General features: G+C 38.7%; 1 long non-coding RNA gene across 2 annotated transcripts; it reads right to left on the reverse strand.

Annotated features, from left to right (window-relative positions):
- Positions 1-29,126: 29,126 nt before the first annotated feature.
- Positions 29,127-98,544, reverse strand: LOC124390549. 2 transcript variants are annotated; one of them, XR_006926764.1, is made up of 12 exons: positions 98,411-98,544; positions 73,062-73,465; positions 72,847-72,985; positions 57,218-57,365; positions 47,950-48,049; positions 47,744-47,836; positions 47,435-47,524; positions 43,232-43,299; positions 40,667-40,792; positions 37,870-37,991; positions 31,934-32,457; positions 29,127-31,826 (listed from the first exon to the last, which is right to left on the reverse strand). It is a non-coding gene; the product is annotated as an uncharacterized LOC124390549 (long non-coding RNA). The 2 variants fall into 2 exon arrangements; XR_006926765.1 differs by lacking the exon at positions 47,744-47,836 and having other exon boundaries at positions 72,847-73,465.
- Positions 98,545-144,179: the final 45,635 nt, after the last annotated feature.

The raw sequence follows: 144,179 nt of genomic DNA on the forward strand, positions 1-144,179 counted from the left end.
ATTTTCCACAAGCTGCACTACGAGTCAATTAGTAATGACATTTCCAATTAGAGGAATTCTTCTTGGAACAGTTTTCCTCACTATTGTGGTCTAACGCGCTTCTAAAAGCCCGGGCCGCTTGATTAGTGTCTCTCCCCGGACGCTGTATCTATCTGTCATATGAGAGATGACAAGTCCTGCTTCCTCCAGTTAATCACCGAAAGCTGACCTTTGTAGGCGGCCTCACACTGAGTGATTAAAACCCGAGTCTCTGCGTGAACGTGAGCGAGCGTGAGCCAGAGGAAACCCGCCGGACAAGCCCGAGCACCTTCTGCTCCACTTACCGCTGACGTCAGGAAATAAATCACCAGCGTGATTACCCCCAAGTCAACTAACGAATGGCTGAAACCGGCCAGGATCATATTTCCTCCACATGTGTGAGTGTGTGAGAGTGCAGTATGTGAAAGCGAGAGGAGAAAGCAGTGTGAGCGAGGAGATTAAAGCCGCCGCTGTGATACGTCTCCTCACTCGAGACGCCAGTAATTCACCCATCATTCCTGCTAACCTTAAGATTATCCTCGAGTGGCTTTTCCTGGACTCGCTCCAAAACGCTCTCAACCAGAGATGTCTAAGGTGGATGAATTCTCGCACTGGAATGTCCCGGAGGTGACAGATTTATAACGCAATGTTAGAAAACCTGGACACAAATCAAACGCAAATGTTTGGACGTAGCACGCTTGACATTTCAGAAAAAAAGAAAAAAAAATCCGCAAATGAAAGAGGCAAGTGGGCGTGGCTTGGACTGTGTAACATAAGTGTGTGGTATATGATTATGATGAAGGAACATTTTACATAAATTTTTGCAAAACATACAATTTACAAAGTCTGGATTAAACATAATTAAACAAATTTTTCTTAGCAATTAGCAATTTTAATATTTTGAAATATTTTGAAATGATTGTTATTTGATTTAATGCAACTATTCTAATTATTCGTTTTTGAAAAATACCCAATGATTTTATTTAATTATTTCATGTTTTTTTTATATTAAGCTTCCTAATAAAGAATTATTATTTATGAATTCATATTAATGTTCATGTAGACTTCATGTAGAGTTGAGAGTTGAGAAGCTGGTGTTGGATCTATGATGATTTTATCTATGATGAGTTGTTGCCATGGCTACTAATCAGGGATAAATACACATCGCTTACCTTAAATTATGTAAAGGTGCTTTAAAACAATGTCCATTGTAAAAAGCGCTACGGAAATAAACTTGACAGTGTTTTTAATGTGTTTTTTCATTTGCAGTTATTTTTATTTAATAAAAAATCAACAACAACAGAAAGTGTAATTTCTCTTAAACAATGGTTAAATTATAAAAAAAAAGTTAAATAAGAAAAGATGCTGCATTGAAGATGCACAGGCTTAAATCTAAATATCACACAGCACTGGTACTGGAGACTCCTTTCAAAAATATTAAAATATTAAAAAATACAGTACAGACCAAAAGTTTGGACACACCTTCTCATTCAAAGAGTTTTCTTTATTTTCATGACTATGAAAATTGTAGATTCACACTGAAGGCATCAAAACTATGAATTAACACAATATGGAATTATATATGGAATTATATACATAACAAAAAAGTGTGAAACAACTGAAAAATGTCATATTCTAGGTTCTTCAAAGTAGCCACCTTTTGCTTTGATTACTGCTTTGCACACTCTTGGCATTCTCTTGATGAGCTTCAAGAGGTAGTCACCTGAAATGGTCTTCCAACAGTCTTGAAGGAGTTCCCCGAGAGATGCTTGGCACTTGTTAGCCCTTTTGCCTTCACTCTGCGGTCCAGCTCACCCCTAAACCATCTCGATTGGGTTCAGGTCCGGTGACTGTGGAGGCCAGGTCATCTGGCGCAGCACCCCATCACTCTCCTTCTTGGTCAAATAGCCCTTGATGCCTTCAGTGTGACTCTACAATTTTCATAGTCATGAAAATAAAGAAAACTCTTTGAATGAGAAGGTGTGTCCAAACTTTTGGTCTGTACTGTATATATATATATATATATATATATATATATATATATATATATATATATATATATATATATATATATATATATTTCATTTGTATATTTGTGTAAACCTTTAAACTTTCTTGAACATCACTGTACTTATATTAGCTACACCTAGCTACTATATACAAGCTACATCTATGAGGGTGAAACATTAGCTTAAAGCTCTGGTTTACTGATCAGAAGGTCAGGGGTCCAAACCACCAAATACCTCATTAAGCTGCGACTGTTGGACCCTTGAGCAAGGCACCTTAACCCTATCTGCTCTAGGGAGCTGTATCATGCGATGCCTGATGACTGTGATCAGGAGCTAACTCAGCTAACCAATCAAATCAAGTCAAGTCAAGTCAAGAGGCTTTTATTGCCATTTTTACTATACACAGTGGTACACAGTGGTACACACTCCGGAACCCTGGTGCTACACAAAACAACAACATAGAGCTACAACCAATGCTGCCTTCAATGCTCCCAACAAATGCTCCCTCATTGGCTGTACTTCTTAGCATGGTTAACAATTATCCCAAAGCACCCACAAAACAAAGCCTAATTGTTATGTCTGAGTTGAGCATGAACTCATGCTAGCTTAATGTTGACTGTGTAAAACCAAAGTTGCTAGCAAATGTGCTCATATTTATCTACCAGTAGCATGAGGCCTCATCAAGCTAACTAGCATTCAAACTGTTAGCCAGGGTATAATTAGCAGTGACTAAGTGCTTTTGCTTTGGCTTTAACAGTGGAGATATTTCAGACTTTTTTTTGCCACCAGACCAAACAGGAAGTAGATTAGAAGGGATATATGAGCGAACATTGATGTGACAAGTCAATGAGAAAAGAAGAAGGATGCTAAGTGGAATTGGTCATAATGGTGTTATCGCAACACAGTCTAATGGCATTTCTAGTCACAAACTTTAATGTATTGATTCGTGTTCATGAACACGAATTTCCCTCTATTTTCATGTCACTCGGCACGACTGGCACCGTCTGGCTCCCTCTCCATAGCAACGGAGGCAGAGGATCATGGGTAATGCTGACAGAAATGCCAAAGGTAATCTTTTTCCCCCATTTTTATCAGAGAATAAGGCAGAAAATATACAGTTAGGGTAAAAGTTAGAGTGATACTGTAATAAATGTGTGTCCACTGAGGACGGTTTATAATAGCGAGTTGTTTACTGAATATAAAGCAATAAAAACAAGGATGAAAATCTCCTGATTAAATGTTGGGTTATAGTGCTTGTTGATTAAACAATCAATAACAAACAGGAGGAAAAACTATACAGCGTCTGTGGTATCCGGCAGCCGAAAGAGAACTTTGGCGGAGGCACCAAAAATACTTCTTATTAAAATCCATTATATTATATAGTATATAGAAAAAAAAGAGGGAAAATCGTGTCTATGAACACGTCATGCCATGAGACCGGACTGTTTATCGAAGCTGCTAGCAGCTTTTATGAGATTTTTTTTTTAGTCTTTTTTGTCATATTATATTAATGAGTGGTGTTGATGGAAATATTACACCCTTACACTTAATAAGCTAATCCTAAAGCTAAAGCATGACCTCTGTGCTCTATGTATTACCCTTCTCACTGAGACAAATCCCAAAACGAGAGAAAAAGTGAAAGAGTGAACACACAAGGGGAAAAAAAGGAAGTTCTTGCACTTGTTTCTATCAGTGGCACACGTGGAGCCGAGGGAAATGTCAGGCTCTCCGGCCTGCGGAATTATGGAAATGTTTGAGAGTGTGAAGCGACTCCCGTAATCTGTTCTTCACAGAGAGAGCTTCCCTAATTACGTCGGTTTGAAATGAAGGCTGCTGACAGCGCGAGGTGTGCGAGGTGCGCCGGATCTGCCGCCGCCGTGACACTGTGTCCGGGAAGGTTAATGGCACCCATCTGCGGCCAGCGCAGAGACGTCTAATTTGCCGGGCCAAGTTGAAAATTTTCAGTCGCTTTACACTTTACACCCATTTAGCGGCGCTCGGCTGTCAGCGCTCTGCGAAGGAGCTGCGGAACTTTTCTCACAAGCCTGTGGGTCCCGGAGACGAGCTTTAAAAGGCTGTAATTAAAGAGTGCAGTGTGAAAATGACAAACTCTAAATATGACATGCAGACAGAAGCACCGAGGCCTGTGACTCGGAGAGGACAGGTAATACTGCTGCTGGTGTGGTATGTGTGTGTGTGTGTGTGTGTGTGTGTGTGTGTGTGTGTGTGTGTTTGTGTGTCTTAAAGCTTAAAGGGGCAGAATTATCACTCTCGCATTTCTCAAGGAACACAAACAACAATCATTTATCCAGCTGTCATTTCGTCGCACCATGGGCCGGACCCTGAAATACAGTAAATCTAAAGGGGGCGGGGCTTCGAGTCTGAGACGTGGCATGCTAGGAACAATTCCAGCTAGAATGCAAACAGCGTTGTGCTGTTATCAAAAAAGAATCAACAAGAAGCTTTCTCTCAACTATTTTCTCTACAAACCTCTTTTTTTCTCTTTGAAGTTATTAAGAATCCAAAAACGCAGTTTATTGACTTTCTAGTAAACTGAAGTTACAGACAGAACAAAGTGCTGACACTGCAGACTCCTTTCTCCTTTTACGCACATGTGTAAATGCATCTTGTACCTGTCTGAAGTATGTCGAAATAATTTACTGTCGTTTCCGGTATTTATAATACTGTTGACCAGTTCTAATCGATTAAATTGAGTAATTGGTTAAATTGTCACAAATGAAATTTATTAACTTAAATTAAATAAATAGACAAATTTGATTAAATAGTTAACATTTAATATTTATTTTTCTAAAGATGCTTAAATGTTCAAATTCTTTTCAGTATACTTTAAGAAATATCTGCATTAAGTAACACACAAGATAATTACTTATTCGATCAATTTTTTTTTCATTCCTTCACTCATTCGTACAGAAAATCTTGAAGCTGTACATACAATGCGAAAGAATCCATATCTCTAGACTGTTGTTAAAAACGTTGACGATGGCAGGAGGTGGCAGCGGTTTTGCGCATGCGCAGAACAAAAACCTGAAAAGATCGACGCCTCGCTGTCTTGACCAATCAGATTCCAGCACACTCTGATGTAATAATACCTCACTATTATATAACGATGATGCGGAGGTTTATTGATGTGGTGAGTGAAGACATGGACATGGATAATCCGCTGTGGCGCCCCCTAATGGGAGAAGCCGAAGAAGAAGAAGAAGAAGAAGAAGAAGAAGAAGAAGAAGATATAACGATGATGTGGTGTATGGTTATATTTCAGGTCGTGTTCCTTACGATCGCTCTCTCAGCTGTTCTCGAACCAAACTCTTTTTTGCTCTAGGTAGCTTCTTGATTTTCTGGTATACAAATTCAAATGAACAGTTTGACACGTTCTCACTGTCTTGACCAATCAGATTCCAGCGCACTGTGATGTAATAATATCTCAGCATTATATAATGAAAGAAGGATTACGGTTAATGAGAAAACGGAAGCCAGACAGAGGGTTACATCAAGATGTGATTTTCGACGGAGCCTGGGAAATTTTTCCTTTTAATATGTTTTGCGTTTGCGATATTTCCCGCAAACTTCTGAGACGCCGACGCATAATTACAGCTGCAAGACAAAGCGAGTTTGACAACGTAGTTTGAGGGGCTTCGCCGCATTCCCGGCTTCATCCACAAAAATAGCAATTAAAGCCAGCGAGGGTTAAAGACGCTTCAACACACAAGGCGTACTATTAGCATATCCGTAATCCTGACTTAGCAGCCGAGGCCATCCTGGAGGCTTTCCAGGTGAGTCGAACCCCCGTACGAGACGTCTCTGTGTCTCAAACAGCTGCCCCTACCTCCCCCTGGTGGCTTAATGCTCCCTCATTATCTCCACGCAGCGGCCGGGGCTCTCACCGCGGCTGTAATGAGGACGCTGGGTAATAAAAAATGAATCACTTTAATACGTTCTCTCTCTCCGGCGAGGCCACGCATTAGCATTCGAAAGCAGCTGAATTAAGTTCTGTCTTTCCGAAAGGAAAAAAAAGGAGATACAAACAGCCAAATGAGGGTCAGGTGAAAGCCACGATCATGCGTGAACTGCTAAGCACTTTATAGGGAGAAAAGATAATTAAAAGTAAAAGAAAAAAATTGGACTCTGGTTACAGTGAGATGAAATGTCTGAGAGAGAAAAAACGTCCTAGCGGGCCGGAAATACCACTACAGCATCATTTGAAGAGCGACATTATAATAATTTATTCTCCTGAAAAGCCACGATGCAGTCGGCCGGTGTGTGTGTGTGTGTGTGTGTGTGTGTGTGCAGGGGTCAGCAAAGCTCAGGCGCACAGAAATGAGTGGATTTAAGAAGCAGAGTAGGCAGATGTAAATTTGAAGAAGAGCAGATCTTGGCACCGGGCCAAAGTCTCATCTTTTTTTTTTCGTTTTATTTTAACCCTTAAATTTAAACCTGGTGCGAGTTCACTTCCTTCTTTCCACCTTCATATTTTTGATTATTACTTTTTTTAAGCTCCACCCAACTACGTTTTATCACCATGTTTCAAATTTGAAGAATTTTTGGAAATGTAAAAAAAAGAAAAATAGAAGTGTAGTTTTTTATGAAACAGATATGAGTGGGAGAAAAAATAAAATAAATAAATATATATATATATATATATATATATATATATATATATATATATATATTTACAGAATATATATATATATATATATATATATATATATATATATATATATATATATATTTTTTTTTTTTTTATTATTTTTTATTATTTTTTATTAGTATTATTATTATTATTTATTTTTTTATTTTTATTTAAATGACTTATTAGAGTCTCTGGTTCACTCCTGACCTCAGATTCCGGTCTCTGTGGCGTCTCTTCATGTCCACATGGGTTTTCTCCAGGTTATCCAGTTCTCTCCATGCTATTTTTTTAACATACCGTGTTTGTATGTTGATTGTCGACTCCAAAAAGCTGTTGACGAACAACTTTAAACACACACCACAACACATGACAACGATTAAGGTTCAGGTTAGGGGGCGGGGTTAACATGCAGGGTTTTTGTTTTCAGTTTATTAGTACTTGTAGTTCTGTAAAGTCAGATCGAAAAAATGTACGGATTCCCAACAAGATAAAAACGATCCACATTGTTCCACTCCATCCAGCACTGAGGTCCTTCTCCTCCAGCGAACGAGCGCAGGATTAATCTCCTCAGTGTTTCATCAGCTCGTGATCGTTGCGATTTGCAGTCATTAAGGAGTGGACATGGATTAGCTGCGCTAAGTCGTGCTGCGGAGAGCGGCTCAGAAAGCCGCCGAGAGTGATGCGGCGAGCGAACATGCCGCTAATTAGATCCGTCTATCTGCACACATTCATCTTCTCCTGCTGAATGGGCTCTGGCCTAATTCTAAATAAAATGCTCTTTATTATGCTATCATTCAAATTATTGCCGATGAAATAATGATCCCATCCCGGCAGTGCAAACTTAATTGATTTTTTTTTTTTTTTTTTTTTTTTTGCCACTTATCGTTTTTTAATTGTGCTTCTCAGAGAGGATTAGAACGACGTACTGCAGGGTCTTACTGTGCCGTCTTTCATACGATACATTTGAACATTATGTTTGGAACAAAAAAAAACCAACGAAAGCACCCATGCTGTGAGGACTGCATATGGATAAACGCTAGGATCTGCTGCTCTCTATCAGGATCGACACGCCAAAATATCAAACTCTCGCGGACATCTGACGGACTCAAGCGAAAAGAAAAGAAAAAAAGTCGAATTTAGCCGTATGTTCGTGAAGGTTCTTGGACAAACATACTGCACGTGTCACACGTGTCTAAAGATGCAGAACAGAAAGGGAATCACTCATCCACACGGAGCCGCAAATCTCCAGATGTCGGATGACACTCAAGTGCCGTAAACACACACTGCTTTTGAAAGTCCTGTCAGAAGACTAAACGGCCAAAATCACAAATATAGAAATTTGTTGATGTTTTAACTTTAAATTACAGCTGGCTTAAGGAATTTTTATTGCTCAAAACATACATTTAAATAATATATATTTAATCCTTCAAAAAAATTTGACTGGACCAAACTACTTGTACTTTTTGGAATGATTTTATTCTGACTTTTTAATGTATTTAAATGCATTAAAATAAAATGGCTGTAACCTGCCACATGCTTTCTTCCAGATGTTCCACTAGATTTTGGATTGTGTTTCTGGAGATTAGTAGTCATTCATCCACAAGGGTGTTAGTAAAGTCAGGTTCTGGTGTAGGTGAGGATGAGGAGGCCTGGGGTCCAGTCAGTGTTTACATTCATCCCCAAGACGTTTAATATAGTCAGAGTTCTATACCAGGAGATCTTCCAACTTCCTCCAACCCAAGTACACCATATCTTCATGGAGCTGGCTTTGTGCATCATTATGACAGGTTTGGGTCTCAAATTTCATAATCTCCATAATCTTGTGGAACATCTTCCTATACCTTTTATACTTTATAGCTTTATGGTTTTGTACAACAGAAGAAAATGCTGTAACTTTCCAAAACAGTTGTGGATTTTACGCTGAACAGTTTCTGGATGAGATTTTGATTTGGATGTGTTTAATGGTTTAGTGAGGATGTAATGGTTCCAGCTTTCTAAAAGTGTTCTACCTGGAACCCTGTTTTGAAACCACTGGGGACTTTTTGAAGCTCTCAAAGTGTTATGGTTGAGCTTTCAGTTGTACTTAAACAAGCAGGTAATGAATGAAGAATTTGGTTAAATAAATCTAAAATCTAACAATTTTAATCCTAATTTGAGAATGCAGATCATTTTGCCCTTTTTTTGCCATCCTACATAGTATTCTGTCTATCTTTCACTCGTTCACTTCCTAATGCTCTTGTATATATCTAATATTTAGTCATAATTACAGCTGGATAAAATATAAAAACAATCCTTCTGAGGATTACGACGGGCAAAACGAACGCATCTCATCCTAATACTTAAGAAGAACGTCCCGGATTTCTGACGCAGAAAAGACGAGTAAAGAAAACGAGTGAGAATATAAATAATTCATTTTGCTGAATGGCAGGTTAAGCGAGGCAGCGATAATGCCCTGACAGTAATGATAACTTTCATTTCCTTTTCTGTTGCTGATATTCGTGTCGAGAAATTAAATTCCAAAAGCTCCCAAGGCCCCGTAATTATAATAGCATTTTAAGAAGAGAGGATTTTTTTTAACTTTTTGTTATTATTATTTTTTTAATTTGTACTTTCTTTTTGCTGAGGTTTTGATCATAAGAGCCTCGATCCTTGTCTTTCAATAAATATTATAAAAGCGTATGTATACCTGACTGACGTTGGTGCAAAAGTAATGATTAGATATTAAAGAAAAGAGAATAAATTGTATTATATTACATTGATTTAAAGCTGAATTCTTGAATCTGTTAAATCTATTGCATTGTTCTACTGCTCTATAAAGTAGTGGCGAGTTGTATATTTCACCCCCAGGCCTTTAGTGGTGTCCTACTTGAATCAATCCACCTCTTAATACCATCACATGACGATATTATAGAAACCACCAATGTTATACAGATATGCAGTATAACAGAGCGCTGCATCACAGACAAGTTTCTCATGAAGCAAGAATGAACACAATTACTGTCCTGATTGAGTTTTCATGCATTTCTGTGAATTTTGTTTTGTTTCTGTGCATGATGTTTTTTTTCCCCCTATTTAAAATTGTGTTTTTTTGTGCAAATTTTATGGGAAAGAACATGCAAAAGTATAAATGGTGCATAAAAAACCTTAACTGTTTTAAACTGTTTTGAACTGTTTTGACTGACTTTTCCTTACGATGTCCAGCTTTTCTTGAAAAGTACAATGCACTTGTAAGTGTATCTGTGACCAAATCAATTTCTACTCCTGTGGAATGAAAAACAGCAACTAAATCCACACGAATATATTCGAGCTTGTGCAGTTTGCTACGGATGCAGTTTGCGAGCTCTGATTGATGTGCCCTCTGACCGTCCAATCGACGGACGTGAAAATGCAGACATTATTGTACGCCTGCTAGACGGCCCCGGTGACACCAACAGCTGCAATAAATTTCAATCTGAAAGGAGTCTGCGTTTTTCATTTCTGCTGGCTTTATGGAAATGCAGGATGTGAAGGCTGAAATCTGATTGGATAGAAACTCTGACCGAAACTTACTCTTTGAGAGAAACGCAATGAAATAACTTTCTTTCGGCTTCTCCCGTTAGGGGTCGCCACAGCGGACCATACGCATGTTTGATTTGGCACGTTTGTACGCTGGATGCCCTTCCTAACGCAACCCTCCCCATTTATCCGGGCTTGGGACCGGCACTAAGGCTTGTGCAACCCTAATGGCGGGGTTGGTTCCCTGACCGGGGATCGAACATGGGCCGCAGCGTTAAAAGAGCCCCGCATCCTAACCACCAGGGAACCAGAAACGCAATGAAATGAAGAGGATAATTTACAGAAAACTATTTAATACATATTCATGAAGAAAAATATTAAAACGCAAGTCAGTGACTCTGATAGTGTTTAGACGAACAGAAAAGGGGTTCCTGGTCCCAATGACACACCGTTGCTACAAAGTAATGAAAAAAAGTTTGTGTATTGCTGAGCATTAGGTGTGTATGTCATTTTTTAGTATCCCATTCCACCCTTTTTGCTCTTATAAAAACCTTATCTATTCTGGGAAGATGTTCCACTAGATTCTGGAGTAGCCGGGCCGAGTAAAGTATGAGTACGAGAAGGATTCTGAAACGATAGCGAGAAGCTCTTCTTTTCTGTAGCTTATCGCTGGTTCTCGCGGCACCCGTTTTGCACTTTAATAAATATTAAAGCGCGAGACGGCAAATTAGCACCCATCTAAATATACACACAGGCTATGTGCAGCCTTTAACAAGGTGCTACATTCCCGGATCGCGGATTCATCAACACATGCAATAGGTTGCTGATGGTTCGTGCTTCGGCGTGATGTTGACCTTCGCTTTATTCCTTTTCAGGCTCCTTTCTGCCTCTGCCTCCTTCTTGAGGCCAAATAGCTTTCTGATACATAAAGGAACTAAAAAACAAAAAAATGTTTAATTAGTTTGTGCGAAATAGGTAACGAACTGCCCGTGACCTTGACGAGACACGCAGCCAGACAGCGATTTTCGTTTGGAAATAAAACGTCCTTGATTCTGACACCTAGGACAAAGTCTGGAACGCTGGGTTTAAAGAAAGCAGGAGGTGTAAATGGAGAGAGCTGGACGGAGGTGTAAAGTGGATCATTAGCGAGGTCAAGTGAACGTCACTGACCGATATATAGCATTTGTTCGGCAATGAGGTGCCTCTCAATCACACGAGGTGTGAACAAGTTTTGGCACCCTTTCAAGCAACATACAATATTACACGGGACATGGTTGTTATACGAGGGAGATATTGCGGGCCTGCAGAGGTTCATGTGGGCAGGGATCATATTTTCATGTTGTGGTGTTTAAATGTGTTTTGATTGGTGTTCAGGAGCCAAATGTGTGCCAAGATAACATTTCCCAACAAAATTACACCACCACCACTAACCACCAACCAATGACTCTACTATTACAGCAGAAATGGAAATCCCTCAAACCCAGTGATGTTTTTCACATTAAGCTCAGATTCTTCTTTTCAGGTGAACAGTCTGTATACTTTTCTGCTGCCTACTGTTTCATGAACCATAAGATTTGTACATGTTGTGAATTCTGACATGCCTTTCTGCTCACCACTGTTTTACATAACGGTTATATGAGTTTTTCAGTTTTTTTGAGTTTTCGAGTTTCTCCTCTGAAGTGTCTGATCAGGTATTTCCACCTGCTCATTGTATTGGATGCTGCTTTGGTAAAGTGATATATTCCAAACAATCCTTGGTTTAAGAATTATTGGCACCCCTATAATTAATATTTGACAAAGAGGCTTAACCTAATATTAGGTTGGAGACACTCGAAGAGGATTCTTCTACATCCTCACTGAGAGTATGAAAAATCCAAGAAGAATGAGTCAAAACCTAAACCTGACCTTTAACAAGTGTCTGTATTTTGGTTAGTTCTATAAATTAGCATTAAGGGTCTCATTTAACTCAAGTGTAAAAGCTCTGGAGCTCTGAATCCATCTGTACTGCCAAGTGTCAGTTGACAGAAGGTGTGTTAGTCACACTGTAAGTCATTAGTCATCTATAATATGAAGAGAAAGATTCGGAGAGAAACACGACTGCATGGGTTTTCAACATGTTTAAAAAAAAAAAAAAAAATATATATATATATATATATATATATATATATATATATATATATATATATATATGTATACGTGTATGTATATATATATACATACACACACCGATCAGGCATAACATTATGACAGGTAAAGTGATTGACACAGCAGTGAACATTTCAGTGTTAGAAGCTGGAACAATTGGCGAGCGTAAGGATTTGAGTGAGAATAACAAGGGCCACATTGTGACGTCTAGACGTCTGGGTCCGAGCATCTCCAAAACTGCAGCTTTTTGGGCTGGTTCTGGTCTGCTGTGGTCAGTATCTATCAAAAGTGCTCCAAGGAAGGAACAGTGGTGAACTGGCGGCAGGGTCACGGGTGGCCGAGGCTCGCTGGACAGAGAAGGCTGGTCCGTGTGGTCCGATCTAACAAACGAACCCCTGTAGCTCGAACTGATGAAGAAGTTCATGCTGTTAATGCTCAACGGGTCACAACTGTTTTGGCAGCAAAAGAGGACCAACACAAAACAGGCAGGTGGTCATAATGTTATGCCTGATCAGTGTGTGTGTGTGTATATAAAATATAAGATAGTAATTTAACATCAGACAGCATGGCAGGAAATTTGCAGCGAATTTCTCAAAAACAGACCTTTTGCTGCTTTTCTGAATCATCATATTTATTTATTTATTTGTTTGTTTGTTTGTTTGTTTTGTGTAAGGCCCCTTCTCTTTCCAGCCACTTCAATATCTAACTATCTACCAGCTGCTCCTTAGTGCATTTCTGCTTCGCTCATCAAATCCATTTAAGACCAGCACCCCTCTGCATTTACCAACAACACCACACCTGCTGAAACCACCAACCAAGCAGAGATACGTGTCTGGAGCACAAGGGGGTTGGTGGTCGGTGGGGGGCTCAGCCACACCGAGATAAGGAGTGGTGGAAAAACAAACAGTTATGTAACACTACCTTCATATTATGGCTAATCAGTTTTTACTTTAGAGCAAGGAAGTCATAGTGATTAAAAAAAAAAAAAAGAAAAGAATATACAGAGAGAGAGAAAGATGTGTAGAGAGTTTGTGTGTGTGTGTATATATGTATGTGTGAACTAGGAAAGCCAAACCACTTTCAGCATGACAATCCAAAGCTTCATAAAGATCTATAAAGCTCTGACCTCAAACCTATTAAACACCTTTGGAATAAATGTGAACGCTGACTGCACCCCAGCCCTCCTCACCTCACCTACATCACTACCTTTACTTTACTAACACCCCTGTGGCTTTATGACCACAAATCCCCACACTTCAAAATCTAGTGGAACATCTTCCAAAAAAAAGAGTGGAGATTATAGCAAATGGGCTCTAATTGTGAAATGAGATGTTCAAAAAGCCAATATCAGTCTTATGCTCTTCCATACCAATCTTATTCTTAGGTGTCCACAAACGTTTGTCTATATAGTGTGTGTACATTCCTCAAACAAATTTTTTTTTCTGGTTTGAACACGTTGCACTAACGCTCCTCTTGGCTGCATGCGCATCACGTCCATGGTTCATTGTAGCTGGAGGTTTCCTGAGCCAACAGCACCATCAATGTTTCATCTCCACATCCTTGGAAAAGTGTTTCTTTTCCATTATTCACCATTTTGGCCCCATAGATAAAGCGGAGAGCAGCATCCGTTTATGAACGTGTATGATTAATAGAAGCCGTGATGTTCTCACCTCGGCTCTGTAAAAGTTTACTGGCAGATTCAGACACCAGAGAGAGAGAGAGAGAGAGAGAGAGAGAATTGCCATGGGAGGAGTTCAGGTTTACGTTTCAGGTATTCACATCAGCTTAAACAATTCATGTTGTGTAAAAGGGTTCTGAAATATTTGATCTTAAAAGGATATGGATTTGTGTAAAATATTTTTTATGGCTTTAACTTATATAACTTAATGCAAAGAGCATTTTAACTGTTAAAGATATTACCCTAGTGGTAGATGAAGGGATTGCAGTTTGTTTGCTTTTCAATGAGATGGTTCACATATCTTGGTATGTGCATTTTTAAACTTTACATTCCATTTTCAGTCCTCATTTGCTGTTATAATAAACTTTACTCTTCTAGGAAGATGTTCCACTTGATTCTGAAGGGTGCTAGAGGAGATCTTTCAGCCACAAAGGTGTTTGTAAAAAGTCAGGTACTGATAATGAGGTCAGGTAGGATCCTGGGGTGCAGTCAACGTTTACAATCATCCGTTCGACAGGGTTGAAATCAGAGCTCTTTAGAAGGAGATCTTCCACTCTAACACATGTATAGCATACCCTCATGGATCTGGCTTTGTGCATGTGGGCATTGTCATGCTGGAACAGGTTTTGGTGTGCAAATTCGAGTGAATTGCTTTTACAATTAAGTTAAATTTAAAATTTCAGCTCATCTGGAAATCATATTTTGAACATTTTTCAGACAGAAACTAAATGTGTGAGTGAAAATGTTAAAAAATTAACAAATTAAGTTTCTATTCCCTGATCAATTTGATGATATTTTAATTTTAGTGTAGGCAAATTAAAAACACATTGCACAACTTTGGACAAATACCCAGAAAATCCCATTTGTCCCAAATGTCTGTATATTTTGCCACATGTTCGGTAGATGAAAAAAAAAAACCTAGCTTTATAGTCGGAGTCGGATCGCTTTCTCATCACGTTTCTCAGAAGCTCTCAGACCTATGTGCATGTTCTCAGCTGCCTAAACTACTGGATGATGATGGTTGCATTCCATCCAAATGCTCCATATTGGATATATATATTAAACAAGACTGAAATGAAGGGAGTGCAGACATACCCCCAAAATAGTTCCTTTCCTCTTCTCTTCTCTTTAAGATGAGATGTCTTGTACAAAGCATGGTCGTCTTGCACGTTTTGCATGTGGCGAGCATCTGTCTCACTCACTCAGCCATATCAAACACGATTACGTTTGTGAAAGCGATCTGTCTGCTCGTCTTCCGTTCGTCCTCCGTCGTTCCTGACAAGTCTGTGTGACCTCTACAGAGATGCAAATGGATGTGTGTGTGGAGGATCACACCTGGAGTCTACCTTCAGTTCATCTCTCTCTCTCTCTTTCTCAGACTGATCTTCTAGGATATAAATATAGCTTTTCTTCACAATACGTCTAATTCTACTAACACACCAGACTAAGGGGAAAAAAAGTATATATATATTCGCAAGCAAGATGCTTTAATGACTCTTCAGCTTGTTCTTGTCTTGAACACAAGGGAGGGATAAAAAATGAGAGGTCAGCATACGGATGACAGAACACCGAGAGCGAACTCAGCGAGGACTGAAAGTCATACAATAAAAAAAAAAAAAAACGGAAAATTCAAGAATGAGCGCCATCTAATTAGAGGGGGAAATGCTTTTTTGATTAATTCGCTCAAAAGCGAAAGGTGACGTGTCGACATTCAGGACGCGGACCCCCCGACTAGCTGCGCATCACGCTGTAAAGAAAACAGCATCCTCATGTGTGTGTGTTGGGGCCTTTTAAGATGCACAAGGCTTCTTTTTGCTTAGACAATCACTTTTTATTGCAGACTCATCAATCTAATTTCACCGAGAACTGGTCTGTGATCTCATCGGACCACCTTGGGATGGCTACGTAAGGTAGGCTGTGAGTTGGTTTGCTTTACTGGTAATTGATCTATAGTAGGATACTCAGGATTTTACGTTTCAACCTATGGAAAGCAGATCTTCATGGAGCTTTGAGCACATTAGTCTCGTCATGCTGGAACAGTTTTGGGTCTCCTAGTTAAAGTGAAGGAAAATATTTCATGCTGCAGCATCCAAAGGAATCCGATACAAATGTTTGCCTCCAACTTTGCGGTAACTTTTGAAAAAAGCTGCATTTGCCTGGAAGAGGCAGGTGTCCCAATACTTTTGCCAAAACAAGTATTGTGACCCTGGACTTCAGTTTTTATCTGCCACTGCACCCACACATGACATATCACATAATCTCTGCACCTGAACCATGTTATCTCAACGTTTCTCTCAGTCTCTGTCTCACCTCTGTTGTCTGTGGATATTTTTGATGATCCTTATGCTGAGGTTACGGCTTCTTTTTCTTTTTCCGTTTGGGTTCTTATTTTGTATAGAAATATTCCATACTCGCGTATCGCACAACTCCGAGTATTGACACTTCAAGCGAAGAATTGCCGAATCTTGGGCATAAAAATAAGAAAATGAATATAGAATTGGACTTTTTTGTCATTAAGAAAGAAAAACATTGTCATTTCCAGCCCAAAAGCAGAAGCAGAAACTTTATTTTGTGAAAGATGTGTGTTTTGAGGAACCGTCATTTTTTTTCATGCTGTTCAGTTCCAACATCTGGGGTGGATAAGAAATTGCTTCTTTCTCTCCTTTATATTTCCTCCACCTCTTTAGTCGTTAAGCAAACCTAGGCTTGATGCGAGAGAACGAGAGAGAGAAAGAAAGAGAAATAGAGGGGGTCATCACAGAGGAAAAGAGAAGGCACGGACGGACGTGAATGGCTGATAAGTTCTCGGTCTCTTACTCAAATTGCTTCTCAGGTCTTCGTTACCTTTTGCGCTTGGAATCAGAGCAGCAGAAAATCAAGGCGCGATGGCAGGGAAAAAAAAAAGAATGAAAGAAAGAAAGAAAGACAGCACTGACAGTGATTGATGTTTGAGCTCTTTCCCTGATTCGCTGATTAAACCCATCAATCTATATGCAGAAGAGGTGTCCGATGCAAATAGAGCCAATCAGATGGGACAAAACGGTTTTGTCAGAACGTTATGGAAATAAGAGGCGCCACTGTAGCTGCCGTTGGTCCAGGGCTTCTTTTCCAATTGTGGAAAATGCTAGAGGTGCGATGTCTCAAATTAAAGAGATTACATGCTTGTGTTCTTGCTCCCGGCTCGGCTCGGCTCGGCTCGGCTCGGCGGCACACGCAGCCAAATTGCTTCGCTGGTTTTCTTTTTTGTTTTGTTTTTTGCTTTTTTTTTCCGCACACTGGTCAATGATCAGAGATGCATATACATGAATAGCCGTGGGTGTGTGAGAAATCAGAGGTGTTTGTCGTAGTCCTGGCTCGAGTTCTCATTCCGTTTTTCACCTCCTTGTAAAGGAATTTGCTAGTTGGTTATTTTTATTATTGGTTTGAAATGGAATATAGACCTTTTAACAAACAAGTGAATAAATATATAAAATAAATAAAGATACCAATACTACTGCTACTACTAATAATAATCTTCATCATCAAATAAATACACATTTGTATTTATGTACACCCCACAGACGTTACAGACGCACTCCCACAGCGTTATTTTTGTATAATATTTAGTCTGGAATATTTTCTTTCGGCTTATCCCGTTAGGGGGCGCCACAGCGGATCATCCGCATGTTTGATTTGGCACATGTTTTTACGCTGGATGCCCTTCCTAACGCAACCCTCCCCATTTATCCGGGCTTGGGACCGGCACTAAGGCTTGTGCAACCCTAATGGCTGGGGTTGGTTTCCTGACGGGGATCGAACCCGGGCCCCAGCGGCGAGAGCGCATCCTAACCACTAGACCACCAGGGAACCTAATGTTGAGTCAGAAATAAACTACAAATTTACGAGTTACAGTTAACAGGAAATGTTCGTCTACTAAAAGAAAATTTTGGGTATTCAGAGTCGAGTTACGCACCAAGAGTGTACGAGACAGGGTTCGTGAACAAGAGCATCCAGACCACCATCTTTAAACACAAACATTTGCCATTACACTTAAAAACGATAGAAAATATTGACTGGAGGTTTAAGTTTAAAATTATTTATCTTTGGTGTAATTCGTTACATAAACGTCATAATTAAAAACGATGATACGTGGTTAATAACATATAGTTCTATGCTAATATGATGATATATAAATTGGATGAAATAATTCTGATTGTGTAAGACACATTTAATTTTTTTATTAAACTCTACCCCTTGTGTAAATCTTTTCTCGACTCAAGTCCTGGAGATACGAACACTGATGTGCAAAATTTCTGGTAGTAACAAAAAAATCTGTGAAGAGTGTGAAGAAACGTTGCAAGAATATTTCTGGAATGTTACACTGCAAAATTTCTGGTGGTAAAAAAAAAAAAGAAAAAGAAATGTTGCAGGAACGTTATTTCTGGAACTTTACATTTGATTTGCAATATTTCCAGTGGTAAAAAGATCGTTGTGAAGAAACGTTGCAGGAATGTTATTAACACACGAACCTGTTGAATACTCACAGAACATTCCGGAAATGTTCTCCATGAGCTGGGAACTTTATTATTAGTCCATTATTAACTATTATTTTTAATCCAGAATATCTTCAAAGCCCTGCATGCATTTTTTTAAATCTATTTTTAGAATCGGACAAAAAGAACAGTCTAGAAGGTGGCACTATATGCTGAGATCATGGTTACACCTTTATACACACACTCGGAGCGTTTGAGTGCTTCCTGTAACTTCTTGTTGGACTTTTGAAGACTCTGCGCTTGCTGAACAAATAAAAAAAAAAAACAGAGCGGTGCCCTGGTTTTCCCCTCCAGCTAATTCCGATCCGAATCAGTTTAATTAAGTAACAAATTCTGTTGGCATAGAAACAGCCCAGCTAATTTATCATGGGAAATAGTGTGTGAGATGGACAGGTTGCTCGGCAACAGCCAATGGCGATACGGAGACGGGCCAATAACAAATTGAGCAGGATGCAGATGCTGTGATGTGGATGGGGTGGTTTGGGGGTAGGGGGGTGACTGATGCCCACATGGGAGCAGTGGAAAGAGAAAGATAGAGAGAGAGAGAGAGAGAGAGAGAGAGAGAGAGAGCAGCACAATGTGGGCCTCCTGTGCCAAGATCACAAACCACAGTCTAATAGCCTCTTCACACAGCCAGGCACAGCCACATAAAACCACTTCTCACTCTTTTATAATGAACTGAGCGACGGCGTTAACACCACGAGCCGGCCGTACTCACAGTCAGCTTCGACTGGAGGAAAGTGACACTCGGTTCAAACAAAAAATAAACATCACATGCGGTTTGTTTGGCTGCGATTGTGGAGTCGCGGCAACACAAATATTGATCAGAGGTGATCGACGGTTTCATCCTCATGCCGTGCTGAGCACCCGGCCCCTGTCCAATCACGGAGCTTGCTTTTATTCTACTCTAAACAACAGCTAGGTTTTATTATTATTATTATTATTATCATTATTATTATTATTTTTATTTATTTTTTTATTATTTTATTTGACATTTAAATCCTCTCAAATCCTTTTTTTTTGCTTTGACGTTGAGACAGAACACAAACCTCCGACCAGCAATGTGAGTAATTTGTGTTAATTGTGTGTAACAACAACAGCGCTCGACTCTTGTCAACTCGTCCACTAAAATTCAACCCTTTTTTAATCATGGCTGTATGATTTAATTTTTTCAGAATATTTAATTATTATCGTCTAGCTAAATAATGCAAAACAAACAAACAATAACAGAAGTGTAATAAATCAGCCAAAAATGATCTAAAAAATAAAAAGTAGATTTTAACAACAGCGATTTTTTTGTTACAACACAGCAATGATTGACAGCCACAACATTTTACAAATCAACTTATTTCAATATGCAAAAAGCGTAAGGAGGCAAACAGTAAAAGAAAATATATATATAGAATTATAATATATATTGTATGATTAGAATAGAGTTAAATAATGGAAGCTGGCAGATTAAACAAACAAACAAACAACAATAAGTAGTTTCACTTTGTACTGCTTTTACTTTTAATTTAAAAAATGTAAATTTTTCAGTATAATCTTAGTTCATTTAGGTTGTTAATAATAAATAATTAATTGTTTTAACAAACATACAGCAAAAATATTTATATTGCACATATTTGTTGTATTTGAAACCTTTTATTTTTCAAATAGTTTTTAATTTGTTCTTATTTTTATTTATTTATTTATTTATTTATTTATTTATTTTTTTTCAATTTCTTGTTTCCGGCTCAAATGTCCATTATATCATATTAATCATAGCTAACTAAACACATCTGTAACACTAATAATGAATTGATAAAACATAATAATTTTGTCTTAAAAATAAGTTTATCTCAGTTTATTCCTGAGGTCTCAGAACCGTTAAACACTCAGGGACTCCCCTAATTTTTCACACTTATGCGGTTCTTCCCAAATCTGTTACCTCAGTGTTGTGGGCACACAATCGTATTTGTCGACCCAAAACCTGTTCCAGCAGGACAATGTCCCTGTGCACAAAGCCAGCTCCATGAAGATATGTTTTTTTTTTTTTACATGGGTTGGGTAGACAATCTTCTGCTATAGAGTTCACACTTATTGAACACTTTTGGGATAAATGGGAATCCTGACTGCACCCCAGTCTGCACATGAATGAGCACAATCCTTCACTTCCAAATCTAGTGGAACATCTTTCCAGAAGGTTATTACAACAGCAAATGGGGATTACATTTGGAATGGGATGTTTAAAAAGCACATACAAATCTAATAGTCAGGTGTCTTTTCAAACTTTTCCAATATAATGCATTTTGCAGGGTACATCCCATAATATCCCAATGGTATATAGTGTACATAGTGTAATAGATGCCCTGAATCGAATCTTTTACAGGCAGAAGTGAAAGTGTTTTAACTCAATTACTCACTATATACATTTGCAAATGTTGCACTTTTTTGCAAGCACTGTTTTTTTTTTTTTTTTATTACTTTAATGCTTTCTAAATAAGCATATTCCACAACAGCAATCAGTCTCTTTAAAGGCATTGCTAAATAATAATGTGTTTAGGACTGCATCGATGTCCTGTCTAATTGTTCCACAGCCCGATATCTGTCATCCACACATCATCTCTTTACAAACGTTCCAATTTTCCATAGCAAACGAATGACAAAGCTGAGCTGTTTGACCACATTAGCGTTGTAGAAAGTGCTGACACGGCACATCGCAGGGGGAAAAAACAGAAGCTTCACGGTGTCCAATATAGCCTGAAAAGTATTTAATATTCAAACCAGATGTGTCTGGAACTGCATTGTTTAAAACCAATCCAACAAGCTTAAAGGTTTGACAAAAAAAACGCTGGGGCTTTCATCCGGAAGTTTCTGGAAGCTTTTGCATTACGGATTGTGTTTACAAAAGAATCCGCTGAAATCATTTGGATTTATTTCTTTATTTTTTTTCTTTTAGCGCCGTGGAGTTCTCCATTCCGATTGTTCTTATATTACAACCCAAAATGTGGAAAATAAAATAAAATAAAATATGAAAGAAAGTAAAGCAAGTAAACAAACAAACATATTGCAGCAAAGAAAGATTGAAAGAAAGGCTGACAGACAGGTGGGAAGAAACAGTTACTGCTAGAAAGATAAATGAAAGAGTGGAACAAGTTGAAATACAGATGGGAATGAACGAGTGACACGAGTAGATAGATGGAGAATGTGTCATCAGTAGAAAGAAAGAAAAAGAGAGCATTAAAGGTAGATTTATTGAAAGAAATTTGGGAAGAGAATGAAAAAGAGAGAGTACTGGTAGATTAATAGAGAGATTTTTGAGAGACACTGGAGAAAGAAGATTTACTCTGAACGAACAAATATATAAATATACACAAACTTTACTTTCATTGAAAAATCCTCCCTTAGCATGAAGAACAGCTTTAGTTCAGTTCATCCCAGAGTGTTTCAATAGGACTTAAGTAGAAGTACAGATCCTCATGTTTTAAAATACTCGGGTAAAAGTTGAAGTACTGATTATACTTTTTTACTCAAGTGAAAGTAAAGAAGTTTTGGCTCAGACATGTACTTAAGTAAAAAAGTAGTTATTACTGCTACCTGTTTTAGCTGTTAACTGGACCTCACATCATGTTAGCTAGATAGATAGATTTGATAGCCTAGTGGGTTAATGTCAGGGTCCCCACGAGGATGAGTTTGAGAGTTCGATTCCTGCTCGAGCTGGTTGCTGTGTTGGTAAATAAAACTTCTAGACCTTGTCCACTCTGAAAATATTTCAATTCTTTGTTGGATCAATTTCTTGATTTCCTGGTCTTTAATGAAAGATAACCCCACCAATAAAACAAACAAACCACTTCTGTGGTATCTCAGTGGGTTAAGGCTTGTGCCTAATCATGGTCCTTAATATAGTCCACGCTGGTGATAAGGTTTCAAAGCCAGTCCTGCATGCCTTCTTTCTTACTGCGCTGACATGAAACAAAGTATGAACCCTCCAAAAAGCACACATGCTTTTCAGCAGCGGTCGCTCAGTGGTTTAAGGCCTCATTGATGGTGAGGATCAGGGTTTGAATCCTGCTAGTTGCAATATCGGTTGTTCCTGCGTTCTAAATCTTTCTTTAGCTTTATATTCTTGTGTTGATAATTTAAAGGTAGATAGACTTGCTCTAAACATACTTACTGGCCTGTCTTCCCTGATGGTTCAGTGGGTTAAATCAGGTGTTGTGCTTTTGGTGGGATTCAGGGTTCGAATCCCGCTTTCTGCCTGCCAGTCACGATCAGGATTCACTTCCTACATTTTTCTTTAGCAATTTATTTTTGTTTTTAATGGGTTGAAAAGAAAGATAGACCTGCTCTAAACAAGCTTCTTAGCCTGTCCTCACCGATGGGTCAATGGGTTAACGTTGGTGTCTCGCTGGTGGTGGGGATCAGGGTTCGAATCCTGCTATTTATAATGTGGGTTCAACTTGTGCTACTTACATCTGTATTCGCTTCCTACATCTTTCTTTAGCGTTAAATTCTTGTGTTGATGGTTTGAAAAGAAAGATAGGCCTGCTCTAATCAAGCATCCAATTATGTTTTTTCCTGATGGCTTAGTGGGTTAAGGCTGGTTCTTTGCTAATGTTGGTGGTCAGGGTTCAAACCTGGCTTTCTGTCTGGTTAAATTCCTGATTTCTACATCTTCATATTCTTGTTTTGATGGGTTAAAAAAAAGATAGACCTGCTCTAAACAAGCGTCTCAGCTTGTCCTTTCTGATGGTTCAGCGGGTTAATGCTGGTGCCTTGCTAATGGTGTGACTCAGTGTTCAAATCCTGCATTGTTGCTGCTAGTCATGATATGGGTTTACTTCCTAAGTCTGTCTTTAGCATTATATTCTTGTGTTGATGGTTTAGCATTATATTCTTGTGTTGATGACCTGCTCTAAACAATCGTCACAGCCTGTCCTTCCCGATGGTTCAGTGGGTTAAGACTGGTATTTTGCTGCTGGTGAGGTTCAGGGTTCGAATCCTGCTTTCTGTGTTTCTTTCTGGTCTGAATTTCTTGCTTTGAAGCATGAAACGAAGGATAAACCCCCAAAAAAAAGAAGGTGTGTTGTGGGACTTGATGGCTTTGTGGTAAAAGCCTTACCTCTGAGCTCAGAGGTTGCTGGTTCAAATCTGGCTTGTCCCCACACTGGGTAAGTTGTGTGGAAATTAGTGGGTGGTGAGCAATGGAGTGGGTGATTGTGAGCAAAGGCTGTGCAGACCTGCTGGATTATAGCCTAAGACACAGAAGAGAATAAAAGGTTTTGTATTTTTGGGGTGGAGGAGAGAAGGGGGAATAAAATTTTCCTGGAGCCTATGTTGAAACTTTTTTGCATGTTTTACTTCATAACCCCCTGTTTTCACTTTCTCAGACGCCAGGGGGGCAGAGATGCCTGTATATTGCCCCCCTGGTTCAGGATACGCCCTCTGAAACCAACCACATCCGACCTTCCAAGCAGCCATTTCTGACACCTTCATCACTATGGTCACTGGAACCTTCTGCACTCTTAACTTTGAGCCCTGGCCGGGGTTTGAACCGGCAACCTCTCAACCCAGAGGTAAAGCTCTTCCAATTGAGCCACAGGATCTCTTGCATATACGGGATATTTAGGACCTTTTTTGGTTCGTTTCTAAAACTTTTTAAACAATTTAAAGGAAAGCTAAGGGTAGGAATCGAACCGGGTGAGTCAGATAGCAGAGGCCACATCACTTACCACTACACTACCACAGGGATGGCAAACAAGGCTTTGCTTATTGGACTCTTGGTTTTTCTAGAGTTAAGCGACCACTGTTTTCTCTTAGATCATGATGGTAGAGGGTCAAAACTTCTCCTTCCTGTACATTCTCTCAGTTACTCGAAGTCTATGAGAAGTGACTCAGGTACAAGAACCACATCTCCAACACCTGCACCACTGATATACCATGATTTACCAGCAACCAATTTTAATGACCTTTTATTGTTCTGTTTTTAAAAACTTCTTATAATGTTCAATATGAAACTAGAGGTAAGAATCGAACCAGGAAAGTCTTTCATCATAGATCGCTAATGGCATTACTTCAAAACTCAAAACTTTGTTAGACGTGTAAATAAGCAGGAAAGACAGAGACAAAGACAAAGAGACACAGACACAGCTTTAGAAAGAGTGCGAAACAAATAGAGAGACAGCAAGAGAGAAACATATACAGTGAGACAGAGACATTTACTAAAAGAGACACAGAGACAATTAGATAGAGAAAATAGAGAGACAAAGATAGCGAGATATAGCCACTTCCTGTTGGAAGTGTTTATCCTGAGCGACTCTTAATGATCTCATTTACTAAATGAGCAGTAGTGAGTTAAGGGCTTGCTCAGGTGCCCAAAACTGGCAGCTTGGAGGTGTTAAACATGTATCATATTTACAGCATGTGATATGTATGTAAGCATATGTACAGTGATTAAATATAAAGGCTATATCAGTGCAGAGATGTGTGGACATCATTAAGAGCCTTTGCTATGTTTCCACACGGACAGTTAATGAGGTGATACCGGAGAAACTGCACCTCTTCAAGTCAAGTCAGGAAGCTTATATATATAAAATTATAGACATTTTACAGATTTGAATGATGTATCGTTTTTATCTGTACGATCAATAAAGACAGTAATTTAAGTTTGTGTCGCCATTATGAGGAAAAAACCCACAAAACGCCACTCAGAGGGTTAATTGTGTGAATCATGGCGAATTTGGTGTTTGATTTGAGACTTGGCGCAGAAATGAAACCAAAGTTTACTGATTAAAAATATTTTTATCTGGAGTTTATTTATTTATTTTATATCTAAGAAAGGACGTCGTGGATAAACGTATTTTGTATTTGTACTCCGTTACTTCCCACCTCTGGTCTCAACGATAGATATCACTTCAGACGACTGTTTGCTCTTTAACGCATCAAGAGCTCGGTCGTACGCTTCATTTCATCATCTTGTTGTGGTGAAGTATGGAATGCCATGTTGGTTCCTTTACCTGGAATAAGTCTCCAACCTTCTTTGCTCCTAAACCACCTTAAACCATTAAGCTTCCACCTCCACACTTGACTGTGAGGATAAGGCAGTCTGCTAACATCTTCTCTCCTGTTCTATGCCGTACAGTTCTTCTGTTAGAGACAAAAAAATTCACATGTAGGCTCAACAGACCTTTGTTCCACTGTCCACTATACTTTCACTACACAAGTTTCATTAATGGCAGATTATATTGCTGAAGTGCTTCTAAGCTGCAGTTGATATCACAGAAAAATGTCAAAATGCTACCCTTAAACATACACCTGAACTAAACGTTAACGTGAACCCAAAAGAGGGTTCCTTAAACATCCTCAAATCTCCACACTAGCATTCACAAACACTGCTGAGCACGAATGTTCATTTGTTCACGGTGGTGTGAGGCTCGGATGCCCTGGCTGCCTGCATACACCGTCTGTAATGAATATCCAAAGACGTGGAACCTCAATCTAAGGCGCCGCATCTCTCCGTCCACGTGGGATGAAAGTTATTCGTCACATTTGAACGGTAATAATCATCAAGCGCGTGTTCCTGTTTACGAGGCGTGTGATGAGACGCATTTGTTTCCACCCGGGGTTATTGATAAAATTTATATTTTTCCATAAGCAGTCGTAAAAAAAAAGCTTCATAGCTCGACTTGAAGAAAAGGGCAAGGAGCGGTGGCGCGTCGCCATGCTCGCACACTGGCAGATCGATCGAGCTAATTAAGAGGTAAACGCAGCATCACTATAAACATACTTCAAATATGATAATGTCGATGGGAATGGTTTCGTCTCAAGCAAGAAAACAACATGGGGTAATCAGACACGACGCCCATCGGCTATCCTTTTACAAGATGCCTGTAACGGCAGCCAGACGTATTAGCGCACCATGAGTAGCGCAAGGAAGCATGATTTACCTTCTGAATTAAGCATCGGGACAGACAGTCGCTAGCCAACGAGTGAAAAAGTGTCATCATTGGCATTTTTTTTAAAGTTTAGGAACACCGACAACGACACTAGTAACCTATTTAGCATTAGTCATAGGCATCATTGAATTGTTCTACTGTGTATACATCAAGGTTGCCAGGTTCACAGTTTTTCTATCACCTGATTTTTCAATAGCTTGCAAATTCAATTTTGTTTAGCGCTTATAACAATGGGCGTTGATATTGTCTCTAGAAATTTGTAATCCAGTGGTGAGGAAAAAAAATTCCCTTAGACCTTTTTTGGAAGAAACTTTGAGAGGATCCAGACTCCACAAGGAAACCCATCCTCATTCAGACACTAGATATTCATGCATTACAGTAAAGGTTATCAGTTACACACTTGAGTGTAAACATTTTCAATTGTAGCCCTAAGCTATTGTAGCTAACTGGTTATTAATTACAGTACAGATCCATCATCATGGTTCTTGAGTGGAACCATCCACCGTGATCTTGTGTGTTTTTAGACTGTTCATGTGCAGCCATCCTTAGCAGCAGTGTTTGGTTTCTAATTTTTTTAGATCGCTTTCCAGAAGCAGGGCATCAGAATGGATCGGGCAGATCTGGAAATCAGAAGAAGACAGGTGAGGAAATTGAATCATTTGCAGCAAACAAAATGGAAAGTGGACATGTAGAGAACATGACTGATGTGCAGAACTATTTTGATCAGAACAATTGGGAAAGTCGAAACATAATAGCTATCCTAGATAATGATTCAAAAACACAGAATTTGAAATGCATGCACACCACAGTTCATTCACTTCGTCTTATTTATTCTCAAAGGTCACTGAAGGTCAGTTTTCAAGGTTTATCTGTTCATCTGTTTTTCCTACATCTGTCCGACTGGTCATTTTTATGGTAATATAATGGACGTAATTGTGATTGTAACCAGCAGACAAAAAGACATGATAAAACTGTTATCTTCAATAGCTTCCTTTTAGCTTGAGGTATATATGTTAAAGGTATTAAACACACACACACACACACACACACACACACACACACACACACACTACAAGTCTAATTTAATATTGAAGTGCATTGTCTAAGTGTTAGCTCAGATCAAGACAGATACACATTAGTTTCAGTCAGAAGTTTTTGCTAGCATTTATTCCACTGTTGTTTGCTAAGCCATGAACTTTTAGTGATGAACCATATTTGTCTTGTGTCTAATCATTTGGGTGATTTTGGGTTGTCTGATCATAATGAGGTGTTTTTCACCTCAGTGTGAGTGAGTACATTATCATGGACTCATTAGCTACTATGGTTATTGCTGTTGCTAGTTGTCCTGGCTAATTTCCAATTAGCAAATAAAATGCATTGCGGAAGCGATAAAAAGAGAGAGGAGCTAGTGGCGGATGTGAGGGAACACAGAAAATGGGAAAAAAAGGAGATTCCCAGATGCTGCCACACCATAGGTGAAATTTCGATTGTCACTCTAATGCCTCTCTGAGCTCCTGATGAGCTCGGGAATAAATATGCAAAAAAGGGCTCCCAGGGAGGGGAGAGGGGTAAAAAAAGAGAAAGAGGCAATCAAGGAGAGCAGCGGCCCAGGCTGGACTATAAATCTTTGTCTGTTTCAATTGCGAGTGTGGCTGAAATGGTGTAAAACTCGAGCAGGGATGTCATCAATTTCTGTTAGCTCCTCTGTGCCTCTTTGTGTCGCCACGGCCGCCGTGATTGATTGATTTTGTCACTCGGGCTCGGTTCACAGTATGTTAACACGGAAGGGCAGAGTTGGGTTATGGAAAACACGTTATTAGAGTTTTCGATGTGACTGGACGCTCATCCTTGACGTCTCCGTCCTTCTGGTGTGTCATTAGCAGAGCTGGAATGGGTTGGGGGTTCGGAATGGGGCAGAGCATGTTAATATGGGATGGGGGGGGAGACCATGCTAATACTACTACTAATAATAATTAGGAAGTGGAAATCATAGTTTAATGCAAGTTCAAAAGTATTGACCCCCTTCTAATTTTCCATGTTTTATTATTGTTAATTGTAATATTGTATTGTATTATCGAATTCTCTTTTTTATGCAGGTTGCACTTACATAACATTTTCCTACATTACCCACAATGCTTTTGTACCTGCTGATAGTGGTGCAGTTGGATTGAACCTTGGTTTCATCTCTACCATAAGAAGGCAATGCAGCGGTGCTTTAGTGCTTTGGTCTGTCTGGGATTTTCAATTCGATTCATTTTAATTCAGTTCAATTCATTTTTAATTATATAGCACTTTTTACAATAGACATGGTCTCAAAGCCACATTACAGAGATGAAGTGGTTATAAAAAATGTTTTGGACTTTTTCCTTTTGTCTAAGATTGTTTACATCAACCATCACATTGCTTTTTCTCTATTGTCTAATCAACTTGTACTTTAAAGTTCTTGGTAATGTAATGAACATTTGTTTTCTCTTGCTAAACATAAATGTACATACTCTAACAATAATTACATCCTCATTTAGCATCAGCGCTACACAACTTCTAAACAGAGAATCAAGCAACAAAATAGCACCAAAACCAAACCAAAGCACAGACACTTCATTGTATAAATACTAAATATGTTTCACTGTGCAGCTTTTCCTTTAAACATTGGGATTAACGTGTCTCATGTGTCACCCGATATCTGAAATATCTGACATGATATTAGCGATCGATATGGATTATAATCGATACATTATCTAAAGTAATTAACAGACTAAAGTACAGTATCTCTGTGTATTAATTCTGAAAACTTTACATAAAAATTAGGAAGCACATGAATCTGATCATCGTTCACCCCTATCTCTCAAAACGAGTCAAATAAATAAAGAAGAGATCGAAACAATTAAACACATACAGTCAGTGTGCAGGGTGTTTGCGGTAGGTGTGATAGGCCTGCGATTGTTGATAGGATCATGTGCACATGTGCTATCACACTAGCGGTGGGAGAGAGTCCAAGCAAGGAAACACACTTTCGTTTTTAAACCTGTTTGGTGGAAGTCTCACCATGAGGCCCGAACTAAAGTGAGACTCGCATTTCCTGCTTTTAATTGGGCTTGCATTTTTTTTCTACTTCTTTTTTCCACCCCGAACAGCATATCAGTAGATTGCACAAAGAATCAAAGTTGGCAAAAAAATTATTCCTTTGTTAGTTTGTTTATTGCGTAGTTCATTTCTAATATCATAAATTCAACAGTATTTTATTGTTCCTATCATTTTGAATGTTGCTTATAATTATTAGGTAACCAATCGCATCAACACATGAAGATATAAATGTATAAGGCTTAACAGTGGAACCTCGATACTCACGACCCTGATAGTTCGTGACCTTTCATTTGGAAGCGGACTTATAGTAACTCAGGAAATATCTGATCTGCAAGAAGCTGCGTGTGGCTCGAAAGTTCGGAGTAACATTTCAAAACATTTTTACTAATAAATTACGTAAAAATATTTAAAACTTTTATTATTGTATTATTTTTTAACAGTAGTAAATAAAACATTTATAACAAGTAATTCACAATTTGTGTTGAGTTTACACTACAGTAGATGTACAATTCCCCTTGAAAAGAGAATCACCAAAACCTCGTGATTTTTTAAGTTATCTATCTATCTATCTATCTATCTATCTATCTATCTATCTATCTATCTATCTATCTATCTATCTATCTATCTATCTATCTATCTATCTATCTATCTATCTATCTATCTACCTGTTTGTGTTAAGAGAGTTAAATGGATTAATTGATTGAATGATTGATTGATTGGTTGATTGGTTGATTGATTTATTGATTTGTTGATTAATGAATTAATTAATTGTTTGATTAATTTGTTAATTGATTGATTGATTGATTGATTGACTAAGAAATAGATAATAGATAATCAAGATAGATAATCAGAATGTAAAAAGAAACGTCACCCAAAATTGAATTAGCCAACAAATAAATGAACACAACTGACTAGATGACATTTTAAAAAGTGAAATCGTTCACACAAGAGCAAAGTCACCATCTCTATAAACCTCTCGAACCATTGTGAGCGTCTTAATAAATCAGCGTAAACATTTTCTTTTACAGTCAGAAAAACCTGACAGTTATTTAATGCCGTACCATATCATGCTTGTGCATATGTATTTTTTTATACTGTCTCAGCACACAGTCAGCATGGCCTCGTGCTCACGCTTTCGGAGATATCAGAGGTTTGTTTCTCAGCTTCTGTTCATTTTATATGAAGTGTTGAGAGGACACAAAGGAGGACTAAGAAGGTCACGAGCTCAGGCATCATTTTCCCAGATTCTGTGTGTAGGTTCTATTTCTCGACTTCATCCCCTCTATTCCTATTAGGTGAGGAATCCTGGCAGATAATTTGTTTAGTAAATAAAACAGATGTCATTTTTCCTCTGTATAGTTTTTTTTGGAGTGCATACCCCCTTGAGGGGGGGTTAGGATTCTCCTCGTGTCGGTCCGGCGGGTCAGGTGGAACACACCCGAGGGCTGGTTGGAGGGAAGAAAAATAACAAGGCGCGGTGAAGTGCCTGGGGACGGCAAACATCATTCACATCTCCCATAATCATCAAGGCGATGCTCGGATGCCTCCTTAATTTACATAATACCATCCTGACACTTTTACTCCAGCTATCCATCACGGCAGGACGAGGCCTTTCTCCTTCCTGTCTCTTCTCTTTTCCCCGATTGTGTCTTGTGTTTATCTGCCCAAGCACAAATGATTGATTCCCCACTGTTTCTCCCCCTTATGTTCAGCAGATATGAATTTTTTTTTCCCCCCTATCGAATGATGAAGCACAGACTCAGCTAATAATAAACAGAAATACGGTATTCAAAAAAAAAAAAAAGAAGAAGAAGACGACTTTTTCAGTGGTGTCTGTCTCACTTTGGGTTTACGCGAGGACAAATGATACGTTGAGTAATTGAAGCTTCTTTTCTCAGCGCTTGAAAAAAGAGCTGCTGTTTATTTCTCGGTTTTGACATGATATCATAAAAATGTTATGTTTGTAAAGAAAAAAAAAAAAAAGAAGGAGAACAAGAGAGAGACGTAGAGAGTAATGCAGCTGCGAAAAAAAAAAAAATCCTGTCAACATAAAGATTTAAATGTGACCTGAACATGGCACTGCGTTCCTACAACGTGAACGATGTATGTAAACACGTGCGAGTGGTGGCTCAGTGGTGAAGGTGCTGGATTAGTGATCGGAAGGTTGGGGGTTCAAGCCAAGCTCGGTGTTGCCAAGTTGCCACTCGGGCCCTTGAGCAAGGCCCTTAATCTTCTGTGCTCCTGCTGTATCATGGTTGACCTCATCTTCTGAGCAAACTGGGATGTGCAAAGAAAGAATTTCACTGTGCTGTCACACTGTAGATCTTCATTGACCTTCACACTTTTTTCCAATGCATGTTATGCTTTTGTGATTATTTACTTACCAGAGGATTAGTGGGATCACATTGATTTTGGAGGAAGTGATGAAGCTCTGGATGCAGGTCATAACAGAGGTGATGAGGTCAGGGCTCTCGAGTTCTTCTTCTCCACATTTTACACACTTTGTTCTCATGGAGCTCGATTTTGTAATGTTACAAAGACTTTCTCTACAATTGTGGGTGTGGCAGTGATACTTTCCGTCACATTCTTAAGCACATTCCCAGCTTCAGAACAGCTTCTAGAAGTTAAAATTCTATCTTCCTGAGTTTTCAGAAAAAATCTGTGTGTGATCACCAATCAGTTTTTTTTTTAGCTTCAGACCCCAATTCTGAGAAAATCTCCAAAGCAAAGCTGTAGGAACATCTACAGAAAAAAGGCTACATTACAAATAGCATTGATTTAAAGGTGCTGATACGGAAACTAATCTGCCAGAAGAATAATTTACATTGATGTAAGGAGTCTCCAGTGTCACTGCTTTGTAACCATGCAGAGGTTTTCAGATCAGACGAGTTTACACACTCTGGTTTCTCTGCAAGAAAAAAAAAAGAGAGAATCTGGTGAATGTTTACATCTGCTATAATGTAGCTATAAATGAATAAAAATACATGTTTCTTGGAATAAATCATAAAAAATATACAAAAACAATCACATAAGTTATAATAGTAAAATCTGTATATTCATTATTATATTCAGATAAATACATAAAAATTTATCAAAAAAATGTATCAAATCGTATCTGAAAAAAAAAAAAACAATTATAAATGATGAAGAAAAAAAGGATTCAATGCTTTCAATCGTTCATTGTTTAGAAAATAAAAAGACAAATGACATTTTTTTGCTGTTTAGGAAAAAATTTTCTTGTTGAAAAATGTGAAATTGTAAAAAAAAAGAAAAAAAAAAAGCCTTATTTATCTTTTTTTTTTTGCCGTCATATTTTTTGAGTTATTTGGGTTTGTGGGACTCCTGAACAAACCCGGATGTAAAATAACCGATCAACCATCAGCGCACAATCCACCTGTGACTTCACTCTGACTTCATTGTTTATATAAAGTATTGTAAGATTTTTATCATTATATTTATTTAATACTACAGTCTGTGTGATTAAAAGAAGATATATAAATAAATAAAGTCATTGATTTTGTGTGTGTGTGTGTGTGTGTGTGTGTGTGTGTGTGTGTGTGTGGCTCAGAAACAAGTGAAAGCCGTTTCATTCTTTTTTCTGCCATTAGTCGTAAATAAAAAAAGGAATAATCTGAAATGCAAAACGGACCAAAAGACCTCGCAGCTAAAAATCAGTGAACAGAAAAAAAACAAACAAAAAAAATCCTGAAGACGGACTAATGAGGCCGTGCAATGGCGTGAGTGTGGGGGTGGAGCCAGTGTAAGGGCAGACCAATCAGAGAAGGGGAAAACTTCCCGCTCGTTTCAGGGCAGCATTTTCTCCGGTTTAGTTACACACTAAATCAAATTGGGGTGAAACACTTTGTCTTCGTCAACAAGAAATAAATACATGTATAAATGAATAAACTCTGCTGTATGGTGTATGAAAGTAGTGGACTAGAGACTGTGTGTGTGTGTGTGTGTGTGTGTGTGTGTTTAATGTGTAAGCTGTCGTGGAAATAGAAAATATGGGACACTTTGCATATATATTTTTTATTTTTATATTTTTTTTGGCAGGCCCAGTCTTCAAAGTTTCCCTTACGATAACGAAAACCATTAGCTGCTGTCAAAGGCAGAAGAAGAGAGATTATATTTTTTATTGAAATAAGATTAAAATGATAACTTTGACTGCGGCCTCCACCTGATAAAATATTTCAGCTCATAAGCTGGTTGTAGGCACAGGGATTAGAGTAGCGAGGGAGGGAGGGAGAGAGAGAGAGAGAGAGAGAGAGAGAGATGGTGAGGGTGAGGGACAGAAATTCATATTGTATAATAAAACAAAAGGCGTCCTGGGAAATAACAGTGGTACAGTATTCAAATTAGAACATGACGTAATGTATGTGTGGCTTCAAATTTGTAAATGACACTGTAGGTGGTGGTGGTGGGGTGGGGGGAAGAGGGGCTCTGAAATAATGTCTCAAGGTCTCAAGTGGGGTACTGAGGATCAGATGAGGACAGTGATGACGCAGCGAGGAAATAGTAGGGACATAATCTAGACCTGGTGACTAGTGAGGACATTATCAGGACATAGAAAGGACATATTAATGCACAGCAAGGACATAGTGAGGACATTATCTAGATATGGTGAGGACATAGGGCACAATAAGGACATGGTCAGGATAGAGTGAAGACATAGTTTAGACACAGTCACCTTAGTGAGGACATTGTGAGGACCCAGTGAGGAAATCATCTGGACACACTGAGGACATACAAGACGATGATATGAAATAGTGTGGAAATAATGTTGACATCTTCTAATATGAGAAGAACAATGTGAGGACATAGTGAGGAAATAGTCTATCCATAGTGATAACACGGTAAAGACAAAGTAAGGACACTATAAGAACATTGTGAGGACAAATGAAAGAATAAAGGAATGAATACAATTTTGTGTAGATTTGTGCAGATTGTACAGGAGAATGAATGAATGTGTGGAAGGAAGCACAGCTGTGATGGTGGGACAGATGTGTTGTGATAGTGTGTGTGCGTGTGTTGTAGTGATGCTAAAAAAGAGAAACCCTGTGATGGAGTGTGTTTGTAGGGTGTCTGTCGGAGGAGACAGCTGTAGTAAGGGTAAAGCAGAGAAACCCTGTGTGTGATGTGATCATCCCTCTGCAACTCCACACACACACACACACACACACACAAAACCTGTGAAAGACGAGCTGAGCTGCAGTGATGAATGTCCTCTGTGACCCTGAAGGTCAGTAAGAGAGGAGATCAGACATGCTAACGCTAGCAGCTAACAGTCCACAGCGTGTGATCAAACAAACATATCAAAACTTATATTATAGAGACGAGACGATAAGAATGAAGTAGGAATATACATAAATAAATGTGTGTGAACGAATGAAGGAGACGTACACAAACAAACAAATAAGCAATCAATCAATAAAAAGGATGATGTTGTAACAATATTGAATGAATGTGCAAATACCGGAAAAATTTATTTCAAAAAGATTTCAAAATAATAAATGGATTAAGTGAAGAATGAACAAACAGTGAATGAATGAATGAATGAATGAGTAAATAAATAAACAAATAAAAAAAGAAAATTGGGATAAAATTAAGATGAATAAATTACTTTAAAAACAATGAATGAATGAAAAATGGGAGTGATTAAACAGATAAATGAATGAACGAATGAATGAAGGGGATGATTAAAAGTGAATGAATAAATGAATGAATGAATGAATGGATGGTGGGGATGATTAAACATAAGAATGAATGAATGAATGAATGAATGAATGAATAAATAAATAAATAAATGGATGGATGGATGGTGGTGATGATTAAACATAAGAATGAATGAATGAATGAATGAATGAATAAATGAATAAATAAATAAATAAATGGATGGATGGTGGTGATGATTAAACATATGAATGAATGAATGAATGAATGAATGAATAAATAAATAAATAAATGGATGGATGGAGGTGATGATTAAACATATGAATGAATGAATGAATGAATGAATGAATGAATAAATAAATAAATAAATAAATAAATAAATAAATGGATGGATGGTGGTGATGATTAAACATATGAATGAATGAATGAATGAACGAATGAATAAATAAATAAATAAATAAATGGATGGATGGTGGTGATGATTCATTCATTCATTCATTCATTCATTCATTCATTCATTCATTCATTCATTCATTCATTCATTCATTCATTCATTCATTCATTCATTCATTCATTCTTATGTTTAATGAATGAATGAACGAATGAATAAATAAATAAATAAATGGATGGATGGTGGTGATGATTAAACATATGAATGAATGAATGAATGAATGAATGAATAAATAAATAAATAAATGGATGGATGGTGGTGATGATTAAACATATGAATGAATGAATGAATGGATGAATGAATGAATGAATGAATAAATGAAGGGGATGATTAAACATATGAATGAATGCATGAATTAATGGTGGGGATGAATAAACATGTGAATGAATAAATGAATGAATGAACAAATGAACAAATGAATAAATGAATGGTGGGTTTGATTAAACAGATATCTTGCATGAATCAATTAATCAATGAACGAGTTAACTAGTAAATAAATAAGAAAGAAAGTAGGAAAGAAAGAAAGAAAGAAAGAAAGAAAGAAAGAAAGAAAGAAAGAAAGAAAGAAAGAAAGAATCAATAAAAAATAAGCAGACAAAAAAATAATAAAATGATGAAAAAATAAAAACAAATTTTTTTTTAAATGAGAAGAGAATTTTTTTCTTTTTTTTTAAATGTATAATTTATTTAATTATTTATTCTTCTTTTAATTTTGTATTCTCTTTTCTTCTTTTGTCACAGAATAAACTCCATATCAATTTTTGTCTTATGAATCCGCTGTAATTATTCAGTATGACACTCAGAACACACGGTCCAAACAAACACACGCCGTTACACACATCTCTTTCATTCTTTTTTAACAATCGCATGAATTCCAAATATTTCAGGACCATCTGTTTGTGACAACAAGGAGGTTCCTGTTCATTCACATCTCCTTGTGTTTTTTTTTTCATGGAGCTTTAAACACTTCGCTATTGTTTGCGTTAGTGGTGGTTTCATCATCATCATCATTATTATTATTATTATTATTATTATTGAAGTCTTGTCAGCTGTGTTACTCTTATTATGATGATCCTACATTATAAACAGAGTTTTTTTTTTCCTTCTTCAATTCTCAAACCAAAAAAGATGTCATATGAATGAACACCAAGAAAAAACTTGTAAAAAATTATTTATAAAAAATCATTAAAAAAACAATAAGTAACATCTAAATATGTATAAATATAATAATTATCCACTAACATATGCGACTTATTTTCTGTAATGATGCACAGTAGATACTAGTTTGTGCTTCTGAAATGTGATCTGAAGATGCTCTGACCCTTCTATCACCGAATGTTACACTTCAATCTCTTTCTCGTGTAAAAGCACGAAGGATGCAGGAAATTATTTATAAAAACGCTCGTCCCTATGATCTTCTTTGAAATGTCCGGAAGCTGTTTACAGAGTGCATCGGGGGTCCGGTCTACGGTCCGGCTCTTGCTAATGAACTGCAAGGAGAAGGAGAGATGGATTAATGAGAGACGAGAGGAGGAAACAGGGTGGCATCTGTGCTCTCTGGTGACCCTCTCGTCACTCTCTCGTGCCAGGCCAGGCTGAGCGTTGACACATCAGATGAAGAGCTGAGGCGGTGGGAGGGAGTGGAGGCGGGCCAGGCCACTCTCTGCGTTTCACACTTGTTTAACACCTCATTTGGAGCAGCGAGCCAGCCGTACACTATTCCTTCTCTCTCTCTCTCTCTCTCTCTCTCTCTTTCTCTCTCTCCTTCAGTTTGCCTCTCTTGCTCGTTTGGACCTGCGTCATCTTTGGCCCCAGATTTCCACCGCTAAAGAAAGTGGGCGCTGTTCTGAAATTAGAAATCTGTTTCTTATTGAACGGAGTGATCCGGGTTTGTCCGTGTTTCAGACGCGTATAAAAGACAAACTTTAGTAAACCCATTCGTAAGCAGAGGAGGGAAGTAATGAAGTCCAAATACTTCATTACTGCACTTAAGTAGAATTTTCTGGTATCAGTATTTAAAAAATAATTTATTTAAAAAAAAAAAAAAAAATGTACTTTTCACTTTCACCCATTACATTTTTTTACACAAATATTTGTTCTTTCTATTTCTCACATTTTCACACTTTAGTTTTAATCTATTTGGTGACTTAATTCAATATTTTTCTTCTCATTACACACCGTTTTCAGCCCACCAACCTGTTTCCTGTCATTGTGCTGCTTTTTCGATCCACTGGTGTATCATTTCCTGTCTCTCACGCACCACAGATGAAGGGTAGTTTATGAAGATAACAATGAGCAGGCAGAAGGCAACAGGAAGTCTGGGGTTAACGTGGATGAGACAGAGGGAGTCAGTGATGTAAACATGAGTGAGAACAGAGACTTTCCTGATCATCATCATCATCTTTTCTCTGCTTGTGTTCTATATGGTATTAGAGAACAACATCTGAATTTCTAATGTATTATAGATTAATATGAAGTGAGGTTCAAATACCGGCGTGACACTAAAACAGGTAGTAATAATGAGCACTTTTTACTGAAGTACGTGTCTGAGCCCAAACGTCTTTACTTTAAAGTGCAGTCAGAACTTCAACTTTAAAACATGAGTATCTGCACTTCTACTGGGTGTGTTTACTTTGCCACCTCTGATTGTAAGCAACCCCTATGAAAGTATTAACACTATTATCATACTATATACGTCACTAATCATATGGCATGAGAATCCGCATATTCCTCTCAGATTAGCATGTTTATTTGCTATGCTAATCGCTAATTTATATTTTTCCAACGCTCCTGTTATCACGGTGTCATTCTTGCAGGTCCACTTAATAGACACGCAGCGTTAATGCCGAGCGATTTGCATATTTGGAGACTGGCAAGCGTGAGCACCTATCATCGCTGTCATGCTACGGTATCATCATCATCATCATCATCATCATCGATCAGATTCTTCTACTGCCGCAGGTCTCGTTTTTTCTTTGTCCTGTATGTATAATCAAGCCAATCTGAAGGCTATTGTATGCCACCGTGAGCACAATGAGCCTTGATTGGTTAGGAGAGTTTAATTAAAACACACACACACACACACACACACACACACACACACACACACACAAACACACAATGGCCTCTGCATGGCAATCGCGTAACTGGAATGCGCCTCTCGCCATTGTGTACATGAGTCATTTAAGACATAACATAACAACATGCTAGAGCAATCTGCTTGGAGAACCTGTCGAATTCTGCTTTTCTTTTTCCCGAATCTTTTTTTTTTTTTTTGCACGCTTCCCTCTGAAAACAAAAATGAATCCGTCCAAAAACCTTGTCAAGATTTCCCCCCCTGAGGCTGCCCCCATGGGCCCTGAAGCTACAGATGGACAGAGGATCCTTCCCTGCCTTCCCACTAGTGCAAGGCCCATGTTTTCTCACGTTAAATTGGACTGGTCCGAGTGTAGCGCGATTCTGGCCCGCCGAGCGATGGACACACAGCTCTAGAGGGATCCCATACTGATTGAAGTCACCAGGGACCCTGGCACAAATATTCGGTTGCCTGTATCTATATCCTATGATGGCTTTTGCTGGAGCGACACCATCTTGAGTGTGGATGTGAGAGCAAACCAGATGGGGTCTATTCACACCACTTTGAGACAGCAAGAGTTTTTAGAGGCACCCTGCAGCCACTTCTTGTTATCTTTTGTCACCAATCAAGTGACATTTTTTTCCCCCCCTTTCTTCCTCCCCTCCTTCCACGCTGGGAGGCCGTGAGCTTTTCGGGTGCACGAGCGCAAAACTGGAACTTGTGTTTAAAATAAGGTGGCATTGGAAAACAGAGCACTGCTGAATTCTCTCATCTGATTGGCCAGATATGTCAATGATTTGTTGACAGCAGCGTCATTAATGTGTTCGTTCTAATGTTAGTGTTTCTACAGTTACAATATTATAAATTATGCATCAGAAAGGAGATGTTTATTTAACATTTATGGAAGGAGTCTCGGGTCGCGTTACAGATGTGTTTTTGTTGCAGATGTCAAGCTACATGCGTATACACTATAATGTTTGTAATTACTTGTAAATTTGTGCTCCAGTTGAGCTGCACTTCGCATATATTATGATAAAATTGACAATAATAATTTCTCTCAGCATTCCATGTTTCTATACAGGAAATATCTGGCAACCTTGCATCAGTGAACAAGTGATTTTAATCATCAAACCGTCACTTAAATGTGTGCGCATAGTCCGACTCTGCGTACGAGGAACTTTCCTCACAACATATTGACAAAACTTTAGTCCAATCTCAAACTGTAAATGCCTTTGTTTCGCACAGGTTTTTTTTTTACCCTCTTTGTTTGTGCTTTTGTTCCTGTTCGAAGTGTTCGAGTGTATACGAGCGATGCCACAAGGTCACCTTCTGACCCGGGTGTTATTTCTAATACAGACGAGTCGTGCTATTCAAATGAGCACGTGAGCGTTTTGTGTGTACAATTCAGCCACGTTCGAACCCATTTTCTCGGAGAGCGATAACAAAAAGAAAAGAAAGAAAGAAATATACAGCCTGCTGCTTTAAAGCTGAAAAGAATAGTATCTCGGAGATGTGAGGTTTCAACCCTGAACCCCTTTTCTTTCCTTTCACAAAAGATGCAGGATCTCACCACCACTTTGTCCATCATCAATAATGGATGAGAGTTGAATGGTGTCCACTTATGGCAGAAGAAACGACCTGGACGGTACAAGAGTGCACTTAAGCGCATGTGTGTGCCTGTTTGTGTGTGTGTGTGTGTGTGTGTGTGTGTGTGTGTGTGTGTGTGTGTCACTATGTGCCTGAGCTGCAACTTTATCCTCATTTTGAACTTAACTGTCATTACAGGCGCCCATTATTGTTAATAACCAAACACCCGAACACAAACAGCTGTAGCTGGACACATTTAAAGCCCTGATGATTAAAACAATTTAAATTCTTCCAGAAACTTCTGCAATACATCATTAGTCATGGCTTTACCTGGTGATGGATCAGGAGAACATCTATCTCAGGAGTAGTGGGAACAGACTAAGGGTAGAGATTCTGAATGGGACATGATGGTTTTATTTGGGGTGGGCTGGAGGACACGGGGAACCCAAACAGAACCTGCAGCCAATAATAAAGTGCTACAGAAAGAGAATTAGATGAAGCTGTAACACAAATACTGGAACATGATGCATTTCAGGATGTTGCCCGATACTGAAGTTCAGGAAGATGTAGATTCAAACAGAAAAGAAATATTATATTAAATATAAATTTGTATCATTTTGGGCATTCTCAAGCAAATTTTTATTCAGCAATTGTTTAGAATAAAAAAATCTATGTTTGCATTAATACAATTCTAATAATACAATAGTAAAATTAATAGTGTTTGTATTTTTTTATGAATGTGTTTATCAAATCAAATCAAATTTTATTTGTCACATACACTTTCAAGCAGAGTACGACATGTGAAATGCTTGTTACGACTGTCCAACATGTAAATATGTTTTCCAATAAAAAACAAAATAAATAAAAATGTAAATAAAGTATAAAGGTATATTAAACCTATAAAATAAACTATAAAGTAATATAAAAAAAATAATAATTAATAACCTGCACATTCTTTTATGTTTTATAATATTAATAATAATAATATTAATTATTATTAATATTATAAAAAATAAAAGAATGTGCAGGTAAACAAATAAACTTCTTGCTGGTCTAATTGGTCATTTACTGTTGTAAACTTTGACCCTGGAAGCGTGTCAAAAAAAGGATAAAAACAAGACTATTACAAATATAGAGTTTTTACAAATGTATTTTGAAATGTATTGTTCAGTGTCTGAATAAAAAATGAAAAAATTTTAAAAACTTGAAAATCTTACTTTTTTTTTGTGTGTGTGTTTCGGTTTAAATATCAGCACTGGCAGTAAATACAATGAGAAATTTGAATTGTTTTATCGCTACATTTAACACATTTTTGTTCTTTGATAAATGAAATGTAAAAAAAAAAAAAAAGTTTAATTAATGTTTTATATTCAATTCCTTTGTGATCCAATGAAAGTTTCATACTAAGCATAAGATCAGGTGTCCATTGTTTAATAGCTCTGAATATTACCTTTCTTTAGCAACTAAAATTTGTTATAGTAACAATTTTCAGACTGAAGAAAATGTAATGTATGTTTTTAATGCAAATATGACGATCAGTCAGTGTAATAACAGATATTTTGTTGTTGTTGTTGTTCAGGTTTCTGACACAATCTCCACCCTGCTTGATGATTGCTCTCCAAGGTTGTGATGGCTATGAGGTAATATGTCACGTGTTCCCGTTCTGCAAACGAATGTAATTATTTTGTCAAATGTATTTGTTTGTTTGTTTACTAGTTACAGTGCACCCCCGAATTCCCTGGAACTGGAACAATATTGTGTGTATTGACATTTGATAGTCATTATTGAGCTCTTGAGCCAAACCCACAAACTTGTCTTTATTAGGGGGGATTTATTTTTTTCACCATATTTTTCCATCTTCCAGCAAAATAAAAACATGTCAATATGTTATTAGGACTATTTCACAAACAGGAGCCTTTGTTATCTGTCTAGACCCCGGAGTTGTAATAAGGGAAATTATGGGATGCATACGAGGGGTCTCAGCTTGGCATACGCAGGCCAATAAAAGCCCCCTTCTTGATTGCCATTAGTGGACTTGGCAGCCATCCGATGTGTGTTATCTACTTCAGAGGAAGCGGTGGTGCAGCTTTGGGGCGGCAGCCTCCTAATTTGCACATATGGAAATGCTTTTTCTCGCCATTCCACCGCCTCTGTTGTGGCCAGATGGAATTAGAGAGTGCTCAGAAGCCGTGAAGGCAAACACATCAAAAGGAGCGGAGAGGTGAGGAGAGAGGGGCTGTTTTTTTTTTGTTGTTTTTTTACTTTCTTTTTTTCCCCATTATTTTTTAATCAGAGTGCAGAGGGAAGGAGATAAATAAATAACGATAATTGCAAATACATTCAAATGTGAATTAATCAAATCTTACATTCGGTATAAATCTACAGGTCTATCTATAGCCTTAACAAGAGTGGAATACAACACCCAGAGTGCATTGCTGCTATCGGCTCAATCTGGGTCAGGGTTGAATTTTATGAGTTATACTGCACAATAGTGGGAGGGGCCTATCTGTACGTATATGTCTGCAGAAGAGGGCAGACTGCACTGACCCCTGAATGTGTTATACTGCCATGTGATGCAGCATTACCCATGAGTAGCAGACTGACAAGAAAGAGTTGGCAAACCTCATGGGTCTCAGATGAAGCATGTTAGCACATCCTTGCTAGCTGGAAGCCAGAGGATGGGAATTAAGTGGTGTTCGTGTGACAAAGTTGTAAATGTTGTAAATGTTACGATGTGACTTACAGTCTCGTGATGATTTTGATACACCAAATTTTCCCAGAATCTTTGTATGTATAGATAGCTAGCTAGCTAGCTAGATAGATCGATATAGATTGCTGACTCAGCATTAAGAAGAATGCATGTAGAATAAGTGTATGATCGTGAAACGAACGCACCGGTGTTCCAGGAGGGATGGTGACCGCTGCACCCTTCTAATGATGTATAAAGGCAGGAGACCTCTGTCCTGTTGGGAGAGGAAGGGATTACTGCAGATTAGGCTCTATGTGAAATGTCAACGTTCATTAAAACATACCTGCTGCATCTGAGTTCCCTTTTACTCCATCCATCCATCCATCCATCCATTCATCCATCCATATAGACATCCCATCACAGCTTTACAACACATGGCCTTTTTCTCAGGCTCACACACACTTTGGTGAATCTGTGTACACTTCACACTGATGTTCTGTTTAACAGTCAGTGTTGAAGGCTAGGCTAAGTCTTAACTACATCCGCATGTTTCATCATTTAACTCGCTGCAAGCTCCTTCAGTTCTCCTGCCAGCATCATAATTAACATTCAGCCTTGTGGAACAAGCCCCCCCCTCTTTAAACCACCACCAGACTAAACAATTTCATTGAAATTAAGCCAATAAAAAAGAAAGTGACTCAGCTAAGAATAATCCCCATGCGCTAAGTGACCCACTGAAAGATTCCCTAATGTATTACAGCTATGCAGGGACGCGTTGTGTACAGGAAACCTGTTAAAAGGTGTAATGTGATTAAAACGGCTGAACATTATGCATTATTCTTTCTCTTACTTTGAATGAGCTTGAATGGGAACTAATGCTTTCAACTAGTCGAGTTGAATGAAAAAGGAGTGAACTAAAGGATTTATTGACTCGAACACTGACTCTTTTTCATTATCAAATGATACACTGATAAAACATTGAATGAGACTGAGGGAAATGAAGTTGAGTTAAAGTAGAGAAGCATTTGGTAAAATATTTCTGGAGTAAAAGTGAAAGTGTTCCCTTTAAACTTTAAACGTGAATCGTTTTTGTCACTAGATTCTTGTTTAATCAAGTCAAAAGACTTTTTTGATGTCATGTTTATGTCAAAAGACTTTCATGTTATACTCCGCACACTGATCTATTAATAGATTGATATTAATAAATCAAACACTGGTTGATTTCTATTCAAATGATCATAAGCCCAAAACCTTTATTTTACCTACTTAAAAAAAATTGTGTAAACAAGGTCACGTGTGTTGCGGCGAGTTCGAGTCTGGAGTTTCTTCATCATTTGTTCCTTTCTAAATGTTCTGCTTGCTGTTGAACTGATGCTGAACTGTACGCTGATGATCAGTAGATAGGCCAAGCGCCGATCAGAACGAGTTTAAAACAGAGCGTATGCTCGACCCTGATTGGTGCGTGTTTGACCAGTTACTTTTTTATCCTCATGAATAAAAAGGAACGACTGATTTTGCAAAATGTAGTCAAGTCAAATATTTGACTTTGAAATGTAGTGAAGATCAATTTAAAGTCTCCCTGAATGGAAACACTTCAGTAAAGTACAGATACAAAAAAACGCTACTTAAGACAATTGAAATTAAAACAAATTTCATTGACTACTATATTGTCCACCACTGTTCAAAACATTACATGGTGAATCAGATAAAAGCCAGACTTGGACAGGACCAGAAAATCCTGAGCTGCTGAGCAAGAGAAGAGCAAATTCCATTTCATTCCAAATGATGAGGGCGAGGTGAATATCTGCAGAGATTAAATAATCAAAAACAGACTCATTAAATGAGAAAGGAATAAATTGCACCTAAATGTGTTTCATTGATATATAACACTGTGCATTAATGGACCTAGTCTGATTCATTAACGAACAGATTCACTGAGTCAAACTAATGAGACTGAACAGAAACAGAATCAACACTTGGATTTTCTGAATGAGAAATAGACTCAGTGACTCCCCTGAACATAAGAGAATTGAGTACTAATCATGGTTGACAAGAAAAATATATTATGGACTTGGAAAATTTGCTGACTCAAACTCTATTAACAGAATTCTGTTAAAATTGGACAGAAAGTTTCCCCATTGCAACCGAGCCATTGAATAAAAGAGAAGTGATACATGGTCATGACTGAATGACTCAAAATATTATAAAACGAAGCACTGCATGGTTATAATCTCAATCCTAGTCAAAATAATTCAGCGAGTCAAAACAATGACTCATTAAATGAAACAAGAATCGATTTCTAAGACTAAAAAGTTTCAGTTGCACATTTTTACTTCACAGAATTATTTTTTTTGGCTCATGGTAGAAACTAAATTATTTACAATGTGGCTCGCAAAAAAAATTCAATAAAAAAATAATTTCTTTAGATTTGTCTGATTCCTAACAGAAATCTACATCGGGATTTGCGTCCTGGTCAGAACTCTATCAGTTTGTTTTTGTTTTTGGAAAAACGCATCGGATAATTATCTAGTATCTCACAGTAAACTGAAGAGAATTGCCATGACGTGGATACCTCGCTCAAATTATTCTCTTCATTGCTCCGACAAAATGCTTGCTGTTTAACAGAATTACCCATGCTGCACTGTGTTTGTCAGGACGGCTCTTATGGGATGTCAGGTAAAAGGCGAATCCTGACGCTCTGACAGCTCGGAGGGCTTCAGCGCTCAGCCACGAGTTGAACGCCAGGCCGCTGTCGGCTTGTTAATGGCACTCATTAGGACACAGAGTTCTGCGCTTGTGCATCGACAGCTCCTGAGCCCTGAGGGAAGAGAAGTGCCGAGACCTCGGAGACGCCGCCGTCGGAAGGTTTACGGCGTTTGTGTCGGAAATCGGCATCGTGAGCTGCCTCGGAAAACACGGCGGCTTCGTTTCTCTGGATGGCTCGAACCCATAACGTCTTCTCTATTACTCAAATATAATTATAACCCATATTTAATGATCTATGTACCATATAACATGAAACAATTTCAAAATGTCAAACCTTTGGTGCCTCTATCACTCAATTTTCAATCGAGATTTGCTCCTTTCTCATAGAAAGTCTTTGCAGAGAGCCAGTAATTAATCAGCGAGTCCTTTTAGTTAAGACCAAAACTCAATCCTCAGCTCTGTTCAGTGAATCAATTTTATTTTCATTCAATGATCCAAGCTCTCCACTCTGATTCTGTGAGTCAGTATTTGAGTCAGTGAATCATTTCATTAATGACTAAGGATCACATTCACTAACTCTGTGTTTTACACCAGGGGTCCCCAACCACCATGCCACAATCAGGTACCGATAACTTTTTAATCTTTCGTTTATTTCCATTGATTGACTTTCGCAGTCTACGGGGTGTTTTATATTGAAAAAATGACCACTGCGGTGGCTATGCTAATGTGCCTGCAGCAGTTTTTATGCATCGATAAATTGAGACCACAAGTTAGCCCTAGCGAAGATGACCACAAAACAAACATTGATGCAAATTTTCGTGGAAATGCAGGAAAGAGCAAATGATGAGACAGCAGGAAAAAGACAAACAGAAAGCTCAATTTGAAAGAAAATACCATACTGAATTTAGGTTCATAGCAACATTGGATTCTCATGATTCAAACCCACAATGTATAATATGGTTCCTCAAAGGTTTCCACTGCATCTGCATTATGGTTACATTTTCACTATATATGTAAATATGTGCAAAAACAAAGTTGGACCACTGTTTTAGACAAAGAATCACTTTGGTAATAATTAAAATTCACGTCACTCCCATGAGTCAATGACCGAAATTCGTTTCTCTCTCGTTCTATCAGTCAGCGATTGAGTAACTGAATCCTTTATGTCAGTGTTTGAGTCAGTAAATTTAATCAGTCATGAGAGATTCCTTCCTTTGTTTGAGTAGGTCAATTCTTTCATGACGTCTGATACTTTGTCCTCTGTAATCTCAGTGATTGAGTCAGTGTTGAGTGACTCATTTGACTTAAACAATTTGACTGAACAATTCAATAAATTTTTTTTAAACTATGGGATGATCATAATTCATGCAATATAATCTGATATTTAATATGCACACAAAAAATCATTCAGAAGTAATATTCATACATTTTTTGCCAACCACCTTCCTCAGCATATTACTGTAAAATCTAAAGAAACTGTTGATTATCTATGAGAATTGCCTTCCAAATTTTTTCTTCTCTCCATCTCTCTCTCCCTCTCTCTTTCCCTCTGTCCCTTATTCCCCACGGCATGCTAATCAGAAATTTTGTAGGTACAAATGTTGTTGTGGTCCTCGCGCCCCCCGTTGGACCAGGTTGAGTGGCAGACGGAACTTGTAATAGCAGGTGTTACCGGAGTGGTGCTGAACAGCTTGCGAGCTCACCCAAGTTTGGATTTGTCCCTCAGGGACTGCCATTTGAATAAGCCCGAGCTGAAGGTCCGACTGTAACCCACCCCGACAGAAGCTGTGTACCTTTAATTAGGCAGAGAAAGGAGGAGTAAAGCAGAAAGATTTATGTGGAGTCATCTGAGTTCGGGTAGAAAAAACTGCTCATTTTAGAGCCTGGGAAAAAAAAAATGTAGCACTGTTTGCATTTCGACATTTAAAAATTAGCACAAAAAAAGTATAATAAAATATAAAAAGAATCCACTGCTGCCATGACATTGAACTTGCTTCATCTAAGATACACACTTTTGATTTTTCAGCCAAATCTGACATGACTTTGGACTGGTTTGAGTCAAGGGCAATGGTCACTCCAAGACTAAGGGTGAAACCAAGTAAAATCTGAAACATTTAAGACAAAATACACAATAAATTGTAATGAATTTGATTTCTATGCTGTGTAACCAGAAATTGCTTCTCTAGTAGTTATTAGATTTAAAGAGTTCAACTTGTACCTGCAAATCCCCTGAAGGTCTAGCGCTCTCACCGCTGCGGCCCAGGTTCGATTCCCGGTCAGGGAACCGACCCTAGCCACTCTTAGTGTTGGTCCCAAGCCTGGATAAATGGGGAGGGTTGCGTTAGGAAGGGCATCCAGCGTAAAAACATGTGCCAAATCAAACATGCGGATGATCCGCTGTGGCGACCCCTGATGGGAGAAGCCGAAAGAAAGTATAACTTGTACCTGCAAATGCATACACCTCAGCTTTGGATTGGTCTTGTGGTCAGGAGAAAATAGAGGACCTGATTATTATTAAAGAATAGTTTCACATGGCTTAAATTTTTGTAAAACTCTAATATATATATATATATACTATGTTCATTGTTAAAAGCGCTTTACAAATAAATGAATTGAATTAAATAGCACAAGAAAAGCAAATTATATGTGTGTGCTAATTACAAGAAAACTCGTTTCAGATGAGAGATCATGTGACATGGCATATGATGGTGAAGTGGCTGATGGGTCGTGTAGTCCAGAGCCGTAATCATTAAACTGAACCAGTGTCAATATTGTACACTGTGAATTAGGGCTAAACAAGCTAACTAGCTTAGAGTTATTAATGTAGGTCTTGTAAAAAAAAAGACACAAAATGAGGTCATGTTTTACATTAATTTTATATTAAATTTAACTTTTTAACGTACCATAGGATTATCATGCTAAAGATCCATTTGTTTCAAAAATGGCAAAAGTTTATATTAATGGACTTTTTAGCAGCGTTTAAATGACGGAGTGATCCGTTTTATAAAAACACTGTAAAATACTATCCACTTATAACGTTTCTTTAACAACTAGGATCCTGTTTACTTCTTCTATTTCAGTTAGCTGGTTAGAAATCACGGTTTTCTGTAGAAAAATATTTATTTATTCAATCTTTTACCTCAGAATTAGCAAGTAATTGTTAGCTAAAAGCTGCGGAAAGTAAGTTCTCTTGTCTTTATAAGATTCTTGGCTGAAATTCTCTTCTGGCAACATTAGTGATGCAGTAAGCTGGATTTTTCATGTCCAAAAATATATTTTAAGCAAGTTAGACAGATGTGGTCTAAATCTGTGTGAGAGAAATGATGAGCTATCAGCTGTGCCACCCCGTCCCCCGGCTCCTGAAGCTCCACAGGAACGCCCCACTGCGGGCAGGGGCACGTTCATGCATCAAAGTGACCGGTGGTACGCTGGTGATGGAGCGTTGCAGTCAGATTCTCGGCTAGCGCTGGCCTCCTCCTGCAGCACTGAAGAGGACATGAGGGATTGTTTTCACGACGGGGCAGGAACAAGAACAGGAGGATATCTCCAACCCAGTCTCCTCCTGTCGCCGAGACTGTCTCTGGAACCTTCTGCACGAAAAATCCAGAGGTGTACCTCCTTCTCGTGACCTTCTATCTTCTAGTCTCAGGGGTTTTACTAGCATCTAAGCAAATGTGGTCTTTGGGACACCCAGATGAGGAGGAGTGTGAGGGTGATGGTGGACCGTAAAACCTGCGGTTGGTTGCTGTACATTGTGGGAACATATGGTGTAAAGATGGGGCAGTAACTGGTTAGGATTGTGGGCGTACTGAGTCTGACCCTTAATTTCAATTAAACCAATATAAAAGCTTTTGTAATTAATTAAACGCACCTCATATTGTGACTCCCCCAATCCACAGCTTCGGTTCACTCTTTCAATAAAGTGCCCTGAATCTGGTCCATTGTTTCACACGAGACTGAGGGGGAAATGCAAGGGTTTAATGAGAGAGCTGGAACTTAAATAGTAGGAAAAAAGCAATTTTTTTTACTTCAGTCTTAAATGGACTTCCTGAAGCTCTTTAGGGGGGAAAAAACCGTAGCTATCCTTGAAACCCCTGTCCTGACTTTTACAAAACACTGACACTGGAGACTCCTTCCATAATATGATTAGCGTATACTGGATATCTCTTCCATATATTTTCTTTTAATGGAAAATTTTGACCTTTTCTCAGTTACTATATTATTATTATTATTAGTAGTATTATAAATCCATGATTAGAGTATATTTTTGGATATTTCTTTCATATAGTTTCTTTTAATGGAAAATATTTTAATGTCTATTTGTTAAACTATAATTATTATTCATTAGTTTTTTTTCCATATATTTTCTTTAAATGGAAATAATTTGATTATCTATTAGTTAAACGATTATTATTATTATTATTATTATTATTATTATTATTATTATTATTATAATAATTATTATTATTTTAAATCACAATTAGAATAATACTGGATATTTCTTCCTTTTTATTCTTTCAATCTTTTATTGCTGTTGTATTTTTTACTAAAACAGAAGGACACAAGGCCAGGAGAAAACGCCTCGCTCCGGCAGAGGCTCATCTCTTTGCTGATTCTTTTCACTGTAATATTTCGCTGATCCTCAAAAGCAATCCGAAGACAGCTGATCAGATTAGCAAGAATCGCGGCAAAGCGACACGCCGACCGTCCCAGCTAATAAAAGCGAAAAGAAGGGTGGAACATTACGCTGAATATTCCACCTGCAGCCGTGATCCTCAGTCCCTTAATAATCATCATTTCCAAATCCAGGCCATACGATACGCCGGGTTCGATCTGCTGTCAGTCAGGTTTTTTTTTCTTTTTCCTGTTTCTTTTTTTATGTAGCATGAAAAATTAATTTCCAGTGCATTACACATTATGCACTACAACATGTAAAACATCTTACTTGCAGCCAGGATTCAGGAGGAATATCCTCAGTGCCGCGTGATAGGGATCTGTGGAAATATCCAGCTGGATTTCTGTGGATATGTTTGTAATTACCGAAGAATTTCGTTTCTTGCGCTTTTCGAGGTTGAAGCAGATCTCCGGAGTCTGGAGTTCAATAACGTGTGTAAAAATAAATGAAGAATTTTAGAAAAAAAGATATGTTTTTACTTTAAATAAAGAATATTAGTACAACATGCCAAACAATTTATGGATGGTTTCATGATTTGGCTTCATACACTTTATAGACAAAAGTTTATGGACACCTGAGATAAGATGTGTCTGTCCACATTTATACGCCGTTTGATGTTATAATGCTCTACTCTTCTGGGAAAATGGTCTCCTCCATTGTGGAGATTTATGTCATCATTCAGCCACAAGGGTGTTAGTAAAGTCAGGTACTGATGTAGGTGAGATGAAGTGAGGAGGACTGTTCGATAGGGTCGGAGCTCTACAGCAGGATATTTTCCACTCCAGCCCATGTAAAGCAGATCTTCATACAGCTGGGTTTGTGCGCAGGGGTTGCCATGCTGGAACATTTCAAGCATCTAAAAACAATGTCTATATAGTGTATGCACCAGATATTATTATTGAATTATATGTCTCATTAAATATAATTATAAATGGATAAAAATACCAAATGTCATAATTAAATGTAAAAAAGTATGTCATTTAGTGTAAATTTTTCACTACTCAAGACGTTAAAGTCAAATTGGGCCACATCATATTATCGATTTCATTCCTCCTGCACGTAACAACTCTAAAGGAAAGTAGGACGCTGTCTCTTCGCTCTGTTTCGGCTCGGTGGCTTGTTGCCCTGTGCGGCGGTGGGTTTAGGCGTGACAGCACCCGTGGCACTTTTACTGCTGACATTTTGTCATCTGTTAAATGCACAGGGGCCACTCAGGGGGCTAATGAGGAGCATTTTTAGTGATCAATAAATCATGTGTTATTGATTTTTTTTTCTTCTTTTTCTTTTAACCCCTAATCTCGCTTCTGTTCTCTGAAAGTCAGACGCCTCCCAGGAAGACCGGGGCGACGAGACCCGGGAGCGAATCGACACCAGCTGCTGACCGGTCCACCACGTCAATCTTGAAAGTCACCTCTTTAAAAATTGTGTGCATTTATCACAAAGAAAAAAAAATACAATATTTTCATATAATAAAATGTTACAGACGAAAGCACAGAACAAACCGTGATAATGGACAGACGTTGAAGGAGGAGGAATGTTTAAAAGGATTTTGAATGTGTGTTTATTTATAAAATATTTATTTATAGAAATTTTTGCTGATTTCATTTTCTTTCTAAATGTTCCTGATTCCAGAACTTTCTCTCCCAGTCTGAACGTCCTGAAACCACTCCAAAACAAAAGAGCATCAAAGTTTCACCTAAAAATTTCTGTTGAATAAAATTTTCACTTCACTTGAACTAGGAGACCCAAACCTGTTCCAGCATGGCAATGCCCCTGTGCACAAACCCAATTCCATGAAGATCTACTTTCCATGGGTTGGATGGAAGATCTCCTGCTATAGACTTCTGAAGCCTATTGAACACCTTTGCAATGAATACCACTGACTGCACCACAGGCCTCTCACCTTCTCACCTACCTGACTTTATTAACACCCTTGTGGCTGAATGAATCTCACACAAATCTCCACAAGCACACTTATGGAACATCTTCCCAGAAGAGTGGAGGTTATTATAGCAGCAAATGGGGACTACATGTGGAATGGGATCTTCAAACCATATAAATCTAATGCTCAAGTGTCCACAAACTTTTATCTGTATAGTGACCTTAAGGAAAATTACAAGAGATTTGAAGTGCAAACATCTCCAACAGCTTTAACTTCACCTTGGTATAAGGTGGTGATCCAAAGCTAGTTATGAAACTTTATATAATTTTAACTCTTCATATTCCAGTGTCACACATAAAAAAAAAGGGATAACACACACACACACACACACACCTGAATAGATCCAGAAGTGTCACTGAGTATCAAAATTTCCGGCTGGATGTTATTTTTTTACTGCGGATTAATTCTATTTTCTATGAAATTATAAAGTTTTGGCTTTAAAGGGCAGATCGATGAGGGCCCATATGCATCTAGATTCACACACACACACACACACACACACACACACACACACTGGATTGCACTCTGAACATCGGCGAGCACTGTGACATGTCATAGCTTAGCTGTGGCAGGGTTATTAAGACACCGTGGCAGGGGTAGACATCTGCTCCGGTGCTGATAGAGTTCCTCTGAAGTTATCTCCAGTCCTCATCGCTGTGAGAGATAGTCGAGCGTGCCAGTCTGCAGCAGGAGAGGAAGTGCCACACTAACGCTGCACCCAGCACAGGGGCCCTGTGGCCATAACACACCAAGAGTGACAAACCCAACACACACACACACACACACACACACACACACACACACACACACCGATAGCACAAACACAGATAGTGAGGGCCACACAGAGGGGAAAGAGGGACTTCAGGGCATCTTAAATCAGCTTATCAAATCACTTCCGGGCAAACCGTAAGAAAAATGCTAGCATCAGCTTTGCACTTGTAACCGTTCCAGCAATCACAAGTAGATTATAGAGAATGTTTTTTTTTTATGCTACACTTTTCATCAACACTTTTATGAAGCGCTAAGGATTTTGTAGCAGTGTGACATTTTCTAATCGATTCATTCGTCTCCTCGAATTAGCTTAAGCACTCCGGCGTTATCGCTAATACGTCATTAGCAAACGATACCTTTTTAAGTAAGAGATAAAGTACGACGCGGTTATTAAAATAAATCACGGATCCCATCCTGATATCGGTTAGGTTCCTGTTTAGTGTTTCTGTTTCTCTTTTTACAAATGATACAGAAATTGTTAATATTTATAACGTCGCCAGAGGGACAGAAAAATCAATTTTTTAATAACAAATGCAAAAAATGTTACGATCATGTACTCCGTCTGATCATACAAATATGATGTGCTTGAAGTCTTTGTGCTTCCTCTCTCTCTCTCTCTGTCTCATTCTTAAAGCCAGTGTCTGTACGGAGCGATGGAGTTTATCACTCGCTTATTGAAGAGGATTCGATTGGCTCGAGGCCTCAGGCTACAGCGACCTGACCTACGCTTCCATTCAGAGCCCCGAAATAAACTTTGATAAAATACAATTACAATTACAAAGCAGGTCACACAGCCCTGATCATTCACTCTCCCAGCTTCTGATTGAGATGCGCTCTCTCTCTCTCTCTCTCTCTCTCTCTCTTTCTCCATCTCTCCCTCTGTCACAGCTTTTGTCATATTTTAAGTCGGGTACCACGCTCAAGTCTTTTCCATTAAACTTTAATCAAAATAACAGGAACATAATGTTTTCTATTATTTAAAGAAAAAAAGGTTAGTCGTTATGTGTTCTATAATAAATAAGCATAAATTGTATCGTTTTTTTTTTTTTTCAACAACCTTTTACATATTATTACTACTATTATTTCTGTTATTATTATTATTATTATTATTAGTTAATTTTTTTATCTTTAATTTAACGTCAATTTGATTAATTTATTGAATGTAAAATTACAAAACAATTTCAAAATTGTTCATTGATGATAAACTCACAGTCTATTTCTTCTGTTTACATATTAAAGCTTCATATAGGATTATAATATAGTGCAACTTGTAATTATTTCTATAGAAACCCAAACTTTAGAACAGAATACAAAGAACGAATACAAAAAAACAGGAGGAAAAAGTTAACTTTTAACGTTTCTACATACTGTATAATATATTACACTTTATTGGTGATGAAAATGTTAAGTTTTTGGTATTGTTTTAATGAAATTAACTCAAATTTAAGGGTGCCCATATGAAAATATAGGTTTCAATATAAATAAAACTCGATCTGTGGTCATTTCGAGACTTCTTTGGTTATGGCGCATACCGGAACGCTGTTATAAACATGCAAATTTGTTAAAAACAGTACAAAGCAACAGGGACGAGAGCGAAGTCACTTCCTGCATCGCATCCTTTGGCCTTCCTGTTCAGAAAACAAAAGCAGGGGCTTGTCGAGTCGACCAGCATGCTCTAATCGTGCGCAATTAACTGAGCTGAGAGGAGACGGAGCGATGCCCTTTCCTTTGGATTGGAAAAAATATAAAGGTTAAACATTTATGAACAGATATAAATCAGATGACACCTGCGAGGCTCGAGGGGTGGCGAGGGCTTTGCCAGCTCCAGCCGGGCACTTGTGGGAGAAGTGAAGCTCTCCGCTGGCCGCTGCCTGCCATCCGCCTTCCTGTCCTGCCGAGTTCCCCCTAATTATCCTCATAAATGTATATGTGCAACCGCAGGAGATCTCACGGGATTACACACTGTGTGTTCGGCAAATTGGAGAGGAGACTTGCTGGTCAGAGGAGACCGAGATCCGGCCACGGAAAATTATCTCGTCAGCTCAACACACACACACACACACACACACACACAAAGTGTAGTGTTGTCTACACAAATACAAACCTCTAGCAAACCTTCGGGGCTTTATACTTTATACAGCTATATTTTCCCTTCCAGTATGATCTCAAATACAGGTCCAGTCCAGTCGCGGGTTCATCATGGCGTCCCTCAGGGTTCTATCTACAGTCTGTGTTGGATTATGTTAAATAAAAAAGAAGTATAATAATTTATCACGTAAAGAATTTATCAGAATCCACTTTGATCTTATAGCTGCTGTAGATATGAATAAGTAGCGTAAAAATATTGCATTGAATGAAACGAAAAGTGGATTAAAAAAAGTATTTCATTCTTTAAAGAAGGTTTGGATAAATCGCACTTTTCATAATCAGCTTTCACACATACTCTTTAGGGACAAAGGTTTGTGGACACCTGACCATAAGATTGGTATTTGCTTCTTTTTGAACATCCCATTCCACATTTAGTTCCTATTTGCTGTTATAGTAACCTCCACTCTTCTGGGAAGATGTTCCACTAGATTTTGGATTCAATCAGCTGCAACGGCTGTAGGCTCATTCAGCTATTCCGCTTTAAAAGTAAGATGTCAGAGCTCTATAGCAGACCCCCCAAGACCTTCCACTTTAACCCATATCTTCATGGAGCTGGCTTTGTGCACAGGGGCATTGTAAAGGAAAGATTATGCACTCCTGCATCCAAAGACATCCTATACAAGTGTGTGCCTCCAACTTTGTGCTACCAGTTTGGAGAAGAACCTCATATTTAACCACAACCTTAATCAGAGTAAATAGGTGACTTTTTTAGTTACTTTATAAAGGTGTGTTTGCATTTTCAGGAAAAAAAAACAACCAAAAATCCCAGAAAAGCCTCTATGATCAAATTTGTGACTCCAGTGCTACAATAGATCCTTATCTTTTTACACACCCTTCACAACAATCCACCTGAAACCTCCTACTCCTCCACCTATTACATGCCACCATGGTCTGTGTTGTGATGTTTAATTTAAAAAACTAACTAAAGTTCAGCCGAAGGAATGAGCTGGCAATAATTTCGGAATCCGAGCCAAAGAGATATTCCAGATTACAAAAAAACACGCGTCTCTCATCGCGCACAGAAGAACGGCTGAATGGATATCAGTTAATAAGTCATATTTAGTCGTTTTGCTTGGATACAGACAGGCGCGAGTTTCATAATGAAGTTCTTTAACTTTTAATTGGATATGAAAATGAAGATCGTTCTCCAAAGTTTGACTACTAGGTGATAAAAAAAACTAAACATGGTGGTCCAAACGTACAAACATCCAAAATATGGAGCCGTGACTGAATGTATAAATGAATGTGTGAATTTATAGGGTTTATAATACAATTATCATTTATCTGGGCAGATGCTATAATTCTCCATCCTGACTGGTCAGAAGGTGGCGATTCATTTTCTATAAACGCGGCTCAACAACAAAATGCGGTTGTTTAGTTGGAAAAAAAAAGAAATAGGCAACTTCTATATATACACTTCTATAAATAATCATTACGAGTCAAAAGTAAGAGGACAGAAAACGACCCTGGTTTTAATTATTTGAGACTTTTTGGTAGTAAAAAAAGATTCTGTATGAACGTGTTTCGTATTTCGAACCCATCCTTGTGAGCACCCGAGGAACAACATGAATGCGTGTAACGGCGTTTGTTTATAATATACTTTATTTACTTTGTGTTAACAATTATGGCTAAACGTTACGACTGGCCAGAAGGAGAAGAAAAGAAGGTCGTCGGAGTAAATAAGCACTACATCCTGCTTTAACTGCTGCTGAGCCCCTTTGTGGTGATTAACCCAATCCCATGGGGCAAGTGAGTTAGCAGCAGCAAAAGCTCTCTAATGAGCTGAGCTCTCGCACCCTGCCTCGGTGTCTCCATCCACACTCTCTCTCTCTCTCTCTCTGTATTTCTCTCTCTCTCTCTCTCTCTCTCTCTCTCTCTCTCTCTCTGTCCCTACAGAAGCCAGTGGCAGAGCGGGAGTCCCAGGAGTCCCTGTGCTGCACCTGTTCTCACCGTAATCAGTGCATTTCTGTAGTCCGTGTCCAGGTGTAGCCAAGCGTCTAAAGATCAGGGGTATTCCAGTCTGCTGGGGCTCCGTGTTCTTGTTTTTTTTTTTTCTCCCGCTCTACTCCACCACATCTTCTTCCTGCTTCCTCCCGGCCTGAGACACAAAACAAGAAAACATATTGCATGTGACATTGTTTATAATGAATGCAACATATCATCACACACTGGTATCTATAGTACATATATTCATATACACACATCGATCAGGCATAACATTGTTATATTGTCTCTTTATAAGTGAATATTTTGTTCTCAAAGATGATGTTAGAAGCAGGAAAAATAGGCTAACGCAAGGATTTTGACAAATTGTGACGTCTAGACGACTGGTTTATCCAAAACTGCAGCTCTTGTGGGCTGTTTCTGGTTTGCAGTGGTCAGTACATTTTAAAAGTGCTCCAAGAAGGGAACAGTGGTGAACCGGGGACAGGGTCATGGGCGTACGAGGCATGTTGATGCACCTGGGGAGCGAAGGCTTGCACGTGTGGTTCGATCCAACAGACGAACTCCTGTAGCTCAAACTGCTGAAGAAGTTCATGCTGTTGTTTGATGGGTCACGACTGTTTTAGCAGCAAGAGGGGACCAACACAATATCCAGCAGGTGGTCATAATGTTATGCCTCTTCGATACACTGTAGTCATATGGGCCTTAAACCACAATCAAAATTGTCATATTAAAATTTCAACAACTCAAATGATCATTTACTTCCTGTAAAATACATCATGTCCTAGCTTTTTTAATAGTAGTAAAGTGCAACCTGTAAACAAAATGTGTACAAAATGTAAAAACGTCATATTTAGCTATTCAAGATGGCCGCCTCTATTACATTTCTACTACACAAAGAGCTTTTGGTCACATTTCTGAAAGGTGTGTGTGTCTGTATGTTTGTGTGTGTGTGTGTGTGTGTGTGTGTGTGTGTGTGATCACTGATCATTTTTGAGGAATATGTTATGATGAATATCATGTAAAAGTATAACTATAGATAGATAGATAGATAGATAGATAGATAGATAGATAGATAGATAGATAGATAGATAGATAGATAGATAGATAGATAGATAGATAGATAGATAGGGATTACATCATAAGAATGAATGACACTCGTCATTCAATTGATTCTTTTGAATCACATCTACAGTATAAAGATTTTCTTTATAGAGATGTTCAAAAGACTAACCCTGGATGCAAGGTGTTCCATGTTTGTGTGTGTGTGTGTGTGTGTGTGTGTGTGTGTGTGTGTGTGTGTGTGTACACATATAATGACTGTTTACTTCCTGGCCGCTCAGCACTGATACCTTCATTGTCCTGATATGAAGTGAATCAGATAGACAGAGACGTGCGAGAAGAACAGACAGATGGAGAGAGTCGGTGATGATGCGGACCTCCATGGCAGCTAAACAACCCCCCTGCTGCACAAATTCCCTCTGCAGCGGTTCACAAAAGCTCTAGTGAGCACACACACACACACGCGCACTCACGATCTCGTCTCGTGGGGAAGATCTCCGGCGAGGCGTCGCGTGGACCGGCGAGTGTTCTGGGAGTCGAGCGTTTATCCAGATGATTATATGGATTGCAGGTGTGGGCCAAATAAACAAAAGGCAGCTCTGTCTCTGGAGGACAGAGGCACTCGATGGCCTGATGTCCTGCTCACGCTACTTTTCTAACACTTCATCAGATATTTCTTTCAGCATCACGAACTGCTTTGGGGGTTTCTGTTTTTGCTAAAACAACCATCTTTGATATTCTAACTAAAATGGATGTGCAGTATATAAGTGAAGAAGAAAACTGCAGATTGATAGATATATATTCAAATGGTAATATTGTGGAATTAGTATTTATCATGAATAAGTAAAATGTAATGAGAAATTATGAATTTTAGCTGAAAATATCTATGATATTTGGGGAAAAAATTATAATCAAACAAATATATATTTTACCATTGTAACTGTACTACTATCGAACTTATATTTTGATGCTAAAATGCTAACATTAGCACTAGTAATTATTAGATCCTTTGTTATTGTCGGCTATTAAATATTAGATATAAAGCTATTAAATATTTTTCCTTTTTCTTCTCTTCGTAAAACTTGGAAGACTCTCGCTTTGATTTGCTCTTACAGATTTTTGTAGTAACTCTGAACTTGCACAACTATATTTTCCCAGAATTCCATTCCTTATAATAACAACCCTGAGAACTATGTAGAAGCCACGTATAGATAACGTTATATATGCACCATATACACTGTATATATATAAAGGTACAATGTTATTGCACTTTATGCATCTGATAAAAAGAAAACTGATGTCCAACGTGAACCTCACAACCGGCCTGCCAGAGGTAAATCCCGTAAAAGGGCAAACACCGGCTGTCCGTCACGGCTCAGCGTAAACAGGGCAGCATGGTGCAATAATCCAGGGAAGTGCTCCCACTGCTCCCCGCATCCTGTCCTTGTTTTTTGCCCTTGCTGGCCGGCGGGGGGTTGTTTAGAGCAGGCCGTGTGACCCGGCCGCCTGGGGACGGCCCTGCGAGGGCTTCCTGGGCCACAGGTGAGGCCGTGCTCCAATCTGCACCTTCACCCAGCGGGCCAATCAAGCCCGAGCTCACGTAGCAACCTGCAGGCGAGGATGGGCCCCATGCACACCTCCTGTCCCTCTAAAAGCCCAGAGGAGCTCGCCACTACCACTTTTAATTACCTCTGTGTTCTTCATTAATTCATGGGCATCTTAATGCCCTGCAGGCCTCATATACAGAGTGTGTGTGTGTGTTTGTGTATATATTGCATGACAGACAAAGAGAGAGAGAGAGAGAGAGAGAGAGAGAGAGAGAGAGAGAGGCCGAGGCTTCCAAAACACAACAACTTAAGCAACTGTGGCACAAAGATCTCCACTGGGACTCCAGGGGCTATTTTCACTAAAGCTTTTGTAATCAGCACCATATTGCAAGCTAAGACTCGGGGGTCAGTTATCAGGGGCCAGAAATTGGTTGTCCCTGAGCAAGGGGGCGGAAAACAACTCCCTCAGGTCCAGGCGTACGGTCAAATTCCACCTGTGGTACAATTTATTAGGTCATCCAGGGACACAGTAAGTGATTTGAGATGGTAAAAATGACAAAAATCAAGTGACCATAATCTCACAGGAGATTTACAGAGATATTAGAGTGAAATAAATAATTAAAATTTAATTTAATTAATAGTATATATATACTTTTTTTTAACCCTTAAAAAAAGTTGCAATGGGTCTCCAGTATGCATCAAGGGGGCCAATAATTCTGAGGATTAGAGTAATCTGTTTTTATAAAAAAAAAAAAAAACACCAACCCTAAACACCTCCAAGTGTTGCTTTATGCCCTGAATTTTCATACTCGTCCCTGATTGGCTCTAATAAAATATGACTCAATAACACCTTGTATATAATAACTGATTTATTTGTGTTATGATGTCATAACATATTACAGCCAATCAGGTTCCAGTATGCAAATTGTCAGTGATGCACAACCTGTCCAACAGAATATGTGTATGAGTGAATTATAGCTTGCATTTTCATAGGAATGTAAGTCATAAGTAATAGCACCCCGAACAATACTTAGTACATGTGAACATGAGGAATGAAGAACCTAAGACTCTTTTGAAAGTGTTATATATATTTTGGAGAAAAAGTTACAAAGTTTATTGCTCGGGTCATGTTTAAGAAAGGATTTGCATCTGTTCTATGTTTTTATACATACAAATTCAAAATAATATTTTTTTTTCCAGTGTAGATAAACACTTTGGAAGATCTGCTGATTCCTAATAAGCAGCCTATAAATGTGAAGAACAGCCAAATTGTGTTTTTTTTTTAAGTGTGTGATGAAGGTAACCTAGCTGATGACAGGTGTTCTCCAGCCCACAATAGTCGGCTGTTGTGTTCCATCCGACATTGTGAGTGTACACAGAGAGAACACAGGGGCTGAACACTGACTCTCGAGTCCTGGGGAACAGAAAGTTAATACAGTGACAGATGTGTCGCCTCGCTTCAGCCTCCCGGTCATGCAGCAGCGGTGGCAGCAGCAGCAGCAGCAGCAGCGGCGTTTACTGCTTTGCCCTTTCTCTCTTTTTTCTCTCTTTCTTTTCCCTCTTTTCCTCTCTCTGACTCTCCACCTATAGATGCTCGAGAAGGTCCCAGAGCTGTGCAGGGGTGGCGAGCTGCATAACAGTGGCACGCTTCGCCCCCCCTCTCTCATCGTTCCCTCCCTTTCCCGGAGTCACATGATTTCCCGAGATTGACAGCCTCCCCAAAGAGTGAGAGCTGGAACAGATGGAATATGAATGGTTCACTCGTGTATGAAAAAGGTGTCTGGGCAAAGGAGTGGCGTTGTGGGAGCCGCAGTTTCAAGTTAAGTGTGACTAAATCTCTTTGTCTTCCTTCTCCTACGATTTCACGCCAAATGCTCAACGTTTAAACATGTATTCTGATATTTATTACAATTACACACTGCACGTGGAGCTCGTGCGATACAGACATCTCTTACACTGCTCATAAGAGGGTGCCAATAATTTTGACATGACTGGTATGTGTACATATATTCAGGTTCTCAATATATAATTTTGATATAAAATAGACAACAGCAACGTTTTAAGTTTTGGCAACCTCCATAAACATGTAATAAAATAATAAAATAATAAAAATAACGCAACAACAACAACAACAATAATAATAATAATATCACTAATAATAATAATGATATCAATAATAATAATAATAATAATAATAATAATAATAATAATAATAATAATGTATTTAAAAATAAATATGTTGATTTTTTTCTTTTCCTGGTAAAGGGTGCCAATATTTTTGCAGTTGATGACAATTTTTTATAGTTTTTAAATTATTGCACCAAATATACAACTCTCTCTCTCTCTCGCTCTCTCTCTCTCTCGCTCTCTCTCTCTCTTTCACTCTCTCGATTAAGTATATCTCAGCTCCAAAATTATTGGCACCCCTAAAGCAAATATGAATAATCCTTATAATATGTATTTAGTTTATTTATTCTTATGTAGTAGATTTTTCTGCAAAATGCTTATTTTTAAAAAGCACAGATCCGTCATTGTGCAAATAGAATCCATATTATACACGGAAATAAAAGCTAAATATCAGCCGCTCGGACTGTGTGAATAAATTGCGAATAAAAAAAATTGAAATCGACTTCATTAAAACCTTTTGATTTCATACTTCTATTACTTAGTGGGTGGAAAAGTTGGTTCATGCATGATATGGGATATGAACATATTTCCATCCATAAAAATAATAATAATCTCAATTAAACATTTTTATTTCTGGGCTCATTTCTTTTCCCCGATGAGGCATAATACATTTTTGTGGGCCATTTTTTATTTTTATATTTTTTTGAACAAATTAAAACAAAAAAATTCTCATCAAAATTAACCAGGAAGAAAATCGGGTCCTCGGCGATGGATGCGTCAGAGGGGTCTTTAATGCGACTCGGATTGTTAGCGGATGCTGTTTCAGACCAGATTTAGCACAGCGAGGAAAGCCATTAAAAGTGGAAGCATGGCGCTGCTTCCTAATACGAGATCATAAACGGAAACGATCGCATGGGACGGTTGTAGGGGGAAAGACTTCTGATGTTGACGGGGGGACGCGAAGAAAAGAGAGAGGAACTTGTTCTCTTGTTCTGATATCTTACACTATGCACGGATATAATAAATAAATGATCAACATCAACTCTTTCATGATTTTAATAACTTACGCTCAACATCAGGGTTGTCGTTTTCCTACAACAAACAGGAAGTGAGGTATTTGTTTCCTGTTCTAATGAATAAATGATTGTGTTGAATGTAAGATGAAAGGATTCATTCCTATTTTTCAAAATTTTATTAAACAATTGCTGCGTTGTAACAGAAATAAAAGCCAATTGGTCAGATTCAGAAATTAAAGCCAATCAACTTCAGTATAAGTCCAGAAAAATCGCGCCTCGCTGTGCAATGCTGTTGATTATTTTTCTTACGCAACACACCGAGAAACGTCATATTCCTTTTCCTACAACGTGACCCAATCGCCGAGACACGCCAACGCCCTCCCGCTAAGAGTCTCCCGGTCGAACGTTCTGGGAGCTACAATTTAAACCTCACAATGAAATTTCGTACTTCTGATAAACAACCAACTCGGAATGTTAATTATAAAGAAAGCCAAATATTTACTTGCGACCGAGTCTCGTCCCTCAGGCATAACATAAAGTCACATTGTGAAAAGCAGACGTTACGTTTATTCTGATTGATAAGCCTTTCATCCTCTCTCTCACGTCCTGATTCATCTACTGGAGCTTGAGGCTGAGGGGAAGAGAAAAAAAAAGCGCCTTGCCTGCGGCTCCCTCGACGTCGATTCGCTCTTAACCGCCAAGTCATTACCAACTAATACATGTAGATTGTGTTAGGAGCGAATGATGCACGCTGAAATGAGGGAAGAATTAGTGAAGTGTTATGGCGCAAAGCAGATGTGCAGCTGGAGTTATTACAAGGCGAGATGATGAGCTGGAAAACATTAAGTGATGGAGGAGTGGCAGCTCGACGATGGCGCAAGGTATTTCGCGCGACGTCCCTGACGACGGGACATGCATCACCATCTTAATTCAATTTTTTTTCCAAACCGAGACGTCTGTCCTTTCATTGGGAGAAACAAACAAAGAAACAAGAACGACGGGATATTTAGTTTTTAGTTGAACCGTCAAACCGCAGCCAATTTTGCACACGCAGAGTTCGAGAAATGCAAAAAAAAGTTTCACCCAATGACGTCAAAGCGCTGATACCCTCAATTAGCCGCACTTCGCCGTATTTTTAGCCAAACCCTGGAGACTGCATTTCTTTGCTTACTAAGTGACAGAGTTTACACATTAGCCATGATTATGTTATGGTTGCCTAAGTACAAAGACTCCCTTTACTGTCAATTACGGAATAACAAGAATGGCACAAAAAGAGGGAAATTTGAGCTTCTCCAACAACTTCCTGTAATTTCAATTTATTGAGAGGGAAACAGAGGATAAAGATTTTGAAATTACCAGCTATTATGTGCCACAGTGAGAGAGAGTGATGGAGAGAAAGAGAGAGAGAGAGAAGGAGAAAGAAGAGTGCTGGAGTAAGTTCATAAAATACAGCTGAAAAGCCCAAGTAAATTACCCTAGGACCATTACAAAAATCACTTAATTGCCCACCATTCTGTCAGGTCAATTGATTCTAAATGAAAAAAAAGAAAGAAGAAAAAAAAAAAGGAATGAAATAAATAAATAAACGAGAAACATTTATGGAGAAGCAGACTCAGAAAATGAGGTGAGCATTTAGGAAGAGGGGGTGATTTCAGATTCACTCCACCGAATGAAGGAGGAACACTTTACTTTCTGCCTTTACTTTCAGCAGAGCCTCTGTTTCACTGGAGCTGATTCTTTTGGAGAGACGGAGAGAGAAAAAGAATTACAGACTACACGAGTAATCAATCAGTCCATTATTTCTCATTCTTTCCTCTTCGGTTCTCAGACTGGCTTTGTTTTCTATCATTCGGGGTTCATATTCGGTTAATAATCTACACAGTTTTTAATTAAATAGCAAAATTATGTGTGGAAAAAAGAAAAAAAGTGTTTTGTTTGAAGAAGTCTTGGGGTATTTCATGTTGTGTTTGGATATTTTATTTTTTAGAATTAAAAAGCACTCAAAAAATGTTCATTTGTTGATAATTGAAACAATCAAATAATATAAAAAAAATACTGTTAATACGGCAACGTTTTCGATTAAATTGGAGAAAATAATGCAAATGAATGAATTATAAATAAACCAAATATAAGTGTAGAAATTAATCTTCTGCTTCTTTTTTATTTATTAGAATTTTTTCTTTAAAGATGTCAAAATCGGTACGCTTCAAGAAGCACGTTCGTAATCAAATCTACAGGGTTCTGGAACGTTCTCTAGAACATCATTCATGAGTATAAGGTAAGAAAGATAAACGTTAAAAAAAGCATCTGCCGTAGTGCAAATGATCCCCGGGATTTACAGCAGGACCGTGTTGGCTGAGTAAAAGTGCTCAAGATCAAGATATCAGCTCCATAAACAGGACCTTTAATATACTGATTATACCTCAGATTATCCACTGGTTTATTCTATACACCAATCAACTAAACTAATACCACAAACGCAGATAAAAGACATCAAGACAAGATGAAAAACACGGCCTTCTCTAGAGTTATAATAATAAAGATTCTCTGATAAAACGAGATTAACAGCAACACTGATTATGGAATCGAAGCTCTTGAAGGGATAATCAGCTAATTGAAGGTTTTCGTTTTGGAACTGAGGACAGCCGATTGGTTCGATCGCAAAAAAAAAAAAACCTCAGAATACAGAAACATGGAATGTACCGCTTTAGCGTCTTTAATTCCGATTGGTAAATCGTAAATTGTCAAGGGAGTGTAAACAAATTACCTTATTAAACTTTACACCATCGTAACTATAGTAACAGCTGAACCCAGGACTTTCCTAAAGCTCCATGGATTAAAACATTTCAGGGAAGGAGTTTCCAGTGCGAGTGCTGGGGCAGTTGAGGTTTTTAGATGAAAATCTACTTTTTTAAACAAAGAAAAACAAATTTGAATAGCGCATCAGTAAATTGAATAAAGGTTTTTTTTCGACATGGAAAATATTTTACTGTGAGTGCCAATAAAAAAAATATGTATAATAATAAAAGAAATAAGAAATCATTCCATTTCCAGGCCTCAGTTTAAATCCTTCATATTCCATAGAATAAATATTGTTATCTATAATTACAGTAATAGAAGCAACAATAGGTCAGAGTTTTATTTATAGTCAAAATGCATGACGAATGTTTTGTATTGTAACATTAATGGCCATTTAGTTCATGTGAACAATGTAATGTGGTGGTATTTTGGTCTGTTTGGACAGATATCATATTTATATATATATATATATATATTTGCTGTTATTTGTGAATATATCTAATGCATAAGATTATGTAAATTATAAAGTGTTCGATAAAGATTTCGAGATTACGCAACGAATCTACACAATGAATCTAAAATGTGTTTTTGATGCAGCTCAATCGTTTAGAAGAAGTGAGCCTCAGCTGAGATAAGCCGACACGCTCAGTGATTAGAACGCTGCGGTCAGGATGTCGATGTAGATGTAGATATAGATAAAGATACACAGGCCTGATCTTTACATGAAAGGGAAGGAGAGGTTGTGATATTATCCATGCGTCTCTCATTCCTCCTCTATCGGTGTCTGATTACAAGCGGCGGTGAGCGCTCTCGCGTTGTTCCTCCCCCGCCGTCATGTTCTCTCCTGCACTCTGCATATGTTCAGGCTATTAAAGAAAAGAAAAAAAAATACAGAGAAGAAAGCCTATTGTGTTTGCACACCTTCGGGAATCAAATATGAACAAAAGAAACGGATGAGGAGGGGGTAAAGGGCGGAAGGGTGAAGGCGCCGGAGTCGGTGACATCTTCGGTTCACGAGGGTGAAACCCGCACTGTGCGTGAAAGCAGGGAAATAATGCAAAAATACTCGATGTAAACATGGATCCTGATATAAAGATGCATAGGCTTGTTGGGAAAGGTGTGTGTGAGAGAGTGTGTGCTAGCTCTGGGGTGTTTAACAATGTCACCAAGGTGCTGCTCTATTGTACGTTCGCTGGCAGACTGAACCCCTGGAAAGAGCGCTATTAACATTTGAAGTAAGACCGGGGGCCTAATTGGTGCAGCGGTGAGCCGATTAGCTGGGAAAAGCGGAGGCTAGCGAGGGCCATTAATTAACCTTCGAATGAAGATTACTACTTACATTAAAGGAGAATACATTGAAGATCGCAGGCACCTAGTGCCAGCACTTCAGACGGCCTCGTCGATACGGGCCTGCCCTCCCCGAACCGCAATGGGTTAGCCGCGAAGCTACTAATTAGATGTCAAAAATTCATAAGGCCCCTCTTTAATATTGCATATCTATCCCGACCTGTCACTTCAAAACAAGGGGTTGCATAAACAGAGCGACCGCAATCCGAAACCCCAGCGGGGGCCACGCCCACAGACGAGCGCCGAACGACAAGACGAGGACCCGGGAAGAGGAAGAGCATGGAGGAGGAAGAGGTGAGGAAAAAAACAACAAAAAAAACGGTGTAAGGTGAAGAGGAAATGGAAAGAAGGCAATCAAAGATAAACCCCGGAGAACGGCACCTGTGGAAAATGTAATCTTACAAATTCTCTTGGTAAGAAGCTCGGTGGAGATGAGCACGAGGAGCTCATCAGCGCATGATTGTGGGCAGAAGAGCGAAGAAACGCAAAAGAAGGAAGCAGTGGCCAGAGACGAAAGGGAAAGGAGGGTGGTGGATTTGGGGTTGCTGGGGCAGGGGGGCATTAGGAATGTGACATGACTTATCAGAGGCATTGGCAGGTAAATAGTCATTTACTATGCATGCACAATGACGGCTACATGGGGACTTGACACGGTCGCTCAGAGCGATGATGAAAGTGGACGCTATTGTTGCATCCATCAGGGGCCTCCGTTTTTTTTTTTTTATATTGCTGCCTCCTTCTGATGCCGGCCTTCAGCTGCAAGTCACTTTGCATAAAATGGGAAGTACCTGAAGTGGGCTGCATTCACTGGTGTGATCACAGAGGCTGTGCGGAATGACAATTACTAACCTATTTATTTATTTTTTTAATATGTTTTGCACTGCGAATGCACTGCGAATCTAAATTCCTATTCTGATTCTCTGTAGCTCCTGAATAATCCGGAATAATTTTCCATTAATACCGTACACGTCCAGAATTCTCCGCATCGTATCCGACGAGCTCGTCTCATTGTCACGCGCACCTGTGTTCATGCAAACGTAAACGACGTGACATGTTCCCTGACGATCCCTACTTATCGAAGCAAAAAATGAGCTCGACCCGTCTGCTAAAAGCCAACATGCCCCACTGTGTGTGTGTGTGTGTGTGAGACTTACAGATCGCTGAACATTGAACAAAACCGCGAGTCGACGCCAATCTCTCGTACGCCTCACAACTAGCTAGATCCTCGTGCACCTGCAAACTTTCTGATGTCGTCTCCCCCTCCCCGCTTTCTCAAACTTAATAAGCAGATTAATAAAGAAGCATTGCGTATTTGTTTATTTCACGAGATAATCGCTCCGTCTGAGCGTAAACTCTTATCTCTCCCTCCGGAAACGTGAGCGATATCGAACGCTAGCGAATCTGCGAGCCTGATTAGCAGCTTAAAGCTTCCTCTGTCACTTGCTCCCATCACATGCGATCCTCTATCTGCCCTCGGTTCCGAGGTCACCAGACTTAAACCTGATTGCATCCTGAAAATTGTACTTTTTTTATTTTTGACGCAGAGTCGGATTTACTGACTGAGTCACGGACTCTTTAAAACCACTTTCCGCTTAGGGGTGTCAGAAAAAAGCACCGAGGTCAACATGGTTCGGTGGATGAAATACGCAATTCTTTATTAAACTTTATTGCTAAATTTTATTGGAACTGCAATAGGACGGCTGTGGCTAGTGGTGTGGTGGAGGAAGTGGGTTTTTTTTTTCGCAACTGATATGTGGTCATGAATGAAGGTGTTAAAAAAATACAAAACTAAGGGGTCATATATGAAATACGGTGAAAATATATTTTAAACTGAGAATTCATTTATTAAAATTACGCAGTTGATATATTACAGTGTCTTATACATCTGTAAACTTAGGGGCCATATAAAAGATATGTAGCTAATATATTAATATGCATCTCATATACCTGTAAACTAAGGGGTCCTATATAAAATATACGCAGCTAATATATTTCTGGGGTTTTTTTGTTTAGTTTTTTTTTTTATACGACCCCTTAGTTTACAGTTATATGAGATGCATATTAATATATTAGCTACATATTTTTAATATGGCCCTTAGTTTACAGATGTAAAAGACACATAGTAATATATCAGCTGCGTAATTTTTATAAATGAATTCTCAGTTTACAGTCTATAGATCTATAAGACACACATTTCATTATATCAGCTGTTATATTACTGTGTGTCTTATAGATCTGTTAACTAAGGGGTCGTATAAAAAACAAAAACAAAGCAAAAAAAAAAAAAGACACCTGATATATTTCTAACAAACAACATTACACTCTAAAGGGTTGTATAAAGAACACATCTGACATATTACTATGTGTCTTTTAGAAATGTAAACTAAGGGGTCATATATAAAAGTACGCAGCTGATATAATACTATGTGTCTTATATAACTGCAAACTGAGATGTTTTATATATAAAATATGCAACTGATACAGTACTATGTGTCTTAAAGGACTGTAAACTAAGAAGTCATATATAAAATATGCAACTGATTCATTACTATGTGTATTTTACAACTGTAAACTAAGCGGTCATGTATAAAATGCATAGACAATATAGTACTATGAGTCTTATAGGACTGTGCGCTAAGGGGCGGATATAAACATATGTAAACGATATACAAACACATGTCTTATAGAAGTGTAAACTAAAAAATCATACATAAAAATGCAGCATTATAATGCGACATATTAACATTTTACCTCACCACTTATTACTGTGTGGGCAATTAAAATGCTTACTTCTTTATCCTGTTGTTTTTATACTCTTTTTTTCTAGCATTATTTGTTTTAAAGGGTCACTATGCAGATCAAACCAGAAAGGTAAATTAAACAATCTACAAAACCAAAAAAAAGATCCTTTTTTGATCTAAAAGAAATCATTCACATGAGTGCGTATAATTGGATGTTTAGGACACAGTTTAAAAATCCAGCCACTTGTTTTTATTTCAATATTTATATATCTTTTTATATGGTTTCACTAGTAGGAGTCCTTTTTGTATTATGAAATGTCTGCCAATCATAGCCTGAGATCTGCGTACACCTGGCTGATTATCGGTTTTATGATGCAGACCTGGCAACCCTGCTACCATCAACAGTTCTGCACCTTTTGATGTGAATTCTTCTACAAAATAAACCTGTGCACTTGGCGTTAATATGTAAATAAGTCTTCCTTTGCTCGGTGCTGAAATGCTCGTTAGGTGGCGCTTCAGGAGTACTGACCTCATTAACAGGTACAACGGGGCGGTGTAATGAAGAGCGGAGTAAACACCCGCGACCGGCTAGCTAAATAATTCAGCTAACTGTCAGGAGCGCGTGCTAAAGTGCTGCACGGATGCAGATGAAGGGAAACGGTGAGCGTCAGCAGAAGTATGAGGCATCGCTGACGGTGAGAGTCTGAGCACGAAACGACGTGTGCTGTGGAATCCACAAGTCCACCAACCAAGCAACCCTCCACGCAACCACCCCCTCTCCCGGTGTCCTCCCCCCATCACCGAGCTCTGCCTCTTCCGTCTCTCCACCTGTCACGGCTTAAGAGACGGCCACTGCTTCTTCCACTTCATTATCAACCTCTCACTTGGAGATTTCAAACAGATTTAGACTAATGAGGAAGCGTTTAGAAACTCCGAGATGCCATCGTTTCGGAGAAAGGGAAGGGGGCGAGGATGTGTACACACACTCACACACATTCGCACAACCTGCAAAACACTTTTTTTCTCACACACACCCACACACACACACACACAAGCACACACACACACAAGCACAGCCCAGGCCTGTCAGCGCAGGTGAACAAAGTGAATAGGATATGTGACTGACAATAAAGATTTCTTTTAACATCAGTGAGCGAAAGGCTCAGGAGACAGGCAGAGGGGACAGATGCAGGAGTCGGCGTCGCTCTGAGGGGCCGCGCCGTGTTTCCCACAGACCTGCAGATGCCAGCTTTAATGATGAGCCCGGCAAAGTTGCAGGCAACCAAGATGCCAGCCGCAAATCTATTATTTCGTTTATTTCTTTCTCTTTTTGGTTCTTTCTTTTTTTTTAGAGAGGCCATCCGAAATTTCATCCGAGTGTCGCTAACTGCTTAAAGTTTAATTCCGTAACAACTCCTGCGTCTCCCCTGTTAATGGGCCGCACGGTGAGGACAAAAACGCATTATTTATTCATTTATTAATTTTTACTTTGCCCGTTTCTCTCTAGGTGTAATGGCCGCATGAATCTCGCTCGCTTTGCATCCTGCTGAAACTCACTCAGACAGTCTGCTTGTGTGTTTTTTTTATATCAGGAAAAAAAGGTAATGAGACCAAACCTCAAGCAAAGGTTAGAAAGCGGTGTAGAAATATTTTCCGTTCCCGCCGCGCTAGTTATGGCCTTTCGGCGAGATGTTACGCGTTTCTTCAGCCTGCCAGATAGTCGTCGCTCTTAATGGTTTGACTGATTGCGAGCGTTCGAGTTCTGTGGCGCGTACTGTGGCAGCAACACGCCGTCGTCTCTCCGGCTCGCCTTTCCAGCTCCCGTTCGCTCGCTCTGCTCCTTTCCCTGTGTAATTAGTAATTAGCACATTCTTTTGTAGAGCCCTCTCTTTATTTATGGGCAAACACTTGCCAAATCCCACACATTCCTTCGCCAGGATCAGATTAGCGGCGGAGCGGGCCGAGCTCAGAAAACAGGCCAAGGCCTAGTCGATAACGCTAAAGCGCACAGGGCACCTGGTGAATCTGCCCCCTGACTCTTCTATCCAAATAACCGGCTGCTTGATTGACGATTAATTAGACTACGAGACTGTGGCAGAATAAGCAAATCTTACTGTTTTTTTATTTCAGCATGCCTTAGCAGCTACACACCCCAGACATTGTGGGTGGTGGTGGGAAGAATGGATTATTTTAGCGACTCGATTCTTTGAATCTCGTTCATCAAAGTGAACGAATCTTTTTTTTTTTTATTTAAAATGTTTTTAATTTGATTCCTTTGATCAGAAATAATATCAATTAATAAGTTACAATAAATCTATCAACCGAATGCAAATGCAAGTCATTGACAAAATAAATGGAAAATGTGTTTTCTTTTTTCAGCATTTCTTTTTAGTTCTTAAACAGCATTTTTGTAAAACATTCATTTTGGTGAACACAATCGTACGATTTATACATATGGATCGAAACGACCCCATTCTTCTGTTCCTGTATTGGTATTTGACCTCTGGTTAAACCATACTAGGAATTACCTCATTATGGAATACAGAGAAACTGATACGTCATGATATATTAATGTAATGTATATTTTTCTCGAATTGTTAATCGAATTATTATTAATTCTTTCTTCGCATATACCAGCACTGTTAGGAAACTGCGTTCAGTCGTGTTACAGCGTGGAGCACCGTGGTTAAGAACCTTGCTCAAGGGCTCCAAAAGTGGCATCTTGGCAATACTGGGGCTTGAACCCCCAACCAGGAGTTTTAACCAATGAGTTACCACCTCTAATCACATTTATGCCATTTGGTAGACGTCTCTACACAGAGGGATATTTATCTCATGCATACATCTGACCAGCTATAGAGCTAAAGGCCTTTCTCAGGAGCCAAGGAGTGGCAGCTTGGTGTGGCTGAGGTTTGAACTCATGACCTACAGATCCAAAGTTCAATGGCAAAAACCAGAAAGCTAGAAATTTAATGGCAAACATTAAATTGCCATACCTCGGCGTTAAGACTCTGGTCACGTCCCTTCAGTAGCTGTGTATGGTCTTGGTTTTGCAGGTCACTTATAGATACTGTAGATTTGCAGCAAAGCACTGCTGCTGCCATCATAAGGACGGTCTTGTGCTTATCCCAGGATCTGCTCAGAGTAAACATTCTTTCAGCAAACTTAATTTGGGTATTGGAATGATTTGTTACTTAACACAGAGGGTCACCTCGAGGTTTGTCCAACTGGGATTCGAATCTACATCTGGATTTGTGTAAACGCTGCTCTGTGACAATATATGTGCTTCTCCAGACTTGTGCATCTAAACTGTAACAAAGGGTCCTCGGTTTCTTGTGGTTTTAATTAGCTCCATTAGTTACTCCAGACTCCGTGCTAAGCAGACTTCTTCACCACTTCCTCTGACCCTTTATTCAATTAGCATATTTCATTTCACGTGTTTCCGAAAAGGTCCGGCGAGACTCCAGTCAGACTCGATAGTTTTCTCACATTTCCAGCAGGCTCTTTGCATGTGAGCCGCGGTGCGAGCACGTCTCCTCGCGCCTCTAAACGCCAGGTGACTGCAGGGGTGGCGGAGGTGAGAAGGGCTCGGGCCTGGAAACACAGGATGATAACCTGCGGAGAAAGAAAGAGTGGCAGATTAGCGGGCCGGGTTCATGATTAGCGCCCGTCGGTAATGCTCGCACTTTGGAGAGACACCTTTTCTACTGCTGCTGGTAACAAATGCAGGTGTTTAATTTAGAGATTACGAGAGTGTGAAAGTTCATAAGTATGCTAATGCTTAGCGGGACCATGCTGGAGAAGAGGGAAAAAAAGGTCTGGGAGTTTTTTGAACTATGAAAAAAGAATAATCTTGTTAAAGGAGGTGAGAAAAGAGGACATCATTAGCATGAACACAAAGCATAGCTTCACAGAAATATTAATAAAATCACAGTATTTAACATCATGCGCTCCTTGTGAGCTTCTCACATTAACGGACTTCAAACTACAATCCAACCCAAGTTCATTTGAACACAAATATTCAAAACCATGCAGATGCAACTGCAGTGGTCCAGGAATTTGTAATATTTAATAACAATGTACAGTATGTTTCTAAATATATAATATACAATAATGGTAGTTGAGGTTTGAAAAAAACCCTGTTTTTACGCTAACTAGCCACTCGCGAGTAATCGGTCTGGGCGCTAGCTTCTGGTTTACTTTAACATGTTAAACTCCTATTTCCTCATTCTTTTAAGAAAACTTGAAAACCTGAACCTGACTCCCTTAGGCAATCCAGACCCTCATCCAGGAGAACACCAAGGACTAGAGTCTGGACTCGTAAGCATACCATTTTGACCTCAACCACTTTATTATATACAGTATAAGTATACAGTATACAAATGACATGGTTCCAGCTCCATGAAGATCTGCTTTACATGGGTTGGTGTGGAAGCTCTCCAGCTGCAGAGAGCCTATTGAACACTTTTGGGATGAATGTCAATGCTGACTGCACCCCAGGCCTCCTCACCTCACCTACATCAGTATCAGAATCAGAATCAGGTTTACTGGCCAAGTGTGTTGACACACACAAGGAATTTGGTTCCAGCTGTTAGTGACTGTCAGACATAAATAAAACTATACATTCAGCTTGGACTATACGAGACAAAACAGACAATACAAGACAATAAAGACAAATAGGGATACAGATTATATGACAGATCAGTGATGTACATAAAGTGTGAGAGTGCATTGTAGTGCAAATTGTACGATAAAGAGTTACTTAAGAACTTTAGTACAATATACAGCAGCAATAGTGTGTGTAACATATACGGATAATGTGATGAATGACAGTTCTGAAACTTACAGATATGATAAGAAGCAGGAAATATAATTATGGTGAGTTATTAATGAGGCTGATTGCATGGGGAATATGGCTTTACTAACACCATTGTGTCTGAATGAGCACAAATCTCAACTCCAAAGTCTAGAAGAACATCTTCCAAGAAGAGTGGAGGTTATTACAACAGCAAAATGTGGACAAAATGTAGAATGGATGTTCAGAAACCACATACCAATGTCGAATAACCAGGTGTCTATATAGGGTATGTACACTATATTCTGTGTCCTTAAGCTACACTTCTGGGTAAAAACACCACACCACACATTTTAATGTACAGCATCCACAATCCATGATCATGAGTCATAAGATCTGCCAAATCCAATTAGATTTTTTTTTTTTGTTTTTTTTTATAAAACAGGACTAGATGCTCACACACCTACGAAAAGCAATTATTACTGTAAGATAAAATTACTGCAGGCATGCTTACAGAAAAGTGCTGAGTTTATACAGTATATAGATATATACAGTATGCATATATACTTAAAAAAAAATCCATATAAAATATATTGTTTTAAATGCTTAGGTGGTAAAATGATCCAGAGGGAATCTTGGAGAGAAAATACCTTTTCAAAATACCAAAAGGTTTTTCGATAATTTGTTGCTTAATAATGTAGTTTTTTAATTTTACTTTTATTTAATTTTTTGTATTTATTTATATTTTAATATATATATATATATATATATATATATATATATATATATATATATATATATATATATATATATATATATATATATATATATATATATTAATAAGTATATAGGTGAAACGTTCATTTGTGAACTGCTTTTTTTTTTACCTCTCCTTACTGGCACACAGTGAGCCAAAAGTCACATGAAAGCGAGGATAAGCGAATAACAATAATTATTCATTACAAATATGCAAAAATGTGAACAAAAGCAAACTAACAAACTAGCAAAAGAAACAACCTGATCAAGAAGCCAAAGACTGTGGACCATGAATACAACTAACATGGAAGACAAATGTGAGACAGTGAGTGAGGCTTCCTGTATATAGACAAGTGCTACTCAAGGTGATAAAGATGAGGTGTGAGCGATCATGTGACAAACATGAAAGTGCAGTGACTCTTGGGTAATGTAGTCCCTAGGCATATTCCAGACCCTGAGATTTAGATGCAGGTTCCTAATAAAAAAAACGAATAAACCAACCTAAATTCTTCATTTCGATTGGGTTTGTTGGGATTTTTGTGTGTTAGTTTTTAATTAGTACATTTGACAAAAAAGTCAGATGTCCTATTTCTTTTGTCCATGTAGTGTAGGATCATTGTCTCAGAAGAATGTGCACCTAAAACATTTCCATAAACCACTTTCATTCATTGGATTAGAAACTGGTGAACCTCAGAGCCAAGTTAACACACTGCATAATTAAAACCTTCGCAGTGGAGTCTTTTTCAAGTCGGGAGTGTCAATGAGAACAGAGTGCATTATCTCTTTTCACCACACACACACACACACACACACACACACACACACACACACATACTTACTAAAAGTAAGTAAAGAACAAGAGAGCATTAAAAAAGCATATGATGCATACAGTCTAATCAGATCTGGCCGTTATTAGTGCGCACACACACACACACACACACACACACACACACACACACACACACACACACACACACACTGGGAGACGGTAGAGTCGGTGTGAAGCTTCAGGCTACACATTAACACTATATTGTGTTACTCCTGAACAAGAGAAAGCGCAGTGTCTTGATGTGTAATTAGTTTTTATTTCCTCGGGCACTAAATAACACACTTTGCAGCACAGAAATACAACTAATAACCAGATAAACAGAACAGAGGTCAAGTAGCACAGCCCTGCAGAGAACACACACACACACACACACACACACACACACACACACACACACGCACACACACACACACACACACACACGCACACACACACACACACACACACACACACACACACACACACAGACACACACATATACAAACACACACAAAAGAATTAGAGTAAAACAAACTTCAGCATAGAAGAGAAAGAAAAGGAAAAAGAAGAAAAAGGCAAAAAGAAAATGAATAGAAACAAACAAACAAAGAAAGAAAGAGCGATAGAAAGAAAGATGAAAAGGCGTATTAAAAAAATTATGAGAACGAACTGAGAATACACAAAGAATGAAAGGAAGAAATAGACAAGTAAAAGGAAGAGAAAGTAAAACAGTCAAGAAGAAGCAAAAGAAAAGGATGAACAGGAAACCAGAACAGAATCAATGACTGACAAAAAACATTGGAATCAAGAAAAGAGGCAACAAAAATGGTAAAATATATACCACAGGACAATGAGGAAAATAAGACGATGCTCTAGAAGAAGAAGAGGAAGACAGAATGAAAAGAAGAAGAAAGAAAAAGGAGGAAGAAAATAAAAAAAGAATTGTTTTGTCTTATGCAACAAAGCAGTGCAGCAAGAATACTAATAATTCATAATAATAATAAATCTGTTAACCTTCTTGAGATGGTAAAAGAATGTAAAAAAAGATTAAAGAAGGTTAGAGAAGGTTAGAGATGGTTAGAAGCTGTTAGAAGCTCCAGGATAAGAACACTGAGATGGAAGACTGGTCTCTCCGTGCGGTTTGTTTTCTTCCTGCATGACTCAGAGGTTAAGTTGAGCAGCACAAACCAAGTTGTTTAGCGAACGGGCACATGGTAAAAAATTTATGACAACAGGCAAATGCCACGGGTGAAATTCTTATTTTTTCGCCAAACAGCATCTCTTTAAAGACAAACAGCTGCCTGAAACTGAAAAATAAACAAACCTGTAATAAAAACACAGCAGCACACAGTTCTGACCCTCGGCACATCACGGCCTGGTCGCTTCTCCACCAGTCCAAATATTATTTTGTTCACTATCTATCTATCTATCTATCTATCTATCTATCTATCTATCTATCTGTCTGTCTGTCTGTCTGTCTGTCTGTCTGTCTGTCTGTCTGTCTGTCTGTCTGCGTTTGTGTATATATACACGTGTGTGCGATGTGATGTGAATGCAGAAACGTGTGTCAGTATTTATGCTTTGTTTGCTGAGATATCGAAATGCGTATTATACATTTAAGGCGTTGTTATATTATGAGCTTTTGGCCCACACGCTTTAAATACAAGGAAAACACACACACACACACACACACACACACACACACACACACACACACACACACACACACACACACACCCACCCACACAAGAAAATACATGGATAAAAACAGATGCATGATTTCTATAAAACCCATCATTAAATTAAATAAATAATATATTTGTGACACGTGAAAAAATGCTGTAAAGTAAAACTGCTTTCAAAAATACTGTAGAAGTTCTAATAGATTATTTTCTTTTTCTAACAAAGTAAATTATCAGAAGAGAAATTGAATCAAATCAATATTTGGTGTGACCCTTAACCTGCAAAACAGCATCAATTCTTCTTGGAAAACTTGCACATATTTTTTAAAAGGACTCCCCCAATTGTTCTAAACACCTTGGAGAATCAACCACACACCTTCTGTCTAATCAAATCCTTCTGTCTCTTCATGCAGCCCCAGACAGACTCGATGATGTTGAGATCAGGACTCTGTGGGGCCAAAACAATATCTTCCAAGACTCCTGGTTATTCTCTACACTAAAGATCGTTCTTAATGACATGGCTGTATGTTTCGGGTCGTTGTCCTGCTGCAGGATTGATTTGGGGCAAATCAGACGCCTCCCTGAATGTATTTCATGATGCATGAGTATATAAGTATTTCTCAGCATTGAGGACACCATTAATTGGGACCGATTCTCCAATTCCATTTGCAGAAATGCAGCCTCAGACATGTATGAAACCTTCACCATCCTTCACTGTTGGCTGCAGACACTCATTATTGCACCGTTTTCCAGGTCTTTGGACCAAAATTTTGACTCATCAATCAAGAGCATCTTCTGCCATTTTTCTGCTCCAAGTTGAGTCGCTCAGCCTTGTTTCCATGTTGGAGGTGTGGCTATTTAGCTTCAATTCTTGGATGAAGACCACTTCTGGACAGAATTTTCCAGAGAGTACATGGGTGTACTGCAAGTTCTTTGCTGAGGGCATTGCTGGATATCTTCTGATGTTGAAAGAAAGTAAGCATGATGTGTCTTCATTCACTGCATTAAGTTTCTTTGGCTGACCACTGTGTCTGCGGCCCACAATATTCCCCGTTTCTTTGTGCTTCTTTAAAATAGCTTGAAGAGCGCATCTTGAAAGCCCAGGCTGCAGAGAGACCTTGCTGATGCAGTAGAACTACCTGGTGTCTTGTTGCTTTTCTACACCATCATCTTTGTAGCAGTTTGGCTGTTCCTCACCCAGTCAGAAGCTCCTACACAGCTGTTTCTGTTTCATTTATTCACAGTATTTCAACCTTCATAGAAAATTGACGATCATTAGGATCTGGAATAATCGAACAATCATATATGCGACTATGATCCTAAAAAATCCCTGACTTTTGTAGGTGTCAAATATCGATTTGATTTTGTATCACACCTGCCTAAAACTTAGCATTTTGTACCACTAAAAATTACAGTACAACACACATTCATATACACAATCACATACACACTCATACACAAACACACACAAACATACACACACTGATGCATTTCACACAAATTTCCATTCATGTTTTCCAAACATTTGTACCTGACAAAAGCCACACACACACACACACACACACACACATATTGTGACATTGTGAGGACTTATTGTCAATTTGAAATGCGACGGCGAAAGAACAAAACCCAAAGTCTGTCAATTTCACAATAATCACCAGCGAAGAAGAAAAACTGGAGAGTCTTTTTTTGTTCTTTCGAACGTTTGAGCTCAGAGAAACTTAAAAGACTTTGCGCTGACAAAAGATGACAAAAGCAATGCTCGGACCAGATGTCCCACAATGCATCGCGGCCTGGCAATAATTCAGGGCAGGACTAAACAGCTGGCTCTCTGACAGGAGAGCTGCCAAGAGCTGGCAAGCAGAGAGTGGCGGCGAAGCAGCAGGCTGCTAACCCCGCTCACATTTTTAATTAGATCCACACACCCATGTCTTTGAGCCATCGTAAATATACAGATGACATGCCGAGCATCATTTGTAAAGAAATATTTGCTTACAAAATACCGCCTGGATTCTCTCGGTGTTTGGCGAGCGATTTTCCGAAAGCCAGAACCGACCGCAGAGAAGTTCGGAAGAAGTGTTACGGTTCAGGACTTATAAGAGAGCGAGGCGAAGAGATATAAACGTTCCTTAAAAACTTATTTACAGCTAAGGAAGTGCTGCAGGTTATCTGATTATTTATTTTTTCTTGCCTGAAAATCTGTACCAACATCAGCACTTCATATTTCATCCCTTCGCAAGGATCCAGAGGCTTAGTGGCAGAGTGCCGGAGTTAACTGGAAAATCCTGCAGGAACATCCTGGAACCATTTCACCCCCACAACACACACACACCCCAAACCCTACGGCTGTAAGGACGGTGGACTAGGAATGGAACTCTCCCAAATAAAATAATCTGTATATAATATCAAAGTTGTGATTTATGATTCATAATTAAGCTTCACAGTAGTGAAGAAGGAACCTGAAAAAAACGTGTTGTTACTTCTCTAAAACCATCAAACAGCGTTTGATCTTCACGTTCCAGATGTGCTTGTTGAACGTACCACTCTAACTGTAGTAACAGTGTTTGTAGTTAGAAATTCACTTGTGGCGTCTTTCCGCTCGATTTCGGGGATTTGTGATCACTCGGCTACAAGAGCATCAGGTACCAAGATCGGTACTGATACACATATGCCCCTCCCCCCACCCAAAAAAATGTAACTCCAAATTTTTTGACATTTACATATACAGCATTTGGTAGATGCCTTTATTCAGTGTGAGTTACATTTAGGCTATTTTACTGAGCAGGGGAGGGTTAAGGGCCTTGCTCAAGGGCCCAGCAGTGGCAGATTGGTGGTGCTCTGATTTGAGCTCACAAAAGTTTAATCAGAAGTCAAGCAGGTTAACCAATGAGATGCCACTTCTTTTGACATGCCAATCAAATTTTTGTTGAAAAAAGTCTTGATACTGTTGCCTTGTTTAGTTCTTGTTTTCTGAAAACTTTTTCTCTGGTGTTAAAATACCAAAAAGAAAATGGTTTCTATCTATTTTTAATAATAGATAAAGCATATAGTCTTGTGGGGGTAAGACTTCCAGGGGTGTCACTGATCCAAGAATCGTATGCTGATTAGCTATTTATTTATTTATTTATTTATTTATTTATGGGGGAGATGGATTGCAAATTGTTGAGTGTTCTGTTCTTTTTGCAAGATTTCCTCTCAACAATAAAACTGAAATACTGGTGCCTTTTTTTTTACACAGAATAATAAAATCTCATTACACCTGGTACATGAACCAAGGTTTACAAGACACCGGTACAAGTGCCCGCCAGGCTGTGGGTTCAAATCCCAGCACTGCCACAGCTCCGCTCTGAGACCCTGAAGCGAAGTTGTAAAATCATCATCTGCTCAGTTGTGTGTGAATCGGATTCTGTTTTACTCTTAAATAAAAAAAGAACAATGGCAAGATCTGGACAAAGTAAATGTATACAGACGACTATAGATTCAGTGAGAGGTAGTAGGATAGCATATATTTTTTCCTACTGTGAAATATTCCAGCTGTTCCTGCTAGCATTTGGTCATGACATAGAGCTGAGAACATTCCCATTTTGTTCTAAAGAGCAATGATTTTTTTGGGACTTAAAAATCACAAGGAAAGATAAATATATTCTACATTAAAGATACATATGAAGCATCTTCTGATGCGATGTGATATAATTTACCCCAATTACGATGCAATAGAAAAAATCTGATGCTACGCAATTCAGTATGGTACAAATAGTTCACTTTATTTCTTTGGTTCAGACAGAAAGCAAATTTACCTAAGTGCCTTCTGACTTCTAACACATGGCTCGTTCACAAGCAGGCCTTTGTAGTGCAAAAAAAAAAAAAAAATGAAATAAAACCAGATGTTCATTTCCTGTTCTGTCACCAGGAAGATGCAGCTCTACCTCTGCCATGTTAATCCGTATTCTATGTGGCTCTCAGGACTCTCGGTCTCTGGTAGTGTTGTGATACGTCATATTCACGTAGCAGCAGGGATGCTAAGAGAACGTGCTCGAGAAACAATTTTGAGAGGAGAAATCAATCTAGAGATAAAATATTGGTCAGAAATAACTGGTCACTTTCTGAATAATAAAATTATAGCGCATCTATTAATAATTCTACTTGTAACACGTGTGGTGCTACGCTAACTTCACTGTTCCTACTCCCACATGAGTTCATGATCGGTTTATCATCACTGCAGTTCGGACACCAACAAGGAGCGGAAGATCACAACACTTGGTTTATTAAACATCAGGAGGTGAAACTCATACATTAAATGCATCGCAATTTACATGGCATCTTGCACGTATGGCGATCCACACTTTTTAAATCGATGCATCACATCGTTAACTTTTATGCCGGTGCACCGATGCAAATTTATTGGAATCTTATCCCTAGTGTCTATAAAACACAAACTTCATAATCATTTACAATGTTGTTATACTGTGTTTGTCCATTTGGTGTAAAACGGTTGGCATAAGTGAAGTTCCTCATATCCGACAATCATAACATTTGATTAGTCTATTTTTGACTTTTAGTGTTCAAAACAAAATGTAACTGGCATTGGGATGTTATAAGTTTCCATTTAAATGTTATAAACCATCCCCATGAAATTACTGACCATGTGGCTTATAATTCGCAACGATGAATGGTGTAAAACATCCAGGAATTACACACACTTTCAAAAAAGTAGGTCACATGACCCAGGTGTTACATCAACAGCATCAACAGTATTGCTGAGTGGGTTTATGTGAGTGGTCATACAGGGGTTATGTAGGTGTTATTTTGGAGTGTGAAGTCATTTACTACTGTACTTGTTTCACTTTGCTTGCTTGCTGACCAAGGTGTTAAGATCACGTATCATCTCAGCAAGAGCAGAAGCTGTTTGGAAAAAAAGTAGCTGACTTGAGGACTATGTCTGTTTACATCCATAATGCGAAAAAGGTATTTCCTTGTTTTTTTTTGTGCTTTGTTGACTATAAAAACTCCCCCCACGCTCCGTGATCAATCTCTCCACTTTCTTTTCCTCCTGAAAGGTCATGAATAACTCCTCGAACCAAAGCCTAAGCTCGGCAAATACAACAGAGGATGACCAGGGGTGAAATATGGACCATCTGTGTCCATTGCTTACAGCATGATGTGACCCTTATGCAGGAGGCACTTGGCACATCTGCCCAGGTTTGTCAGATCTCTGAAGTTTTGCAGGATGGACAGTCTCTTCCTGCTGGGTACAGCTGGGTCTCTGGGATCGATCAGACCACTCAAGGAGAGAGGGGGTGGGGGTGGGGGACACTTCAGAAAAGTGACCTAAGTGTTGAGGATATGTTCCTTCACACTGCCACTGTCAGCCTTGGGGGAATTGGTTTGCTTTTGTGGTCCTCGGGAAATTCGGTGAACGAAGTTTGCAGCTTGATGCATCTGCTCAATGTGTGTGCCACACTCAGACATCAAAGAACACACTTTTAATTGCTTGGATGCGTCTCCCAGTTTAATGAGTGGAAGATTTAAGGCACTGTGGGCGGCAGGGGCATTCTGCTCCGAGATCAGTTGATTGCCGTCTCTGGGGTTGATTTGCAGGGGCCTGCCGTGGCTAGAATAGGCCTCAGAGGCCTTTGGCACTGGGCCCAGACAGAGAGGGCCACTAGGGGCGGCGGCGACGACAGTGGTGGTGGTGATGAATTGGAAAAGGGGGGGTGAGTTGAGTTGGAGCTGAAAGCAGACAGAGCTCCAGGGCAGGTGTTAAAATAAGCACCCTGGCTCTTTCAGGGCTGATCCCTGTAAAAACAAGTCCGTCTGCCAGGCTGCAGTCGACCCAACAAGGTGCTAAGACATGGGCCAGTTGCTGTGAGATGACGTTCGCTGTTTACAAGATCTCTGCTCCTTGAAAATGCCATAAATCAGATCTTTTATCGTCCAGTTTTTTTATACTATTTTACATCTTTTTTTTTGTTTAAGCTATTTTAGTTTTTTTATTGCCAAGTGGAAATTGTCACAAATGTGTGAGAGCGAAAGTGTTGTATAATCAAATTTGCATTTCAAAACCGAGCTCTAACGCACAATTCCTGCTTGGGGTTTTGAGTCATTAGGATTGGAGTTTTATTGGACTATGATGTTTGCGGATGATATTGTGATTTGTGGTGAGAGTAGGGAGCAGGTAGAGAAGAGCCTGGAGAGGTTCATTGATTGATTGATTGATTGATTGATTGATTGAATAGCCTTTATTTGTCACATATACATTACAGCACAGTGAAATCTTTTCACTTACACTCCACTTACACTTTCACTTACTTGGAAGCTGGGGTCTGAGTGCAGGGTCAGCCATGATGTGCCACCCCTGTAGCACAGAGGGTTAAGGGCCTTGCTCAAGAGCCCAAGAGCGGCAGCTTGGCGATACCAGGGATTAATCACCAGGATTAATCACTGAGTCACCACTGGTAGTATGTTCAGGAGAGAAGGAGAATAAAAGTCAGTAGGAGTAAGACAGAGTACATGTGTGTGAATGAGAGGGAAGGCAGTGGAGTGGTGCGGTTGCAGGGAGAGGAGGTGGAGAAGGTGGAGGAGTTCAGGTACCTGGGTTCACCAGTGCAAAGTAATGGAGAGTGTGTTAGAGAAGTGAAGAAAAGAGTGCAGGCAGGGTGGAGTGGGTGGAGAAGAGTGATAGCAGGAGTGATTTGTGATAGAAGAGTATCTGTGAGAGTGAAAAGGAAAGTTTATAGGACTGTGGTGAGACCTGAGATGTTGTATGATTTAGAGTAAAAGAGAGGAGGTGGAGCTGGAGGTAGCAGAGCGGAAGATGTTGAGATTTTCGTTTAGAGCGACGACGATGGACAGGATTAGAAATTAGTTTATTAAAATGACATGTGGGACATTTTAGGGACAAAGAGAAAGAGGCCCGATTGAGATGGTTTGGACAGAGGAGGGACATGGGGTATATTGGAGGGAGAATGCTGAGGATGGAGCCACCAGGAACGAGGAAAAGAGGAAGACCAAAATGTACGTTTATGGATGTGGTAAAGGAAGACATGGAGGTAGCTGGTTTAAAAGAGGCAGATGTAGAGGATGCAAATGGATGATTCGCTGTGGCGCCCCCTAAAGGGAGCAGCCGAAAGAAGAAGAAGACGAGGCATTGGAACTCATGTTCTACATATACTTATCTAGAGAATCAAAGATGCAAAAAAAAGAAAGAATAGAAAATCATGCATAAATTCTTCAAGGATTGCACATCAAATAGCGATTGCACACCGTTTTACATATTTTTAATAAATATTTAAAAGGAATAAGATTAGCTCCACTTCCAAGCCTCTTCCACATTTTAGACACAAATCACATGACCTGTGATCTCATCCCTTTCTATATAATATGATCTGAATTTGAGGTGCCTCAGGGACTTGCACCTGGCCTTCGAGAACAATTAAATTCATACATACTCTTTAACCACACCCTGTTTTCCACACCAAGATGTTACCATTTTGCTGTCAAGATCTTAGTTCTTGGTCAGCCTACATCAATACCTGTGACACCTTGTGGCTGACAATCGTACAATCTCTACAATCGTACTCCAAAATCTAGTGGAACACCTTTCCAGAAGAGAAAAACGTTTGTCCATAGCGCAATTTGGTAAAGTAGCTAGCTATCATCTCCAAGTCCTCAATACCTTGCTATGCCAAACAGGGGGAAGTTCTCACAGTTTGTAGGCTTCTTCACCACATTTTTTCTAATGAATATATAAAATGAAGTCTTCCAGCTGGCAGAGAGGCACAGAAACACTCGACGTTGTCTGTAACACACACACTGTGTTCATTCTTTTTGACAAAAAACAGCAATTTTTCCTACTTTTCCTGCTTATCTTAAAAAAAAAAAAAAAAAAAAAAGTTTTCCATGCTGAGGCCCATCATTCCCCATAAAAGCTTGGCATTTCGTTTGTGGCTGTTATCAAGGATGTGACATAATGACTGGGCAAATACTAGACCATAATTAGCCACGCTGAAGAGTGAGTCTACTTCCAAGTCGTCCCATACGCAAAATACATGCACACACTTTTACACACACACATTTGCCTGGCACAAGGTTTTAATACGAAGCAACCATAATAGTGTCATATGCTGAACAGGTCTGAGTGTGATTTTTGATTTATTTTTTTAATGGCTAGCTTGTTAAAAGCAGGAGGGCGGGTTCGATCCTGTGGCCTTGAATGGGTAATACCTGGTTCTCCAATCTGCATACTAAGATCTGTGCAACAAACAGAAACTTGTAGGCAGAACACAAATCTGAACAGTGAACATACGTGTTAATGGAGCCGATCCATAATGAACAGATCCAGAATAATAGAATAGGAGTCGATGCTTCGATATGAGGAGCCTGATTCGAGTACCAATCTCATGGCCGTATCTTCGCCTAGGTGGTATGAAATGAGGATTGTACCATTTTGGTGATACGGGGGTGCTCAATGTCCGATTTCACATAAAACTAACAGTTTTCTCCCAATAAGTTACTATACAGCCAATTATGAAAATGCTGTAAATATAAATGTGAACGTTTTTAATGAGCGTAAATAATTCCAACCACCGTCTGACAGATTTAAGTTTCATTTTCCATGATCCGTGATTGACACAGGAGCATCTTGGTAGAAGAGATTTCAATCTCAGAGATTCTGTAATGGTATATTCTGCTTCTTTGTTTTCGAATTGACCAATCTGATTCGACTATGAAGATCTTTAGCCGAGGACACCTTTAAAACAGACATATTAAGTCGAACAAGGAATGTTCGTAACCAGCAATGAAAAACACAAGCGAAGACCAAAGCAGAAAGAAAATTTTAAACTTTGCATGAAAATCTAGAAACAATGCGGAATAAACAGGCAAACAAATCAAGGTTCAACACAGTACAGAAGAACACAGTAAGGTAACAAAATAATGGCAGGTGCAGACTGGAACAAAATACAGAATCGTCATATGTGTACTCAGAAAAGCTTAAAACTATTGGCAACCATGGCTGATTTATTTTTTATTTGTACGCAGCTCCTCTGTATTCTTACTAAAGGTAAAAATAGTACACTGGCTTCTATGGGCAGCCATTAAATGAACGATTACACCTCCATATTTTTATTTTTTTGTAAAAAAAATGTGAAATTAACGTATTGGCACATATTTGGGTGTATAAACATATAAACAGTCGTTTTTTCCTCTGGTTTTCTCATTTTCTTTCAAAAATATTGGCACCCTTGTACTGTATTTGGGCACGTTGCCCTCACAATAAAAATCCCCTGTTTTATGTTTACTATTTCTAGTCAGAAGCACTGAAATGTAACATAAAATGAAAATTATGACAGTATTTCTTTAATTTATTTATATTGAATTTTTTTTATAAGTTGGTGTTTCCAGTCACTTACAGAGAAACACTTCAGAGTTATATAATGGGAAAGTGACACAGCCACACACACACACACACACACACACACACACACACACACACACACACACACACACACACACACACACACTGCATAAAACACAAGCAGAATGTGCTAAATATTCCATCAGACATATCAAAGCACTGGATTTGCACCTGTAATTGCAAACGTTTGTAATTTGACCACAGTGTTTGCATTCTCATAGGCCGACAGATGTGAAGGAACGTCCAAAGCCTTTCACTGTAATGAAAATGAAATGTGCTTTACACACTCCACACACACACATGCACACAGGCACTCACGCACTCAAACACACAGGCACAGCTGTCACAATAAACTTGTCCAAAGTACCACCTTCACTGTGATTACGCTGAGAGTTTTGGCACAGAGGCTCAGCTAATAGGCATTTAGACGATTCGAATAAGGAGATATTGGAAGAAAGTTGCTGCCCGAGTGCTTTCAAAGCGACTGCCAGCGCTGGAGGGGAGGCGTGTTTCCACTTCAAGAATTAGTCTAAATTCATCGGAAATCATTTGGGAGTGGCGGCAGTGCGACCCTTTTCTCTTTGGGCACATTAACAATGTGTGCAGTCACTTTGCCGTCTGGAAAAAAAGGATTAAAAACATGAAAGGGAAAAAAAAAAGAGCATGTCAACGATTAGGCGTAAAATTGCTTAATTGATCCATTGGCTTTTTAATTGATGTCTGATTAAACCAAAGAGCTCGGCACAAAGACGGACACACGGCCAGGTAGAGCGTGTATATATTGAAATTCGATGCATTAAGCCTGGGGCCTGTTATACATCAAGCGTTTCAGCGTGTTCACTTTAGCGTTATTAACAGGTCCATTAACAAGATAAGGAAGCTATCAACCTTGATTACAGATTCATTACGTATCGAGCGAGGCGACTGAGGGAAAAAAAAAAAACGAGCAGTTTGTGATCTTTATGGATTAAAGCGTCTGAATGGGAATAAACCTCGCGACGTCATCAGTGAGGTCTATTTGCTTCTTTTTTTTAAAATGGATTGCATAATGTCACAGAAACAGAATTAAAGCAAATCATATGAAAGCATAAATCTTTGGGAAAAAATTGATGATTTTATCTCTATGTTTGAGATCATTCAAAATGGTGAAATTGTGTGACACGATATAGTCAAGTCAAGTCAAGTTTATTTCTATAGCGCTTTTCACAACAGACATTGTCTCAAAGCAGCTTTACAGAAATCAACAGTGAAGGTGAATGGTGTGTATTTATCCCTGATGAGCAGCCGTGGTGACTGTGGCAAGGAAAAACTCCCTTAGATGTAATAAGGAAGAAACCTTGAGAGGAACCAGACTCAAAAGGGGAACCCATCTTAATTTGGGTGACATCAAGAGTGTGATCATAAATCTTTCAACAATACAGAACACTGGAGAGTGAGAACTAACATGAGCACTGGAGTATAAGATTATAAGTAATGTTCTTTCTACAGTCTTTATGTTTATAAAACTAGGAGCTACTGAGCTCAACATTTGTGATCATCACAGATCCAGAATCAGCTTCTCCATTCCAGAGCCTTTAAACACTCCAGGAGGTCCAGTGTCAAAACCACACATGTAGCGGGATCCAATTGGCACTGGAACATCTCTAGATGGTTCGGGATGTTTGCGAGTTCGGCATCTACTTCTTCAAAGGTCCATAATCTTCATGAGGTGGGAAGTGACTGGAGCTGGCCAACCTTAGGATGCCTCGGGATGGGGAGAGAAAGATATACTATATAAACAAAAGTATTGGTACACAGCCATATGTGGTTCTTCCCCAGACTGTTAGCATAAATTTGGAGGAACCCAATAGTATTACTTATAATCTTACATTCCAGTGCTCATGTTAGTCAGAATAGCACCAGTTGCACAGCTCCTGATGCACACAGAATGATGTTTTTTGGCACACTGACTTATTAAGGTCGGTGCTCCCTGTGATTGTGCGTGCAGCCAGGTGCTGCTATCTGTTGGCGTGTTACAAATCTAGTCTCGGAACGTTTGATAGCATCTCGTACACTACAAAATCTTCCCAGGAGAGTGGAGGTTATTATACGAAAAAAATTCAGACTTCATGTAGAACGTCATATTAAAAAGGCACGTACATTAAGATGTCCACAAACTTTTGTCTAAGTTGTGTATTATTATACCACAGGACTGGAGAATTCCTCCTTCTAATCTATGAGAATTTGTTTCTATAACAGCACTTTTTTTTCTGAGATGAACAGATGGTCTCGCCCATGGCAGATGATTGACAGGAAGCATTATAAAGCTTTATAAAAAAAAAAAAAAAAAAAGCTAATTATATGAAAGTTTTATATTCCAAAGTCCTTTTGATTGATGAAACATTCCTATCCCAGTGGGTGTGGCCACTGTAGAAGAGACCACACCTATTGAAAGAAGGCAAGAGGTCTTTCTGGATCGTGTTGATGAGAATAAAATTGATGTAAATCCTATACTCAGCAGACGAAATACCCAGCGGCGGAGGGAAGAACCATGTTCGTCTTTCCTGTTACAGATCCAGAATTAATGCCAAGCTGTTCGGGTGGTCAGACACTGCCTCTGAGCTTTGAAGCAAATCTGAAATGCCAGTAAAGAGCTTTAAAAAGGAAAGAAAAATCCAGAAAAAAATTAACTCGACCCCACAACCATCACCAACCACCACCACGTCATCATCTTCATCATCATGATCATCTGTGCAGCCAAGATGTAAAAGTGCTGCTCTCGCTACGGTCTGGAGCTCATTACCTCTGCGGCCTGCCAAGTTCGTCACTCCAGGAAGCCAGGGAGCGGAGTGTCTGAGCTGCTTCCACCGGACAGCCAGTGAGTGTGGAGTCAGCAGAACTCCCAGCTATGTTCTCCGCAAGATCAGCAGGAGAACTGGAACAAGTTACCGGTAGCCAGACTTCATTTTGGGTTTAAAAGGTGCTTTAAGGGAGTAGGCTTATGTGTGTGTGTGTGTGTGTGTGTGTGTGTGTGTGTGTGTGTGTGTGTGTGTGTGTCAGTGGCACAGTGTCAGAACCTTGAAATAGAACTGCTGATTTCCTTATTTTATATAAATTACATACAAAATGTTTGTAGAAACCTGACCATAAGAATAGTATGTGATTCTTTTTAAACACCCAAGTGTTTTACTAACCTTCACTCTTCTGGGAAGATGTTCCACTAGATTTTGGAGTGTGCTTGTGGGGATTTCGGCTCATTCAGACACAAGAATGTCTCTATAGCAGGAGATCTTCCACTACAACCCATGTAAAGCAGATCTTCACAGAGTTGGCTTTGTACACAGGAGCATCATCATGCTGGAATAGGATTGGATCTCCTAGTTCGAACAAAGGGAAAATTTCAATTGTGGGCCTCCAACGTTGTGAACCTAAAGGTTTACAGAAGAACTACATAGAAAAGGCCAGGTGTCAATACTTTTGCACATCCGAATTGCAAAAACTATTGCTGTAAATCAAATCAAGTCCAAAAGCCTTGTAACGGATCCAATCGTGTTTCTTTAGAGATACTCATCTGCAGATTGTCAGAAAGAGAAGGTCAGTGTCCGGTGTTGTCTGAGCTCTGTCCCTCAGAGCCCTTATCTAAACTTATCCACATCTATCAATGTCCCCTGACGATGTCTTTCCTTCGGAGCAGCGTCCCGAAGCTACGCTCGACGTCCACCATCTGAGACACGCAGCACACAAGCCCCTCTCTCGGTTCCTTCGGTACAAAAGTCTTTAAACGCTGCTAAATAAGCAGCCGCCTGGCCAGGAACGATTGACTTTGGTCTGGTCACTCTTTACCACCGGCCATTTCCACTTTCTCATTTCTCTCTCTCTCACTATGCCAGAAGCTGTGTGTAAATTTAGACAGGACTGAAGGGACGATCAGGGTAAAGCTACTGCGGCTCACACATGGACTCACAGTGATTCTACACTTTGGTTTCATGTATACACAACCTTTTTTCTTTTCCGATCGGATGGAATTACACGGAGTGATTAAGAATAAAGGTTTTATGATGAGCTCTAGAGACATTATGCAAGAACATTTAAGGTTACTTTAGATCTCTCTCCAAAATACATTTAAATTCGGTTCTGTTTTTCAGTCACTTCTACTGTATTGTTCTTGTGTAATGTACTTTCTGTTTCACCGTGAAGTTCTTCAGTTCTTTTGTAACGTTCTTCATTTCTACTGTTGTTATTCTGTTCTTCTCAATGCTCTTCAGTAATGTTCTATAATGTTTTCCTGCTCAACTGTAAATCTCTTTCTGTTTCAATGTAATGTTCTTCAGTTCTACTGTAATGTTCTTCAGTTCAACTGTAATGTTCTTCTGAAATGTTCTTCAGTTCTACTGTAGTGTTCTTCAGTTCAACTGTAATGTTCTTCTGTAATGTTCTTTTGAAATGTTCTTCAGCCCTACTGTAATTTGCTTCAGTTCAACTGTAAAGTTCTTAATTTCATTTCTGTTTCACTGTAATTTTCATAAGTTCTACTTTATGTTCTTATGTTATGTTCTACTTTTCTACTGCAATGTTCTTCAGTTCCTTTGTAATGTTCTTCTGTAATGTTCTTTCAGTTTTGCTTTAATGTTTTTTGAACTGTACTGTAATATTTTCATGTAATGTTTTACCATTCTAATGTACTGTTCTTCAGTTTTCTTGCAATGTTCTTATGTAATGTTTTACTTTTCTACTGTAATGTTCTTCAGTTCAACTGTAATGTTCTTCTGTAATGTTCTTTTAAAATGTTCTTTAGTCCTACTATAATTTTCCTAATTTCTACTGTAAAGTTCTTAATTTCTACTGTTAAGTTATTCTGTTCTACTCAATGCTCTTCAGTAATGTTCTATAATGTTCTCTTGCTCAACTGTAACTCTCTTTCTGTTTCAATGTAATGTTCTTCAGTTCTACTGTAATGGTTTTATGTTTTGTTCTGCTTTTCTGCTCTAATGTTCTTTAGTTCTACTGTAATGTTCTTCTGAAATGTTCTTCAGTTCTACTGTAACGTTCTTCAGTTCTCTTGTAATGTTCTTCTGTAATGTTCTTTCAGTTTTGCTCTAATGTTTTTTAACTGTACTGTAATATTCTCATGTAATGTTTTACCATTCTACTGTAATGTTCTTCAGCTCTTTTGCAATGTTCTTATGTAATGTTCTACTTTTCTACTGTAATTTTCATAATTTTTACTGTAAAGTTCTTCATTTCTACTGTTAAGTAATTCTGTTCTACTCAATGCTCTTCAGTAATGTTCTATAATGTTCTCCTGCTCAACTGTAACTCTCTTTCTGTTTTACTGTAATGTTCTTCAGTTCTACTGTAATGTTCTTGTATTACTGTAAACCCTTAATTTTTTTAATTTTTTATCATAGTGCAAGGCTGAGGTACTAAAATAATCAAAATAATCAATAATCAATGATGAATCAATGATGTACCAGGCTCTGATCGGCTCTGATTATACTTTTCCAGCACCACTAACAGCCAAATGTATGAGAGCGAAACAGGTGGTCACATTAGGTTAATTGATCAAAATCAATTAAAAAAAAGCACATAGAGAATGAAAATTAGACTGACAGGGGAAATATATTTATGCAAATTATTAAGTTACCCAAACAGGAGAAAGAATGAAACCCGACTTCACCTTCACATTTCCGATAATTATAAAACAATAAAAAATAATTAAAATGATCAGGGTATTATTATATGTGTATGGAGAAAAGTGTATAAATTTTACATTGTTAAATATATATATATATATATATATATATATATATATATATATATATAAAACTGAGTAAATATGTCAGTGAAGCTCTCTAACTTTTGTCCCTTGCATCTTGTGTACAAACACACACACACACACACACACACACACACACACACACACACACGAGCTGGCACTAGGGCTGATTATCTCCGTCTGCATATTCAAACTCCATCTCTCTCAGATTTTTGGCAAGTGATGACGTGAGGAGGAGAGTGTCTGCTAATGAGAGGCTAGTCAGCGAGAGGCTCTAAATATTTTCACAGCTTATTTGGACATTTCTTGCCCGGTGGATGTGCAGGCTGCGCTTTGATGAGGTGAAGCGTCATTTGGCACGGCTTTCTCGCCGGTCTAGGGAGCTCCAATTCCTCACTTCGCACCTGTAGTGCGAATATTATGATTCACCTTAAACAGGAACGCTAAGCGTACACAAATTGACCCCAATTTAGGCTTAAACTCGTCTGACAACTGCAAAAGCTACTCTTTTGGTCCGGGCTAATGGGCCATTTAGGCTAATAGCTTTTCTGCGCATGACGGTGAATATGAACAGGGGGACTGTTTTTTTATGCTTCTGATGCTGTTCCTACTATTTTTTTTCTAGCTCTACATCAAAACAGATGATTACTGTTTGCTTAAGTCTAATTTTAATCATCGAGTCAAGACCTTTTTGTGTTAAGAGGGAATTGTGATCGACTTGGAACATGACCAAAAAAAATTCACACACACACACACACACACACACACACACACACACACACACACACACTCAAACACACTCAAACACACACACACTTGCTCCCCCACATGGTAAGGAAGCACAAGCGCCCATTAATACGCGGCTCATTGAAATGCGGCGACAGCTTCTTGGCTGCGGCTGGTTTTTTTCACTCTCTCTCTCTCTTTTTTTTCCCTTCGCTGCCTGACAGTCGTGGTCACCGCGTAGCAGACCTCACCTCCACTCGGGGCGAAGATAAATCCTGCGTGATTGATTGGAAGGGCTTTATATTCATTCATTAGCCGAGGCCCTGTCAGACAAGCCCTGGCAGGTACCTTCATGTTTCGCAGACTTTTCATCCCGGTGTGGTCTCGAGCTCGGAATCTACAGCTTATTAATGACATTTTAGACATTAATATTGCACGGATTAGGGATATCCTATCTCCTTTGTTCCCCTGACAAACCTTATACTGTTTTTTTTTTTTTTTTTTTCGCTTTTCTTACGTCTCTCTATCTCACACTCTCCCTCTCCGTTCCCCTATATCCTTCTCCCCTCCATGTGCCCTCTTTTTCTTCTTCCTCTATTTTTGTCGCTGTCACTTGCTCTTTTTCCGAATGTCCTTTTTCCACTCTGCCTTCGAGGACAGGTCTAGTAATACAGTTTGAGCGGTGTGAAAAGGACCTATCATCATGCACATTATTACATTTTTATCCTTGTCTCTGCCGTAGCATTTCCCAGGCTCCCTCTCCTCCCCCCAACTCCCCCCTTTTTTTTTCCTCATGCACTCTTGACGCAGTCCAGATACCCCGGAGCGCACGAGCCCTTTTGCCGTGACCAATCCAGGAACGGCGGATTGGATAGGAGGGTCTGAGCCACCGACATCCGCGCTGATATATCCCAGATCAGCGCCTCACGCGTTTTTTAACCCCCTGCTGTCAGATAACGTCGGCATGCTGTGGCATTTGGAGGCTCGGTCGCGATGAGACGGAAGGCCACCGAGTCGGGCGGAGGAAACAACCCGCGGGTCTGATGTTGACATTTCTCAAAGTCGCACGACTGCTAAGCACGGCCTGCTCGAGCGCTCTGTTTACGCGAGACAGGGCCCAGTGTGAGACGCAACACAGCCTGCCTCTCACAGCCACCAGCAGTCCACCACCCATACATTTTTATCCCACAATCTCTGAGCTATGCTTTATTTATTTATTTATTTATCTATTTATTTATTTTACGGGATCAATCTTATCGAATTGTTAAGGTCACTTGATGGCATGTCTACACTGACAAATACAACATACTTCACGATGAAGCTTTATCAATTCCAAGGTTTACAATAACACACTCCTTCTATTAGCAAATGTGTTTTATAGTAACAAATCACACAAACACATGTGGTAAGATTTACTGATTTTAAATCTATGGAAGGTCTCCAGTGTATGTGCTTCTTTGTAATAGCAGGACATTTAGGACAAATTACTGTTTTCTTGATTATCTAAATAAATAAATAAATAAATATTAAATAAAATAAAAATAAATACGTTATACATTTATAAAAAGAAAGAAAGAAAGAAAGTTAATCCACCAAGCGTTAAATGCTACCATTGCCTTGGCATGTAATACTAACAATATCTGCAATGAAAATGATGCTGGAGGTATGGTCTCCTGCTACGGTCTTCACTACAGATACCATTACAAACCATCAGCTTTTAACCATTAAACCATTATCGAATGGTTTCCGTTATGTTATATCGTTTACGTTGTTAAATCATGATACGCAAAATCAATTGAAACAAACCTACTGGAATCTATAGGCGTAATTGTCCCTGATGGTATCTAATGGTGCCGAATAGACACCATCATGTGATCTACAAGTTACCAGAGACGTTCTATTGGTCCATAATGTCTGCATGTAATCAGGGTTGACATGCCAGCGATTTGTAGAAGACTACAAATAACCAGTAACACATTACAGTCTCCATTAAAACCTTGGTGTCACCCAAATGAGGACGGGTTCCCATTTGAGTCTGGTTTCTCTCAAGGTTTCTTCCTCATTCCATCTAAAGGAGTTCTTTCCACAGTCGCCCCCAGGCTGCTCATCAGGGGTAAATACACATAATTCATTTATATATAAATTTTGTGTTACAATTCCCATTACAACCATTAAAACATTACAAATTCTATTAGGTTTTAACAGTTTTATTATTATTTTTTAATTAAAGCAGTCCTCAAGCTAGCTAAGAGAAGGAGCTGGAGTGGAGCATAAACAGGATCATTTTTTTATCCATAAAACAAGTTGGTTCTTGTTCTCACATATGTAACAGCGTTGTTGTTGTTGTTTAACCCTGAAGCCAGAACTCATCAATTGAAACATAAATAAAAGGTTTATCCCTGATAGGTCCAAAGCACCGACACTGGAGACTTTGGATCCAAAGTTCAGTGTCTTATCCACTAAGCTACCACTTTCCATCACACATCCGAGGTAAGCTGAGGTCATGCCATGATACAGAATCCCTGGAGCATAGAAGGGGTTAAGGGCCTTGTTCAAGGGCCCAAGAGTGGCAGGATGAGTGTCATATTGGGGCTCGATCCTCTGATCATCTGATCTGTAACTCAAAGCCTTAATCACTAAACTACCACTTCCCTGTTCTACACTGCACACTACACACTTTATACATAAATTTCCATTTCTTGCATTTAGACTGTTATAACTGTAAATCTTGGATGTATATCTTGTGCATTTTTCTTTTACGTCCTTATAATTTATTTCTTAAGCTGCTGGAGGATTCCCAAATTCCCTGTGTATGTATATATGACAATAAACCACTGAATCTTGACTCTGAATCAACGCAACCAAGGAACAAACAGACTTCACACAAGACGACATAAAGTGCACAAGTGCAAATAAAATTTAGTGCAACAAAACAACACAATAAATTTGGAACAATGAAACGCCGACTAGTACAGAGAATAAATTGTCTATATAATAATAAATATTGCACATGTAAATGTTTAGGGATTATTTAGCCGCACTTATTTGTGAACAAAATTCCAATAAAGACATTTGAATGTGTGTGTGTGTGTGTGTGTGTGTGTGTGTGTGTGTGTGTGTGTGTGTGTGTGTGTGTTGGTCCAGTCACATAAGGAATCTGATGGCTTGTGAGGGAAAACTGTGAACGCTTCAGCACCTGCTCATTATAATATATTTTCTGACAGTCCTGAATGTTAGGAAACTAATGCTCAGAATTCTCAAAAGCTAAAAACATGAAATTATCTTTCGAGTCATACTGACATTTCTTTAGTAATAAATTCAAAAATATTTGAGATGAAAGTTAATATTGGTGATGGTTTTACGTTATTTATGCGGTCACGGCACCTTTGTGTTATCTGTACGAAGGACTACATGTTAGCTAGCGATCGGCAAATCGCGAAACACTCTAGTTACGCTTCGTGATCGAGCACTTAGGCGTCTGAAAGACTTCTGCAACACATTTAATTCACGATATTCCTACGCATTAGCTAGTGCATAAGTAGCTTTGTCTATGAAATCTTCTTTCGATCCTTATTTGCCTCCTAAAGCCTCTAGAATTCCTAAAGTCTGTCCTTAAATTTCTCCCTTTCCACCACTTCTGAAAGACAGCTAGTGAAGAGTCTCTTTCGCTTAATGGTGTGACTTTGACTCTTTTCCAGAAGAGCTTAGCCCGCACTTGACAACACCACCTCCCTCTTGAGGAAAGACGGGCCCGATATAGCTGTCCGTCCTTATAGAGAGCCCTTGCCAAAGCCACGTTTATTAGCATTAAAAATCCTCCTCGACTTCTCAGCCAAAGATTAGTGGCTTTTTTCCACGTATTCTCCCTCCTGGTCCATATGGAAACAGTTCTCCTCGTCCCAGAATCACCCCTCCTCCCTTCCCCTGTTCTCGCGCCTCCTGCTCTTTCAAGATTACTGGCAATGGCAACTTCAAAAATGGCTTCAGATCCCCACGCCGCTCACACACCGGAGCTGGAATGTCTGGCTGTCTGTGGTACGTGGTGGCCAGGCGAGCGCCCTGAAGTCAGCAGGTGGCCACATGAGAGAGAAAAAAAAAGACAAAGCGGCTGGAAGGTTACAGCAGGATCGGGTGCGAATCTTAAACTTGCACAAGCTGGAAAATCTGGTTTGAATTTGGTTCGGCGTGAGCGCTGGTCCCGTGTGTCACTTCGGCTGAGGTTGTAAATGCACATTTTTATAGACACTTCATCGCTTGGAGCACATCTGTCCCTTTTTTTTTGTATCAGGGCTGTTATAAGGGTTAGGACTCAAAAAAAGAAGGAAAAAAACCCCACACACACTTCAGACAACATTTAAGGTTTGAAGGGGGGAAAAGAAATCCTGTTGGTTCAGGTGAGAATTTTTTTTTGCAGTCTTGCTGGTTGCCCTCTACTGGCAATAGCACTCACATGCACCTCAGTTACATCTACAACCCACTCAAGACGCCAAGAAAGCCATGAAATATTTAACGGATCTCGCAGCTTTAAAGCATCGTACGTTTCGACAGGAATAAATAACTCATCCCCTCACACTCAGAGTTCAGGCCTATTAATTAGCAGCGATGTGCTCTGCATGGGTTTACCTGCGCTCGGTGCTGTTAATGCTTCCCCCTTTGACCGGGGTGCAGCTCCTCGTACGCCTCTACGGGGACGAGCTCTAATTAATCCTCTGTTACTGTTGTAATGGTGCCTTCCTGAGGGAGAGCCGGGCTAAGCGCAGAAATATTCTTTCATTCTTCCATTGTAAACAACAGCTCATCTGTGGAGGGTGGAGGAGGAGGAGCGAGAGGAGATGGGGAGGGGATTCTGAATTATTTAAAGTAGAATAAATAATAATATTCATAATAATAATAAGAAGAAGAAAAAGGAATGACATTTGAACTTTACTTTTGAAGTAAAAATATATAATTATTCTTATTATTCTCATTTTATTCTTTTATTAATCTCTTGCATTACTATAGAAATTCCCCTCATTTCATGAATATTGCTAGTCTCATTTCTGTAATAATTGAAACACACACACACAAACACGTACATGCATATGTATGTATATTTAAATATGCCTGCATAAAATTCATTACTCATCCACAAAGTTTTCCACATTGTGACCAAAACGAAAAGTCGTATCACAAAACACACCAAAATCAGCTTTCTCTCAGTTTTTACGTTCAAGGATGTCTGACAACTGTCAAGAAAGTCTGAAAAAAAATAATAATAACTTGTCATTATTATCTCCCTCAATCACACAACTTCGAGCTCTCCTCTCACGTCTAACAAAGGCAGACGGTGGCGTCTGCCGCCTGCAATTTTCTCTCCATTAAGCCTAACAATAGTGAATAAGGTGAATATGCTCCTGCTTCTCTGAGACCTTGGTGTGAGCCAGAATCCAGAAAACAATCAACAGCTGCGCACTGGGAAACAAACAGCGCTTTCTGGCCTTGCTTTCTCTCCTGCCTCACTGACCTTCAGCTCAAAGGCCTCTGAAAAAGGAAGCCGATGGCATGTGCTGCTCGCTATCTGAGATAACAACAATGCCAAGATAACAATAATACACCCGCGAGGTCGGAACTTCACACCTCGAGTGCTGCTTATGAGACACTGCGAATCCTTCAGTCGGTTCCTTTCAGGAAATAAAACTACTACTACTAATAATAATAATATCAATAATAATTAGCCCCGCCCACTGAGAATCTAATCAGACAGTAACTGATCATGTATTCATCTCTCACCCCTGGAAAAATGTCCAGCTCCCAAATTCATAAACGATAGCCCCTTCACCAGACCCCACAGCATCTTCTTTCTGTGTTTTTTTTTTCTCTTTCCTTTTCTTTCCAATCAAAACTCAACAATGAAATAAGACTCTTACTGAAATACTTGCACAGATTAAATACAACCGGCGCCGTTCCACGGATTTAAACACAATACTTACAGAGATTAATTTTAGGCCCTTTTGCAAATTTAGATTCTCGTCCCCACCCCACCCCCCAACAGGGCTCTGCTTCAACGTCTTGACAAAATACCAAATTTCTTTTTTTTTGGATTAAACTTTTTATTACTTAATTGACACACACACACAAAATGCAACACTGGAATAACAAAGGAGGGGAAAAGGAGAATATTTTTCTAGGATTTAATTGGGAAAAAAAAACATCTGAGTTGATCTGGGAATAATAATAATAATAATAATAATAATAATAATAATAATAATAATAATAATAAGGATTATTATTATTATCATTATTATTTTATCAAAATATTATTTTTGTATCTTTTTGTATTATTATTTATTTATTTTTTTACTTTTATAATAAAAATAAAAAATAAGCCTTCCATAAACATTTTGAACTAGGAGACCTGAACCTGTTCCAGCATGACAATGCCCCTGTGTACAAAGTCAGCTCCAAGGGTTGGAGTGGAAGATCTCCTGATATAGATCTCTGATCCAAAGCCTATGGAACACCTTTGGGATGAATGTGAACACTAACTGCACCCCAGGCCTAAATGAACACCCTTCAATATCCAATTTAACATCTTCCCAGAAGAGTTTTTTTATAACAGCAAATGGAGAATAAATGTGGAATGGGATGTTCAAAAAGCACATACACATCTAATGCTCGGGTGTCCACGAACTTTGTGTATTTGCAAAACGCATTCACATTGAAGTGCTTGTGAACAGATGTCACAATATTCCTTCCATCGCAGGAATCTGAGAAAGGGATAAAGAAGCGAAAAGGAGAAAGGGAACCTGGTGAAGAAGAAGGATCCGGATGATGGGACAAACAATTGCGACAACACTGACACGAAATGCAGGCCATGGAGAGGTGATGAGCAAACAGGCTGCAGCAGCTGTGCAGCATCATGAGACAAAACGGACACAAAACTGCATTTGGCAGTTACACTGAGCGCAATATGGCCACACACACACACACACACACACACACACACACACACACACACACACACACACACACACATACTCAAACAGAAACCCCTGAGTATCATCATCTCCACACGTGTGGGTGCAGGACAGTGGCCCGGGATCACAGGAGTCCTCCGCAGCTGGCAGACAGACAGAGAGAGAGAGAGAGAGAGAGAGAGAGAAAAGAGGAAAAAAAAGAAAGAGAGAGAGTAATCCCTTGAAAAGATGCTGTGTGTATTATTTTGTTCAGCTTGGCCAGACCGTCTCTTGTATAGCCTCGAGCGGCTTGGGGATGTTGTCAAATGGGCCTCATGTTCTTTTGAGCATGAAAGATGAAACAAAAAAAAAATGGCGCATCTGCAGCAGGCGTTTGTCGATGAAAAAGAAGGAGAGAGGGTAAACGATAGAAAGGAATCCCCGGATTATTGTTTTAGACTTTGTTCACACAGCAGGACAACCAAACTTAGTGGACCCTAAAGAAATAATATCCATTGGATAAAAATGGGCTTAGTGAGGGTTGCCAGGTGTGCGTTTTACCCCATTGGAGTTGACTGAAAGGTTGGACATTTTTTGTGTACATTATATTAAATTATTAAATGAATGACAAATAAATAAGCTGACACAGAAACATGTCAGAGTGCTATGTGATTGCACAGTTTATTATTTTTTTTATTTTAATCCAAATTCTAACTTTAACCTAACAAATTATTTTAAGATCATTGTCAATATTTGTCATTTTGAACTTCTAAAAAAGAAATCAATCTTAGTGATGGGTTGTGGAAGGTACTGCATTTTAAAGCCAAGTTAATATGGGATAATATAAAAATATATTTATATAAAAAAAAAAAAAAAAAAAAAAACGTAATATCCTGATAGAGTAGTAACTCAAAACAACTAACTGCAATATTTAATCATTTTTAACTAAATTAATTGCTATGGTAAGTTAAAGACTTAATTTTGACATTAAACAGTAAAATTTATGTTGAAGGATCTAATTTGCTCTCATTTACAAACTTTTGGTATCTGTCAATCAACCAATCAACAAACAAATAAATATATAACAAAATAAATATTTCTTTGATGTAAAATTACCAGGATTTCTGTAAATGACTGATATGCAGGGGGTGCAAACTTTTGCACTGAAATGTACAAATGCACATATTGGCCAAAGACACAAACAGTTTGCCTTGCAAATGACTATTTCATTTCACACTGACACAAACCTAGGGCTAATAAAAAAAAAAACACACACGCTTAAGCCACGCCCACTTTATGTTTCCAATGCATCTGTATGTAAGCGCTATTTAACTAACCCTACTATTCAGTGGCCGCAATTGAGCTTATATTGTATTCATATTCATATAATGTACTTGTCCGTTATAATCTACTACTACCACAGCGTACACTTTCATCTATTTATTTATTTATTTTAACGTTTACTTAATATGGTAATGAAACCCGCTCGGCATGTCAGGTTGATGAGGCTAATCAGTGAACGACCGAGACGAGACGAGACAAGACGAGGCCGGTACGTGGCGGCCGCAAGCCGTCTGCGCAACATGATGAGAACAATATGGGGAGTGTTCTCCTCAAGCAGCCCTCTCTGGTCTTCTGTCTGTCTGGAGAGGAGGGCAAAGTCAGGGCTACGACATGAAAAGGTGGGAGTCTTGCCGCTCGGCAGGGAGAATCAGCAGGGTGTGTGTGTGTCAGAGGGAGTGGGGCGAGAGCTGGAAGAGGTGTGATCGCTGGCAAGATGGCAGTCAAAGCAACAGATCTCACCTATTACGGCCACAGATTGAGGGGAGATCGGAGTGTAATTGATATCATTATATTCTAAGCTAATTAGACGGGGATTCAACTGAGGCTTCAACCTCTTGCCCAATTAAGATTTTTTTAATTTCCATTGAATAATAAAGAAATATCACGTCTTATTGTTCTTTATCAAAGCATCTTGTTAGAGGGTCGAAACAGCATGATGTAGCTGTTGTGAGAATGCAAGCATCTGTTGTGTTTGCAGCATGAAATGTGCATCAAAAAACTCGAGTTATTCGCTGAAACTGCTTCCCAAGTCTTGAGTCCTTTCCCCTTCAGTGAATTGACTACATGTAAAGGTGGGAAGGAACCTAAGTCTGGACAGGTCCGGGGATTATTCTTTTTTTTTTTTGCCTTGATTAGTTTAAACCAGATTTGATATTGTGATATGTGGTGAGAGTAGGGAGCAGGTGGAGAAGAGCCTGGAGAGCAGAGCTGTTGAGAAGGGGAATGAAAGTCAGTAGGAGTAAGACAGAGTACATGTGTGTGAATGAGAGGGAGGGCAGTGGAGTGGTGCGGTTGCAGGGAGAAGAGGTGGAGAAGGTGGAGGAGGTCAGGTGCCTGGGGGTCAACAGTGCAAAGTAATGGAGAGTGTGTTAGAGAAGTGAAGAAAAGAGTGCAGGCAGGGTGGAGTGGGTGGAGAAGAGTGACAGGAGTGATTTGTGATAGAAGAGTATCTGTGAGAGTGAAAGGGAAGGTTTATAGGACTGTGGCGAGACCTGAGATGTTGTAGGGTTTAGAGACAGTGGCATTGAGTAAAAGACAGGAGGTGGAGCTGGAGGTAGCAGAGCTGAAGATGTTGAGGTTTTCGTTGGGAGTGAAGGCGATGGACAGGATTAGAAATGAGTTTATTAGAGGGACAGCGCATGTAGGACGTTTTGGGGACAAGGTGAGGGAGGCGAGATTGAGATGGTTTGGACAGGTGCAGAGGAGGGACATGGGGTATATCAGTAGGAGAATGCTGAGGATGGAGCCACCAGGAAGGAGGAAATGAGGAAGACCAAAGAGGAGGTTTATGGATGTGGTGAAGGAAGACATGCAGGTAGTTGGGTTGAAAGAGGCAGTTGTAGAGGACAAGGGAGTTTAGAGACAGATGATCAGCTGTGGCTACCCCTAATGGGAGCAGCCGAAACAATAAGAACAAGTTTAATTAATACTCAATTATTAACCAGGATGAATCACAATGTCATACTCTGGTACGGACCCTCATACCATTAAATGAGATCTTGGAATGAGATCTGGATCCACCACAACACTGCAATTTTAATGTCAAATCTTGAGGTAGCTGCTCAAATGCTATGCTGCTTTTTCAGTGTTCACAGGCAGAACCTCGACAACCACAAAGGTACCTATAAGAAAATGGTATAAGAGAGGCCTTGATTGAAGCATACGACATGGTTTTCCCATGATACCATAGACTTATGACTTGCTAACCTAAAAATGTTATTAGGTTCAACCAAATAAAGTTTTAATAACCAGAAACCTAAATTATATGGACAAAAGTATTGGGACACCTGACCTTTCCTACCATATGTGGTTCTTCACCAAACTGTTAGCACAAGCTGAAGGCACACAATTGTATAGGACTTCTTAGGATGTGGTAAACTTTTTGGAAACCCAAACCTGTTCCAGCATTGCAATGACCCTGTGTACAAAGTGGTTTACATGGGTTGGAGAGAAAGATCTTGAGTAGCCTGCTATAGAGCTCTGACCGAAACCCTAGTGAACACCTTTGGGATGAATTGGAACCCTAGCTACACCAGAGGCCTCCTCACCTCACCTACATCAGTACCTGACTTTACTAACACCCTTGTGGCTGATAAAGACAAATGTCAAATTGGGATTAAATGTGGAACACCAGTTGTTGCTCAAATGCTTTGCTATTTCAGAGGTAAGTCTTAAAAATCTCAAGCTTGACATCCACAGATTTCAAATATACACATTTATTCATTTGTCTGATACTTTATCCAAAGTGATTTACAATTTCAACAAGATGCAACAGAGCTGTTGGAGATAAAGAACCTTGCAGGAACCCAACAGACACAAAAAACCTTGCAATCAGTAGCCCAAGGCCCGTATAACTGAGCCTCCACTGTTGCAACACTTGTTCACCATTTTGTCCAACACTATTATTTACAGCCTGCCTGCTGCTTCTCAGCTGATGCACAGGCTTATGGGCTATGTAGGAAAGCAAAGGATACATGTCGGCCAGATAAAGAGATCTCAGAGAGCAGAATCTGATGTGAACATGACTTGTTGGCTCTGATACAGAACTGATGTGCAAAACTTGTTCCATTTGACATCATTTACACTAAAACCGAGACTGTAAATGGTGCTTATTTTCAGTAGAACCCAACAAAAATCGAGAGAGGTTTCTCTGTAAGATATCCAAAAAACCCTTTTAGGTACAGCATGGATATTGCCAGCCAATGATCCAAATCTGAAAAGTAAAATCCAAACATACACCACTGCGTAGCCACAATTTCTTTTCCTTCTTATGACTAGCACATGATAGGATGGTGTGGGTTCTGAAGATTCTCGTATGGTCTAATCCTGGAATAGAGGCAGCTGTGAAGATGCCTACATAGATGGAAACACTAGCTCCAGGGGGCTCTTCTAATCTTCCCAGGCCATCCAATTAGCGTTTGTCCGATTAAAAGCTGCCCCCCTTGTGTTTTTGCGGCCGATGGCGCAGTCACCTGGGCCCAGCGGACAGCTGCGGATGATGAATTGTTCATTTGTTCTCGTCTCGCTGGGGAAGGCCCCCGGGCCATTACACAGCACGGCATATGCACCGCAATTTTAAAGCGAGCCCATCTCCGATTCAGATCAGAGCCGGAGCTGCTGATTTGATGTGCTTTGGAAAAAGGGGGAGGAGGTCAGACGGGGTCAAAACTCAGGCCTTCGGCCCAGAGCTTCAGCCTGGGAAAAGACACTGAATTCCCCTCCCTCCCTTTCCTCCATCTATTGCACCAGAAACACACATATTCCCTCTGTCACCATTGACCCGATACACAGAGAACAGAGATAAGGCCTGCAATTACTGTGGATTGCAATCACAGAGAAAGAGGCATGACGGGTGGGCCTTGGCCATGTTGTCCAGGTAAACAATCACATTTATTTTACTCTAATGCTCCACAAAAGTGTTTCAAATAAGCAGAAATACACAAATGTGACCCCGTTTTATTGGTTATAAACCTAGCTAGCTGCTGGTAGCTACAGGTCACTTCATTTGGGTTCTTTGTTTAGAAATATGATCAAATTTACCAATTTCAATTAACATATCTGTAGTTTGATGAAAATATGATGAGTTATGGTATACAGAATAGCAGAGTAGCTTCACCTCTCATATCTTCTGGTTTGTGTCATTAGTTTTCTTGTCATGTGACTCCAATAACAATAACAATAACAATAATATTAAGATTCGGACCAAAAAAACCGGATCTATTGCAGTGTGTAGCGTCTATGGGAGTCACATGATCAAAAGATGGAACGACTAATACAAGTAATTTTTTGATCACTAATAACCAGGCAGGCACCCCTGCATTTCTACCTTTAATTATCAGGAATTATTCTTAAGATATTAAAAAAAATAATAATAATTAATCAAATGTACACAATTTACCAGCTGCCCCAGTTATAAATGCTCAGCTCATGTCTGTATTTGGTTGGATTGCAAATGAGCTATGAGATATTACAGACAAGTAATTCATGTCTACCTCAAAAGCTACACAAACTTATTTCAAGAGACGTTCATCCATATTTGCGCAACTGAAGCTCAAAGACTTCGAAATGGAGCTGCAGCATCATCTGTATTGATTTAGTGTATCCTTAAAGCCAGTTGAGTTGTTAATGAAAATCGGAGAGAAAAGCTAATGTAAGAAGGGTGAATTTTTTTTTTCATGCTTGATCTGCTGGAGCACTTGTCAAGAGGTTAAGGTGAAGGCCAATCTAACTAGAGAGCAGCTCGGATTAAAGTCTTTGAGATATGGATCTGAGGCCTCTCTGGCTCTGAGTACTGGGCTTAAGTATCATATCCGTGGACAGACAGATCAATACTCTGTCTTTCTTTCTTTCTTTCTTTCTTTCTTTCTTTTTCTTTCTTTCTATCGCTTTCATAGAGTCCCTCTCTCTCTCTCTCTCTCTCTCTGCCCTAATGATATGGTAGGGAGCTCAAGTGTTTACAATTTACTTTAAATTCGATCTAAATCTCTTTTCTTGCAAGGAACGCCCTCTCTCACTCTCTCTATCTACCTATCTAACTCTATCTCTTTATAAATCGCACTACCAAACTCTGATGCTGATAAACATACATTTGTCCAATGAGACTTTAGATTTAGCTGCTGACTCTCAAACACTTCGAACAGCCAAAAGTCAGTCGTAACGAGTCAGAACATCGTAACGTGACTCGGCCAAAGAAAAAACCTCGTCATGCAAAACTGCTCATTACTTCTGTCACAAGCACGATGTGCATTACAAGTGTGATCTGTGCATGTCATGTATAACAAGCTGCGTATCAGGGCTGCGATCGCCAGCCGTCAAGCTTTAAAGGCCATCATGAAGCCGTGAGTCCATAACGCTCGTGAAACCACAGCTGGAATAAACACGAGCGTAAAAAACCCTGTTTGCTGCAGTGTTTGCTAAAGTAGACGCTTTATAGGAAGCCTGTAACACGACAGGACAGGATGAAGCGATGAAGCTACATGTTGGATAATGAGGGACAGAAGATTTCCTAAATGACTCATGTTCCTCAAGGTGTAAGAAAATTTAATGGAGATACAAGACATGAAAAAAACACCAGTCTCTCGTGTTAGCTAAGCAGCTAAGTTACATGCTAACAAATATAATGCTGATAAAAGCATAAAATATAGTATCTGAGCAAATGTATTCTGTTACTGTACTTCAGTTATGTTTTGGCTTCTTCCTGGTTCTAATGAGTATCAAAAATATAAGCAACTTTTCTCTTTATTCAACAGTATTTATAATTCAATAGATGTACTTTTTACTTCTCTATATTTTAACTGACAATTAGCCAAAAAAAGTTTTGTTGAAAGCTGAGACTAAAAGATGCATCAAATCCCAGTCAGCTCTGAATATTTGGTTTTAATTTTTGATTTACTTACATTTTATTTGTCTATAGAATACTAACAGTTCATCTACTTTGTGACATGATGCTGTAATTTTATTTGTTAATTAATAAAGATTCCTTATTGATTGCTTTTTGTGTTGATGGTTAATACATTGTTGAGGTGTACAATTTTATTAATATTTTAAGAAACACAACTTCGCAAATCGATTGGTTTTGGTTTTTTACTGACGTGTGTCTCGGTGTTGAGGACGAGTGCATTGTTGAGCCTACTTGCAATATGAGTCAAATACTCAAGTACTGCTCAAATCTGATACTCGAATCATTTTACGTAAGTCTTACTGAAAGTTTTACTGATACAAAACAGACGTGGACATTTATGGCTCACTGATCACTTTGTTAGAAACATCCTTACACACACAAAGTCATCTAAAGCCTAAATATCAGATGAAAATGAGAAGTTGATGAGAAGGCTAATGTAACTCGAATAATCGCTCTTTACAAACGTGGTGAGCAGAAAAGCATCACAAAACAGCACAAAACTCGACAGCCAGTAACAGGAATCCGTGAGTAAACTGCTTAACTGAAGATGAGATGTTTCAAAACAATTAGTTAATTAGCACCTGGAATACTTTACTGAAACATATGCAGATATGGAGCAATGTTGAAAGTAAGTAAAAGTACCCTTGATGCCTAGTGTGCTTCTTTTCAAGTGTACACTTTGCTTAAACTTCGATTGTATTCGTAAAAAAAACGTTTTTTCCGTGAGTGAGCGAGCCGTCGAGAAAGTGTGTGGTGTGTGAGAGAGGGAGAGAGGCGGCAAGTCGAGTGTGTGAGGAAGAGAAAAGAGGAGAAGTGTATGTCTGAGAAAGAGAAAGTGTGTGTGCCAGAAAGAGAGTGAGAGTGTGTGAGATTGAGAGAGATCTAAACCTCCCACAAAGTCTCTTTCATTGTGTGATCTTGTGGGTCGTCATTCAAATTCAATTTCATGCTCTGAGTCAAAAATGCTGTTTGGCAGCGATGTGAGAGAGGGACATAGTGATACAGTGAGAGAGAAAGAGAGAGAGAGAGAGAGAGGGGGGGGAATCAGAGTAATAATATGTGGACTAGCTCCCTCCTCTCTTCTCTTCTCCTCTCGTCTCATCCCGACTCTTCTCTCCTTGGAACCAAACGTGCTCCTCGGGTAAAATTCAGAGGAACAATAACTGTCTTTCTTGGCTGCTTGTTTTTACTTATGGAGCGACGTAATGTTTCTAATGAATCGACACCGAGCCTATGATGTCACTCGAGACGCATTCGGTCCTGACCAAAATCTGAGCAGCTGCTTTAAATAGACTTGATCAGTCTGCGCTTTGTCTTTCTCTCTCTCTCTCTCTCTCTCTCTCTCTCTCTCTCTCATGCTTAATCACACTGCTTTTATCAGTTTTCTGTTACATTTCCAGCACTTGGCTGGCAGCAGATCATCAGAACACTGCTGTAAACTGTAAAGCGATGTATAGGAGGAGATCTTTAACATTTCCATGATTTACAGAAATCTAAGTTTTTACTTCATGCACCAGAGCCACGTTTACTTCTAAATACTGTCCCTTACAGTTAGATTTACGGTGTCTGCCAGATGCCCGTATACAAAAGTTTCTCTTATCCCCCTCAAAAAGTGCTTGGAAATCTCTATGAAAAAAACATATATCCTTATTCTGGTTCATAAGATCACGCAGAATACAACCAGTCTATAAACTTGTGAGGGAATACTATACATGGTGTTGGAGGTCTAATGGTTTGGGGTTGTTTTGGAACAGGGATGGTTGGAGACTTATTTCCAGGTGAAAGATAAACTGATGGAAGATCAGATCATTTTAGTGACTTGGTTCTTTGAATCTCGTTCATCAAAATGAACAAATGTTTTTGGTCATTTAGTTCATTTGATCAGAAATAAATTTAAATGTTGCATTTGGAATGAGCAGATCCTCCAACACCAACACGCCTTCACACACCAATTGCGACTCTAAACTGATATACAGTACAGACCAAAAGTTTGGACACACCTTCTCATTCAAAGAGTTTTCTTTATTTTCATGACTATGAAAATTGTAGAGTCACACTGAAGGCATCAAGGGCTATTTGACCAAGAAGGAGAGTGATGGGGTGCTGCGCCAGATGACCTGGCCTCCACAGTCACCGGATCTGAACCCAATCGAGATGGTTTAGGGGTGAGCTGGACCACAGAGTGAAGGCAAAAGGGCCAACAAGTGCCAAGCATCTCTCGGGGAACTCCTTCAAGACTGTTGGAAGACCATTTCAGGTGACTACCTCTTGAAGCTCATCAAGAGAATGCCAAGAGTGTGCAAAGCAGTAATCAAAGCAAAAGGTGGCTACTTTGAAGAACCTAGAATATGACATTTTTCATAGTTTTGATGCCTTCAGTGTGAATCTACAATTTTCATAGTCATGAAAATAAAGAAAACTCTTTGAATGAGGTGTGTCCAAACTTTTGGTCTGTACTGTATGTGTATATAACCGCATACGTCTATGGGTAGTGATAAAAAAAACAACGATTTGGACCAGAGATGAACTACTCGATTCGGTTTCGTGTACATAACCTGCAGAGATTTTGTGAAAAAAACGAACAAATCACTTTTTGAGATGACTCGTTCTCCAGAGTCATTTAAACAACTCGTTTAAAATTAAATGAATCGTTCAAGAACGGCTAATCACTAGAAACTAAACAACATGGCTACCATTCTATACTTCAGCACCATGCAATTCCATACTGTAAGTTCTGTAAGTGTTGTTTAGAGAGCAAACAGTCGTCTGGAGTGATATCTATCATGGAACGACCTGTTCAGTCACCGCACCGAAATCCTACTGAACTGCTCTGAGATGGACTGGATTACAATGTCAAAAAACGCATGAAGAACAACTTTGGCTTTTTTTTTTACAAGTTTTACAAGAAGTATTTCAGCTGAATGTGTTGGAGAAAAGAACTGTCCAGATGCAGCAAAGTGGGAGGCAGAAGGGTACCGATAATTTTTTGTCCTTGTAAGCAAATATCAGTGTTTTAACTCAGGATGTTTTGTAGCGTAGCAATGGGACAGCTTAAGAAGGTTAAAAGCAAGTCGATGGATCAATTGCAGAGGTCATATGTTCCTCAGAAGCAAACCAGCCAAGTGCAAGGGTGTACAAGTCCAGTCTTGTGTTGACAAAAAGACTGAACAAGCACCTGTGGCCTGTGTGGATAGAAAAGGATGAATTCTTCTGATGTTGTGAAGGAGAAATGGACATGAGTGCCAGATAATGAAGGTATAAAGACAACAGGTTCTTTCGGATCACCACAGGGATGAATCTTTAACATAGATATGCATATGTATGAAATAGATAACTACCGTCAGGCGGTCACAAAGACACAAAGATCACGAAGGAAAAAAAAAAAAACGAACACTGGTGAGAATTGAATTTTAATTAGCTTTAGTAACTGATAATGATGACATCATACCTGTCAAATTGGGAGGATGGTAACAGCAACTTCATGACGTCGACTATCTTTCCCCATAAAAGCACAACCCCAAGGTGTTCTACTACTTCCTTACACCTTAATAACAATAAGAGCGATAGGAACATCTGTAGGTGGCGTTTATCTCAAAACGGAGCAGTTACACACTTATATTTTACAACAACATGTACAACAATAGCTTTATTCTCCGGTTTCAACCTGAGGTGCCAGAAACACCCATCCAGAGAATCAGGATTAAGAAAAGAAAGAAAGGGGAAAAAAAACCTGAATTTATTAGGAACATTCAAAATGATCCCTATTCCCCCCACTTAAACCAGCGAGGCTTATTAGCAGCTCAGGAGGTAAAGATGTTAAAAAAAGTGTGATGAAAGTTTGAAAAAGGCTCGCAGGAATAAAGCAGCTTTTAGAAGCGAGAGCACAGCGAGAATCCACTTTAAGTGGAGGCACCGTCTAGTTACGCTCCCTTCAGAACCTATTGAACGCCGCGCCTAATAAAAAATGAAAGCATTACACTGGGCTATAATTATGTTTTCACATATGGAGCACCAGGCTTATGATGTGGCTTTTTTTTTTTTATATGAAAAGGTGCAGTTGCTTCAGTGCATACCATGCATTGTTTATTATATGTACAGTGCACGTTATTTTGTCGGCGCTGCGACGAGGGAAATGTATCGACTGCGTGTTTTAAATCCGTGTGAAAACTGTTCAATAACGTACGTAGGGACGATGCATAGAGACGCATATACTAGAGCCGTTCGGTCCAATGTAGGTACACTTCAACAAACAATTATAGGGGATTCGATAGTTTGATTTTCTCATTCGGGATTATTTAGAACATAGAAGTGTACATTCAGTACCTCATTAAACGCTTTCCATCCACAAAACATGTCCTGCCTTGCCTTCAAAGCAACCATCGTGCCTAAAAACCACAAGCTAAACGCAATCAATCAACAAAAAAGTTAAATAATAATAAAACATAATTCCAATAGGATGCCTATGAGTGGTGGTGCTTGGCCCCCTAATGCGATTAATAATAAAAAAAAATTACAAAATAAATAAAAAATAAATAAATACCAGATATGTTTTATTATTTAAATAAGATCAAATGTAACACAACAAAGTGAATCAAATATGAAAAATATTTTTATTAATAATAAAAAAATATTTAAAAGTCAAGAATTATTTATTATTCTGAAAACTCTAAAAAAAAATAGACTTGAGTATTAATCTTAAACATGAAGGAATTTATTCCTCCTTAAATCAAGTGAGATTCCTAAGATTTCTTATATTAGTTATACCTATAAAATCCTTTTCTATGATTAAATCCGTAATTTTTGACATCAACACTGTCAATGAAAAACACTGATGTATATAATAATCAAGCTCCGTTCACTAAAGGTTTATTTGCCCTTGTTTCTCCTCCACATCAGCGTATCTGGCCGGTAGGAATAACTGGTGGAGGAGCGATCTGTTTATGTGTTTGATATCCATATAAGTTCAAGGAATATTTACACGAGGAGTCAAAGCACACATGTGAAACGTCTGAGGAGTAGCTGCTTGGCGAGGCTCTGATCTGTTTTCATGGCGTGTTGATTAGGGGCTAGACAGTGAAAGTTATTTCACACAGTTTTAAAAGCACATATTTTAGCACCGGGTGAGAAAAAAAAGGAGGCTGCTTCTAAAAGGAGAACAGACAAGAGTGAATTTCTGCATGACCAAACTTGTTAGATGTGCTGTATGCTTTTTATTTTCTCAAAAGCATGCTGTAGGAACGTGTACAGGTCAGGGGCTGGAAGTGATCAGTGAGTCTGTCTGTAATAAGGTATATAAAAGCAAAAAAAAAGAGGTCACGTTTGGATTTATCATACTACCTGAATTATTGAAATACTTCTCTCTTTTAACAATTTCACAGCATCAACCACTTCACCTACAAAACCTTTACTGGCCCACCCATCACACCCATCAAGCACCCCTTAAGAGCAATCCATAAATCGTTTAAAAATGAATAATACTATGCCAATGAAAAAAATCTTTTGCATGGATATCAGTGAAATAGAAAGTTTTTAAACGTTGTGTCTTTGATACTAAATGCCAATGCTCTTTTCCGGTTTGATGATGATTATGATGATGAAGATGTTGACAATGTGGATAACGAACAACGCAGAACGGCCATATTGAAATTTGATCACAAACGGTTTTGATGAGCCTCACGTCCATTTCGCTACGGCATGTCGTCATTCAAACAGATTGCTGAAGGTGTAGCCAGCGTGGTTTCAGACATTTCACAAGACTGTGTTTGTTCACTTCATCGGCCGTGACTGTAATGATCAGAAACAGAGAGTAACCTCGGAGAATTTTCATCCAGTGTTTGAAAACGAAACGGTGGCGTTGTTCAAGCCACATAACAACAACTGATTATGTGCTAAACACATTATACAGTTCCTTTTAATTATTTAATTATTGTTTTATTATGCTTCATGTAGCAGCAAGTCACGTTTTTCACTAAAAATGGCATACACACACACACACACACACACACACACACACACACACACACACACACAAACACACATATATACTCTTTCTCACTGAAGAAGAATAATAATAAAAAAGAAGACCTCCTCATGAAGGGACTCCACATGAAAACGTCTATATGTTACAAAGCACTGACACTGGAGACTCCTTCCTACAACGTTAAACAAACTTCTCCTTACCAAAAGCGTCACTATATCAACTATTTGCCCATATTTATATATGTCTCAGTGTGAACCATAGAACCATAGAAACGGTGACACTTCATCCTTAATGAGTGCATTAACAGGGACCTGATTTGCAGCTGCCAATCAGATTCAAACACCGTTCACATTTCTAAAACTTTAGTAGGTTTTGGTAGGTATATATATATATATATATATATATATATATATATATATATATATATATATATATATATATATATATATATTCCTTTTATTTAATACAAAACTTAATCCTGAATTAAAAAAAAATCACCCCTGATACATTTACAAATGAAAATCGGCTTGTGATAGGCAGCGGGCGCTTTGTACTCACTTAATGGAATGCTTTTCATTTGAACTAAAACATTTCAGTGTGTTGATACATTGTGTAATATACTTTACGTGTGTGTGTGTGTGTGTGTGTGAGCTTAAAACCTGTTATTGCTAAATGCCTTGACATGATATGCGAGAAAGACACAATTATCCCACACGCCTGCGCTAACGTATAATTTCCTCATTATGCTACGACTGGGAAATCTTATCTATATTTAATGCCGTCTACTAAGCGGCACGATAACAAAAACGATCCTGATACGATGATCTACACATGAGAGGATAACAGACGTGAAAAGTCTTGGATGCTGGATGTCAGCATGTTACTGCTACCTGAACATTTTTAGGTCGATCACTGATTCGAATGGAGCAACAATGTAAATCTAGATTCAGTCTTCAGCAGCTTCACACAATAGCACTTGATCCAGAACAATTATTTATTAGTTTGTTTATTTATATATATGTATTTCTATGGTTACACAGTTGCATGTACATAACTTCAATTAGCCGCAAGACAACAAATGTATATTTTCAAGTGTTTATGTATATTCTGTTCAGGCAAAAGTTTGTGGACACCTGATCATGAGGTTGCTATGTGTTTTTTAAACATCCCATTTCACATTTAGTCCCTATTTGCTGGTAGATGTTCCACTAGATTTTGTGGTTATTTGTGGAGATTCATGAGGCCACCAGTGTGTTAGTAAAGTCACGTAGGTGAGAACATGAGGAGGTCTGGGGTGCAGTCAGGGTGCACATTCATCCCAAAGGTGTTCAATAAGCTTTGGTGCTCTATAGCAGGAGATCTTCCACTCCAACCAATGGAAAGCAGATCGTCATGGAGCTGGCTTTGTGCACAGTCATGTTGGAACAGGTTTGGGTCTCCTAGTTCCAAAGACAATTATGTGCCTCCAACAAGAACCACATATAGCTGGATAGTCAGGTGTCCCAACACTTTTGTCTGCATCGTGTATAAAAAGCATTTAAAAAGTCTTGTGTGGTTTTCTGAGATGTAATGGATTCACTGGGACCACCCTTCACAGGATTAGTAAGAGACACTCCTTGGAAGAACATTATACTAAACTGTGGTTACGGTCTTCATCCCTTTCACCACTTCTGTATGAAGACTAAAGAGAGACGCGAAGAAGACTCGGGTTTAGTTTTGGAAAGGATTTATAGACCTCGCTGGGTGGTACGTGTCCCGTAACTGCGTGAAAGTGTATACTGTACACAGGGTATAAATTACAGCTGGCCTCCAAACGTAATGTGTCCATTAGCAACGTCAACTGTGAGGCAAGGAGTCTTTCTTTCCTCCACTAGAGCAGATGTAAGTGAATCTAAACACGCGCCACACATCACGCTTAAGTTTCGCTCACAGGAGAAGGAGGAAAGAAAGAAAAGAAAAAGAGGTCATGAGAGTGGCGGTGGCGTATGGCACTCATTATCTATCCCTGATTAAAAGCATGACTTTCTCTTCAGCTAGGACAGCCAGTACCCCTTGCGTCTCCTCACACACACACACACACACACACACACACACACACACACACACACACGGCCTGTGGAGCTCCTCCAAGCCACAAACCACATTCATTTCTCAAGTTGCAGTGTCTTATTTGGTCATATATGCGCTCATGACTTCTGCTGTCAAAACAGTACGCATGTGTATTGAAGGGGAAAAAAACGTAGCGAGGGAGCAAACGGCGCAGGAGGGACAAGACGAGGAAAAAGTGTACCGCCGAGCGAATCCTGAAAAGAGGAAAAATCTGGGAAAAAAAAAGAAAAAGTTGCAGTAAAAGAGCCAAGGGTGTTACGATTCTTCCATTACTGGTGCTAGAAGACTAATTATAAATAGAGCGAGCAGAAGGCTGTGGGTGTTCAATGTGTCTGTGTGAAAATGTGCTACAGACTCGGTCTCTCTCTCTCTCTCTCTCTCTCTCTCTCTCTCTCTCTCTCTCTCGTTCTCTCCCTCCTGTCTAAAAACTTTTCTCCGCACTCACATATCACTCCTGCTCACATTTTGTGCCTAATATGGCCGTCCTGCTAATTCAGCACTGTTGTAATCCCTTACGACAGACCAGAAAAAAAAACAGGGATGTTCACACGAGACAAACCCAAGCTGATTTGCCAAAAAAAAAAAAAAAAAATCAGTTGCACAGTAATATTTTGTTTGTTGTTGTTTTTGTAATGCATTTTTTTTCCGTCTCTTCTTTTCTTGCCAGTTATTTGTGTAATCAGGGAACCATATGCATATTGGCTGTCGGTGACAGAGCACAATTGTGTAGCGCACACAGCGTTCGGTGCTGCATTTATTAACGATATTAAAGCAGGACCATCTGGTGAAAACGCCACTTCCTGTTTTGATCACAAAGGCTCAGGCAGGAGAAACCAATCAGTTTTAAAAGTTGAAAAGATTAAAGACTCGAAAAGACTTCCTCCTGTTTGACACTCTGTACAAAATTATTAATATATTTAAGTAAAAAAAATAGCACACACAATAAAAAGGCAAATACACACATATATATGTATATTTTTTATCTTTTTATAGTTAAATATAATGTTGTGCATTTGATCTCACCGGATGTTAATAATTATTCCAAGTTTCATCTCCTCTGTCTGGCGGAAGATTTCCTGATTGACAACGTGCTGACACTGGAGACTCCTTCCATAAACATTAAACAAACATCTCTGTAGCAAAAACGTCACCATACCAACGATTATAAACAGACGCTCCCCGCCTTACAAACGAGTTCTGTTCCGAACGACCGCTCGTACCATGAATTTGTTCGTAAGTTGTTACTGTGTTCGTTATTGACCACCTCCTAATGATGTAAGTGCTTTAAATACTATCAAATAAATAATCAAATTTACTAAAAATATATAATCGAGATAGTCGGAATACTGTATACAATCTTTTGTAATAAAGTAATAAAGTAAAGTAATAAAAATATAATAAAAATTAATTCGCCCAAATTTTACTTTGAGGACAGGTTTCTTCGTATTCGTGAAAATTCATAAAGTGAATGTTTGTAAAGTGGGGAGCGTCTGTAAATATATATATATATATATATATATACAGCTATATAAACAGTAAACTCGTTAACATTCATAGACACCTGATTTGCTACATGTTCTGACCAATCAGATTCGAGCATGAAATTTTTCCAAATATCTATAGAAGCCATTAGGTTTTGGATTCTCTGTGAGAAAATATAGATCGATCGATCTATCCGTCCGTCCGTCCGTCCGTCCGTCCGCCCGTCCGTCCGTCCGTCCATCCGTCCGTCTGTTTGTCTATCTATCTATCTATCTATCTATCTATCTATCTATCTATCTATCTATCTATCTATCTATCTATCTATCTATCTATCTATCTATCTATCTATCATTTAAGCATTGTTTCTGTCTGTCTGTCTGTCTGTCTGTCTGTCTGTCTAACAATTGTCTACCTTTTGATCTATCAATCTATCAGTCAATCTACCTATCAGTTGTCTGTCTCTGAGAAACTCGAGAAAATACTGTTGAACCAGCAGGATTGAATTAAAACGTGTACCATTAGTTTTTTTCCCACTTTCAACATTTGTCATTTTATCCCACGATTGATGCGCAAGTATTTATTTTTATTTGTTGCTTGTGTTTTTCCCGGTTTTTTTTTATCTCTTTTACACTTAAAACACTCGCTTTTTTCCTCTTTTGTCTCACTCAGGAAGCTGCATTCAGACTTAATTGTGAGCAGGTCCCTTGACCCCGCCCCTGACTCCGCCTCTTCATTACCACATGCACCTGTTCTCAATTCATGCACTTATGTGTGTTTTGTTTTGTGTTTTGTGCTTTTTGCTTTCCGTTTCCTTCAGTTCTCTGTGTCTCGGGTGTGTTTCTTGTTACAGCGCTTCCTATAGACATCTGTCTGTCTCCGTGTTTTGATTGCGTATTTCCCTGTGATCGCCCCGTCTGTCTGTGATCTGTGATCTTGACCTTTTTGCTCATTTCCTTTCTAGAGGAGCTCTAATGAAGCTCCTGCATGCGCATCCGACTGCCCATGGTTTCTGGATGTCACAAGTGGCTCGTATGATTTTTTTTATTTCCCAAAGAAAAAAAAAGGAAATGCTCTACACGATGTCACGCCAGGCTTTACAGATACCGATATTTTGACAGCTCTTGTCAGGAGTGCTAGACAAAAATGAACTATGAGGTGTGTTTCGCCGAGACACTCGCAGGAAATGTGTTCACATTTCCTAATTCAGGAAATCCTGTTTCCATCAAGTGCACTAGTAGACTTTAGTGCACACTTTAAGGTCTATGATGTAGTTGTTCATGTCAAAATAATGTACTACTACACATTCAGGAACACAAACTGGAATATACTAATGACTCTTGATTGAATATTTATCAGTAAACCAGCAAATCCTGATTAATCGTAACTATATAAGGCTAAAAATAAGAATTTTTCAATTTAGAAGACATCGTAATGGTTAGGAAATTGTGGCGTAAAAGGAATAAAACACTTCAGGGACGTCATGGTTTAGGAAATCCCAAGCTTTTATAACATGTTTGGTTCTTATTTTATTTTCCTTTAATATCTAATTCCACACCTGCGCTTTTCTCAGAGCAAATGAATGTGGGCTCCTGGTTTCTTTCAGGTTTTCGTCCTTCCTCCAAAGTCAGATCAATATGACTTCACTTTATATATAACATCTGTAATTCCTGCATAGTTGCATACACAATTACTGATGTAGCTACACTGTAGAGAAACGTGTCGGGATGCCTGACTGTTCCAGCTTTACAATTATTCTTTACCTCAACTATTAGCACAAAGTCGGAGGCACACAATTGTAGCATTATAGCAGAGAAGTACAATTATAGATTATTATTAGTAGTAATAGTAGTATTAGTAAAAGTAGCAATAGTAGGTGAAGTATTATTAGTAGAGGTATTAGTAATAGTGGTAATAGTAGGTGAAGTAGTAGTATTAATAGTAGTATTAGTGGTAATAGTAGTAGTAATAGTGGGTAAAGACATAGTATTATTAGAGGTAATAGTAGTAATAGTAGGTAAAATATTAGTAGTAGAGGTATTAGTAATAGTAGTAGTAATAGTAGGTAAGGTAGTTGTAATAGTATATATAATTATAATATTAGTAGTAGTAGTAATATCATGTATAATAGTAATAGTGGATTAAATATTATTAGTAAAGGTATTAGTAATAGTACTAGTAATAGTTATAGTAGGTGAAGTAATAGTATATATAATAATAGTAATAGTAGTAGTAGTATATATAATAATACTACTTTTATTACTAGTAATAGTATATATAATAATAGTAATAGTAATAAAAGTAGTAGTGATAGTATAAATAATATTAGTATTCTATTATTATACTATTATTACTATTATATATACTATTACTACTACTTTTATTACTATTATTATATATACTACTACTACTACTACTACTATTATTATTATTATTATTATTATTATTATTATTGTTGTTGTTGTTGTTGTTGTTGTTGTTGTTGTTGTTGTTATTATTATTATTATTATTATTATTATTATTATTATTATTATATATACTATCACTACTACTTTTATTACTAGTAATAGTATATATAATAATAGTAATAGTGGATGAAATGTTATTAGTAGAGGTATTAGTAATAGTAATAGTAATAGTAATAGTAGGTGAAGTAATTGTATTATAAATGTTTATTTAAAAGGTTCATGAAATGATCTAAAGGAGATTGTTAAAAAACGATATTAAATAAAAGAAAATGTTTATTATTAGGAAATAAGAAAAAAGCATTGGGTCTAAAATTCAGGACTGTGGACAATTAGAGTGTGACAGCTGTGGCTGCGGATCGAATCTAATGACCGTGGCTTTGATTAAGGAAAAGCCACTGTGCAGGAGATCAGCGGCTTGTATTCGCTGAAATAATAATCACACCCTGGTCCTAGAGGCTGTTTGAGTTGGGGCCAAACATCTGAGTTCACTTTACTATAAACGTAAGGAGACATACATATAAATATATATAAATATCTTTCCAATCTGTCCCTGAGCTGTTACTCCGAGGTACCACTGATGGAAAGGACACGTGGAGGCAGTGATGCGTGTGACAAGTGGGACATGAAATGTACACAGGATGGAGAAGGAGCCTCCAGTGACATCTTCAAAAGGGAGGAGTTTAGCAGCTTTTAGGGAGTTTTGTTCTTTATTAATGAAATCAAAATAACGACAGCTACAATACAATCCTGCGGCACGCATGCAAACCGGAGAGCTCAGATCGCTTATTGCAAACAAGTGAAGTAGATGCCAGAACGTCTAAAAAAGACACCAGTATTATGCGAGAAGGTTAAAAGACAAATATGGTGGAGTCTCTTTTTTTTCTTCACAAGTGTAGGATGTGAGAAAAAAGAGAGAGAGAGATAGAGAGAGAGAGAGAAGAAGAAGAGAGAGACAGATACCAGGGGGACAGGAGCAGATGTGGTCCGGCTCAAACCTCGAGTTTCACAAAGTCAATGATGCTCTGTGCACTGAGACCGGGAGAGGAGGAGTGGGAGGGAAAGAGAGAGAGAGAGAGAGAGAGAGAGAGAGAGAGAGAGATGTCTATTGACTCTACTGAAATTAAGCCAAACAGTAGTAAAAGGAAATGACATGGATCAGTGTTTTATATATAAAGGATACAAAAACCCTTTGATACCAACCAGGAACAGATGATTTTCTTTCTATGACATCATTATTCCTCTTCTACGACAGCAATTGTACGCATCCTGTTAAACGACATTCGGCTCTTCTTTTTTTTTATCCATTTATAGTTACATTCAATGTCCAGGAAAGTTCATTCCTGTCGTTTCTTATATTATAGCAGCTATAAACACTTACTCTGTCAACTGCCTCTCTCTGGTTTAATAAAAATGAAATATCTCTCCAAAAGTTAATATAAAAAAGTAGAAAAAATAATAATAAAATCGCAAATTTAAAATATATATATTAAAAAAAAAAAACAACGCAGCTAATCAGGCTGAAGAGAAAAAAGCAAAAACTCTTAAACTTTAATATATTTTATAACAAGTTTTAATCTCTTAATTATACATTTTTTAATCTTTTAAAAAAAAATGATTATACTTATTTTCATTCTTCCTATCAGGAAATAGTATTGCTTTTAGTTATACTATTATTTATCTATAAATATTTTTTTTTTATTTATTTCATATTGATTTGATCCAATTGTTTTTTAAATGATTATTTTATATGATTTAAGAGAAATTTTGCTGATTTTTTTTTTATTTATTCAAATTTGTATTTATCTATTAATTAATGAATCAATTTTATTTAAAATACTGATAAAGCCACACAATAAAAAGGAGCACATAAAGACACGATATAAAAAAAAAATTATTAAAAAAAAACATTTTAAAAGGGGGTTTGATTTTTGCTTCAATTATCTGTTTGTTCGTCGTAAATAAATAGTGTGGAAATGTACAGAACGTCTTCGGTGTGAGATTAAAAGACTCGTCTAATCGCCTGAGACACGGGTCAGATTTTTACTTTCAGAACAAACGGTATCTTTCGCCCACTGGGATGGTGTTTAGTTCTCCGAGCGAAGAACTGAAGTCAAGTAGGATATTAGAATAACAAAGGCATGGAGCTGTGATTGGGGATGGATGAGGTTCACTGGTTCATATGAGTGAAATCCTGCAGTAAAGGAGGAGGGGGGGGGTGGATTAGACAAGTCCAACGTGATGGTGAGTAATTGGTTATCTCACCTCAGAACGCCTTCGGAGAGAATTATCCGCCTGTAAGCCTGCGGATGCTCTTAAGTGGACTGCCACTGAAGAGCAGGAAAAAGTTTGCAGGCTTTGAATCCATTCAGTGATGAAAGACAGACGGAGAGATGGAGACAGCTCGGGCATTCAGGTGTGCTCATTTTTGTTAACGCTCAACTTTTCTCTCTGACATTCGGAGGGAAAGGAAGAAAAAAAAAGCAGCACTCTCTCCTCCATGCCAATATGGAAAGCTATACCCACCCCCATCCCAACTCCACCAACCGAACTCCGGAATGTGGGAAAAGGGAAGAGTGTCAGTGCGCATATCTTTAAGAGGAGTTTATTTACAACTGTTTTTTTTTTTTTTTCGGTGTTTCTGAACTGCTGAGTCCTGCTCTATCAAGACGAAGGACACACAAAGAAAAGAAAGAAAGAAAGAAAGAAAGAAAGAAAGAAAGAAAGAAAGAAAGAAAGAAAGAAAGAAAGAAAGAAAGAAAGAATTACCGAATTACCGTATCGGAGTAATTGAATGAACTGAGCGCCTAATTTAATCAATATTAGAATATCTGCCAATTAGCAGCATTATTTTGGTGGCATGTGAAAATCAGGATGCCGCTAATTTATCACTTTCGTACTGTTAGCATTACAAATGTGATAACAATGGCTAATTTTTGTATTTCCCGTTTCGAATTAGAAGGCGGGTTGGGTGGAGGGGAAGGAGGAGAGATTCTAATTAAGCCGCATTGGAAGTGTTGATGAGGTTTAACCAGCGAAATTAATTAAAAGTTTTGTAAAGATTGGAATCATGACGTTTAGAGTATTTAATCAAAACGCATTTTGCAATTAATTAAAGCCTCATCTCCATATATATGTTAATTTTGCAGCAAATCGCCTATTTCGATCCCATCAAGCGGATTTCGGGAATATGCACTTTTCGAGCTCTAGATCCGCGTCGACATCTTCTCGCTGGATTTCGGTTTCTGAACTTTGACCTCCGGAGGATCTACTGTAGAAATATTCGGAGCTTAAACCATAAAAACACTTTATTAATTTATTTATTTTATTTCAGTTCAATCAAAAATAATAAATTAATTAATTAATTAAATTTTTTTTAAAATAAATAAATAAATAAATAAATCTGTATTCTTATATAAAACAATAAATCCAAAATATTAAAATAATACATTTTAAAATAAATAAATAAACTATTAAAAAGCCATCACTGCTATCTGCTAGTACAGCAGTAGGAATATATATATATATTTTTTTATAATTTATAAGTAATAAAATGTATAAAATTTATCAAATCTATACAATATATATATATGTATGGCCTCTAAAAGACAAAGAGAGGAAACAAGGGAGAGGAGAAGAGAGGAAAGAAATTCAACTTTTGTAAGACTTATGTGAAACAAACAAACAAACAAACAAACAAACAAACAAACAAATAAATGGTGTCACATTAGTTTAGTTATTTTAGAAATGCCGTCAATGTAATGCAGAAAAAAATAAACAGAAAGCAAACAGGGAAAAATATATTCCACCCCCACCAATTCAGTTCTTTATTTATTATTATTATTTTTTATTTGTTTGTTTGTTTGTTTGTTTATTTGTTTATTTATATATTGTTTTCTACAAAACTTTAACTAAGTGAAACTACCTGGGATTTGACTGGAACGTACTTAATGTGAAACATTTTTTAAATTATTTGCGTAAATATAAGTGTCTCCATCCTGTGCGTACGTGTGAGAGAGTTGTGCGAGTTTCTGTGTTGATTGCTGGCTCCAGCTCGCAGTTTCACACTCGCACGTCCAGATATCGGCACGTCAACACGACATCATGCTGAGTGTTTAGAAGATAAATTGGCTTTGAGGCGTGTATATAAGAGTATATACGCTTATAGCTTAATAATTAGAGTGAAAAAGTGCAGGAAGTGTGAAACATCTGCTGTACGTGTGGCCACTTTATCATATCTATATACATATAAAATAGGGGTGCCAATAGTTTTAGTAGGAAATGGGCAGTCAGTAAATATGTGTGTCGCATGCACGAATTCTCTTGTGAAATGCACAGGACGTATGTATGCATCTGTGTTTCATGTGCAATACATCTGTGTTTTGTGTGTGCGTGTGGGTGTGCGTGTGGGTGTGTGTGTGTGTGTGTGTGTGTGTGTGTGTGTGTGTGTGTAGGTGTGTGTGTGTGTGTGTGTGTGTGTGTGTATAATAACTAGGTTGTGTGTGATGTCTGTGGTATAGTTAGACAGCCAGATACACACACACACACACACACACACACACACACACACACACACACACACACACAGGTGTTTCAGTGACAGTTAAGCAAAGCATTGGAGTTTGTCCACTTTAAGTGTCATCCTGTGTGTGTGTGTGTGTGTGTGTGTGTGTGTGTGTGTGTGTGTGTGTGTGTGTGTGTGTGTGTGTGTGTGTGTGTGTGTGTGTGTGTGTGTGTATGCCTAAATCCATTAAATTCTTCGTTTTAGAGTGACGTGTCACATCACACACTTTATCCAGAGAAGACAGTGAGACAGATAGACAGAGAAAGAATGCGAAATGGAGAGACAGAGAACGAGTGATGGAGAAAGACAGCACAAGCGAGACCAAAAGAAACAGAGTCATAGCAAGAGACAGAGATTGAGATAGAAAGACGGATAAAGAGAGACAGACAGAGCTAGAAAGAGAGAAGGATCTTTATATGTTTATTTATTTCGTTTCTGCATATATTAGTATCAAATATCTAGAAATGGGGATCAGGGGTGCCAAAACTTATGGTAGGCCATGGGCTACAGTCAGTAAATTATGTGTCTAATGCACTCTACACACACACACACACACACACACACACACACACACACACACACACACACACAGAAGGCTACAATCATAAGTAGGTGGGATGCGTTAAATCAACCTCCATATGGTTTTTGAGCAGAACATCAACCGGAGCTTCACACTGCCTCCACTATAGTGCATCCAGGTGCCATCTCTTTCCCAGGTAAGCTGCATTCTGATGAACACACACACACACACACACACACACACACACACACACACACACACACACACACACACATCCATTTACCTGATATATACATAAAAACATGCTGCATCAGACCTTCTATCATTGGTCCAGTTCTGATGCTCAGTTGCCCTTTGCAGGAGCTTTGGGTGGTGTCCAGGGATCAGCATGGGCTCTGAGCACTCTGAGCATGGGCTCTGAGCACTCAGCAGCATCACAGCTCCTTAGGATGCTCTGTGTGTTCTGGAGACACAATTTGCTGTTCAGGAGGTTTTTCTATGGGATCAGACCTTTTGTGGGATTAGCCTTCGCTCCCCATAGGCATTAGTGAGCCTCGAGCACATATGACCCTGTCTCTGGTTCATCATTTGTCCTTCCTTGGAGCACTACTTTTTGATGACCCAACTACCATCAAACTTGGTCCTTTGTAAAAAGTCGCTCAGATTCATACGCTTGCCCATTTTTCCTGCTTTCCAACTCATCAGCTTTGAGAACTGACTGATCACTGATTCCTGTATAAATCCATCCATGACAGATAAACAGTGTTATTCACGTCACGTGTATGTGTTCATACTCAAATATGTAGCATGAACGAAGGGCTTTAAATTCCCTGCATAAACAGGTCAGTATTCTGCAAGTTAAAATACACTGGCTGAATGTGCTCAGGGAGACTGTAATGGGAGCAGTGTGTGTGTGTGTGTGTGTGTGTGTGTGTGTGTGTGTGTGTGTGTAGTGAGAGGAGAATAGCGCCCCTAGTGGACTGCTAAGGAACTGATTTGGCAGCATGTGTGTGTGTTTGGGCCAAATCCACACATCAGATCAGCAAAGCATGAATATCACATGTCAGAGTATTAATGCTTTACTTATCAAAGTGTGACATCACGTCACACACACACACACGCGCGCACACACGCACACTCACACACACACAAGCATCTCCCACTCAGGACAGGATTAGGAACACTATTTATGATCAAATGCTTTATAATCTGTGTACATAATTTTTATATAATGTTACAAAGTGTTCACAAACGATGGATATGATTGTTGTTATAATAACCTCCACTCTTCTGGGAAGATGTTCTACCGGGTTTTGGAGGGTCCTTTTAGAGCTCATTCAGACACAAGGGTGTGTAAAGTCAGGTACTGATGTAGGTGAGGTGAAGAAGTCTAGGGTGGAGTCAGTGTTCTCATTAGGGTTAAGGTCAGAGCTCTATAGCAGACCACTCATGGTCTTCTGTAATATTATACCGAATGTGTATTTTCATGTTCTATATGCTATAAATCAGGGGTCACCAACATGGTGCCCGCGGGCACCAGGTCGCCCGCAAGGACCACATGAGTAGCCCGCGAGCCTTTTCTAAAAAATAGCTGTTTCGTACTTTGTTAAATCATTGTTGATAATTATTATGAGAAATCATTAACATGATCAGTGTCTTCACATAGATGAATATCATTATTAATAATAACATATAATAAAAGGTAAATTGAGCCAATTCGTTATTTCAGATCAAACTGAAAACTGTGTGTATCAAACTGGTAGCCCTTCACATTAATCACTACCCAAGAAGTGGCTCTCAGTTTTAAAAAGGTTGGTGACCCCTGCTATAAACACTAGATCCATAGTGCAGAGTGGGAAGTATAATTTTTTTCTTTTTTATAAACGTTTGCATGATAGCATCACACCGATCTACAAGTAAAATCTGGACATAAATAAATAAAAAAAAATTATAAATATGACAATATTGACTTTTTAAAAATTACATTTATAATTTATAGAAATGTATAGTAAATTAATATATATAAAATTATTAAACAAACAAACACATCAATAAAATAAATAAATAAATAAATAAATAAATAAATAAATAAATAAATAATTGCATAACTGGCAATAATACAGTCGAGAAAAACAGAAAGCATTTATTATTTATTTGTTTGTTTGTTTGTTTGTTTGTTTATTTATATATATTTTCCATTTCCCAGCTCAGATTTAATGCACATTTAATGCATAATTTTATTTATTTAAAATTGTAAAATATGAACTGAGCGAAAATACATGGATTTAATGTTCTTTTCAAGTCAATAATTGTATGTTTAATTATAGGTTCATAACTCCTCAGAAAAAGTTGTCTTTAACATGCCATTTTCTTTTATTTTTATTCGCTTTTATAGAAAAAAGAAAAAAAAAAGGCTGGTGTTTCCTCCTCTGACGTTCCACCGCATTAAATGCAACTAGAAACGGATAAAAGCTACAGGTTAAGATGTTGAAAGACTAATAATAGCGACTGCACTTTATAACACCTCTTCATCGCTATTGATTATTTTCCTATAATTGCACATCCTGAGGTGTTTTATTTCGTTTATTCCGGTTGCAAGTCACGTGACGTTTGTCCCTGACTTTTTTCTTTTAAGACGATTCGAAGCGATTGAGGTTGGAACGCCGGAAGTACGAGCCGGTGTGTAGCGTTTTTCGTCGTGCCCAACATACATTCAACAACAATGCACTCGCCAGACAAAAGCAGCCGTCCTCCGCTGTCAAGATAACACTCGAGTCCCTATTGTAATGCCACAGGGCTATTATACATGTGCACGGACTCTCTGCAGTTTACAGTCCCTCTTCGACACAAAGGCAGAAAGGAGACGGGGCAGAACTGGATGGCACACTCGCGCTAACGTTCGCCGCTTTATTCCCATGCAGAATGACTGATCTGTTAAACAAAAGGAGACTCTTCACAACAGATTGTGATGGCTTTAATGAAAGCCACTAGCTCTAAACTTAAAAAAAAAAAAAAGATTGACAATCCTATGACAAACTATCCGGGCCTATTATGGGTTTTTTTAGGGAAATCTTATGAAGATTTTTGTTCTTTCTTTTTTTTTTTTTTTGCTTCTCAGGACTGAATATCTTCAGCAGGTGTCAGTCACTGAAATTATAGCAGAAGAAAAGTTCGAAAAAAAAAAACAGGCCTTTGGAAAAGTATAACTGCACCAACTTATCAACCCCCCCTCCCATTATCCCTCCATCCCACCTCCTTTCGTCTTCAGCAGCGTTGCTTCTGTGGTCGAAAAAAAAACCCGAGCTTCCCCTTCGCATTAGTAAGTAAGTCAGAGATAACCCTCCATCTGTGTGTGTTTTTCTGCTCATATTTTAAATTCATTTCAGCAAACACACACACACACACACACACACACACAGTGATGACATTTGTGGTTGGAAAGATGAGTGGTTTGTGAGCAGTTTGAATTTGCACATGAGATCTGAGATGATGACCTTTAGCATGCTGCCATTAGGACAGGAAGTGTTTATATTCCTTTACATCGAATTCTCTGTTCTGATTGTTTGCCATATTTTCTTGCAGTTTTCTATCATGTAAGAACTTTATTTCGTGTCTATAACTAACAGCCAAAGCAGGAACTAAGTTTGTTCATTGACGTTCTGCAATTTAAAATGTAACCAAAAACGGATAAAAATGTGACCCGATTCTTTGAACTATGATGCATTATGGATATGACTAATATGTCAATCTATCCGTCCATCCATCCATCCATCCATCCATTCATCCATCCATCCATCCATCCATCCATCCATCCATCCATCCATCCAATCCATCCATCCCTCCTCCCTCCCTTCCACAATCACTAAACCCCTTCATACTCTCACTCACTTTCGCAATCATTAACATTTACATTTATAACATTGGTAGAAGCTCTTATCCGGAGCGACTTACATTTATCTCATTCATTCAAATGAGCAGCAATGGGGGTTAAGGGCCTTCGTCAGGGGCCCAAACGTTGCAGCTTGGTGTGAGCTCATGAGCGTTGGCTTCAAAGTTCAATGCCTAGACCACTAAGCTACCACCACCAATCCCTAACCCATTCACTTACTTACCCTCTCCATGTTGTCCTCTCTCTCTCTCTCTCTCTCTCTCTTACGCTCTCGCTCTCTCTCTCTGTCTCTTTCTCTCTCTCTGTCTCACTCTCTCCTTTGAATCTGTAAGTTAAACATGCTCCTGAGGTACCAGTTTTTCTGTTGATTTCTTTCTTATTTATTCTTATCAATAGGAGATCCCTCTCTACTGATGAAGATGGTCCTACAGAAACAGTCTAAAGATCCATGAGGTTTCTGTGGAGGGTTAAACTCAAGAACTATGAGGATGGGCCATCAGTGAACATCACCTCAGCAAAGATGGAAGTGTAATAAATGGGCGTTTGGTGTCACAAAGATAAGTTTCCTTTCGAGTCTGGTTCCTCACAAGGTTTCTTCTTCAGACCATCTCAGGATAAACTTACAGGGACGCCCGAACCTACTCACTCCATTTATTCAACATGCTGTGTGTTTAATTCATGCACACACCACATTGACTTATTGGAACCTGTGATGGTCTTGTTCTCATTCACATGAAGAATCAGGAGAGTAACGCACACCAAGGGTTCAAATGCTGAACCCTAAAAAAAGCTTTAAGCAAACACTTCAATACAAAATATCCGATCTAAAATAACTGTTTCCGTTCACAGGGCCGATTCTCGCTCCGATGAGTCACATGTCGAAAATCCATTGTGGAACACACACTTTGTGGAACACGAACGCAGACGGAGGCGGCGTTTAGGCAATGAGATAGCAGTGGAGGGACGGTACAGGAGAAGAAGGAAGCAGGCATTCGATGAGCGTTCGTTCATTGTTCTGTGAATCGTTCGTAGCTACTTTTAGGAGTAGAGGAGTGAGAACTGGAGAGAGGATGAGTGAAGTCGAGCTCGCGGAGGGCTGCGCTACGGCACGTTAACCAAAGCCTATAATTAATAGTATTCTCACATATCTCAGGAAACGTATTAGAGACCGAAAAGGAAAAAAAAAAGTCGCTTCTGAAGGCGCACTTGAATAGCACTCGAAAATTCGTCTGCATATGAACAATTTAATAGCTCTCATGAAAAGCTGTTAAACGGGGTCACTGCCACAAGGGCGTCTCTTCTTCTACCGCGTTAGCTGAAACCTACTGTGTACGGCAAAAACGGGGCGTATTTATTTATTTATTTATTTATTTAGAATAATAACTAATAAATGAGTGATGGATGGTATATTTGCATAGTAATGGGTGGAAAAAAGAAAGTAAAAAAAAAAAAAAAATTAAGTCTGAGCTTCAGTGAAAATCTAGAAGGAATAAAAGGAATTTCTCTCTGGAAGTTTTCTGTCGGTCACATTCAATTTTCATTTTTGCATTCGTTTTCATGTGTGTTTCAGAATACGCCTTTGGATGTGGTGGCATGAAACTTTCCCTTCATTTGAACTAGAAGACCCAAACATGCTCCAGGATGGCAATGCCCCCGTGCACAAAGCCAGCTCCGTGAAGATCTGCTTTACATGGGTTGAAGGTTGGAGTGAAAGATCTCCAGCTATAGAGCTCTGACCCTCAACCCTACTGAACACCTTTGGGATAAATGTGAACACTGAATGCACCCCAGGCCTTCTCACTTCACCTACATAGGTGAGAACCTACCTAACACTCTCGTAGCTGAATAAGCACGAATCTCCACAAATCTAGTGGAACATCTTCCCAGAAGAGTTAAGATTTGTTATAACAGCAAAATTGCACTCAATGTGAATTGGACTGTTCAAAATGCACGTACCAATCATACGGTCAGGTGTCCACATACTTTTGATAATACAGTGTATGTAATAACGATCCATGTTTCAGCTTCAGAAGCAGTCTGGAAAACTAATCTGGATCAAAGCAACGTCCTGAGTTCTTGAACTTGAGTTCTCTGAAGTTTTACTTTTCACGGATATTAAAATTAATTGATGCACTTCACTGTGTCCTCGAATTTAATTTCATAGTTTTTGGTCGGTTTATTTGTCTGTTTATTCACAGCCCAAAACATAAATTTCCCCTCGACACTGTGTGGTTACATCAAACTGTCAGACTGCTGCAGGACTTCCTCCCACTTCTCACTCGAATCGAGACCGTTGCAAGAAAAATGGGCTTAAAAGTTCAAGTGTCAGAAACACGTGTAGCAAAAAATGGCGCAAAATAAATCACAATGTTCAATGCAGAACGCAGAAATCTTTTGCATAAAACTACTAGAAACGAGCAAGGGGAAGTTGACAGATGTTGAGCTGATTTGCATATTATGCAAGACAACGCAACTGCAGATGTACATGTACATGTACATGCGCTTCGTATAAAATCCAGATACAATATGAGACAAATGAAAAATGACCCAAGTCGGACATTTTTCAAAAGATAGAAATTCTATATATATAAATGACACAAAAGTTTGTGGACACCTGATCAGAAGATTCTTACATGCTTTCTAAAGGTCCATCCAATTAATATCCTCCTCATCTCCTGGGAAGATGTTCCAAAAGATTTGTGGAGATTTTCACTCATTCAGCCACAAGGGGCTTTATTAAAGTCAGGTCAGAGCTCTAAAGCAGGAGATCTTCCACCTCAACCCATGTAAAGCATACCTTCATGAAGCTGGCTTTGTGGAAAACGGCATTGTCATGATGGAATTGATTTGGGTCTTCGAGCTGAAGTGAAGGCAAAATTGTATCCAAAAGACGTCCTATACAATATATATATATATATATATATATATATATATATATATATATATATATATATATATATATATAAACCCTGAAGACGTGAGAGCGTTGATAGCACGGTGAGAAGAAAACTGAAGGCTTTAATACATTTTCACAGCTGGGCTTTAAAACATGGAAGCGCTCACCCTGCTTAAAGGTTCCATCTGTTTCTTCATGCACACTTCCTCCCTGCTAATTCACACGACAGGTGTGTGTGTGTGTGTGTGTGTGAGTGTGTGTGTGTGTGTGTGTGTGTGTGTGTGTATAGTACACCACAGCCAGACTGGGCACCTCACAGGCCCACAGTCTCCAAACAAACCCCCTGCGTTACAGCCTCCATCTTCTCATCTTCCACTCTGCCTTCATTAAATTGTACTCTATTTTAGGTTTCTCTGGATTAGGATATAATCTTCACTACGATTAAGATACAATATTTTTTTCTCTGGACTGGGAGAACTGACTGGAGGAATTATCAGTCTGTGTCATAATGCAGTGTTCCAGCATCCGAATTTATTAAATGATGGAGATTTCACAGCACTTTTATGTTGTTCTGAAAAAGGGGCGTCACCTAAATGCTGTAAATGTTCACAACTTCAACTATAACTTCGGCTCATAATTAAACACATCATATAAATATACAGAATCAATAGAAATGCAGAAAATGAATTTTATAATCATAACTGGGAATTAAAACTGGGAATTAAAAAAAAAATATATATATATATATATATATATATATATATATATATATATAATTTAATTTAATATATATTTAATATAAATAAAATTAAATATATATTTAATATAAATATAAAATAATTTAATATATATTTAAGTGGCCAATAAATAATAATAAATAATAATTAAATGAATTAATTCATTAAACCAGGATAATGCTGTAAGATAATAATTATAATAATAAAAAAATAAGAAGATAATAAGAGAGAATTAAGAAGGCTAATGATTGCAAATATTTATATGATAATAAAACATAAAATAAAATCTCTGATTGTATAAAAATGTTAGATTTGTTTGATATATTTTGAATTTTTCTTTCTTTCTTTTTATAAATCAAGATTGGTCGTAACATCAGGCCTTGTGGTACACCAAAATGAAAGAGCACGTCCAAAGTTCCACATTTTTTGGTGAAAAAAATGTAATAGATTAAATGTTTATGTAGGTAAGTGTGTACCATAAGGACACTTTTTATAATTTTTTTTTGTATTGTGGACAAAATATACTGTAGCTAAGTAATTCAAAATGACGTGTTTTATTTTTTGTGTTGTTGCTATTGCTGTTTTCTCTTCTCCAGCCTCCCAGGTGCATGAATGTAGATGGCATTGATAAACCAAAAGGCATCCTGTTCATGTGCACCAAATCTTGCATTTTTCCAAGCATGGTCGGTTATTTTGAGCAAAAAAAACTTCGCCTGCCTTCCTTCCTGCCTTCCTTCCTCTCTCGTTCACCCTCTCTCTTTCAGCTTTTCTCCGTCTCACTCACTGACACAAACCAGCACAGTTAGAATAAACCACAGAAGTTATCAGCTCCTTGGAAAGCAAAAGCAAAAAGGGAAACACACCCACCAAAAAAAAAAGAAAGAAAAGGAGGGAAGAGACTTCTATCACCTAATGAAAAATAGCTTCCCTTTTGGACGGAACTTCATAGGCTGCAATCAAGCCGCGGCCCCCTCTTCTTGACGTGCAATCGAGGCAAATCAAGTCAGCATCTATTAATAATATTTCCCTGGCTCCTTTCATTCCAGCGCATGTCCTACGACTGTCAGGGAGCGTGATGGAGCGCTGCCTTTATCTCATCCCGGCCCTGCTCTGTCACAGTGATAAACAATTCTAACAAGAATCAGAATAAAGATCTTCCCAGTAGACTCCAGGAGATAGAGGCCCTTTTTTCTCATTTTCTAGACGGCAAAATTTAATCTAGTGCCTGGGCCCTTTTTTCCCCCTCTCTATCCACCCCCTTCTCTCTTTCCTCTTCCTCTCTCTCGTTCTCTCTTTTTTTTTTTTTTTTTTTAAGCGTCACATTCAAAGAGATGCAAATGTATCAGAGCCGGGACCCGATCGTCTGGAAGCGCAGCGTGAATGTCAAAGCCGAGGCTTTAGAAAGCCAAGGCACCTCCATCTTAGCGCCGCTGCCTAATGAGCTGAGTCCGGGCTGGAGCGGGTTAGCGTCAGGCTAGCTGCCCCGGCGCACTTCACGCGCTGATACACGCAAACCTCTGACGAAATGCTGCGGGCCCGTCCTCTGCGACGACCCGAAGAGTTTTCAAGTCGCTTTGTACCCAAAAATGGGCATTAAAAATAATAAAAAACAGAAAAGGATGTTTAGTTGCGGTACCTTAGACACAGGGTTCGACCATGCTAGCCAGGAAATAAAATGAGCATCAATATACAAAATGTTGAATATTGTGTAAAAATGCTCGCATAAAAGCCAATCTATGGATTTCTTTTATATGTGTGTGTTTATTACATTTTTATTCATGCTATGGCTAATCAAAATGCTAGCAATTTGTTCAAATTGTTGCTAGCTAAAAAAAAAAAAACTATGAAATGTGTCACTAAAATGCTAATTAACTAGCTTCAATTTTGGTGTACAATAATAATAATAATAATAATAATAATAATAATAAATAATTAAAATAACAACAATAAATACAATTATATTCAATATTTTCTTTAATTTTTATTCCTTTTTTCCTACTTTTTTATTTATTTTCTTACATAAAAATAAATTCTTACTTCTTTCCTTTGAATGCTGAGCCAATGTGTCTCCAAAGCCCCCCCCCAATTCAGTGAAAACTTCTTTCTTCATCATTATCGTTATATAACACACACACACACACACACACACACACACACACACACACACACACACACACACACACACACACACACACACACACAAAGATTTATAATGAACAGCGGCTAAAATGAGCGCATTTTGACTAGCATCAGCACTCTGTATTAGCGTTGTAGCTGTAGCTTCATCATGACATTGAAATAAAGCCAAGCCAACGTTTCTGAATTCCCTCAAACACCAACATTAAATACTAACAATCAGCAAAACTAATGCAAATCTTATAAAAAATATTATAAGGTTTCAATTGTTGTCTAAATATCAACTCTTATTGATGCTTCCCTTATTTCTTTTTTGTAAAATGTCATTTTTTGCATCGTTGATCAGTTAAGTAAGAGATTTTGCAAGAAAAAAATTAAAGAAAAAGTGTCTTTACATTGTTAATTGTTTGTATATACTGGAATGATGTAGCTGAGGTTGAGGAACTGTTCAAATAACTTGCTAGTTTCTTGTTGGAATTTAGTGTCTCTTTAAAAGCCACACCTACTTCTGAGACAGACAGCTGAAGTAAATAAACAAATCTATATATAAAAGCACATTAATGGACAATGGTATTGTGTAAATTGTGCACTTTTAACTGAACCTATTTACACAATATCAATAATCCATTGTTAGTATTCTGATAATAGTAATTTTTATTCCTCATAGTAACTAAATATATAAATGTAGCCACTTTGATAACATTTGCTTTATATTTGGAGGATTTACAAACAGGCTGGAAAGTGACATCTGAGAGTAGAAAACAGAGCGATAATGATTTTGAGATTCACAGGTTTGGCAAGTTCATTGTTTAGTAAATAGAGACACACACTGTGCTGCAATGGGCCTTTATCTCCATCCATCCGCGTGTGTGGGTGTGTGTGTTTGGTATTGAGATAGTCCACAGCCAGGACAGTACACATAGGTGTGAAAGAAAGAAAGAAAGAAAGAAAGAAAGAAAGAAAGAAAGAAAGAAAGAAAGAAAGAAAGAAAGAAAGAAAGAAAGAAAGAAAGAAAGAAAGAAAGAAAGAAAGAAAGAAAGAACAGTAAATAAAGTCAGGTACTCGAAGGATGGAAGGATAAGAGAGTTCTGGGGGATGTTCGAGTTCGAGGCGACGTTCAAATCTGGAAAAGCTTCAGTGGCATTCCCTGCTCCCATCTTTCCTTTTGAACACTCCACACACACACACACACACACACACACACACACCGACATACACATATCCCCAACACCATTTTGGTGACAGCTTCAAATTCCGGATCAGCAGTCGCAAGAGACGTGCATATAATCCGTCCTCCCTTTCAGCCTTATACATTTTTAATTGTGCTGGAGAGAACAGGGATGGGGACGGGGACAGAGACAGAGGAGTGGGGGGTACAGAACTGGCAGACGCTTGCACTCACTCACGATCTTGCTCTCACAAACACACACACACACACACACACACACATATATATATATATATATATATATATATATATATATATATATATATATATATATATATATATATATATATATACACGCCCCAATAAAGTTAGCAGAAAAAGAGAGAGCTCTGTATGCAGATGAGAGGAGGCAAAGCGCTCCAGCCCCCGTGCTTTGAGCTCTGACTGACACTCACTCCCGCCTCTTATCATCGCTCTTAATAACACCGCTGACAGAGGACGGTGAAAGAGGCACGCAAAAAAATGCTTAGGTTTATTCTCACTCGTAAAAGCATCCGAGCTCGGATTCCTGCTGCTAAACAGTTTCAGTGTTTAAAAAACAAATCGAAATTATCCACACGCAGTAGGCCTCTGTTAAGTCGGACGTGGACAGAGTCAGACATCACTTCTGTCAGTTGGGTTTCTCATAAGCATCTGACTTTACTAACACCTTGTACCTGAATAAATCTCACACAAATGTCCACAAAATCTAGTGGAACATCTTCCCAGAAGAGTGGAGGTTATTATAACATAAAATGGGGAATAAATGGGAAATTGGACGTTGAAAAAAGCACATACCATTAATCTCATTGTTTATATACTGTATATGTCAAAAATAAATACCCTGCACACTAGATAATATGCGTTTTTTTTCTCACCGTATGTTAAATTGATAAAATACATCTGCTTTGGTGTTAAACACGGTGTTTAGGGATCCTAGAGAAAGTCCTGACATTGCGTGAAGCGAACAGTGGGTGTTTATGGACAGAATTGCACAATAAAGCTTGAATTTCCTTCGAAGAAACCGAGCGTCCGGACACTTATCGCTGTCAAATTGCACAATAAAACGATTATTTTTTTACCCCGAAGCCTCCGGTTGTTTTACACATTTACAGTCGAAGATGCGTCATGCAACTAGGCCTGTGAGACGATATCTATCCGAATGACTGCGCTGAATTACGCATTCGAATATCGTCCCTCTGCCCTGTAGAGTGCGCGTTAGTGCCGGACTAACTACCGTATATATGATTGTGTTCGTTCTTTATTCAGAAAATGCAAGAGTTTTTTTTATACCATAACCACGATCAGAATGAATCTAGCGCAATGACATTTTTATTAGCGCCAAATCTCAGGAAGCGGGCATTTCCTTTCGGAACGTGGCACGTGATAAGTGACGGCGGACGTCATCGCGAAATTGCCGTTCTCCATGCATATTAAAGAAACTTGTCATCCAGACATCACGCGAGCACAAAAGATAAGAGGCACAATCCCTTTGGGGTAGCGCTTTTTGCGCGCCATCAGAATGGCAAAATTATAACCATAAAAATGTCCAATTTAGGGGGAAAATGCTTGGTTTTAGTATGTTTTGCATAAAAGCCCGGCGCATTTAAATTGGCCGTGCCAAAAAAGAAGACAAATTGGCAATGCCTTTTGAGGGCGAATTGACACTAACGCTGCGACAAAAGAGAGAAATATGCATCACAGTGGAGTGGAGAGAGGCACTTTACCTTCTGAAAGGTAGAGCCCATTGAGACTGTAAATGAGGCTGGAGGAATGGGGAAATACTCAGCGTGGAGAGAAAAAAAAAAAGAAAGAGAAGAAATGCACAGCACATGGTCCTTCGGAGGAATTAAGGCCAATGAATGCATATATAAATCCGCTGGTACTGCTGGGAGTGTTCGTAATAATATAACAATATGCACTCAGTGCAAGCATAACACGCGGTGCATTATGGCTCCACCTTCCTCCGAGAAACAGGAATAAACGACGTTAAAAAAAAAAACCCTCACTGTTTATTAGGTCTGCCATGTCGAAAGCCCTCAGAGTGCTCCGTCGTCTCCGCTTTCATTTCCACTGTCCGTTTGAGCAGAGAGACGGAGCCGGTGTTCGTTTCTTTGTTTTTTTGTTTTGTTAAACAAAATCCGAAAGCTAATTTTTGGCCTTTGGTTCTCTCACAAAAAAAGCTTAATATTTACACAGAATGCATTTACATTGCAAGTAAATTCTTGTATATTTACATACAAAATATATATATATATATATATATATATATATATATATATATATATATATATATATATATATATATACAGCGTCGGTGTTTGCTCTCGCATTCACAATTGAGCTTCCTCAAACTATAAACTCTGAGGAACACAACTGTAGAGAACGTCTTTGGATATCGCCACTACGAAATCTTAAATCAGGAGACCCAAACCTGATCCAGTACACAAAGCCAGCTCTATGATGATCTGCTTTACATGGAATGGAGTGGAAGATCTCCTGCTATAGAGCTCAAACCCTACTGAACACCTTTGGGATTAATGTGAACGCTGACTGCACCCGGAAACCTCCTCACCTTCTCACCTACATCACTACCTGACTTTACTAACACCCTTGTGGTTGAATGAGCACAAATCTCCACAAGCACACTCCAAAATCTAGTGGAACATCTTCCCAGAAGAGTGGAGATTAATTGAGGAGCAAATGGAGACTAAATGTGGAATGGAATGTTTAAAAAACGCGCAAATGTTTTTCTTTGTTGTATAAATCAACCAAAAATGATCAATAAATGTGCAAAGTCGATGAAATATTTCAAAACATCAAGCATCACAGATATGATTATAATTATGAGTCCACCCAGAATCGATTGTATACAAATTAAGGACAAGTTCATGGCGGTTCCTCAGCTCTCTTTGCTCAAAAACTCTTTGGACTTCTGCTGACTTATGAAGAAAAAAACCTACAAAATTCATGTTGACAACACGAATAAAGTAAACAAAAGTTAAACAAATGCGTGTTGTCCGTGATCTGTAGAGTCAGAGGCTCAAGATTGCAACCTGCCGATGAAACTGTGTGTAGGAGACAAAAATGAGGTCCAGGAAACTGCGTTATTTATACGCTTTCAACTAGAGGAAAAAAAATGGATTGCCGCTAAGTTGATTAACCTCAAAAGCTTTGTTAGCAGCTTTGCTCTTTCCTGCTGGTGTCATATCCTGGGTTCTCTCTCCCTCTCTTTCTCTCTCTCTTTTACTCTGTTTTCTTCTGCCATTCACAACCTCACACCTTCACACTCTCATACTGTACCTACCCCGAACTAACACACAGATCCCACAAGCCACCTCCAAGCATTGCGTTTCTCCCTAAACTACTTCCTGTTTTCCCAGACTCAATTAGTGTCTAATTAGCATGTTTTGTAGGGGAAAAAAAAGTGAAGCGGAAGCTAGAACTGAATAAGGACATATTTATTTGATTCATTTCGAATAAAAAATACATGAAGAAAGTTTTTTTGTTTGTTTGTTTTTGATTTTCTTACTACTTACACTATTTAACACTATTTTTGTTTGAATTTAAACAAAATCCAATCACGTATATTGGAGACATTGGAGGTTGCTGCTTTTACTTCTCGTTACAGAAAACTTCATATTAATTGTTTGTTTGTTAGTTTTTTCTATCCATTACTAAAAATGTATATTAAATAATTAATTAAATGCTCTTCAAAGTTGATATTTTGCTGTCTGGTCTCCAGATGTCACTTTCTTAATTTCTAACAAATTCAAAGTTTCATTAATATATTCACTGTGGATCTTTTGATTGGAGGTTGTAAATCTTCCAACCAGGAAACAACAATGAAAACTTGCCTATATATCTTGGAATTCCTACTCTGGAACACTTCTCAACTCTTTTAGGGTAGAGGTTAAATCAACATGAACGAAAAAACAAAGTAGCTCCTTAACTGCATGAAGGAGACGCCACTTCGGCTTAAAATTCCGACTCAGGAACTTTCCTCAGCTGTCTTTCCACAACATAAATAGGAAAGTATCTCCTGACCTTCATACAGGAAGAGGCAAAAAAAAAAGACGCCCCTTCGACTTTGAACTTCATTAAAGTGTCTTCCAAGTTCAGGAAGTAACTTCAAACCAACATGTCCGCTCGAGAACATGAATGTAAAAGTAGCATTTCGGATATTTCGGATATCTATTTCGTGAAAAGAGGTGGTTCAGTGTTTAAAGTGTTGAACTTCTGATTAAAAGGTTGCGAGTCCAAATATCTTCCCTCCCAATCTGCCACTATTGGGCCCTTAAGCGAGGCCCTTAACCCTCAACTGATCATTTTTATTATTTAAATAATGGTAAGCTGCTAGGGATAAGGGCTTAACGTGAAAGTACCGTAAATGGACACAAAGTTAGCGGAAAATATACCTCACAAATACAAACATAGTTTTTTTCCCCCCAAATGTTGTTCCTCAAATTCTCATAAATTCCGACCTCTGACTTCCTGCTTCAATGTTTGAAGAAGACTTTGATATAAATAACTGTAAGCGTTTTTATTTACGGTACAGACGGACTGTGTGAATGTGGGCTTTGTTAAGTTCAAACAGCTTCAAGCCGAATCAAAAGCGATTGTGTACCGAACGCTCCCCAAAGCGCTGCCTGTTATTCCAGGTCCAGATAATTATTCCTTTTCTTTAAGTGTATATGAAAAACACTGCAGGAATCTACTTGAGCCGAATCCTTCAACCAAGCGGAGCACAATTTCACACAAAACTTGTCCAAGTACGATAATTTTGACCCTGGAAAACTGAGACTAACGCGCCGACATCTTACACCTTTCAGATATTTTCTTTATACGGGTACATAATGATATCATATCATCTATGTAGATGTGATCCGGTGCTAATTTCACCCTTTATTACTCGTGTCGTGACTATAAAGGATTAATACCTCAGAACAGTTTTAGCTTTTTTTTTTTTTTTTTTTTTTTGAAAGGCCATCTCTAGCCATTTGGAGCTATTTGTTATAATTGCCTTGACAAACCCTGGTTTCATCTCAATTAGCACCTGAATAGGGAGCGGTGGAGTTAATAGAAGCTGTTAGTCCAGGAGCATAATTTACGCTGTGCAGAAATGGTGATGGGTAAAAAATGCAATTGAATTCCTAAGTGCCTTCGCCTACTTTGTTTGCCAATCAAGCGTAGACCCCGGGCTTTATTCGGCTCTATACCTTTTGGGTATCCTAATGGAGCCAGTCCTGCCCCCCTCAGGCAATCGGTGCCACTCACACACCCTATTGTCTTTCCTCCTAGGGGGTAACTCTTCAAGAGCGAGGAGTAGAGAGAATGGGCTTTGTAAAATTAACCGGAGAAATTAAAGAAATCGCAGTCACGCCAGATTGTGCGTTTTATAGCTTTTAACTTATCTTTACGGCCGCGACATGACTCCGCGCGTGATGCACGGAAATACGCGAATGCGGTTCTGGTGGAAAGAGGAATTCAAGGGCAGCGTTCAATCAGATTATGAAAGGTCGACCAAAAAAATGCAGAAAAGACTGCAGTACTAAAGTAAAAAAAGAAATGTGAGCGATCACTCGGCAGCTCGGCAGCCATGATACCAGGACCGGGTCTAACGTTCTGTTATTAACGGCTGCTGCTGCTGTAATCTGACTGCTGATCATAAACATATATAATGTAGCGTGTAGAGAATACACACGTCTTTATGTTTATGGCTGGACTGATGGATTATACACAGTACACACTCACAGGGGGGATAAATAAAGTCATACTGCATAACTATGAACACGTATCTGTCTGTCAGTCTGTCTATCTATCTTTCTCTGTCCATCTTTTGGTCTGTCTTAATCAATCTATCTGTCAGTCTACCTATCCATCTTTTTATTTATCTGCCTGTCTGTCTCTTTATTTATCTGTCTGTCTGTCTGTCTGTCTGTTTAAATCTATCCATCTGTCAGTCTATCCGCCTAAATCTTTACATCCCTGGCTATCCATCTGTAAGTCTGTCTGTCTGTCTAAAGCAAACCAACTGACTGCTTGTCTAAATCTGTCTGTCTGTTCATCTGTCTGACTTTGTTTTCTGTCTGTCTGTTTGTCAATCTGTCTAAATATTTCCGTCTCTGGCTATCCATCTGTAAATCTATCTGTCTGTCTGTCAAAATCTTTCTGTTTGTTAGTCTGTCTATTCATCTGTCTCACTTTCTGTCTGTCAGTCTGTCTGTCTGCCTAAATCTAACCATCAAGACTTTCTCTCGGTGTAAATCTTTCCATGACTGTCGGTCCACCTGGAAATCTTCCTGTCTGTCTGTTTAAATTTAACCAAATGACTGTCTGTGTATCAGTCTATATATCTGTCTAACTTTCTGCCTGTCTGCCTGCCTGTCGTCTGTCTGTCTAAATCAATCACTTTGTCTGTCTGTCTAAATCTTTCTATTACTGTTTAAACATCTGGAAGTATTCCTGTCTGTCTGTCTCTCTGTCTGTCTGTCTCTCTGTCTGTCTGTCTGTCTGTCTGTCTGTCGAAATCTGTCTGTCAGTCTGTCTGTCGAAATCTGTCTGTCTGTCTGTCGAAATCTGTCTGTCTGTCAGTCTTCCTAGCCATCTGTCTGACTTTATCTGTCTGTATTAAACTACCCATAACTCAGTCTCAGTCTTAATCGTTCCATCACTGTCAATCTATCTGTCTTCCTGTCCATCTGTCTAAATCTAACAACTGTCTGTCTAAAGCTGTGTGTCTGTCAATCAGCATGTCTATCTGTCTAATTTCATATACCTCTGTCTGTCTGTCTGTTTGCCTGCCTACCTACCTACCTACCTACCTACCTACCTACCTACCCATCCATCTACCCATCTACCCATCCATCCATCTATCTATCCATCTATCCATCCATCCGTCCATCCATCCATTCATTTTAAAGCATACTCTGCATTCCCTCCTGCTTTTCTCAGTATAAAAGAATATGCACCAGTATTTTACAATATAAGAAATAAACCAAAATAAACAAACAAATATAAAAAAGTAAATGCCAAAACACGCAAACAATTACGAACAAATAAACAAAGAGAGATATTTTGAAATGAATATTTCAGAAATTTGAAGATGGCAGTGTATGTATTAAAAATGCACCTGATATTATTTTGGCTATTTTAATTTTCAATGCTCTCGCTGTTTGATGTTTCTTGCAATGAAATCCAACACACACACACACACACACACACACACACACACACACACACACACACACACACACACACACACCAGTGTGGAGTGTTGTGATTAATCTGAGCCCTGTGTTTTATGTTACTCGAAGGAATTTTGTTTTTGTTTGAATCATTTCGTCACTCTCAGTGTGACTGATATGATCAACGAGAATCTCTCACACACACACATACACACACATACACACACAAACACACACAGCTGGTTGTTTGATCAGCGGCGTTGGCGTACTATGATCAGAAATGACGCAGCACTGAAAAGGCAGCGAGATGTGGTGAGGACTCGGGTCCCAGGCCTCAGCAGGAGGTACTCAACAACACAAATTAGCTTCATTCTCATCGGGATGGAAAGCTGGCACAGACCCTCGCTACATCGTTGCTAGGCAACATGCCAGCCAGTTGTGTCTCTGTGTGATGGCACAGCAGATTTGGGTAAAGATTAGTGATGCTTCATGTCAGGTACAGAAGAGCGGAAACTCAGCATACAGTAGATAAACGTGTGTGTTGCTGTTGCTTGATTCTGATTGGTCCGAATAGATGAATGGATTAAATAAACCTATATAAATAATACAATGGTATTTACATAAAAATAAAATTGATCCTTTTTTTTTTAGCTTTTTTGTGGGGGGAGGAGTCTCCAGTGTCAGCCATTAATAACAGTCCCACTGAGATGAACTTGTTTCCTGGATACAACAAATAATAATAAAAAAAAAATGAATAATTAAAAAACTGGAGTTACTTTGCTTACTTTCTTAAAAAAAATAATAAAGTTTGACACCTGACCAAAGATGTGTAGTGTCTTTTAAACATCATTCTACATTTAGTCCCCATTTGCTCTTATAATAACTCCCACTCTTCTGGGAGGATGTTTCACTAGATTTGAGGAGATTTGTGACCAGTCAGCCACACGGGTGTTAGTAAGGTCACATAGGAGAGGTGAGGAAGACTGGGGTGCAGTCAGTGTTCATTCATTCATTCATGTTCAGTATGATTGAGGTCAGAGCTCTTTAGCAGGAGATCTTCCTCTCTTTCCCATGTAAAGCAGATCTTCATGGAGCTAGCTTTGTGCACAGGGGCATCATCATGTGGAACAGGTTTTGGTCTCCTAGTTCATGTATAGGTAAAAAGAGTCAGGTGTCCCAATAAATTTTTACCATATAGTGTATTTGAACATTTATTTGATAGATTTTTTATTTATTTAAATTGATCCAATATTCGATTGACCCCCCCCCCCAAACATTCACATTAACACATGTACTCTACTCCTAACGCACTGTGTTAATTGTT

This window comes from Silurus meridionalis, chromosome 8, assembly GCF_014805685.1.
Source record: "Silurus meridionalis isolate SWU-2019-XX chromosome 8, ASM1480568v1, whole genome shotgun sequence".
Classification (NCBI taxonomy): Eukaryota; Metazoa; Chordata; class Actinopteri; order Siluriformes; family Siluridae; genus Silurus; species Silurus meridionalis.